The sequence below is a fragment of the Lepus europaeus genome, chromosome 11 (assembly GCF_033115175.1).
Source record: "Lepus europaeus isolate LE1 chromosome 11, mLepTim1.pri, whole genome shotgun sequence".
NCBI lineage: Eukaryota > Metazoa > Chordata > Mammalia > Lagomorpha > Leporidae > Lepus > Lepus europaeus.
This window is the reverse complement of record NC_084837.1, coordinates 13,723,840-13,868,018: the sequence shown is the minus strand read 5'-3', so window position 1 is coordinate 13,868,018 and position 144,179 is coordinate 13,723,840. Positions and strand designations below refer to the sequence as shown.

The window sequence follows — 144,179 nt, the reverse complement described above, 5'->3', positions numbered from 1 at the left end:
AATATGCTATAACATCAAACAATTTAATTGATAGTGCTGCTAATATCCTTACTGTATCCTTTTTTTTTTTACTGCTTGATTATTACTACCAGAGAGATATTGAAGCTTCTGGCCATAACAGTGTATTTGTCTATTTCTTATTTCACTTCTATCAACTTTTACATCATGTCTTGATATTCTGTTGTTAGGTGCTTACACATTTATGATTATTACATCTTGCAGAATTGACCCTTTATATTCTTGTAATTCTATTCTTTATGCTTGGAAATCTCCTTTTTCTGAAATCTGCTTTGTCTGTCATCAATATAGTTACTCCAACTGTGCTTCAATTAGTTTCACAATGATATTTCTCCATTGCATTACTTTTAATTATCTGAATCTTTAGAGATTTCTTGTAGACAACATTTACTTGCCCTAATCCATTCTGACAAACTATTAATTTAGATGAATCACATTTTCTTCTATGTCTTTACAGGATACGGCCCACTTTATTTTTCAGAAGTCTTAAAAGTTTACTTATATGGCAAAAGATTTCACAATGAAAGTAATCTTCAACAAAGTATTACTTGTTGAGGTTTGATGTAATATCAAAGAATATCAATAATTTAGACAAATCACATTTAAAGTTTTTTGTTGTTAGGTTAATATATTTAATGTTTGTAACTGTTTTCTAGTTATTGCATTAACTCTTTACTTCTTTATGCGATTTTACTGTAATCCTTGCTGTTATTTGATCATTTCACATGATTCCATTGTATCTCTTCTCTTAACACACTACTTATGTATTCTTAAATTTTTTTTACTGATTCTCCTAGTATTTACAATATACATTTTAAATTAATCTAAAGACATTTTCAAATTATGCTATACCACTTCACATGAGCTCTGGTATCTTATAACAGAGAAATTTCCAATTTCCTTTCCATTATGACATTGCTGTCATTCACTTTACATATCCATATGCCATAACCACTCAACAAATTACTACGATTACTACTTTAGGAAGGCTTTTAAAATATTGTTTAAGAAGAATAGAAACAAAAAATTTCATTTTACCTCATTCATCCTTCTTCAAAGCTCTTCTTTACAGATATCCAAGTTTAAAATTTGTATACTTTTCATTGTGGCAGAACTTCTTTTAACATTTCTTGTAGGGTTTTCTGCTGGAAATATATATCTCATTTCTGTTTTTTCTGAGAAAGTCTGTACTTCTTCTTTCTTTAAGAAGGATAGTTGTGCTGGTTATAGATTTCTAAGTAGATAACCCCACTACCACCACCCATAACACTTTAATTTCACTCCACTGTCTTCCTACTTCCATAGTTTCTGAGGAAAAGTCCACTGACATTCTTATCCTTGTTTTTCTATAAATGTTTTTCTCTAGCTGCTTTCAAGATTATCTCTCTTTAGCTTACTGAAAGTTGACATGTCTAAGTTTTATTGTTATTATATTTCTTCTGTATTTTTATTACTTTGTGTTGGCTGAGATTTCTGGGTCTATGATTTATTGTCTGTTACTAAGCTTGGAAAGTTCTTGGCCATTCTTAGTTCAAATATTTATTCAGCTCTGTATACTCTTCTCTATCCACTATTCTAATTATGATTGTATTACACCTTTAAAAATTTTCCACATTTCTTTGATGTGTTGTTTCTTTCATTTTGTTTTCTTCTTGAATTCCAGTTTGTGAGATATTTGTTGACTTATCTTCAAGATCTCTGATCCTTTCTTCAGCTGCACTAGTCTACTGATGATCCCATCTGTTATTGTATGGTATCTATTATTTTTCTATTTGAATATTTAACATATTAATCATAGTAATTTAAAATTTCAATTGTTGATCCCAAAATCTGCATTCTGATTCTAGTTCTGCTAATTCCTTTGTCTCTTTAGACTACTTTTTCTTGGGACATAACATACACTGTGGTTTTTTTTTTTTTTCAAGTGTACGTGATATTAAGAACTGAGGTAATTAGGCCTATAGAGATTTATAAAGATCTAAGAATTGGGCTTTGCTTAATGTCTACTGTTGCTAGAGGTACTATAAATGTCAAATTTCTCTGTGTCTGTTTTTTTTTTCCTCCTGGATTTTGGGTCCCTGAGTACTCCTCTGAGAGAATTGAATCATGCAGTGCTTTCAACTGTAATCCACTGTTATTATACTGAAGACTATTGGTGGGGTGGTAATATGTGGGGGCATTTAGTGTTGTATAATCTATAATATTCTGAAATATACTATTCTATAATATTTTGAATGTCTGTTTAGCAGGCTGTGTTGAGACTGTAACCATCACAGTATTATAAACATTTTTCTAGTGGCGTAGCCATCTCTCCCTTTTCACTATCCCCCATTCTCATCTCATCATTCTATTGACACTTGTGGGTTTCTTATTTTCTGATTGGTAAACAAGAAAACTAGAGGAGGCTGGCATGAGAGGAAAGTCCTTCCTTATTTGCTTAAGGCTTTTTGATAAAGTATTTACTCTGGAGATTATACTTATGTTTTGGAGAACATTTTGAGTGCATTTCACAAGGAATACTCTTCTCCACACTCCAGAACCATAAGGGACTCTTAGATATTTACCATGAGAACATGATGATATTACTGGAGATAAAGCTTCCAAAATGTGGGATTGCCAGGGTTTTCTATCTTTCTCCCTAGCCCACATTCATAGCAGCTATTCATCTAAATTTCTATTTAAGTTTTAACACCAATTTGTGTCTCCCCAGGCTTCTGATTCAGCTAATAAAATTTCAGTCTGTGGTCTTAGATTTTAGTGTGGAAGTTTCCCTGAAGTCTCTATTCTTACATAGGCTCAAGAAAATAGTTGCTTTTTTATAGTTTCCCCTGTTTGATCTTGTTATAAGACAAAAATAACTTCCAAGCTTGTAAAATGTCAGAGCTGAAATCAAATCCTTGAATGATTTTTGAATGCTTAAAACAAAAACCAAACCAAACAAACAAAATCTCTTCCATTTCTTAACTAAATCCCAAAAGGTTGTGATTCAGTATCCTTTTGTAAAATATCTCACGTAATTTGATTTGCTATTATTGTGTTTAGGTTACTTGTATCTATATTCATAATAGCCACATCCTATAAATTTCATTCCTACAGTTAATTGTCAGGCTCGCCTATTTAAATTAAGCTATCTTTAAATAATAAAAATTGTTTTTCCTTAAGTTTCAATTTACTACTGGGACATTTAAGTATGGAGTATCCTCGCTTAGAAATATATTAATTATTGATTTATTGTCTTTATACTAGATGTAGGGTTATTTATATCAACAATTTAGCTTTGTGGCTTTTTCATTAGTTTTAAGGAATATTACCATTAATACTTTTCAGTTAATGAAATTCTGTGTGTGTTTTTTTACTTAGGAAAAATTACAATTATAAACAAAGGCAAGTAGAGTACCTAGCTTACCATGCAACATATTCTATAGTTAAGATTTTATGGTACCTATGCTTTTCCAGTCTTTCATGGTAAGAATGAAAAATGTCATCCATGCCTGAAGAACAAATTTGGTATGGATGCTACAGTATGTGTACTATTATACAACTTCATACCCAGAAATGAAAAACTACTCAGGTGACAGTTTCTTCCAGTATTCTTCAGGTACTCTACCATGTCACTATCTATGGCAGTTCCCTTCATATTTTAACTAAATTTCATTTTTCCTTTATAATGCTATATCTGCTCAATAGGTAGGAACTTAATGTGCATGCAGAATCATAAATTAAGTGCCAACCTAATGGCTGGTGCTGTGATGTAGCAAGTTAAGCTGTTGTCTGTGACTTTAATGTCCCCCATGGGCACTAATTTGAGTCCTGGCTGCTCTACTTCCAATCCAGCTCTTGATAATGTGCCTGAGAAAGCCGAGGTAGATGTAACCAAGAAAGAAAGAAGGTCTTGGCTCCTGGCTTTGGCCTGGCTCAGCCCAGGTTGTTACAGCCATTAGGGGGAGTGAACCAGTGGATGGACAATATCTCTTTTTTAAATAAATAAATCTTTTAAAAATATGCCTACTAGATATTTTAGATACAAGCCCCTGAAGACTTAACTACTTATAAGAGATCATAGGTGATATGGACTAACATTATCTTTGTGTCTAAAGAAAGCCCAAATTGAAGATATTAAGAAAGCACTGGACATTTTTGAGGACAAAAATTTCTACTAATATGGGTGAAATTATTTAAGAAAAACTTGGTAAGATTCAGATTTTCCCATCTAAACTATTACTCAAATTTAAAAGTATCTGCTAAAGCTAAAGCTAAAGATGACTAAAGGATTAAAAACAACAGCCTAAATCCTGTATTTGTTCTTAAATTCTATTCATGTACAAAAACCCAGTGGAAGAGATAGAGATATATCTGTTCAGGACCTCAGACAGAGCTATAAATGGTCATTTTTTTTTACGCTATAGGACTACATCCAGAATTATATTTTCAGGGAATCCTTGGAGTTGCACATTTACAGTGGCAGGTTTGTGTTCTGCTTTTTTTGTTGTTGTTATTATGTCTTTGAATCAAAATAGGCTCAACTTGTTTGTCTACTCCTAGAAAAATCAACTGCATACTTGGACCACATCGCTTTCTACTTTTCACAAGAACTTCAATGGCTTTAAATTTCTCTGTGACTTTACTTCTATCTATGATGTGAATGGCTAGTTGCTGTGTTCTAAAGATGACACAAGCCCTAAGATTAATTTCACCCTGCATATACTATGTGTATGTGTATCTCAGAAACAGCGCAACATTTCGAAACTTAAATTTTGTCAAAGTCAGTCTAAGAAGTGAACACCTCACACTTGACAGATTACAAGTCATTCAAAAACTTTTCTAGCCAAGTAGCTAAGAGATGACTAAGAGGATTCCTGAGTCACACTAGTTACTGTGGTGGCCCCCACATTTTCCAGAATTGCTCATCTCTCTTAAGCAACTCATTGGTAGCCACAACTCTTCTCTAAGAACTAAACAGGAAGGTATTTCTTTGAGTTAAAATTAGCCCTTCAATGACCTCCCACTTTGGACCTTATTATTCTAAAATTTTCTACAAATCTGAGCATGAGCCATGGACAAGCTCTTGGTATTCTGACTCAACTCCATGAGAATTTCTAGCGATCAATTTACTCAAGTCTCTATCTTGACCCAATGGCAATAGGCACAGACTATTACCTAGTGAAAAATTCTGCTGACCTTATTTCCCATGATGATTCCTCAAGCTATACAGTAATAAAAAACACATAATAGTCTCAGTATATAGGTGTATCCTCCTGTTAAATATTAGTATCTTATTAATATCTTGTTAATCAGCATTAGTAACTCACAAATTTCCATGCATTATAGTCATATTTTCATTTCTATTTTCCCATTTATCTGAAAAAAACCTGATCATTTAACTTTTGCTTATGAACAACTCTGTCTTTAATATATGTATTGGAAATTTTAAAATATTCTTTATATTTTTATTTATTTATATAAAGGGAACTAATTTCATGTATTTCATATATACAGTTTCTTAGAAAATACATATTTAATCTCATTTTCCCTCAGTGTTCAAAAATTAACACAATATTTGTATTTTTGGGGAACAATTTTATAATGGAATACATGTATATAATGTACAATGATCAAATCAGGATAATTATTAATGCTAATTATGTCAATCTCCTTAAATATCATTTTTATATGTTGGAAGCTGTCAAACTGTTCTGTTTTGTTATTTTGAACAGTATAATAAATTGTGGCAGATTATAGTCACATTGCTATGGGCTAAAACACATAGAAGTAATTCTCCAATTTTTATATCCATTATCCATTCTCTATTCCTCTTCCCCCTATTATTTTTGGCCTCTTTTGACCTCTATTTTACACTCTGTATATGACCAGCTTTTTTATCTTTCACAGATGAGAATATGTCTTTCTGTGCCTCACTTATTTCATTTCGTGTAATATTTTCCAGTTTCATCTACATTGTCACAAATTATAGGATGTCATCCTTTTTGGGATGAATAACATTTCATCATTATGCCACATTTTTAATACATTCATCCATCAATGGACATCTCATTCAGTTGATTCCAAATCTTGGGTATTGTGAAATACTGCTGCAATAAACATGGGCATGAATATCGCTTTGATATAACTATACATTTCCTTTGTAAGCCCAGTAATGGGATTGTTGGGTTGTAGAGTAGTTCACATTTTTGACGAAGCTCCATATTGTTTTCCATATGGCTGTAACAATTTATATTCCTACCAATAGTGTATGAGTTCTCCTTTTTCTGTATCCTCATTAGCATTAGTTATTGTCTTTATGACAACAGCAATTCTAGTTTGGGTTAAATGATATGTCACTGTGGTTTTGAGTTGCATTTTCATGATGCTTAGTGATGTTGAACATTTTTTTTCATATACTTGGTGATCTGTATACCTTCCCTTAATAAATGTCAATTCAGGTCTTTTTGCCAATTTGTAATTGAATAATTTAGTGTTGATTCTTTTTATGCTGTGTTTGAGTCCCTTATATGTTCTGGATATGAAACCTTTGTCAGATGAATAACTTGCAGATATCCTCTCCAATTTTCAGGTTGTCTCTTCACGGATAAATGAATTCAGTAAAATTGTAGGATACAAAATCAATATACAAAGAATAGCAGCATTTTTAACCAACAACAATGAACTATCTGAAAAAGAAACAAAAGAAGCAAAATAGCCACCAAAAGTACCTAGAAGCAAATTTAAGCAAGGAAGTAAAAAAAAAGTATGATTAAAATTATAAAACATTAATGAAGTAAATCATAAAGGACACAAAAATTCTGAAAGACATCTCAGGCTGAATGATTAGAATAATTAATACGGTTAAAATGTACATAATGTTCAAAGTAATATGCAAATTCAATATAATATCTATCAAAATATTCAGGACATTATTGATATACATAGGAAAAATATCCTAAAACTCATTTGAAACCAATTAAGATAAATAATAGCCTAAGTAACCTGAAAAAAAAGGACAAAACTGGAAGCATCACAATACCCGGCTTCAAAATGTGCTATAATCCTATAGTTATGAAAACAGCTTGATATTGGCATAAAAATGACACAGGGGCCAATAGAACAGAAGATAATAATCAGAAATTAATTTATATTTAAAGCCAACATTTTTTGAAAAGTTGTCAAGAACATATGAGTATTTCAGAAAGTTTATAGAAAATGGAAATAAAAGGTAACTATCTATGTATTTTTTTTCAGACATGTATTTTCTAAGAACTTTTTGAAAATCCCTCATACACTTACATAAAAGAAAATACAAGGTCCTCAATAAATGAGGCTAGGAAAATTGGATATAAATATGCCAAAGAATGAAACTATACTCCTACTCTATGTTCAAAAATTAACTCAAAATGAATCAAGGGCCTAAATTTTAAGACCTGAAATATGCAACACTGAAATTATGCAACAATAATATAGGAGAAACACGTCGAGACATTGGTATAGGCAAATAGTTTTTGGACAGTCAATAAAAGCAAAATGAGACAAATGGGATTATATCAAACTAAGATGCTTCTGCACAGCTAAGGAAATAGAAGAATGAAGAGACGAACTCTAATCTTATTTTTAATGGGCTATAGTTTAAAATGGAAACAAAAAATACCACACAGAATATGATGTGATAGATCTTACTCATACCTATAGTATGGCACCAGGGGCAAAATCCTCCCAGATGGCAGAACAAACTGCATTCTATGTGTTTGGTCAGTTAGAGGGAAATGAAGAGCCAGTGTATATATTAGTAATAGATATGCTTTGAGTGTATTTTGAATGTTTTGTGAGCAAAACTTTCTTTATTTCAGCAGGAGCACAATGGTTAGCAAGTTAAAATTTTTCTTAAGCTTCCTAAACATGTGACTATTTTAAAATTAAACATTATTATGAGAAGGAATACCATAGACTCTAAAGAAAAATTTCTAACATGTATCCCATGGTAAGAACCTTCATGATCAAGTCTTTTCAGAGTTAAAAATGGAGTATTATGGAATATCAACTATTGGCTCCATTTACTGGGAGAAATCTGCAGCGAAATCGCATGAGAATAATCCCTGGCGTTATCATAACAGGCATTTAGTAGTGCTAGAGACTTCGAAAGGAAAATTGCAAATTTGTTTTTGAAATTACCTACCCGGCCAGTGCCACGGCTCACTAGGCTAATCCTTCACCTTGCGGCGCCAGCAAGGTTCTAGTCCTGGTCGGGGTGCCGGATTCTGTCCCGGTTGCCCCTCTTCCAGTCCAGCTCTCTGCTGTGGCTAGGGAGGGCAGTGGAAGATGGCCCAAGTCCTTGGGCCCTGCACCCCATGGGAGACCAGGAGAAGCACCTGGCTCCTGGCTTTGGATCAGCATGGTGCGCCAGCCGTAGCGGCCATTGGAGGGTGAACCAATGGTAAAGGAAGACCTTTCTCTCTGTCTCTCTCTCTCACTGTCCACTCTGCCTGTCAAAAATAAAAAAAAAAAATTACCTACCCAAGAAAAGAAAAATTGGCTACTATTTTCAATCAACATTGGTAGGGAGACTTTACTAAGATTGTTAAGGGTTCTTTTGCACCCTCAAGTATAAGCACCCTTCTGTCATCAATATAATCTTGGTAAAAATGTAAAGATGTGGCATAGATAAGAGCTCTAACCCGAAGTTCCTTTGAACACTCTCAAAGAAATTTTGTAATTATTTCTACATTGGACTTTGAACATGTATTGTAGTTGTTGGCTTATTTGGGGGATAGATTGACATTTTGTCAGAGATTTTCAGCTCTGCCAGAAGCAAAATATTACATGATTTATGTGTCTCCACAGTACTAAGCATAACATTTTACTGAAACTACAAAAAGCTTGTGAACCTCTGCAAGTCATACAGTAGTCCTATTGTCCATATTGCTCCAATCTTTAGAAAGGTAAAAAATAAGCAGAAATATTAGGCATAAATTAGTAAAATTATCAGACTCTCACAATCCCATGGCCTATGGTTTGCTTTAGTGACATCGAGCTCAACTTATTCTAGGGATCATCAGTGCTCCCCTTTTGAATTAGCACACGCCAACACATGAGTCAAACAATATCACTTCAGCTGATGAACTCAGCTCTACTGTAAACAGACATAGCCAAATATTGCAGTTGAGTCAGGCAATTTATCCTGTCTTATTAATAAAATTATAACAACCTTCCCTCACATCATACCAAATGACTTACATGCTCCAAATCACAGAGATTTGGTCTGCACTCTCTCAAAAACTAATGGAAAGGATCCCATTAGATACTTTTTATCAGCTGGTCCAGAACTAACATTCCAAGATGTTGATACTTAGAGCAATGTCTTTCAATCAAAGAGGCACGATCCTTCCTAAATCATGACTGGAGATCTTAGACTGAAAAATGTTAAGGGACATCAAGAGCAGATGATCTTTGAAAGGAGATGGCTTCTACTCAGCACCTTCAAATCAAGTAGACAGTTGCATGAAATATCCAAAGAACAATATGATATTGTCATGTTTCAACTACCATTCCTGTCTATCTGGGTTGAGGATATATTTATGTTACTTACAAACATCTATTATTTTATTGCTTTTCATATTTTAATAACTCTTCATTGTGAGTCTAACACCTGGTTATAACATATTTGTGCAGTACTTAAAGCATGAAACCAACTGATTGTTGAGTTTGTACACATTTTCCTTTGTTAACCATTGTGGGTTTTTTTGGTGGTGGTGGGGTGTTCCAGTACACTGTAATTAGTAATGGGACTCAACTAAGATCACAAAGCGAACATGACAACATGCTAGATGGCCAGAAATCTCAAATTCCTATCTTGTCATACTTAGAATAGGAGCTTCCTTTTTCTACCAATACTAGAGGACCTTTTGTGGAAGACAACTTTTGTAAATGAACTTTCACAGGAAGAGAACTTGAAAGAGAACAGGAGAGCAGACTATCTATTTGAAAGTGTATAACCTTCACAGACATGTAAATAAGATCAGTACTTTTCTTTTTCTTGGTATCTATTAGTAATATTGATACTACAAAACCATTGTCTGGCTCTAAACGGTTCTTGATGAGTGATCCAAAAAACAAAAATGTAAAACAGGCTGGCGCTGTGGCTTAACAGGCTAATCCTCTGCCTTGTGGCACCGGCACACCGGGTTCTAGTCCCGGTTGGGGCGCCGGATTCTATCCTGGTTGCCCCTCTTCCAGGCCAGCTCTCTGCTATGGCCCGGGAAGGCAGTGGAGGATAGCCCGTCTTTGGGCCCTGCACCCGCATGAGAGACCAGGAGAAGCACCTGGCTCCTGGCTTTGGATCAGCACGATGCACCGGCCGCAGTGGCCATTGGAGGGTGAACCAACGGCAAAAAGGAAGACCTTTCTCTCTGTCTTTCTCTCACTGTCCACTCTGCCTGTCAAAAAAAAAATGTAAAACAACAACAACAATAACACTCAACAATCTCATAGGGTTATTGAGGCTTTGAATAGGTCATTCAATAGTTTTAAGACTGGTATGGGATTGGTGAGACAAAATTCTATAGACTACTACTTACACACAGGACAGGAGTATGTTTCCTTGGTAAACTAATGTCTGCCTTCAGTATAATCCCTGACATCATCCAAGTTCCATTTTGATCCATTAGTTTCACTTCTAAGAAGTCTTCTGATAATTTAATTAAACAAGGAGGAAAAATTAGATCTCCTGATGTAAAGACACAAACTCTAATCACTCAGAGAGAATTCTGGATTATGTTATTCTTCCCTTAAGCCTTTTCAGTCCGTGCTTTACTAAAGGCCTGAAAAAGAGGTAGCCTCCCATGTGCTATTATGCAGCAACTAGCAAATAATTTGGAAAATGTCCCTTCTTTGCCTCAGAGGCTAATGAAATTGTTTACAACAGAGCAACTGTGCATTGAAATATCAAGGGGAGATGTCTCTTTTTAGGGGAGGGAGAATGCTGACTTTACAACCCTGTGCATTTCTTTGGGATATTTATTAAAATAAATTTTTATTTACTATTTTTTATATTTATTAAAATAAATACTTATTAAAATAAATTGTCCCTAAAAATGCTACAAGGAAGTCAAGAGAAACACATATGGATACTTACTTGAGGAGTGGCCAGACAGAGCTAATAATATTACCTATCAGGCCAATATGATATTAGTGGTATACAAAACAGGTCTGTTTCCTCTTAGCCATCTGGAGAAACCTTGAATAATCATTTATTTTTTATCTATGCATTCCTTACCAAGTCCCAGAAATACACTTCTAAAAGGATTCAGTAGTCTTCTTTTCAGTAGTCTCTTTTCACAGTTTCCCTGTCTCTATACGTGGTTTTAGCCAATCTTAATATCTAAAATCCACCTTTGTGGGCCAACCCAATATATGCTCAAAGTGTAACATATAAATTGGGACCAGAATTTGACTGCTTTTGAACACTTTCCGTGACCCAATGGAAGTTGTTGGGCTTTTGTCCTTTGGATCTCAGTTACTGACATTTTTGCCCTGAAACTTTAATCTTACATTAGTCTTTTTGAAGATCCTGCTTATGTTGGTCTTACTAATAAGAAGGAAACAAAGATTATTAAAATTAGGTAATTTGGATAATACTCCCACAACTGATTTTATGAGATTAATCACATGGTAGATGATATATATCCTGTTGGTTTAATCTGAATCTTCTTGGCTGCTGGCTTAGTAGGCGGTAACAAACTCTGATTAGATTCTCCTACTATTTGTTTGATTTGTTTGTTACTGCCTTTAGATGTTTGATCTCCAGAAATCTTAAGTGTAGCTGCACGTCTACTGTCTCATTAAGTGATGAGCTGAAACTATTACCACACAGCTGTCATCATTTACATGATTTCACTATTTTACTATTTTTATAATGGTGTTAGTTCAGAAACTTTTGCCCAGGAAGATAAAAGTTTGAAATAATGTTATTATTCATTCTGTGAACTTCCTAAAATACAATCAATTCATTAACAGTAAACATTAAATCACAGTTTATGCTGTTGTTTCTTAGGATCTCCCAAACTCTTAGAATTTCTCACACCAAAATCCTTTTATAGCTATAATTCCTAAACTGCCACGTCTTGATCCTTACTCAGTCCTAATCATGCCCCAACAATGAAAGATTCAACTTAAATTAAACTTCAGAATCTTAATTATCCTAATATTGCCTCTGTAATATGCTGCTGATACTCTGTCAAAGTGGACTCCTCCTGGTATAATAATACAATTAGCTTTTTATTATGAACAGATAATTTTAATATTTTATTTGATGTGTAAAATAATCAATATTTTTAAAATTTGTATTTTCTCAGAGTCATAAGTAACACTTATTGAACACACAGTCCAATTTTAGTAAGGGTTGAAACATTCTACCTCTCACCATACAAACTGTCAGGAAAACACAGTGAATGGGAATTTGGACCCAGGCAAATTATGCAAGCATCCACATCCTTAATGAGATGCAGTTGAGCCTACAAATTCTATTTCTGTGATTTCAGGGACCCTTACTATCTTTGTCACCTGTATCTACCCATTTTTTAGAACAGTTTCTGATTTATACTACATCCTCCACAATTCTTTTTTAGGATGAATGGATGAACATAGACCATATTCCATGCTATTATATGAAATGGTAACATCAAACATGCAATTTGAATCCAGAAATTCAGAGTGAGAATAATAGGTGTTATTTAATAATTATTTGCCTTGGTTTTGTCATCTTGAAATGGTGAAAAAAATACATATTTGTAAGTTGGGTATAAATATTATGTGGTAGAATTATATGAAGTAAATCCCCAGGAGGTTAGAAAATATTTAGTGCTAGATAAACAGTGACTAGTATTATTATACTGTTTTCACTTCAGTGTTTTCCTTCCTGCATGTGATTTCATAGGGTGGCATATTCCTTTACCTTCTTTTTTCACTATAGCTTCTCTTTGGTTATTTAGTTACATAAAAGAAGCTTTTCTGTATTTCAGGTTATTTTGTTTTGCTTTTTTTAAATTTTGGAGGTTTCTATCTGAATGTCTGAAGAACACAGAAAAGTGAACTCTAACCATTTAATGCTTAACACATCTCAGCAAGGAATAGGGACTGAAAAGAGAGAGAAAAAAATAGGTAGAGAATGAGAGCAAGGTCCCTTTTTATTATAATGAAGATTCTGTGCAAAGGCTAGAGAGTTACTTAACTTCGTCACTAGGTCAATATACAAAGGACCACTTAAAAGTTCACGGGAAAATGAACTAAAATATAAGCTTATTTTGATAAAAAAATTTGAAATCTCTGGATAGCTTTCATAAAATGTATTTTTTCATGGATCCTTTGAAGACTCTTCATAATGCACATTTCTTTCACCATCTGTTGTCATTCATTATAAAACATAAACAGTTCCATAAAGGGAAGGAAGTATGTTAATTTAAGCATATAGAGTATTTTGTTTATAATCTCCATTTATTATAGATTACACAAAAAACATCCAGATGATACAAGATGGCTGAAGAGAGGTGCCCAGGCTTCACCTCCTTTTCCACAGAGAAGTACCAAAGCAGCAATTAAATAGCTGAATCTCGAGGTGAGTGTCCAAGAAAGAGCACTGGAACTAAGTAATGGAATAGCAGGAACCCAGTAGGACATGAAATCCAGGGACAATGGCGTAGAGAGAGAGGTGGAGTCAACTTGGAACTGATGCACTGACCATGGTCAGGAAGTATTCCTGGTGCATGGTAAAGGGGAATATGAAAGGCTCAAAGGTGCCCATTTGCATGCAAACACCTTACTTCAGTAAACTCATTACAGAGGAATACAACAGTCTTGGATGAGGGACTCAGTAACTACAACCACCTGGGACACTCATGGCTACATTCTTAAGAGAAGGAACTCACATTGTCTTCTCTCCATAACCTAAGAATATAGATTGTGGCAGTGTGGTGTCACCTTGAGAAAGGAGTCCCTATGGAATTCATGCTGCTACAAGAGACAGAAGCCTTTGTATAGCTCCATTCAAAAGGCCCCAGAGATATTCTAGAACTCTAGCAAGGAAGACTGCAACCTCCCAGGTCCAACTGGGCTCAGAAAAGTAAGAGTGATCACAGCAACTTACACCACACCACACTGCCCAGAAACTAATAGGTGAAAATTTTCCAAATGTTGAGAATGATATGGACACATAGTGTAGGAATCAAAATGGACCCCAAATAGACATAAGCGGAGAGAAACCCCAACAGTAGGTCATAGTCAAACTCCATAAGTACAACAAGAATAATTCTAAAATCTGCATGAGAAAAGCACCAGTTCATTGTTAAGAGAACTTTTATATATTGATGGTAGGCTTTCCAAAAAGAAACCTTACCGGCCAAGAATGAATGGAAATATGTTTAAGTTCTCACAGGAAAAAAAAATAAAAACTGCCAACACAGAACATTTTAATCAGTGAAGATATCTTTCACAAATGGAGGAGAGACATAGTTATAAAACAAAACAAAACAAAAAAATTGAAGGAATTCATCACCACTTGGCCAATTTTACAAATGACTCTTAAGGATTTTCTACACATAGAAACAACGAATGATACCTTCCATCATGAAAATGTGTGAAAGTATAAAACACACTAAAAATAACAAAGGATAGAATTTTAAATCAGAAGAGTAGAATGAAATATTCCTTATCAGTAATAACATTAAATATAAATGGGCTAAATTACTCAAATAAAAGAAACAGACTGGATGAAAGGTCAAAAACACAACCCCACAATAAGCTCCCTATAAGAAACTCATGGAACCAGAAGACACACAGACACACACACACACACACACACTCTGTAAGTGAAGAATGGAAAAATATACTCCATATTCATGGAAACAAAATGTGAGCAAGGATAGCTACACTGTTATCAGACAAAAATAGGTAAAAATGTAAAAAAAGAAAGTTACTTTATAACAACCAAGAATATATGACCATTGTAAACACAAAAGCATCTAGTGGTGGAACACCTAATTTTAGAACACAAGTGATATGAGTTCTAAAGGAAGACATAGGCTCCAAAACAATGATTTTCAGAACTTCAAAACTTCACTTTGACTAATGGAGAGATCCAAAGAGAAAACCAACAACAAAAAAATCAGTTAAACAACACAATGGACCAAATGGACCTAACACACATGTATACATCATTCCATCCAATAACCGTAGAATACACATTTTCATTAGCACACGGAATATTTTCTAGGATAGCCCATATACTATACTAAAAAATAAATCTTAATGTATTCCAAAAGGCAAAATTTTATCACATCTTTTATGACCACAATGGAACAAAACCTTAAAAAAACACTCTATAAATAATAAAATGCACAGAAACGAATAGCATGCTCCTGAATTAACAATGGGGCATGGGTCCGGGGCTGTGGTATAGTGGGTAAAGCTGCTGCCTGCAGTGCCAGCATCCCATATGGGCACCAGTTAGAGTTCTGGCTGCTCCACATCTGATGCAGCTCTCTGTTATGGCCTGAGGAAGCAGTCAAAGATGGCCCAAGCCCTTGGGCCCCTACACCCACATTGGAGACTAGAGGAAGCTCCTGGCTCCTGGCTTTAGAAGGGTGTAGCACTGGCCATTTTGACATCTGGGGAGTGAACCAGTGGATGGAAGACCTCCTCTCTCTCTGCTTTTTCTTCTCTGTAACTCTGCCTTTCAAATAAATAAATCTTTAAAAAAACACAATAGGTCGCTGAAGAAATAAAAAGGAAGTTTTTTAAATTTTTATTTATTTATTTATTTTTGGACAGGCAGAGTGGACAGTGAGAGAGAGAGAGACAGAGAGAAAGGTCTTCCTTTGCCGTTGGTTCACCCTCCAATGGCCGCTGCGGCCGGTGCACCGCACTGATCCAATGGCAGGAGCCAGGTGCTTCTCCTGGTCTCCCATGGGGTGCAGGGCCCAAGGACTTGGGCCATCCTCCACTGCACTCCCTGGCCACAGCAGAGAGCTGGCCTGGAAGAGGGGCAACCGGAACAGAATCCAGTGCCCCGACCGGGACTAGAACCCGGTGTGCCGGCGCCGCAAGGCAGAGGATTAGCCTGTTGAGCCACGGCGCTGGCCAATAAAAAGGAAGTTTAAAAATTCCTTGAATCTAATGAAAAAGGAAACAAATAAAAATATATGAAATACAGCAGTATTAGAAAAGTTTGTAGCAAAAAAGCACCAACATAAATAGATAGATGAATACCAACGCTCAAGGTCACAGAAAAACAAGAACAACCCAAATCCAAAGTTAGAAAAGTAAAAGAAGTAACAAAAATTTGAGAATAAATGAAATACAAATTTTGGAAACATGAAAGATGAATGAAATAAAGAATTGTTTTTTTTTTAATTGACAAACTTTAGGTAGACTAAGAAAGAAAATGATAATACAGATATCAAAATTAGAGATGAAAAGGGAGTTATTATAATTGAGACCAAATAAATGCAAAGGATAATTAAAAACTATTATGAACTATGTGCCCAAAATTGGAAATACATAATGAGTATATAAAATACTAGGTAAATATAACCAATATTGAATTACTATGATATAGTAGACATGATCAGATCATTAGTGAATGATGAGATTGAAACCATAACACTCTCTGAACAAAGAAAAGCCCAAGGCCAAATGGCTTCACTGATGAATTATGCTTAACTTTTAAGAAAGAACTATTACCAATTCTTCTCAAACTATTCCAAAAACTTGACAGAGAAGAAATGCTTCAAAACTTATTCTACAAAGCCAGAATTACCTTAATTCTAAAACTTATGGGAGGCGTCATTTCCGAGCGGCGGGGAACGGAGTGGCCAACGGCCTGCAGAGCAACATGCACAAGTTTTACTGTGACTACTGCTATACGTACCTCACCCATGACTCCCCATCTGTGAGAAAAACGCACTGCAGTGGTAGGAAACACAAAGAGAATGTGAAAGACTACTATCAGAAATGGATGGAAGAGCAGGCTCAGAGCCTGATCAACAAAACAACAGCTGCATTTCAATGAGGAAAGATACCGCCTACTCCATTCTCTGCTCCTCCTCCTGCAGGAGTGATGATCCCACCTCCCCTGTCTCCCGGGTCCTCCTCGCCCTGGTATGATGCCTGCACCTCATATGGGAGGCCCTCCCATGATGCCAATGATGGGCCCTCCTCCTCCTGGGATGATGCCAGTGGGACCTGCTCCTGGAATGAAGCCACCCATGGGAGGCCATATGCCAATGATGCCGGGGCTTCCAATGATGAGACCTCCTGCCTGTCCCATGATGGTGCCCACTCGTCCAGGAATGACTCAGCTGGACACATAAGGAGAGAGGGGAGGCCTCTTCCTAGCAGCTCTGTATCGCTTGTTGTGCTTCACCAGGAGATCATGGTGCTGTGACGCTGGGTGTTTTCTAACAGCATGACAAAGAAGACTTGCTCCCCCTTCTTATCAAAGAAAGAATAGTTTTGGAGGGAAGTGAGATTTCAAAAAGTGCAATTTTCATTTGTATTGTGAAATGTGAGAATAAAATTCTCAACCCTTTTAGTTAAAAAAAACTGTATAGGAACACAACAAAAATAAAACTACAGACTAATTAATATCCTTGGTGAACTCATATGTAAAAATCCTCAATAAAATACTAGTAAAGAAAATTAAACAGCACATCAAAATATAATTCATCTGACTACCTAGGATTCATTGCAGTGATATTTCAACAAACATAAATCCATAAATGTATGAGACCTAATAGACATCATCTTAATAAACAAAAGACACTCAAAAGGATATAACATTCATTCATGAAAAAAATCTTGAACAAACTTTAAAAAACTAAAGGCTATATATGATAAACTTATTGAATAGGAAAAAGCTAAAAGAATACATCTTCACAGAGATCTGGAACCACACAAGGAAGTCTACTCTTATTCAATTGTATTTGAAAGTTTAACTAGAGCTATTAGGCACAAGAAATAAAAGAAATACAAATAGCAAAGGATAAAGTCAAATTATCCCTATTTGCAGATGACACAATTCTATATATAGAAGAACCAAGATACTCCACCAAGAGATTTTAGGATTGATAAATTAATTCAGCAAAGCTGCAGGCTACAAAAATCAATCCAAAAAATCATCATTATTTTATATAAATAGGCATACAGAACAATAGTGAAGTTGCTGAGAAACAGCAATTTTATTCCGAATACCTAAGAATAAATTTAACTAAGGAATTTAACTGGAATTTAACTGGAATAAATTTAACTAAGGATGTGGAAGACCTCTACAATTAAAGTATAAAATATTAAAGAGAGAAATTAAAGGTGGCACACAGAAAATGAAAGCAGTCCCAAGTTCGTGGATTGAATGAATATATCTGCAACATTCACAGTACCCAAAGCAATTTACGTATTTAATAGAATTCTCATCAAAATACCAGGCAGGTTCTTCACAGAATTAGAACAAAAATTCCTCAAATTAATATAGAAACACAAAATAGCTGAAGCTATCTTGAACAACAGAACAAAGTTGGAGGTATCAAAATATTAGATTTGGAAACATATTACTAAGTTGATATAACAAAACAGCATAGTATTTGCACTAAAAATTGACACATAAATCAATAGAATAGCATCATAATCCCAGAAATAAATGCATACATATACGCCAATACTGGCATCAACAATGGTATTTTGGATAAGATCTTGAAAACTAAGGCAATAAAAGAAAAAATAAACAAATGGGTTTACAACAAATTAAGACAATTCTGCAAAACAAAGGAAACAATCAACAGAGTGAAGAAAAAAAATGGCAGAACGGGAAACACTCATAAATTATACACCTCAGAAAGGATTAGTATCCAGAATATATATGGACCTCAAAAAATTCAGCCAAAAACCAATCCTTTTAAGAAATGTGCAAAGGGTCTAAAAAGACATTTTTCAAAAGAAGAAATACAAATGGCCAACAAATATTTAAAATAGTGCTCAGTATCCCTATCCATCAGGGAAACGGAAATAAAAACCACAGTAAGGTACCATCTCACTCCAATTAGAATCGCTATTATCAAAAAGACAAGATAACAAATGCTGGTAAGGATGTGGAGGAAAGGAAACCCTAACACTGTTGGGAGAACTGCAAATTAGTACAACCATGATGAAAAAGAAGAATGGAGGTTCTTCAAAAGACTAAATCTAGATCTACCACGTGATCCAGGAATCTCTCTTCTGGGAATATATCCAAAGGAAATGAAGTCAGCACAAACAAAAAATAGGTTAACTTCTATGTTTATTGCAGTAATATTCACAATAGCTAAGTTAAAGAATCAACCCTTGATGTCATCAATAGGTGAATGGAGAAAGACAATGTGAGAAATATGTGTGTGTGTGTGTGTGTAGTCATAAAGAGAAATCCTGACAATTGCAGCAAAATTAATGGATTGGAGATCATTACTGTGAGTAAAATAGGGCAGACACAGAAATATATCCCACATTTTCTGTCATATGTGGAAGTTAAAAATATGTAAAACCAAATATTCATTTCTATTTCTAGTTTACTAATTTTTATCTTGTTTTAGTTTAATCATGAAAGGGTACTGAGTTTTATTCATGTTTATTCTATCCAATGAGATATAATTTTTAAAAAGTTTACTATTATTAAGTAGAAAAGTAGTTTTCCCATAATTATATATATTTATAAAGTAAAAGGTGATGTTTTGACATATGTATATATTATATAATGATGAAATCAGGATAGTTAGCATGTCTCATACTTCATATTTATAATTTATTCATGATTTTTCAATGTTGTCACCTCTGCACCCTTTGTATAAACCTCATTATAATAAAAAGAAGAATCATTATGACTTGAAAAGTTAAGTTTTATTATGGAGTTTCTCAGATATGACTCTCTTTCATGAAAGTTGTACCTATAGCAATCCTCTTACATCCCATTTAACCATTCAAGATTTTGGTGGTTCAATCATTAAATAACCATTACTGTAGCACCTGTTCTATGCCAGTTCTTATGCCAGACACAAGAAGGGAATAACCCTCCCTCTGGCTGCTTTCATGGAATTCAGTATATTACTAACAGCCAATGTGTTGCTGTCAATGTCATTTTTCTCTCTACATCATGTTCACCGAATCTCTGACAGTCACTTCAAAGATGCTTCCTACATTCTATCCTTTGGATTACACATATTTGTTTACAATAACCTCACACCAGATTGAAGGAATGAATAGCATGTATATAAAACATACTCCACTCCTAAAACTATAATAGCACTGTATGTGTGTGTGTGGTATACAGATGTACATACACACACACATAAGTGATCTTCAAAAAGTTCATGGAAAATGTGTACTATGAAAATACTATTTATTTCAAAAACTTTTGCACAAAATAAACATCTTTTATTTTCATTTTCTGTGAACTTTTTATGTACTATCAACACATACAGGTGGCTCATTATATATATAATGCATATAATCACTCATTCAATAATAAGCTTTCAAAGTATTGAAATCATATTTATTAAGCACACATAATCAGAAAGTATAGGAAGCACTAATATCAGAATATGAAAAAGATAATTTCAAGCAACTCATAGTAGTCTAGGACAAACAGAAAGGTGACAGTAATTAAAATGAAAATGGTAACTGGAAGGAATTATAAACTAGTTCCAGAATGCTACAACTCCAACCTGAAGTCTTTTTTAGAAGATAATTTTTATGATTTTTTTTTCTTACTTGTTACCCTTGACTTTGCTAATGATGAATCTGATTTTTCTCTACAGAGGTAGGTCCTTTCCAGAAGAATGCAGAACATGCTGAAGAGAGGTATTATGCTAGCAATGGCTCTCTTCTTCTTCTTTTTTGACAGGCAGAGTTAGACAGTGAGAGAGAGAGAGACAGAGAGAAAGGTCTTCCTTCTGTTGGTTCACCCCACAAATGGCCACTATGGCCAGCGCGCTGCACCAATCCGAAGCCAGGAGCCAGGTACTTCCTCCTGGTCTCCCATGCGGGTGCAGGGCCCAAGGACTTGGGCCATCCTCCACTGCCTTCCCGGGCCACAGCAGAGAGCTGGACTGGAAGAGGAGCAACCGGGACAGAATCCAGTGCCCTGACTGGGACTAGAACCTGGGGTGCCGGCGCCGCAGGCGGAGGATTACCCAAGTGAGCCGTGGTGCTGGCCGCAATGGCTCTCTTGAATAGAATTGTCAAGAAAGAAACTAGAGACAAAAAATATCCACTGCTGCCATTTTTAACTGCATTAATGTATCATGACATTGGTATCACCCCATTGTGACCTACCAAGGACACTAGCAATGACTTCAATATGAGAGTTGCCAATGTTGCATTTATGTTCTTGGAAATTCAAAAAAATCTATGCTCTGACAGCAATTAAGAGAAAGAGTACCAAGATTTTCCTTCAAGTACTATTTTTACTTATCTGGCTAAAATTATCCTTCCATTTGTGGCACAAAGTAATAGTCCTTTTCTATATCACAGGGGTAGGTTCCCCTCTCAAATGTTTTTTTATATTTCTTAGAAATATTTGGAAGAAAAACCTTGCTTTAATTTTACCCATTCAATTCTACAACTGCTAGAAAAGAGCCTCACTGAGGTAAAGGACTGGCAGGTAGGATAGAGATTGAGAGCTCACAAGCAAATCAATGGAAGGCAAACAAATGAAAAAGAAACAATAATCTATGTGCCTAACATACTTTACCTTCCTCTCTTTTGTAGTTCCTCTGAGGATATGAGAGCTGCTTCAAGTCCCAACTGCTCCATTTCTGATCCAGCTCTCTGCTAATGTGCCTAGGAAAGCAACAGCAGATGCCCCAAGTCTCTGGGCCCCTACCACCTACATGGGAGACCCTAAAGAAAGCTCCTGGCTTTGACCTGGCCTAGTCCTGGTCATTGTGGCCATCTGGGGAGTGAATCAGTGAATGGAAGATTCCTCTGTCTCTCCTCTGTGTCTCTTTCAAAAAAAAAAATAAATAAATCTTTTTTAAAAAGCTAGAGAATCTTCAATAGTATTCTTTCCAAGCTAGAGTGAGGTGAGAGAAACATGTATACACTCCTCTTATGAAAGGAAAGTACACACTGCGGGCTCCAAAACAGTGCGCCAAGGAGTCTTGGGCTATTAGTAAAAAGCTCTATTTGGCAGCCTGAGGTCAAGACAGAAAGAATCATTTTTTTCTTTCTCTTTAAAGATGAAGTCACAACTTATGCTCCACGATTAGAAATATTGCCTGATGATGGAGCTGGCATCGTGTTACAGCAGATAAAGCTGCTGCCTGTGATACCAGCATACCATATGGGAGCATGTGTTGGGAGTCTTGGTTGCTCCACTTCCATTCCAACTCCCTGCTAATTCACCTGGGTAAGCAGTGGAAGATGTCCCAAGTTTTGGGTCCCTGCCACCCACGTGGGAGAACTTAATCAACAGATGGAAGATCTCCTTCTCTGTCTTTTCCTTTCTCTTTGTTACTATACCTTTCTTTTATTTTTGTTAAGATTTTATTTGTTTGTGAGGTAGAGTCACAGACAAAGAGAGGGAGAGATAGAGAAAAAGGTCTTCTATCTGCTGGTTTACTCCCCAAGTGGCCAAAATGGCTGAAGCTGTTCAATCCAGTCAGGAGACAGGGACTTCTTCCAGGTGTCCCACATGGGTGTATAGGCCTATGCAATTGAAGATTGGAAACTTGAAACCTAACCAACCAAATAGCAGCAATTCTCTGAAGCCCTGATACAAGAATTTCTGTTACAATAGTCCACAAGAGGAAGCTCTATAATACTGTCATCTTGTAATTCAAAGGCCTCTAGAAAACTGAACTCTTCTGCAAAAGCAAAATAGGAACAGCTGGATAAATTGATCAATATACTCACCCTAGTAACAGGTTATGTTACATTTTTGGTGGTATATGGAATTGTTTGATAATGTAAATTGGTAGTAATATTTAACATACATTTATGGTAATAAATATTTGCATTAGAGGACATTAGAGGATGGTGATTGTGGCACTTGAAATTTATGTAAGTGTACTTTATTCTTGCACTTTATGTACTTTTCTACTTTACTTACTTTTACACTTTATTTAAAATCTACTTACACTTTTTATATGTGTAAGTATACTTACACTATGTTTGCAACTAATTCTCCTTTTCTGTCTCCTAGGGTACATTTTATCCTGACTGGAAGATCCTAGTGGAGCCAGCAATCATAAAAATCATCAATCTGTTGTATATATGATTAGATTTACCCTGAGATCCCATCCTGGATCAGTGAATATCTGAATGTCTCAAGTCAGACCCATCTCTCTGTGCCTGACCTTATATATAAACAAGGAGAGAAAAAGGTATCATTTTGCTAAGATTGCAAAGCAGGTAAGGTCTGAATCTAGGGCTTCAAATCGTCCTTTTGTCAATTCACATAAAGAAAACATTGACCACAAAATTAAATAAAATGGATAAAGGTGTAACTAAGAGATGAGCAGGGAACAAAAGGTTAGTTACTTCTTTAGGTCCTGTATCCATATCCACTAAGTCCAAATTCAAACTCATTGTGGTTCTGCCCCTCTCTTCTGCCCCTTGAAGGCACTCACGATTGAAAGATCTGACTCATCAAGACACTTTATGAGGAAAAGTAAAGAAAGATTAATATTACAAAGATTGTAAATTACTACAGGAGTGCTTCCCGAATGATCCTTCTTGAGAACAAAACAATGCCAGTGGAAAAGAGATAAAATATAGAGTGACATGAGCATGGTATCAATGAAATAAGAGGTACCAACAAAATACAATATGGAATTGTTGACCAAACGGTATCTATTGCTACAAATCAAAATATAATCATGAAATAAACTAAATGTCTCAAGTTTTAAAAATTTAATTTATTTGTGTACATTTCACAATTTAAAATCACTTGTAGCAATTAGCATTGTATTGTGGGATAAGCCACTGCCTGTGTTGATGTTATTCCATTTCAAAGTGCTGGTTGGAGTCCCAGCTGCTCTGCTTCCAATCCAGTTCCCTTCTAATAGGCCTGGTAAAGCATCAGAAGTTGGTTCAAGTACCTGGGCCTTGCCACCCATGTTGGAGACACAGATGGAGTTACTGGCTACTGGCTTTGGCTTGGTTCAGCCCAGTCCCTGGTCACTGCAGCCATTTCAGGAGTAAACCAGGAGCTGGAAGATCTCTTTCTCTGTCTCTCCCTTTCTCTGTCACTCTGCCTTTCAAATAAATAAAATAAAAATCTTTTAAAAATCATTTACAAATGTAATGTGTGACAATGGGATTAAAATTTCAAACTTTGCCAACAGAATACAGCTAAAATAAGTATAACATCTAGTATAATGGTTAATTACACCATTTATAATAAGATACAGCTGAGTTAAAATATTGCCTTAATTAGTTATTACTACCAATATTATTGATATTCCCAGCATCTGATCACTCTAGCCTTATGTGCCAAATCTTTCCTAGTTGTTTTATCTACACAAAGTGTTTCAATATTTAAAAGAGCAATTTGAGGAAGACAGTATAACTATCCTCATTATATAAGTATATATATACATAAAATATACTATATATGTTACGTACTGAACTAATGTTATTATATTACATGTTTCATTGGGTAACTGGAAAAATAATTAAAAGACAATGTTTACAAACATTTCAGCAAGGAATCTACCACTTTTTGGTACACACTCAATACATAAAAATTTATTGTCATTATGATTAATTTATTACATGAATACAAAATTTATAAGTGTGATATTTTCTTCTTTCACACATGGAAACTTCAATTAGGTAGATCAAATAAATATGTTGATTTCTCGGGAATCCCCAGAGCATGTGCAAACACATGGAGATTGAACAACATGCTCCTGAATGAACAATGGGTCATAGAAGAAATTAAAAGGGAAATCAAAAATTTTCTGGAAGTAAATGAGGATAACAGCACAACATACCAACAGCACAACAAACCTATGGGATACAACAAAAGCAGTGTTAAGAGGAAAATTTATATCAATAGGTGCCTACATCAAGAAATTGGAGAGGCACCAAATAGATGAGCTTTCAAGTCATCTCAAGGATCTAGAAAAGCTGCAGCAAACCAAACCCAAACCCAGTAGGAGAAGAGAAATAATTAAAATCAAAGAAGAAATCAACAGGATTGAATAAAAAAAATTACAAAAAATCAGCCAAACGAGGAGCTGGTTTTTTGAAAAAAATAAACAAAATTGACACCCCATTGGCCCAACTAACTAAAAAAAGAAGAGAAAAGACCCAAATCAATAGGATCAGAGATGAAAAAGGAAACATAACAACAGACACCACAGAAATAAAAAGAATCATCAGAAATTACTACAAGGACTTGTATGCCAGCAAACAGGGAAATCTATCAGAAATGGACAGATTCTTGGACACATACAACCTACCTAAATTGAGCCAGGAAGACATAGAAAACCTAAACAGACCCATAACTGACACAGAAATTGAAACAGTAATAAAGGCCCTCCCAACAAAGAAAAGCCCAGGACCAGATGGATTCACTGCTGAGTTCTACCAGACATTTAGAGAAGAACTAACTCCAATTCTTCTCAAACTATTCAGAACAATCGAAAAAGAGGGAATCCTCCCAAATGCTTTCTATGAAGCCAGCATCACCTTAATTCCTAAGCCGGAAAAAGATGCAGCATTGAAAGAGAATTACAGACCAATATCCCTGATGAACATAGATGCAAAAATACTCAATAAAATTCTGGCCAATAGAATGCAACAACACATCAGAAAGATCATCCACCCAGACCAAGTGGGATTTATCCCTGGTATGCAAGGATGGTTCAACGTCTGCAAAACAATCAACGTAATACACTACATTAACAGGCTGCAGAAGAAAAACCATATGATTCTCTCAATAGACGCAGAGAAAGCATTTGATAAAATACAACACCCTTTCATGATGAAAACTCTAAGCAAACTGGGTATGGAAGGAACATTCCTCAATACAATCAAACCAATATATGAAAAACCCATGGCCAACATCCTGTTGAATGGGGAAAAGTTGGAAGCATTTCCGCTGAGATCTGGTACCAGACAGGGATGCCCACTCTCACCACTGCTATTCAATATAGTTCTGGAAGTTTTAGCCAGAGCTATTAGGCAAGAAAAAGAAATTAAAGGGATACAAATTGGGAAGGAAGAACTCAAACTATCCCTCTTTGCAGATGATATGATTCTTTATTTAGCAGATCCAAAGAACTCCACTAAGAGACTATTGGAACTCAAAGAAGAGTTTGGCAAAGTAGCAGGATATAAAATCAATCCACAAAAATCAACAGCCTTTGTATACACAGGCAATGCCACAGCTGATGAAGAACTGCTAAGATCAATCCCATTCACAATAGCTACAAAAACAATCAAATACCTTGGAATGAACTTAACCAAGGACGTTAAAGATCTCTACGATGAAAACTACAAAACCTTAAAGAAAGAAATAGAAGAGGATACCAAAAAATGGAGAAATCTTCCATGCTCATGGACTGGAAGAATCAATATAATCAAAATGTCTATTCTCCCAAAAGCAGTTTATACATTCAATGCAATACCAATCAAGATACCGAAGACATTCTTCTCAGATCTGGAAAAAATGATGCTGAAATTCATATGGAGACACAGAAGACCTCGAATAGCCAAAGCAATCTTGTACAACAAAAACAAAGCCGGAGGCACCACAATACCAGATTTCAGGGCATACTACAGGGCAGTTGTTATCAAAACAGCATGGTACTGGTACAGAAACAGATGGATAGACCAATGGAACAGAATAGAAACACCAGAAATCAATCCAAACATCTACAGCCAACTTATATTTGATCAAAAATCCAAAACTAATCCCTGGAATAAGGACAGTCTATTCAATAAATGGTGCTGGGAAAATTGGATTTCCATGTGCAGAAGCTTGAAGCAAGACCCATACCTTTCACCTTACACAAAAATTCACTCAACGTGGATTAAAGACTTAAATCTACGACCCAAAACCATCAAATTATTAGAGAGCATTGGAGAAACCCTACAAGATATAGGTACAGGCAAAGACTTCTTGGAAAAGACCCCAGGAGCATAGGCAGTCAAAACCAAAATTAACATTTGAGATTGCATCAAATTGAGAAGTTTCTGTACTTCAAAAGAAACAGTCAGGAAAGTGAAGAGGCAACCGACAGAATGGGAAAAAATATTTGCAAACTATACTACAGATAAAGGGTTGATAACCAGAATCTACAAAGAAATCAAGAAAATCCACAACAACAGAACAAACAACCCACTTAAGAGATGGGCCAAGGACCTCAATAGACATTTTTCGAAAGAGGAAATCCAAAATAGACTGGATAAAGAAATTAGGGGACATGTACTCCATAGAATACTATACAGCAGTAAGGAACAATGAAACCCAGTCATTTGCAACAAGATGGAGCAATCTGGAAAACATCATGCTGAGTTAATTAAGCCAGTCCCAAAGAGACAAATATCATTTGTTTTCCCTGATCGGTGACAACTGAGCACCAAAGGGGAAACCTGTTGAAGTGAAATGGACACTATAAGAAACAATGACCTGATCAGCTTTTGTCCTGACTCTAGATGTACAATGTAATACTTTATCCTTTTTAGTATTTGTTGTTGTTGTTGTTGTTGTTCTAGTACTAGTGGTTGAACTCTGTAAATTACACACAATTATTCTTAGGTGTTTAAATTTTAACTGAAAAGTGATCCCTGTTAAATTTCAGAGTGGAAAAAGAGAGGGAGGAGATGCACAATTTGGGACATGCACAATCAGTCTTGCCCCAAATGATGGAGTTAGAAATGTGCCAGGGGATTCCAATACAATCCCATCAAGGTGGCATGTACCAATGCCATCTCACTAGTCCAAGTGATCAATTTCAGTTCACATTCGATGGCTTGGATAGGTCTAAGAAACAAAGGGATCACACAAACAAGACAAGTGTCTGCTAATACTAACTGATAGAATCAAAAAGGGAGAGAAAGATCCAACATGGGATGTGGGATACACAGCAGACTCATAGAATGGCAGATGTCCTAAACAACACTCTGGCCTCAGAATCAGCCCTTAAGGCTTTCGGATCTGGCTGAAGAGCCCATGAGAGTATTGTAGGCATGGAAAGCCAAGATACCATGGAAAAGAAAAAAAGAAGAAGACCTAAATGAAAGATCTCTGCGAGTGAGATCCCAGTGGAAAGAACGGGGCCATCAAAGAAGGAGGTACCTTTCTCCGAAGGGAGGAGAGAACTTTCCACTTTGACTGTGACCCTATCGGTATAAGATCAAAGTCAGCGAACTCTAAGGGCTTCCATAGCCCTGGCAACTCATGACTAGAGCCTAGGGAGATTAGTGACGCCATGAACAGGAGTGTCAAATTGTTAAGTCAGCAACAGAAGTCACTGTGTACTTACATCCCATGTGGGATCTGTCCTTAATGTGTTGTCTAATGTGCAGTGATGCTATAACTAGTACTGAAACAGTATTTTTACACTTCGTGTTTCTGCGTGGGTACAAACTGATGAGATCTTTACTAATTATATACTGAATCGATCTTCTGTATATAAATATAATTGGAAATGAAAAAAAAAACCTGGTGTTAAATTGGAAATGGCATAGAAAATTAATTAATTTTTTAAAAAAAATATTATGTAGGATCTCTGTCTTTAATGTGCTGTACACTCTTATTTAATGCTATAATTAGTACTCCAACAGTATTTTTTTTCACTTTGTGTTGCTATATGGGGGCAAACTGTTGAAATCGTTACCTAATATATACTAAACTGATCTTTTGTATATAAAGTGAATTGAAAATGAATCATGATGTGATAGGAAGGGGAGAGGGAGCGGGAAAGGGGAGGGTTGTGGGTGGGAGGAAAGTTTTGGGAGGGGGAAGCCATTGTAACCCATAAGCTGTACTTTGGAAATTTATATTCATTAAATATGTTTAAAAAAAATAAATATGTTGATTTCACCACATGAGATATTAAAAAAACCCTAAAATTATCAAACCATCATATAACATATCTTCTAAATAATCGAAATGGGGGAGAGAAATATCAGTTATATTATAAAATTAAAAATCAAATGAAACGCCACATGTCATTTAAGAAAAATGGAGAATCATAGAATAACAAACAAAGATGGCAAAGGCAAATTAACACAACACTGTCAGTGTTATAAATAGTAGAATGGTATTATCAAGTTATAAGTCATTAAAATAGAAGTATAACACAATTAAATTAAGAAAACTTTTGATAAAAATAACTACTCTCGATTGATGAAAAATATAGATCAAGATGATCAAATTAGTATAAACCCACTAAAGGTAAATATAACACCAAACTTCATAAGGCAAAAGCTGTAAAAAACCCATAAAATTAAAAAATCACTACAAACAAACTTTAAAACACTTTACCTAGTATTTGACCAGTTAAGGCAATGAAAAACATGAATATAGTTAGTTATCAATACGACTGGATTTAGGTGTACCATTTTAAATTTGTTTTCTATAGGTCCCTGCATACTTATTTCCTTTCTTTATTCTTTCCTGCACTCTTCAGGGCAAATCAAGTGTTATTCATTATTATATTTTAAATCTGCTATTGAATCTTTAGCTATATTTCTCTCCATTGTTTAGTTAAGTTCTATTGTCATGTCACATATATACATGTATGTATAAATAATAGTGTTACATCATGTAAAATATGAGACCTATGTACCACCACACTTACATTCATCCTTGCCCCATCCTTCACACTATTATAATACAGATTACATTTATGTAATATACTCATAACTAAGTTATAGCATTTAGCTTTCAGCAATAGTAATAAAATATGGATTTCAAGTGTTGAAGTAACAATATAATTTATACTAACATATTTCCTAAATTATTTTTTCTGGCCAAATATCAGGTTCTTTGCTTTTAAGACTTCAGTTACATGTATGTTAACAGAAACATATAAGAAGACCTAGATGTGGTACTAGCAGATAGGGACAGTAGAGATCTCATTACAAATATGTTTGGGGTGGGCATTTGGCCTGATGATTAAGACAAGACACCTGTACCCTACATCAGAATGCCTGGGTTCTGCATCTGGCAACTTCTCTTGAATCCAGCTTCCTGTTAATGTGGACCCTGAGAGGCAACGGTGATAGTTCATGTAATTGGTTTTCTACCACCTATGTGGGAGACCTGTGTTGAGTTCTTGGCTACCAGCTTCTGCCTGGACCAGCCCTAACCACTGTGGGCATATGGAAAGACAGAATGGGAGCTCTCTGTCTCACTTTCTTTCAGTGCCTCTCTGTCTGCCTCTCTTACTCTCTCAAATAAATATTTTTAAAAATAAATAAAATAATTTTAAGTAAAGGAAAATACTTCTGGGGGTTAAATGTAAGAAATAAAAGAAGATAAAAAGAAATTATAAAAATGAATTGAGTGAAATTCTTGAACTGAAATGAATGAAAATCTTTAAGTGAAATTAGATATTACAAAAAAATTGTTAATGAACCTGAGCTCAATAGAAGCATATACTGAAAGAAATGTAGCTTAAAAGTCAAGCTAGCTAAAAAGACTCATATATATGCTGCTTATGGTAGACACACTGAAGTACAAAGACATAAACTAAAAAGACAGAAAAAAGATGCATCAAATTTTTAGTGTAAGAAAGCTAGCTATACTTTCCAATATGAGACAAAGTAGACATCAAGACTACAGATATTACCCAAGAAGAACACACTAAATTACAAAAATAGGAAATATATTAAAAATTCATGATAGATATATAAGTATAAAAATCAGATATTTTCAAATACATAAAGAACCACGAAGAAAACTAAACAGAGAAACAAAATCACACAGGCACATGATTCTAATACTACTGTCTTAGCAGCTTCTAAAACAATTAAATTTAATCAGAGAGAGAAAATTTAAGCATCTGGATAAAATCTGAACACACTGAATTATTTGACAGTTACAGTACATTGTAACCAACAACTACTATATATACATTCACCTGCAAATGGAACCTTCCTCAAGATACAACATATACTAGAGCATAACACAGGCCTCAATAAATTTGTGAAAACTGAAATAGCATTGTGCTCTTATTTTTTTACCGTAACAGATTTAAAAAGGAAGTAGGAAATAATTACCTGGAAAATCTCTAGATATTTGTAAATTAAACATTCCATTTAAAAAAGAACTAACAAGTAACATTAGATTACAAAAAATATTAAAAAATTTAACTGAATGATAATATCTAAAACTTTGTGGGATCTGTTAATATAGTGCCCATAGTCTTAAATCTTTGTATTAGATACAAATAAAAGTCTATAATAAAATACCCGTTTCATTCTTAAGAAGTTACCATGGAAGAGTATATTAAAACTAAAAGAATAAGGAAGAAAGAAATATAGGTAAGATCAAAAACTAATAATATAAGACACAGAAAATGGAGAAAATTAGCAAGTGAAAGATGGGCTCTTGTAAACAAAAATGAGGTGGGAAAAAAACTTGGGAAGAGTGATATGCAGGAAAATAATATTTCCTAAATCAAGACTAGAAAGGGCAAGATCTCCATGTATCTTACACATTACAAGGGATATAAGGAAATATGAACTACTTTATATCACTGAATTCAACAATCTGATGAAATGGACTAAACCTATGAAAAAGTGAACTTATTAAAGCTGATACCTAATGAAAGAGAAACTCTGAAAAATATTACATTATTAAATAAACTAAAATGGTTACTAAAATATCATGAAGAAAACTCCAGGCCCAGATCATTTCACTTTGCACTAATGAATTCTATCAAATATTCCAGGGAGAAATACTAGCAAAATGGTGGGGATGATAATACTGATAATACTGTTTTATGACTCCTGATACCAAGATATGACAAAAATAAAAAGGAAATCAAAGACTAATGGCTATCCTAGTTGTACGTAAAAAATCCTTAAATAACTTACAGAAAACTGAATACTGAAATATATACAAAAAGTATAACAGTGACAAAATGGATTGTTTCAGGAATGTAATGATGGGTTAACTTTGTAGTTTCCCATAATAAGAAAGTGAAAGAGAAAACATGACTATATAATCAAATGAAAAAAATTCAGTAAATTTAACACAGAATTATTCTTAAAATTCTCAGCAAATTAGCACTGGAGAGAAACTTGCTCAAATTGATAAAGAGCATCTAAAAAACTTACAACTAATTTCTTTCTTAATGATAAGAAACTAGATACTTTCTCTTCAGACTAGGGAGAAAGATAACACAATTTAAAATTATCTGCAAAGTGAAATTAGTTTATATATAATAACAAAAAATTGAGAAAATAAAATTTAAATATTTAAGTTACAATTTTATAAATGAAACATTAAAAAGATAATTTTATCTAAAACTTAAATTTAAAATTTAACAATGTTTCCATATTGAAAACTACAAAGCTTGTTTCTATACTGAAACTATAAAATATTCTGTAAGAAATTAAAGGTGACCTAACAAATGAAGAACTATGCCATTCTGATAGATAAGATGATTCAATTTTGTTAAAATGTCAGTTCTGTAATTTATATGTAAGTTCAATGTAATCAAAATATATTTCTCAGGAAGTTTTCATTTTCACTTTAGAATTGAAATGAAAATACAAAGGTCCTACTGCAGTCAAATTCCATTCCCCCCAAAACCTGAAATAGAAGAATAAATTTTTAGACTCATGCTATCCCCATCTCAAGATTTATGCTGAAGCTTCAGTGAAAAGCACTGGCATAAGGTCTAGAATCTGGTGGTCTTACCACTGATTGTATGAAACAATTAAAGAAGAATTAACTATAATATTCCTCAAATTACTCAAAAAATTGAGAAGGATGGAATTCTGCCCAACTTTTTATGAGGCCAGCATTACTCTGATAATGAAACCAAGCAAAGATGCTACAACAACAACAAAGAAAACTACAGATCAATATCCCTGATGAACATGGATGTAAAAATTACCAACAAAATATTAGCAAACCAAATCTAACAGCACATTTGAAAAACCACACATCACAGTCAAGTGAGATTTATATCAGGAATTCAAGGATGGCCCAATATTCACAAACAGATAAATGTAAAAATTACATCAACAGAATATAGAACTAAAATTATATAATCATCCTAGTAGATGCAGGAAAAGCATTTGTAAGATTCAACATCTCAAAATGATAAAAACTGTCAATATGCTAGGTATAGAAGGATCATACCTAAAATAGAGGATATATAATATAAGATGACAGTTATCATCCCAAATGGGGAAAAGCTGAAAGTGTTTCCTCTGCAATCCAAACAAGACAAAGATTTCCACTTTCACTGTTCTTATTTAATATAACTTTGGAAATTTTGTAAGAACAAAGAGTGAAATTCTCATAGTTCTAACTCCTAGAATCACAATGATGTTTCCCAAGTGTAAAAATAAGTAGCTAAAATCAATGAGAGGTTGAAGAACTCAAAATGGAATATAAACAGTAACATAAGTGCCTGCCTATATGAGAAACATGACCACAGAAAAGGAACAAAAAAATTTAACCTAAATTTGGAAAACAGTATTTTTACTGGCTATATTAAGAGAAAAATATAGTAAGTGAATGTTAATTTATTACTGAAGGAAGAAAACTGCCTTTTATAAACTTATATTGTTTATAAAGTCTGTGCTAGCATATAATAATATCCTGGGACTTCACAATCACTCCTGACTCACCCAGAACAACTTCATGATAAGTGCTTTATACAAGTGTACTCTTTAAAATGCTACTACCGTATTTTTATGTTTTCTATGTTCAGATATAAAATACCCTTGTGTTACAACTGCCTTCAGTATTCAGTACACAGTAACATACTGTTACAGGTTTGTAGCATAGGAGCAATAAGCTATACAATATACCTTCAGTGTGTAGTTAGCATGATATACGAAAAAGGACAGTCACTTAGCGGCACATGTCTCAGAACATTTTCTCACAGTTAAGCAGCATATACTGTGTGTGTGCGTGCCTGTGTGTATAAAATCCATGGTATGGTATTTACTTCTAGCACATATTTACATATTTAGTGTACATGCTTAGATATATGCATTCATAGGGAGAATCAGAAATAAATACAGATGTGTGCATAACTATGTGAGTAAATCTGTATATTTTTCCCAACTCTGGGCCTAAAAGCAGTGATACTACAGAAGCAATGAATGCACTTATACACATGGGGGCATATTGAATAAACACAGGGATCAACTTAAAGGCATCCAAAAGTCAAATCTAGGAAAACTGGAAAAATAAGAGCAATGGTTGCCACATGTAGAAACCCATAAAATAAAATAAGTATCCATAAATTTGTGTTGGTTTAAAACAATGACTGAATACATGAAATAAAGGGAGAAGGTCATTTCTTCCTTATAAGGTGGATTCCAGTGAGTAAGTGTAGGAGGTATCATAGAAATATAAATCAACATAATTAAACACTATAGTTAATATTTTATCAATGTTAATTTTCTGATTTTAGCAATTGTTATATGTAATAATGCTACAAAAATGGTTATGCAAGATTCTAACATTAGGAAATCTTGGTAAAGAACACATAGGAATTCTAGTATTATTGAATATTTATATGTGAGTTTAAAATTACTTGAAAATCACAAAAGCTGGGAAAATTATATAGAAATTTTACTAAAGATTTTCAACAGGATGATAACCTGTAGGTGACCAATTTCAAATAGAAGTCACAATAAAATACCACCTGATAACCATTTAAATAGATGATATTTAAAAGACTGAAAATTTCCAATGTTGGTGTTAATGGACAATAACTGATAATCTCATACAAGGGTATTTCCAAGTCTTCATGGAAAAATGTAATTGAAAGAAGTTTATTTTGGTGCAAAAATTTTAAATTCAATGCATAAGAGCTCGTTCTAAAAATGCTTGTGGAAATGCATATTATGGAAAATTATGCACGAAAGTTTTTGCAACAAAATAAATATAATTCTATTTTCCATGAACTGTTTGAAGTCTCCTCACATACATTGGTTTTGAGAGTGAAGAGACTCCACTTATCTAGAAGACTCTTCTAGAGGTTTCCTAAAAGTTAAGCAAAAGTCTGTCTTATGATTGAACAATTCCAGTTTTAGATGCTTACATCAGAGATCTGCTAACATACTCAAAACTGATTAAAATTGGAAATAACTTAGGTGTTCACCTACAGGAGCCTGGATAAGTAAACTGTATCATAACTATTGAATGGAATACTTGTTTTATGTTGCAATTATAAAGAAAAAATAATTTTAAAACCCACTGATTCAGGGAATAGCCTGAATGAATCCTGGTACCATTATAAAGAGTGGAAGAAACCAGACACATACTGTACGATTCCATTCATGCTAATCTCATCTCAGAAACAAGCAAAACAAACCTACTATCAGAGAAATCATAACATTGTTTCCTATGAGAATTTGCTTGAATGGAAAGAGGGAGAAGAGTAGATTCTCAAATATTAGAAATATTTTAACTTCCAAATGAGGTAGCAGTCATTTTTAAGAAACATCATGGAATGATTCAGCTAAGATCAATGCATTTAACTAAATTTTACCTAAGTGATAATATGAATTTGTAAAAACAATAAGGAAAGTCCTCAATTACTGATATGTAACAATCTTCTGGCAATATTAAAATATCTATTGTATAAGAATATAAAGATATAACACACTGTAAAAGTGTATGTGTGTTTATATGCATCTGTATATGTTCACATTTGGGGACTGTGTGTGTGTGCCTGAATATGCACACATGCATGTGCTTGTGAGAAAGGATGAACAAGAAATTAGTAACACTAGTTATCCTCAGCAAGGAGGAGCTCGGTGACCAGGGAAGACAAACTGAGAATACAAATTACATTTCACTGAATGCCTTTTTGTAAATTTTGAATTTGTAACATATATATTATAATTTTATAAGTGCATTTTAAAAATTTCTTCTGAGAGACAAACATGTTTTAATGATTCCTCTAGCTTATGCCTGGGTTCACTACTTAGTTCTGGCTCCTGACTCCAGTTTCCTAAACCTGGGAGGCACTGGTGATGGCATAAGCTGTCCTACCCACGTGAGAAATGTGGATTGAATTCCTGGCTCCCAGCTTTGTGCCTGGTGGGCCCAGTTCTGGTTGTTATGGGCATTTGAGTAGTGAACCAACAGATGGAGAGAGTGCTCATTCTCTCTCTGTGTCCTCTGTATCCCTGTGTCTCCCTCTCCCTTCTTACTTCCTCTTTCCCTTCTCCCCTCTCTCTCCATTTTTGTCTCTTAAAGCAATCTAAAAATAGTAAAAATAACATACTTTAAACATAACATGAAGCAAATACAGCAGATGTTGATAACATAGAATGTGGATTCTGGGATCCCAGGATGTGCAAGTTCACTGTTATTTTCATACTCTATATTTATGACATGTTCATAATGAAATTTTATAAAATACACAAAGTAAACCTTCATTACCAGAAGAAAATAACAAATTTTTAAAAATATGTAAACCATTTATCAGCGCGATGCGCTGGCCGCAGTGGCCATTGGAGGGTGAACCAACGGTAAAAAAAGGAAGACTTTCTCTCTCTCTCTCTCTCTCTCTCTCTCTCTCTCTCTCTCCACTCTGTCAAAAATAAATAAATAAATAAAAATAAATAAATAAATAAACCATTTATTAGGAGGATAAACAAAAGAATACAGAAAAAGTAATTCTTTAAAGCATTTTAAAAAGCTGATAAATTAGAACAAAGACTTGACTGAGGGAGAAGAGTAGGAAAGGGTAGTGACGGTAAAAACCCACTAGTCAGACTTATTTGCTAAAAAGGGCACAGCAGAAATAAGTAAAACTTCATCTTAATGTGTTTGAAAATCTGCATAGATTGTGATTTTTCTAGAAGAAAAAAAGGTTAAATATTGTAATAGAACAAAACCAAACAATAATCATAGAAAAAAAGGGGGAAAGAAATTCTAAATAATTCTCACTTCCATTCCAAACCACCAAAAACAAAGCAAGGTTTAGATGATTTCATTGATGTGTTCATTTAATCTGTGGTAGTTATTCTAGAACCTTTTAAAGCATTCTTGGCCATAAAATAAGAGAAATACTCAAAATTATTTTAACCAGAAAATTTGATGTCAAAACCTGACAATAAAACAAGAGAAAATCACAGACCAATCTGACTTATATACTTGTAAAAATGTGAAATCAAATTAAAATACTTATAGCTCCATAATAAATTAAAATAAAACACTTTTTAAAGCCAAATAGAATCTGTTCATTCCATAAATAAAGTATATTTATGCAAGAATCATTTGATTTTATCTAATACTTGTTTTTAATGAAATTCCTTAGAAACATATAAAAAGGGAGAGACTTTTCTAACACAATAGACAAAATATCAAACTTAAAATTGGCATCTTACATCAATGATGAAGACCACTCACATCAAAATAACTTACCTATTTGGAATAAGACTTGATACCAACCCCAGAAGTGTCTGCTCAGCAAGATACAATTTGTAAAGTGATAAACAAATTCAATTTGCTCATCTTGGCAATTAGCTCTTTTATCATTAATAACATCTTACCTATGCAAATAGGTCACTAATCAGACAATGATTTGATTATCAAGATTCACATTAAAACCCATCTTAATTTCCCACCAATTTTGAAACTATTCCATGATGAACTTTACCCATTCCTAAATAGTTCTTTGACTTCAAGCACTTCAGTCCACACTCCCAAAGTCTTAATTTCCTGCTTTTGAAACACCATAAACCCTGCCAAGGTGGTGTTTTCCCTTGCTGCAGTAAGTTTAATAAACTCAGCTTTGCTTGATCATAGCTCTTTCTGGTGGTCTTTTGGGGAAAAAGACCAGCAACAATGTGCTGGTCTAACCTAAGAATAAGTCCAATAAAACCTGATTAAATCAAAGATGAGTAACATTTCTAAGATTTTTTAAGTGGCCTGAAAGTACCAGTTTGTGAACTTTTTCAACAAACTAAAATCAGGATCAATTGGAAGGGGGAAATCAAAACTATAAATATTTTCAATGCATTTAATACATATTTTGAAAAAAATCTGAAAAGTAATGAGGAACAGTAAGGTGATCAATTACCCCAAAAACAAAACTAAACAAACTTTCAGATACAGAAAAATAAATAAGAATTCAAATTGAAAGAAAAAACCCATCATAAAAATGAAAATATTAGCAGTAATTAAAATTATTGCATAAAAAGACATACCTTATCCTTGAATATAAAGACTTAATATTATTAAAAAAACATTATCTCCTAAAATTAATTTATTAAAGTTGATGAAATTGCAATCTAAACTGCAATTTCTTCCAACGAGAAGACACATGAGACAGGAGGCAGAAGAGACACACAGATCCACAGAACAAAAATGGAGCCAGTCACAAATGAGAATACAGCATATGCGCAAGATGGCATTACAGATAAATGGGCAATTATTGGCAAATAATCGCAAGTAATGGCAAATAACTTGGCAACTTTAAGGTTTCAAAACAAAAAATTCTTGTGATTTTAGAATTGGAATTAAAGAAACACAAAAGAATTAGAAGTTAACATAGGTGAAGGGTTTTATGGGCTCAATATATATCTTTCCAAAAATGACATGAAACTCAGAAGCCATTAAAGCAAACATGGTTATACTTGGACATATAACAATCATACATATTCTTGTAACAAAAACAAAGTTAAAAAGTGTGGAAAAATATCTGTAATGCTTGACAATCCAAAGCTTATTTCCCCAAGAGTAAATGAGCTCTTTAAAATAACCAAGATACTGGAATTTCCCCCATTCACCTGAATTGGGCATAAAGAGGAAATTAAAAAATACAGATGGCTAATAAACATATGAAAAATGATTAAACTCAAAAACAAAAGAAATACAATTTAAGACAATATTTTGGGTGATCACATTGGCAAAAATCTTAAATATTTATAAAATTCATTTTCTGTTAGGTTACCAGAAAGTTGGCAATCTCATTTATTGCCACTTGAAGATAAATCTGTTAATCACATTTTTAATAGAAATCTAACAATATTTTTCAAAATTTGAAGTGTGCATATCCTTAATCCCAGCATTTCAACTGCTAAGTAATTTATCATGAAAAATAGACAAATGCAAATTTTTGGTATATGGGGAGGTTCACTGCACAAAAATTTGGTGCTAACATAATTATCTATGAATGAGAGATGCTAAAAACATTTAATAATATTTCATCTAAGCAGTCATGCAGTCATTCAACAAACAACACAGATGTGTATGTATTATTGAAATATAAAAAGGCCATTGAAAAGATTGTTAAATGAAAGAGGCAATTTGCACAAAATGTGTTACAATATGGCCCCACTTACAGACCCTTCCCAAAAATAGATTGTGTGTGTGTTCGTGCATATCTATCCACTAAAAAATGCACATGACCCTTAAGAGAGGTAAACTATGGGAATATATTTGGAAGAGAGCAAGGTACTTAATTTATATATTAGTTATTTAAATATGCTTTGAATTTTTGAAAAAAATCATACCACTTCTTTTAATATATTCTATTTTTTTAAAAAAAATACCATGTGGCAAAAGAAAATTATAAGTGTGTATTTATGGGAGCACTGAGAAATTCCACCATTGTGAGCTTCTTGTGTTATATTATTTCCTCTACTGAGGCTCCTGGGATTGATTCAAGTGGCAGCAAGGGAAACAGTCACCATGCCCAAATTAAAGTCTCATCGATGATATCCCAACATGAGCATTTCTCAGTTAAGCATTTCTTATCTGCAGGAGGTATCCACTGCCAGACAGGAAAGAGTCTCCAAGCATAAGGAAGATTGTATCATTGTTTTGGTGAAGCTGGTGGTGGAAGTAATGGCACCATTTGCAATAAATCTGCTTCATTTTGTGGTCATCATCTGAAAGGACACATTGGGAAAAATTAGCAAAGGTATGAAACACATTTAATAAGGAGTCAGGGGACTACAACATCACTGTTTGCTTTTTCTCCTACATGTGCTAGAACAAATCTAATCAGAAAACACAGAAAAAGACCCATTCCCAGCAGTCAGATCCATGCTATAGCGAGAAAAACACAACTTTTAAATTTCCTAACATCAAAGATGGTAGACATTCACACTGGGTTTTTATCTCCAACTCATATTTTGCATCTGTTTCTTCCCTTCTATATTACAGCTTCTTAAAGCTCTGTATCACTTACTTATTTGATCCATTATATTTCAGATAAAACTACATGTCAGCCTTCTAGTCTGACAGATGCTGAAATGCTACTGTGTCTACTGCATATAATAATTTTCTAGCAACACAATGAATCCAACTGTGAAAGAACAGTCTGTTGCATGGGAGAAAAATAATTAAGAAATTCCTTTATATTGATGATAAAAAGGGCTATGATGTAGAAAAGCTATGAAGATATATAAGAAAAGCTATATCTCTAAACCATTATGCAAACTGATCTTTGGAGATAATTAAATTGTTCTCAAAAGCTATTTATCTTCAGATATGGTTTCTCCTAGAAAGCAAGGACTATTGTAGCTAAACCTTACCATCAGAGGATGACACTTGGACAAAAGGTAGGCAAAGAGGTTCCTGGACGACTCTTGTTTCAGGAATTTACTGGTAATCATACATTCCCAGAAAAGTTCCCAGGAAGCCATCTTCTGAGGTGAAAAAGAGTGAAAAAGATTACTTCTAGTGGAATAGACTGGACTCTGGAAATTTACTCTTCACTACTCTTTCCTACTGGTTTCATTTGGAAGCTGCCCTTAATGCAACTATAAAGCCATAACTAGCTGTTCTGTAACTGTACATTTCAGTATCAGCAAATGGCATCTGGGCCCTTCTCCCTGAGCATTTCCAAAACCAAATGTATCCTTGAATCCCACTGAAAATTAAGTCTCTTACTTTTAAAAAATAATTTGTATTTTCCTATTCAGGTTATTTGTTCAGGTTATTCACAAAACCATTCAAATCAATCTATTTATAAATCTGTTTGCAATGAAGATTTGAGAACTTCTTCTATGACAGACAACCCACAAAGGTGCTTATCTCACACCTAAAAGCACTTTTCTGAGAAATATCTGGCCATAGAAATTAAAAGATCTCTGGATGAGCCAATCATACAAATGAAAGGCTGAGACATAATGAGAGATTCAGTTTTGGGATAGGATTATTCGGCAAAGACAACCCCTTCAACGCGTCATTCAGGAAGACATATTATGACCACAGAGCTATTATTTCCCATTACTATACCAGCATTCATCTTGCTCTTGGATGGGTTTTTAACACTATTTAGCTACAGCCAAATGTCATCAACCTTAAGAAGAAAAAGATTGGGGCCGATGCTGTGGTGTAGTGGCTAAAGTTGCTGCCTGTAGTGCCAGCATCCCATAAGGGCGCCAGTTTGAGACCTGGTTGCTCCACTTTCGGTCCAGCTCTCTGCTATGGCCTAGGAAAGCAGTGGAAGATGGTCCAAGTCCTTGGACACCTGCACCCGCGTGGGAGACCTGGAAGAAGCTCCTGGCTCCTGGCTTCAGTTAGGCGCAGCTCTGGCCGTTGCAGCCAAATTGGGGAGTGAACCAGTGGATGGAAGACCTCTCTCTCTCTCTCTCTCTCTCTATCTCTCTATCTCTCTATCTCTGTGTGTGTGCGTGTGTGTGTGTGTGTGACTTTCAAATGAATAAATAAATCTCTTTTAGAAAAAAGATCAAGATCTATCTATGCTAGGCCTTTGAACATTCAGTTCTCTATCCATATATATAAGCATACCTGCAAGAGTATCCAAGAGATCATCGGTAGGAATAGAGAACAGTTGACTAGTAAGTAAATTTCCAGCCTATTTCGAGGTGCTAACATTTGAGAGTTAAGGCAAGGGCATTGGCGGATTCCTTTCCTTCCTCTATTATCACCTGACAGGAAAGATTAGGAAAAAAACATTTTAAGAGAAACATGCATACATATATAGACGCACCTGTATGTATACAAAACACACACACCCGTACACACACATATAATCTAATTTAATAGTAAAGAATCCTTGAAGAGTAGGTACCCTGTGCTGTGAACATACTAGGAAAGGTTAATGCTGTTAAGTCCTCTGTGTGTCATCTGCACAAACTTCACACACAGTTCTCCCTTCACCCCAGTAAGGTTCAACACACATAAAGTAGCCAGCTAATAATTATGTTAGATAAAACATTCACATTCCACTAAGATTGAAGGTTATAAAACACAGATCTAACTCTCATGTGCAGAGTAAACAAACTATGGTCTATCTCAACACAGTAAGTCTAAGCTTTAATTTGCCCTAAAATAAAAATCTAGTGAAAGAGTACACTCAAATGCAATAATCTGAAGTGTCCTGGTCATTCTTCATGTAAAATATATCCATAAATTCAATATTTCATCTTGATTCTGAAGAAAGCCTGTAATATAAATCATTTTTCAACAATCTTAATGTAACTAGAAAGTCTAGATGTGACAATGAACACATTTGATTATAACATTTTGAGTATCTTTAAAAATGCTCAGAGAAGCAGCTTAAATGTGATTTACTGATCTCAACTTTGCTAATTACTCAACGAACAAATTAAAATGGATAAAGAAGAGACAAATCAAAAAATGAAAAACTGTATGTCTCAAAGTTTCTAATTCCCTGTGAAGGCACCTAGAGAATGCTATGTCATCAGGTTTATCAAACATGTAAATATTGATCTGTTTCTTAATATTCACTAGTAATGTGCTGGTTCTCCATGGTATTTGCTACAAAGCCCATATATGCTGGTAGCCAAGCACTGAGAGTTATAATTTCATTTCCAAACTGGATATGTACAGACCATTGTCAAATTCAGTTTCTCTAATGCATTAAAAGCATGTTAGCTTTTCAATACCAGAGTCCTTGCTAGGGAAAAATTGAACTCTCCATACAGTTTTCTTACTGTGAGTATCTGTGTGGGACTTCATTTTCACAAAAGTAATTATGTAACTCTTCTTTTCTGTATTTTTCAACAAGATAAACTATTATGGTTACCACAGATATATGCAAGTTTTAAAAGGTGGCCCTGTTTTTGTCATAGAAGTAAAAGAATCTGGACACTTGAGAGTACATTGCTGTGGAACCCACTCAACACACCCTCTTCAATAATAGAGACAGCTCCTGCCCATTGATGACCTAGAAATGTCTCCCCAGAATAAATTGTACATTAGAATTTTATATAAGCCCACAGGAAATACTAATATTTTAGGGACAACATATGCAATAATCTCAAAAGTCCCACTGTCCCATAAGGATGGAATGGCAGAAAAAATTTTCAATCTTGTCCTTTATGTTATATCTATCTCAGTAGGAATGAATGAACTCTCTCATGTGAAGTCTATTGCTTTGTCCTTGTCAAAGAAATGGAGTAAAAGTGAAAAAAATGAGAAGTATACAAGTAAACATGTAGATTGGTCCACCAGACATCAATATGAGAATAGTGTTCAGTTATATACCTGTATATTAAATTAGCTAATATATTACTCTCCTAGGATGTTTGCAATATTATCCCAACCATTATTGTATTACTCTCTAGCCTCCATTATAGCCAACATTGTCAAATATTTCCTGCCATATTAATTTAATGAGCAATCAGACCATATGAGTATGTCCACAGTTCCAGGAAAATGTTGGCCTGGTGAACATTTCATTCATAACAATACACATTTATTTTTGTATATTCAACCTCATACTTTATCTTCTAAGATGACCCAATGGATTAGGCACGAGAAAGTGACAAAAATCTATGATAGATGAAGGAACAATTGTCTAAACATAGCTCAGAGCACTCAACATGCTTGAGCTTGGAAAAATAGCAATTTGCAGAGGCTGCATAGAGTTAGATCACATAGCTTATACCACAGCTGATTCCAGCCATAGCGGTTATAGCAATGCAGAGAGGAGGCACACAGTTATACATGACTAGGTAGGCTGAGGAGCATGTAGAATGAAAAACATAGACACTTACCCCTCTCACCATGAGTCACTTCCCACTCAACTCTCTGATGCTCATCAGGTCACATTCTTGAGGACTCACTGGCGATAAGGTAAGCACAAGCCTTAGTAGATCCAAACATCCCTTTGCCACCAGTGACAAACAGCCTCTCCACCATTCTCCATGCCTCATTCCATTATGAGGAGTTTCTAGGGAAACTAAGAAAGTGCAAAAATCATTTTAAAAAGAATAGAAACTTTAGACTACTTATCAGATATTTTAATGATTTTTTCTAATTTGTTTTTGAGAGGCAGATAGAAGGGAGAGGGAAAAGGGAGAGAGAAATATCCCTTCTGTTGGTTCATTCTCCAAGTGCATAAACAGCCAGGACTGGGTCAGGCCAAGCCAGGATCTAGGAACTCTATTAGGGTGTCCCATGTGGTTGGCAGGGACTCAACCATTTGAGTCATCACCTGTATCCACCAAGAATGTGCAACAGAAGTCAGAATCAAGAGCAGAACCAGGACCTGAATCTAGGCAGAGATGTGGAATGTGGGTATCCAAAGCAGAGTCTTAACCACTGTTCTAAATACTCACCACTCTTCAGATTAGGGCCTTACAATATCTGTTAGCAGACTCCACATCATACCAATTAAATTCCTGAATACTTGAAACCGATAGTAAAAATAACCAAGTATAAATTACTAAAAATTAAATGTTACCTCAAGAATGCATCATCATGTTCCTGCTCATAAGGAAGTTTGTAGTGACAAAATAAGCTCTTCACTGGTGTCAGCTTTCATGGGTATGGCAGCAAGGAATCCATGCAATTCCAATACCACTTTGAACCTACAAACCACAAAGAGGAAACAGAGGTGTTGAGAAAGAAAATCTTCCAACTTGTATGTCTACTAAGAGGTTACAAATAATTGATCATATCATTAATCATCTGTATAACAAGAAAAAGTACACTTATTCCTTTGAACAAGAATGTATTGAAACCTGCTCAAAGTTTCCCAAGAGGCCACCTTAACATCACTCATTAAACTAAGATCTCCCTTTAAGTGCATAGGGAATTTCTGAAAGAGATATGAATTTTTTTTTAATTTAGTAAATATAAATTTCCAAAGTACAGTTTATGGATTACAATGGCTTTCCCCTCCAATAATTTCCCTCCCACTCGCACCCTCCCATCTCCCGCTCCCTCTCCCATTCCATTCACATCAAGATTCATTTTCAATTATCTTTATATACAGAGGATCAGTTTAGTATATATTAAGTAAAGATTGCATCAGTTTGCACCCAAACAGAATCACAAAGTGTAAAATGCTATTTCAGTACTAGTTATAGCATCACTGCACATTGGACAACACATTAAGGACAGATCCCACATGAGAAGTAAGTACATAGTGACTCCTGTTGCTGACTTAACAATTTGACACTCTTGTTTATGGCATCAGTAATCTCCCTAGGCTCTAGTCATGAGTTGCCAAGTATATGGAAGCCTTTAGAGTTCGCTGACTTCGATATTATTCAGACAGGGTCATAGTCAAAGTGGAAGTTCTCTCCTCCCTTCAGAGAAAGGTACCTCCATCTTTGATGACCCATTCCTTCCACTGGGATCTCACGCACAGAGATCCTTCGTTTAGGTCTTCTTTTTTTTTTTTCCCAGAGTGTTTTGGCTTTCCATGCCTAAAATACTCTCATTGGCTCTTCAGCCAGATCCGAATGCCTTAAGGGCTGATTCTGAGGCCAGAGTGCTATTTAGGACATCTGCCATTCTATGAGTCTGCTGTGTATCCCGCTTCCCATGTTGGATCTTTCTCTCCCTTTTTGATTCTATCAGTTAGTATTAGCAGACACTAGTCTTGTTTGTGTGATCCCTTTGACTCTTAGACCTATCAGAGCCATCGAATGTGAACAGAAATTGATCACTTGGACTAGTGAGATGGCATTGGTACATGCCACCTTGATGGGATTGTATTGGAATCCCCTGGCACATTTCTAACTCCACCATTTGGGGCAAGTCCGATTGAGTGACAACTAACTGAGCACCAAAGGGGAAACCTGTTGAAGTTGAATGGACACTATGAGAAACAGTGACTTGATCAGCTCTTGTCCTGACTGTTGATGTACAATGTAATACTTTATCCATTTTAGTATTTTTTTTTGTTCTAGTACTATTGGTTGAACTCTGTAATTAACACACAATTATTCTTAGGTGTTTAAATTTTAACTGAAAAGTGATCCCTGTTAAATATAAGAGTAGGAATAAGAAAAGGAGGAGATGTATAATTTGGGATATGCTCAATCGTACTTGCCCCAAATGGTGGAGACAGAAACGTGGCAGGGGATTCCAATACAATCCCATCAAGATATGAATATTAGGCAATAAAATCCACATAAAATTTCAGGGATTGGAAATTTTATGATTTCATAATTACAAATGTTTAGGCGCTAGGATTGTGGCAGCGTAGATTAAGTCACCAATTGCAACACTGGCATCCCATATCAGAGTGTGATTCAAGTCCCAGCTATTCTGCTTCTTACCCAGCTTCCTGATAATGCACATAGGAAGACAGCAGTAGATGGCCCCAATACTGAGGCCCCTCCAACCATGTGGGAGACCAGGATGAAGTTTCTGGCTCCTGGCTTTGGCCTGGGCCAGCTCTGGCTGTTATGGCCATTTGGGGACTGAACCAGTAGATTAAAGATTTCTATCTCTGTCTCTTCCTTTCTCTGACTTTCATAAAAAAATAAATCTTTTAAATATATTTAATGGTAGCATCTGCTTGAATCACAGCAATGTACAAAAACTGCACTTTGGATGACAGGAAAAAAAAAGCTGTTCAGTCTTAGGACTCAGCAAGCAAGCAAATTCAAACATGCCCTGAGCCAGTCTCCTGATTAAAATCCACTCCCCATGTTAAAGATATCTCCTGTACATAACAAGACCAAAGTATTTATTTAAATGACCATGTAATTGACTGCAGACTTCTCCCTTCTGAGAAGATGGTAACATTCAAGCAATTGTATGAGTGGTTCATGGCTAGGCACAAACATATCTCCTAAGGCCTTACTATTCATGTGTTGGTTCCCCAGGGTCTGGTTTTTGCAAGTGTATGAAGGAATGATGCCAGCCAGGCACTCAAATAGTTGCTTTGTCATCCTCAAGATTTGTACTTAAAAACCTCTGTTAATTCATTTCATCTAACATATGTAGTTAGGTTAGCTTTTGAATACCCTATTCTCTGTGGGTACTATTACCTGACCAACAACATGTCCTCTACATGTTTGCCTACATAGTCCCTGCACAGAATCTCAGGTCGTAGATAGGGTTTGGTCACACATTCCAATGAGATATTTTTTAATTAAAATCACTGACCCAGGCATATTTATAAAAGGTACCTTAAGTCTGAAATACACTGCTGATAGTGAGTATGCAATATTTCTGTTACCTTGAGACTCAATGACTCATACCATTCAATCTTGGAGACAAATATCACAGTCAATGGTGAGTCCCACCACTGCCTAACATAATGAGTATCAATATTCTTAGAGTATTGTCATTCCCTAAGAGGAATATTAGTATTTTTAGAATAAAATGCAAACCACATGAGCATTCCTACTGGCCCTTGATTATAGGAAGTAGATTTATTCTCAATATTTTCTTTCATGTACCTCTCAAGAGGACACAACACACTCTTTCATATAAAACTTAGAACATGATCCACATCAATCTGTGGAAACAGTAAAAGTAGGGAAAGATGAGAAGCATATATGTTTGTTTTCCAAGCATACACAATGCAGGAGGGTTAATTATATACCTTCATATACTAACATAGCTACACTAGGATGTTTCTAATGTTTAAAAGGCAGAAAGCACAAAAACCTTCGGAAAAAAAAAGATTAAAGCACTGAATGTCTCAAAATGTAACCAAGGCCTCACACCATTTGGATTAATGAACTCTTCACAAAACCAATGTTCACTTGGTTACAGAAAAACAGTATAAAATATGCTATAAATAGTAAATTAATTAAAAATTTATATTCCCTTTAGAGTATATTATTTTGACCTGATTCAGGGAGCGAATTAGGTAGGAATGACAAAATCAGCACTTCTTTGACATGGTAGTGACAATTCCATGCAATGCCAAAAGTACTGCCATTCTACAAAGCACAGGGAAAATGAAGAGAATTTTGAAACAAAATCTTTCCAATTGAGTAACACCTGCTCACAGTTTATAGGAAATGACTATCCAAAGTGTCTCCTGAGTATTATTCACTAAAAATAGAATTTCTTTCTAATTATACATAAACCTGGTGAAGGAATAATGAATATTTGCCATTGAAAAACCATGAAATTCCAAGACTTAATATTTAATTGCCTTACATTAAAATTATTAATGAAGCATCTTAATTCATTGTACCATTAAATGTCTAAAAACTTTCTCCTTGAGTGAAAGGAAGAATAATAATAAAAAACCACTATTCTGATCCTCGAGACTGGGTTGACAAGCAAATTAAAATCAAAATAAGATAACCCTGTGAATACAATCTACTAATTTATTTTATGTAATTAATAAATAATGAAAATCAAGGAAATTTGCTTTCTAATTGATTAACAGACATGCTGATTCACACTGATAAGACTGTGGAATCTAAAAAATGGTGTGAATGGCTCAGGAGCTGGCCCTGCCACCTCCACAATTTCATCAGGGTCTACTGATTAGATGTATGGATGCTGCCAGCTAAGTTCTCAAAGAGTTGTCATGTAATCTTCAATATTATTCAGAGACCTATATATAGACCTATATATAGATCATTTGCTCTAACATATGTGAACAGGTTAATTTTACAATACCACAGGTCTTCTTGAAACTAGCTTCTGACCAAATTGAATTGATTTCCCATGTCTGCCTAATATGGTATCCATGCTGGACCTCAGCTCACAAGAAGTAGTTAAATCACTCATTTTGTTCAGATTTCCAAAGTTTCTAGTTTTTTAAGTCATTATAAATCCAGACACATTTATTAAAGGGACCCTGAACGTGAGCTATGTGACAGAAACAGAGTACTCAATCCCAGGATACACTATTAGATCATGGAGATCAATGCCATAGTCAATGACCACTCCCATAGCTGCCTAGCATAACCAGAGTTTCAATGTCATTGTAGAGTTATTATTCTCTTAAGGGTATATCAGTATTTTCAGGACAAAATACTTACTCTTTGAGAATTCCCACATCAATATGCAAAAATAAAGGTCTCTGAGGATAAGTTAGCAAAATTATTTCCATAATTCTCAAGGAACAAACTCTTCCATATGCCTTAGTACTTGGTCCACATAAACCTGTGGGATTAAATATAGACATTCCTCAGTATTCGTAAGGATTTGTTCCACAATCCCCCAAGAATAACACAATCTATGGGTACCTGAGTCCCTTGAATAAAACAGCACAGTATTCACATATGAGCTACATAAACCCTTTTGTACACTTTAAAACATCTTTACTTATATATTACAATGTAAACGCTATGTAAACAGTTGTTATACTCTATTGTTTAGGAAATAGGACAAGAAAGTCTGCACATATTCAGTATATAAATAATTATTTTCTGGATACTTCCTTTTTATTTTAACTGAAATTTTAAACTTGTACATATTTATGGAGTACCATGTCATGTTTCAATACATGTTATGCAATGTGTAATGTTCAAAAATGGTAAGCATACCTATCCTTTCAAAAATTTATTATTTATATTGAAAATGTTCAAAATTATTTGTTTTTAAACATATTACATTATCATTATTTATAGTCATCCAGTTGTGCAATAGAACACCAGAATTTATTTCTTCTTTCTAACCATAACTAAGTAACAATTAATCAATGTTTTCACTTAACTTTCTCCTCACTACTCTCCCTAGTTTTTTGTAGTGACCATTTTACTGTCAACTTCAGTTACATCAACTTTTTAAGATTCCATTTATGAGGGAGATAAGTGGTATTTATACTTCTGTACCTGGTTTCTATTCCCATTCATATTGTCCCAAATGGTAGCACTTCATCATTTTTATGGTTGAATAGTATTCCATTATGTATATGTACCAGACTTTCTTTATTTGTTCATCAATGAAAGGACACTTGGGTTGTTTCTATTTCTTTGGTATTGTGAACAGTTCTACAATAAACATAGGCATGCAAATGTCTCTTTGACAGCGGATTTAATTTCCGTTGGATATATATCTAGTAATGGGATTACTAGATCGTATCTTTTTTTTTTTTAGTTTTTTGAAGAATCTTCATACTGTTTTCTTTTTTTATTATTTAAAAAATTTATAAAATAGAACAAATTTCTTTTATAGAGTTTTAAAGACATAATGATACTTGCCATTACACCCTCCCTCCCTCATTCTTACCAAGAGGATGCAGAGGTTCCCTTTCATCCACACCCTCACCAGCACTTGTTATCTTTTGTCTTTTTTATAATAGCCTAGAGGTGGTGTCCCACTGTGGGTCTGACTTTCATTTCTCTTATGATTAGTAATGTTGAACATTTTTTCATGTACCTGTTTGTCATTTATATGTCTTTCTTTGAAAAAAATGTCTGTTTAGATCTACTGCCCATTCGTAATTGGATGATGATAATGATTGTTGTTGATTGAGTTTCTTAAATATTCCTGTTATTAATCCCTATCAGATATACATCTTGCAAATATTTTCTTCAATTCTGGATGGTATCTCTTCACTCTGTTGATTGTTTACTTGGGTGTTCAGAAACTTTTATTTTGGTGTGATCTCATACACATTTTAGTTTTTCTTTCCTGTGCTTTTGAGGGTCTTCTCTAAAACTGTCCTTGCCTATTCCAATTGCCCTGAGAAATTTCCCCTATTTAATAATTTCATGACTTACCTTTAGGTTTTTAATACATTTTGAGTTGATTTTTTTACATGGTGATAGCTAGAAGTTTGCTTTTAATCTTTTGCACATGGATATGCAATTTTAGAACCATTCATTAAAAATACATTCTCCAATGCACATTTTTAGCACTTTTCCCAAGTTTCAGTAGGCTCTAGGTATACAGATTTAATTCTAGGCTTCTATTCCATTTAATTGGTTTATAGGTTTATTTTTATGTCAAAAACATAGCTTTGTTGTATATTAAAGTCAGGTAGTATAATGGCTCTTACTTTGTTATTTTTGCTCTGTGGTTCCATACAAATTTTAGTAGTGTTTTTCCTAGTTTTGTGAAACCATCGGTATTTTGCTAGAGATTGCACTGAATCTGTGTAGCACTTTGCATAATACAGATATTCTAACAATATTATTCTTTCCATCTATGAACAAGTGGTGTCTTTTCCATTTCTTATGTCTTCCTCAATTTCTCTTTTTTTCATCAATATTTTATAGTTTTCATTGTAAAAATATTATACCTCTTTGAATAATTTATTCCTGGGTTTTTGTTTTTATTTTATTTGCAATTATTAGAAAGTGGATGTCTTTCTTTTTTCAAAAGATTTATTTTTTTTAAAGAAGAGATAGATACATAGAGAGAGAGAGAGAGATCCTCCATCTACTGGTCATTCTACAAATGGCCTCAATGGCTTGGGCTAGGCCAGGCTGAATCCAGGAGCCTAGAATTTCATCCACATCTTCTACATGTACGGCAGGGAACCAAGCATTTAGGTCATCTTCCACTGCTTTGTAAGGTGCATTAGCAGGAATCTGGATTAAAAGTGAAGCAGTGAGGACACAAACCAATGTCCATATGTGATATACTGGCTTAGCAAGTAGTTACTTAACCTGCTATGCCACAATACTGGCCCAAAGATTATTTTCTTTATTTTTAGATAATTCACTATTGGTGAACAACAATAGCTATTGATTTTTGCATGTTGACTATGTATTCTGTTGCATTCAATTATTTGTTCTAAGATTTTTGTGAAGTTTTAGTGATATATATATGTATATATCATGAATATATATATATATATATATATATATCATGAAGTCATAGACAATTAATCAAATTATTAGTGCCTAATATTGGTTCTATTAACTGACTCTTTACCTACTCAATGGAATTTTTGATTATTTAAATTAATAATAAAATAACTCATAAATATTTTTACTAAAAATTGGATATTACCTCAGGAGTGTATTGTCTCTTCTCTTTTCCAGATATGTTGGTATAAATAATAAAATCAGTACTTCATTGCATTTGGGGTGAGATTTCATGGAATTATGTGGCACCTAATCTACAAAGTATAATAAGATAAAATAAAGAAATTATGAAAATACTCTTAATGAAATCTTTAGTTATTAATGTATAAAAGAATTCACAGTAGACATTCATTGTGTCACCTATGTTATAACAATCATGCTTCTATCTATGATTACAGAGGTACATATAAATTTTTTTATAAAACATTCACTTCAAAATTAATTTAGCAGTCCACTTCAGAATAATTATTCTAACTGGAATCTCTTTGAATGTAGTAGCAATTCATTGACTATAGTATATGAAATTGGCCAATAAAACATGGAAGTCCAAAAATTGGAAATACAAGTATTTCCTCTCTAAAAATGTCTGATGCAGCATGTGGTAGAATCATGTACCCAGATGTATACAAAAATCACTTGAATCCTGACAGGAAAAATTAGGGACTAAGAAAAAAAATTATTCTAATTCTAGTGAATGGGTTGGCAGTAAGCTAAGCTGTTATAATTGTTTAACTTAATCCTGTAATTTGAAACAACAAAGAAGAGCCTGGAGGATATTACATTAAAAGATGTAAGTCAGGCACCAAAAAACAAATATCACATAATATCACTCATATGTAGAATCCAAAAATGTTGATCTCACATGAGGAAGGAATAGAATGGTGGTTAACAGAGTATGAGGGGAGGCTGTTTAAAGGATATAGAACTACACATAGATACGGGGACTAAATCCAAGAGACCTATCATAGAGCAAGGTGACCACACTAAGAGATACACCGTATTCTGGAAAATGAAAATAAAAGTAGAGCAGATGCTAAGCAGTCTTATTATAAAAATGCTAACTGTATAAGGTGATCTAATAATCTAGATTTTACAATTCTACATTTATATACTTCAAAATGCCATACTGTGCATAAGTAAATATATTGTTTACCTGTCAATTTTTTAAAAATTAGTGGTTTCACTTAATAAATAATTGGAAATAAAAACGATCTTTGAATTTTGACTATCTAAGCACCCTGCATAAATTGACCATCACTCAGAATATTTTGGCAACACAGGTGAAGGTGTGAGTGAGTCAGTTGCAAGCACAGAAATCTCCTGGGAGTCTCACTATTCAAGTGTTTATTTTTTTCAGAGTCTATTTCTACAGCATACCTATAAAACACTCTAAGCGTTTTCATTTTATTCCACATTCAGAAATTTATAGACAAATGTAAAATTAATTTTCTCAAGACATGTGCTCAGTTATCTTTCAGATACCCCAGTTCCTCTGGGTACTTCTACTAACTATCAGAACTCCCTTCACATGTCTGCCTAGTAAGGTCTTTGTAATGAATCTCAGCTCACAGAAGTGGTTTAGTCGCCACTTTGTTCACATTCCAATGAAACAAGTTTTTAAAGTTATTGATCCAAGCACATGTAAGAAAAGGAACTTGAGCTTAAGGCAAATGGAAGACTCTGAGACTCACTGATCCATATTACTTTCTGTCAGCCTGAGACTCACGGATCCACATTACTCAATCATAGTTACAGTAAACAGTCAATGACCAAACCCATGACTACCAAGAATAGCCAGAGTCTCATTGTCATTGGAGCATGATGATTCCTAAGAGGACTGTCAATATTTTAAAACAATATGTTTACCATGTGACAATTCCCATTGGCCCTTGTGGATGAGAGGCAGAATTATATCCAAAACTTTCCTTCAGGTCATGATACAAAGGAAGTAATAAATTTATCCAAATGAAATCTAGAGTTTTGGTACAGGTTGACCTTCAGAAAGAGATTATGTTTGAAAGGAATGTGATACATTTGTATGCTCCATTTCCAAATTTACACAAAGCGTAAGTTCCCACTGTTAATTCATCCATAAATATATTAACTTATACCTCCAGTAGGATGTTCCAGATGTTATTCAAAATAGCAAAAAGCAAAAATAATTAAGAAGCAGATTGATGTCTCAGATAGCTCATCATATTAATCATATCAAATACTGTTCATATGAACCATCTCACAAAAAAACAAACTGCTAATAATTTTTAAAAATAACCAGTAATCGAGTCTACTGTTGAAGGGCATTTGGGTTGGTTCCAGGTCTTAGCTATTGTGAATTGAGCTGCAATAAACATTAATGTGCAGATGGCTTTTTTATTAGCCAAATTAAGTTCCTTTGGGTAAATTCCAAGGAGTGGGATGGCTGGGTTGCATGGTAGGGTTATGTTCAGGTTTCTGAGGAATCTCCAGACTGACTTCCATAGTGGCTTCACTAGTTTGCATTCCCACCAACAGTGGGTTAGTGTCCCTTTTTCCCCACATCCTCTCCAGCATCTATTGTTGGTAGATTTCTGAATGTGAGCCATTCTCACCAGGGTAAGGTGAAACCTCATTGTGGTTTTGATTTGCATTTCTCTGATTGCTAGTGATCTTGAACATTTTTTCATGTGTCTGTTGGCCATTTGGATTTCCTCTTTTGAAAAATGTCTATTGAGGTCCTTGGCCCATCTCTTAAGTGGGTTGTTTGTTCTGTTGTTGTGGATTTTCTTGATTTCTTTGTAGATTCTGGTTATCAACCCTTTATCTGTAGTATAGTTTGCAAATATTTTTTCCCATTCTGTCGGTTGCCTCTTCACTTTCCTGACTGTTTCTTTTGAAGTACAGAAACTTCTCAATTTGATGCAATCTCAAATGTTAATTTTGGTTTTGAATGCCTGTGCTCCTGGGGTCTTTTCCAAGAAGTCTTTGCCTGTACCTATATCTTGCAGGGTTTCTCCAGTGCTCTCTAATAATTTGATGGTTTTGGGTCGTAGATTTAAGTCTTTAATCCATCAGCTCTTGTCCTGACTCTAGATGTACAATGTAATACTTTATCCTTTTTAGTATTTGTTGTTGTTGTTGTTGTTCTAGTACTAGTGGTTGAACTCTGTAATTAACACACAATTATTCTTAGGTGTTTAAATTTTAACTGAAAAGTGATCCCTGTTAAATTTAAGAGTGGAAAAAGAGAGGGAGGAGATGTACAATTTGGGACATGCACAGACTTGCCCCAAATGATGGAGTTAGAAATGTGCCAGGGGATTACAATACAATCCCATCAAGGTGGCATGTACCAATGCCATCTCACTAGTCCAAGTGATCAATTTCTGTTCAGACCTAAATGAAAGATCTCTGCGAGTGAGATCCCAGTGGAAAGAATGGGGCCATCAAAGAAGGAGGTACCTTTCTCTGAAGGGAGGAGAGAACTTCCACTTTGACTATGACCCTATCGGAATAAGATCAAAGCCAGCGAACTCTAAAGGCTTCCATAGCCCTGGCAACTCATGACTAGAGCCTAGGGAGATTACTGACGCCATGAACAGGAGTGTCAAATTGTTATGTCAGCAACAGGAGTCACTGTGTACTTACATCCCATGTGGGATCTGTCCTTAATGTGTTGTCCAATGTGAAGTGATGCTATAACTAGTACTGAAACAGTATTTTTACACTTTGTGTTTCTGCGTGGGTACAAACTGATGAGATCTTTACTAATTATATACTGAATCGATCTTCTGTATGTAAAGATAATTGGAAATGAAAAAAGGAAAAACCTGGTGTTAAATTGGAAATGGCATAGAAAATTAATTAATTTTTTTTAAAAAATATTATGTAGGATCTCTGTCTTTAATGTGCTGTACACTCTTATTTAATGCTATAACTAGTTCTCCAACAGTATTTTTTTTTCACTTTGTGTTGCTATATGGGGGTAAACTGTTGAAATCGTTACCTAGTATATACTAAACTGATCTTCTGTATATAAAGAGAATTGAAAATGAATCATGATGTGATTGGAAGGGGAGAGGGAGTGGGAAAGGGGAGGGTTGTGGGTGGGAGGAAAGTTTTGGGAGGGGGAAGCCATTGTAACCCATAAGCTGTACTTTGGAAATTTATATTAAATTAATATTAATAATATTATATTAAATAAAAGTTTAATTAAAAAATGAGCAGTAATCGGGGCTGGCGTGGTGGTGCAGTAGGTTAATCCTCCGCCTGTGGCACTGGCATCCCATATGGGTGCCAGTTCTAGTCCCAGCTGCTCCTCTTCCAGTCTGGCTCTCTGCTATGGCTTGGGAAAGCAGTGGAAGATGGCCCAAGTCCTTGGGCCCCTGCACCCACGTGGGAGACCAGGAAGAGGCTCCTGGCTCCTGGCTTTGGATTGGCACAGCTCCAGCCATTGGAGCCACTGGGGAGTGAACCAATGGAAGGAAGACCTTTCTCTCTGTCTCTCCCTCTCATTGTCTGTAACTCTACCTCTCAAATAAATAAATAAAATCTTTAAAAAACATAAGAGGTAATTAAGTAATTTTAAAAATAACAGATCATAGAATTGCATTGTGGCACAGTGGGTTATTAGACAGTGATTTGAGTCTCAGTTGTTCTGCTTCTGATTCAGCTCCCTGCTAATGTGCCTGAGAAAGCAGCCAAAGACAGCCCAAATACTTAGCCCCCTGTCTGTCTGTCTGTCTCTCTGTCACACTGTTTTTTAGATAAATTTAAAAAAAAGTTTTTAAAAGCTAACATGGAATAGCTACTAAAAATTGGCTGTTACCTTAGGAATGTGTCATTTTGTTTCCTCCTGGGAAACAGAGATGGTACAAATGACAAAACCATTACTTCAATGCTTCGGCAGTGAGAGTCCATCACACTCAATCTAAAGTACAAGGAATGTTAGGGAAGTAGTGAATATAATTTTTATTTGATTTTTAGATTTGTTTTGTTTGTTTGAAAGACAGAGTTACAGAGAGAGGGAGAGACCCACAGAGAGAGAGATCTTCCATATATGGTATACTGCCCAAATGGCTGCAATGGCCAGGGTAGGCCAGGGTGAGATTAGGAGCCTGGAACTTGATTCAGGTCTCCAATGTGGGTGCAGGGACCCAAGCACTTGGGCCATCCTCAACTGCTTTCCAAGGAACATTAGCAGGGAACTGGATCAGAATTGCAGCAGCCAGGACTTGAATTGGCACACATTTGGGATGTTGGCATGCAGGTAGCATTTTAACCTGATGTGCCACAATGTCAGATCTGCAAAACACAATTTTTCTAATGGACTACTTAGTTATGTGGTTATACGAATTCACATTAGAAATTCATTGGGTAATCTGTGTGGCAAAATGCTACTTACTAAGTCTTCAAAATTTCCATGAAACCACAATTGGGTACATGGGCTTGTTTAATTCATTTGCTTTAATATATGTGAGTGGTTTGGTTTTCTAATAGCTCACACCTTTTGGAAACCAGTTGCTGATGAAACTGTACTTGTTCCACATGTCTTCCCAGGATGGCCCCTGTGCTGGACCTCAGATCACAGAAGTGGTTTGGTCACTCATTTTGTCATATTCTAACATGTTTCAGTTTTTAAAAGTCATCATTGATCCAAGCACATATGTAATATGAGCCTTGAACCTGAGCTATGTGGCAGATACTGAGCACTCAGTTTCCTATAACCTTGAGACTCACTGACCCACACTATTCAGACATGGAGATCAGTCTCACAGTCAATGACCAGCCCCATTATTGCCTAGTACAGCCAGGGTCTCATCATTATTAGGGTATTATGATTCCCTAAGAAGAATGTCAGGATTGTCAGGACAAAATGCTTACCATGTTGAGTATTCAAACTGGCTCTGGATTTCTTGATGTCAGATGCATTCATTATTCTCTCCATTCTGTCACTTCTCAAGGTGAAAAAATGTAACTATTTCATATAAAATCTGTGATGATACCACATGGGCTGCAAGAATGAAGCAAAGATGAGAAGATAAGGATGTGTAACACAGACCTTCCTTACTTAAATGGTCCAGGGATCCCACACCACAGGCATTTTTGTCTGCATAGCTTTGATGTTCCCTACATTGCAGGGGTCTCCTCCCAAACTTGATGAAGCTACTGACTAGATGACATGTGCTGGATGACACTGCCAATATGAGTGTGCTGCCTGACCTAGAGGCATTTTTCGCTTCCATGAGCTAGTCTCCCTTCCCACACTTAGAGGCACTAGGAATCCCAGTCTAGGGAAAACCATTCACCATCACAAATAGCACTAACAGGAGATCATTGCAGGTTCAACAGCAGCAGATAAACTAAATGACCAAAACAACCCCATATCACTCTGATAATTAGATTGCCATTATAACTACATCCTATGAAAGTACGATAGGATATTTGTATTAAATCGCAATGGTGTATGTCTGATTAAAAATATCATTTAAGATTCAGATTCCCCTCACCTGATAGGGAAAATTTCTAGGATACAATAAAATATCACCTATAAAATAAAAACCAGGAAAACCACAAATAGGATGGAAAAAAGACAATCAACTGAGGACAATATCAAAATTAATGAAATGTCATTATCTGATAAGGAAAGTCAACAGAGTGCCTTCCCCTAGGAGGTTCACACCTCCCTTAGGATATACCCCATGTGAAGAGATAGATAGGTCTGGGCCTCTTAACTTACAAGGCCTAAAGCCAAACAGATTATTATCAAGCCCCTTCTATCAGGTTCTATTTGCCTCTCAATCAGAAAACTTAATTGTAGCTTAGACAGCACCTTTCTTAGCTCCTCTAATAATGACTCTGTCCTTTGTTCTAGGCCCTGTCTAGTGCACTTGGGCCTCATTCCTTTGTAATCATAACCTCTACTCTACCACCAATGGCTCTACTCCCAACCTGTGTGTACTGATGGTCCTCTTCCCCACTTCATGCTGTATAATTGTTCAAACCTGGTAAATGCCACTCTTAGGATCATTGGTTACTATCCTCACTCTGTCTTTTATGACCTTGTCTAAATATGATCAGAGTCGGTAAACTTGGAAGGCTTCCATAGCCTTGGCAACTCATGACGACAGCCTAGGATGGTTACTGACGCCAAAAACTAGAGTGTCAATTTGTTGGGTCAACAACAGGAGCCACTGTGCAGTTGCTCCTCATGTGGGATCTCTGTCCTTAATGTGCTGTACATTGTGATTTAATGCTATAACTAGTACTCAAACAGTATGTTTCACTGTGTGTTTCTATGTGGGTGCAAACTGTTGAAATCTTTATACTAAATTGATCTTCTGTATATAAAGAGAATTGAAAATGAATCTTGAAGGAAGGGTAGAGGGAGCGGGAGAGGGGAGGGTTGCGGGTGGGAGGGAAGTTATGGGAGGGGGAAGCCATTGTAATCCATAAGCTGTACACTGGAAATTTATATTCATTAAATAAAAGTTTAAAAAAAAGGATTTTAAACATCATGCTAAAAGTGCTTAGCAAGTAATCACAAATTACAGCCATTTGGGGAGTAAACCATCAGATAGAGCGCCCCTCTCTCCCTCCCCCCCCCCCTTTCAAATAAACAAACTAATCTTTAAAAAAACATTCTGGAAATATCAATGCAGATTAATCCTTTATCTTTACAACTGCAACAATATCCAGAAAAAAATCAAGGTATTTAACAACACATAAATTTTCATAACTGAGACTGGAATTCTTTCCATGGCAATGACAACAGAGAACAGTCTGGTAAACATGGGCAGGCTTTAGACAAGGCAACAGGTAAACAGAACACAATGCCCATTCTGATCAACCTACAATATGTACCTTAGTTATTTGTGGATATATGGAGCCAGGTACATAAATAAAAAGACACAGTTGCGGGGCTGGTGTTGTGGCATAGCAGGTAAAGCCACTGCCTGCAGTGCCAGCATCCCATATGGACACTGGTTCGAGTCCTGGATGCTCCATTTCCAATCCAGCTCTCTGCTATTGTCTGGGAAAGCAGTACAAGATGGCCCGAGACTTCGGGCCCCTACACCTGTGTGGAAGACTTGGAAGAAGCTCCTGGCTCTTGGATTTGGATAGGCACAGCTCTGGCCATTGAGGCCAACTGGGGAGTGAAACAGCAAGTGGAAGATCTCTCTCTCTCTCTCTCTCTCTCTCTCTCTCTCTCTGCCTCTCCTTCTCTCTGTAACTCAGACTTTCAAAAAAATAAATCTTTAAAAAAAAAGACACACTTGCATTTAGAATGAAGACTGATTTGGAGACAAACAAAGGTTACTCTGGAAACTTTACCAAACTGACATATCTAGGGCATGGACTCAAGGAACCCACTGAACTCTTCCTCTCCCACATGCAGAGGACATTATGAGCCTCCTGACTGGGACATCAATACAAGGTTTACATATAAATAACCTGTACAGCCCTTTCTAGGCAGCTGTCAGGAGTCCAAATGAAAATCAGCCGCCCTGATGACCAGTTCTCCAAGAATAGAATTCATCTCAATAAATACTACATTTTCTTCAGGCAACATCTAAAAAGAGCAAGAAGATTGTCAATGTCTAGTCCTGTGCTGTCTTTGGCACCAGAGTTACCTGTTTTCCTTTACTGGAAAGGGATTAAACAGATACCACTCAAGGCTGAAAGTGGCTGAGCAGTCACAGTAGATGGGATGAGCTTTGCTGAACCACACATTCTATCCTGACTCGTAGAGGCTGTATTTGTGCCAGTTGCATGAATCTCAAGGGGAGACCATTCAGTCAAGGTATCTAGGAAGCCTGGCATTCTCAAGGATCCACTGAATGTCCTGTACTTACTCCAGGAGAAGCACAATTTAAACCTTGACCAAACAAAATTTGCACCAAGTTGAACAATAGGCTCTACTTCCTCCCTGCTGGAACAATAGGTTGGGACCTCATTTCTACGAGGTTAACAACATGGAATTTTCACTCATTTTAGGGGCCAGTATTGGGGCACAGTGAGTTAAATCACCACCTATTGATGCCAGCATCTCACATGAGCACCAGTTTGAGTCCCAGCTTCTCCACTTCTGAACCAGTTTCTGCTAATGAGCCTGGGAAAGTAGTGGAAAATGGCCCAAATGCTTGGAACCCTGTCACCCACCTGGGAGATCCAAATGGAGTTCCAGGCTCTTGGCTTTGACCTGGCCTAGCTCTGGCTTTGTGGCCATTTGGGGAGTGAATCAGCAGATGAAAGGTCTCATTCCCTCTGTCTCTCCTTCTCTCTAACTCTGCCTTTCAAATAAACAAACCTCTTTAAATGTTTCACTCACTTTATCTTTCCAATGAATGCATATTTGAACATCATCATTGAACCACACATATTCCTCATCACTGGAAATGTGGATCCTTACCATCATCATGGTTATCCACCAGCCTCCAGGTGAACCAAGGCAGTATGTGACTAGGATTTCAGTGGTAGCTTCAGGAATTTCAGAATATATACATCCTTCCTTAAGGTTACCAGTATTCACTGCACAGGAATGATGCCTGGGAAGTGCACAGGAGACATGGGTGAGTGTCAATCTTGACCACATGTACACATGTCACACTGCCAATGCCCAACCCACCACCCCACCACCACCATATATTTAGTATCTAACTCAAATGTGCCTCGATTGTTTCTGGACATATGGATACTATGGAAATTGTGGGGTGCACAATGGCATTTGTCATGCCTCTGTGTCACAAAGAAAAGCTATGATGCTAAGCCATTCACTCAGGATCCAAGGCCTGCAATGCTGATTAGGACAGCCCTTAGATTCCCACAAAGATCCTGATGATGCTATTGAACTCTACTGGAATCACATGCAGACTGCTTGACAATCAGACCAAGGATGGCACAGCAACCCTCTAATCACGCAACAATATTCTCATCACAGGTCATTGGAGGTAAATGGGAAAATTTACTTTAGATGTCATCCATAGTGACTGTGGCACTAGGCTTAGAATCAAGGAGATCTGTAATTCTCACATTCCTGTTTGCCAACCAGTGTAACCCTGTGTGATATTGGAAAAAGCTTCTAAGCTGCCCATATGTCAAGGTCACTGCAATTACCACACCAATTAATTGTCAGTGCTGATAGACAAGCACTTGTTCTGAGAAATGCAAAATACTAGCACCAGTAGGCTGAGAAAATGGGGACAGTGTGGGTTCTTTTGGAGGCTGGTGCATCATATGTTATGGCAATGAGTGTCTCTTCTAGAAACATTTGGAGAGTCCGTACATCCAGGAAAATGTACGTGGTCTATTATTCATGACTAAGTGCCCTATTCCCTGGGCCTGACAGCAGTTTCAGAACCAGAATCTTTCAGTGTTCTGGCCTCAGGGAAAAAACTCAGAAAGGGGAACCACCCAGAACCCTGGTGCTTTGGTACTAGTATAAAGTAAAAGAAAAGATGGAAATAATGGAACCTGTATAGATTTTAATTTTATAAGGAAATTAAACCCATATACTATGGAGTTCCCATGTACAGATAATGTCCAGGGAGGAAAAACAACAAAGCCTCCATGCAACATCACACATAATATATAAGTCCACAGCATGAACTTAGATAATGCACTGAATTCCTTCTCTCCAGTCATCAAAGGCCACCTGACTGGGACATCATTACAAGGTCAACCTACAGTTGTGCTGCCCTTCCTGACTTTGCTTAATGGATTCCAAATGAGTGTCACCTCTTCTGATGTTGGATGCTCCAAGAGTGGACACCATCTCCATTGGCATAGCAGCTTCCTTGGTCAGCACTCAAAGAGAGCCAGAGGATCCTGGCCCTATTCTTCACTCATCAATGGAGGGACCTGTATTGATTGAGTGAACCAAGGACCAAACAAATGTGAATGAAAATTGAAAATGGCTGAACAGACACAACCCACTAGATGAGTCTGCTGGGCCAAGGATGCCAATAATGACTCCTAGAGACTAGCCCTGTGCTATGTTCAAAACCAGAGGAAGCTATGTCTCTGGAGATCTGAAGAACTTAACGGATGTAATTACAGTTGAATTTGGTGGAATAGATGCAGTCTTTCACATAAGCATTGCTGGGACACATGTACCCACCACTATTCTTAGAGACTGTACTTATGCCACTTATAGGTTTCTCAAAGACAGGCTTCTCAATCAATCTACCTAGTAGGCCTGATATTTTCAAGGACTCACTGAACGTCCTGCACCCAAGCAGGAAACACAAATCCTGGATCAATCATCAGTTGTAATTAAGTAGAAGAATGAAGAACTGTCCCTGTTACATTCTTTCCTGCAGAAGCAAAGTGCTGGATCTCAGTTCAATGAGGACAATGCCATAATATTTTCATTCATTTTGTTCAATTTTCCAAGAAATGCATATTTAAATGTCAATATCAATCCATGAACCTTCCTTTTCTATTGAAAAGCAGACCATGGGCATGTTTACCTAGTCATGTGCAGCCACTATGACTTCTGGAGAATGTATATGTCCCTACTGTTCAAATCCTGAAAGGGAAACATCTGAGAAAGTCTGGAGAAATTTACTCACCAATATATTATTCAATGTTTTTTTAAGTCAGTGAATTCTTATCACTCAGACTGGAATTTCTGAACAGTTCAAAACTAAATTCCTATTTTCAATCTCACTTCACTGTTGACATAAAATAAAAGGCGTCTTCTCACCACTTTCCCTCCTACTGCTACACCCAAGTTCTTCAACGAAAACTATCTCTTTTATCTACTGAAATACTGTAACAAGGCCAGAAACTTCCTTTCTAACAGTCACTATTTTTGTTAAAAGAGTACTTTGTGGAGCCAGTGCCGTGGCTCAACAGGCTAATCCTCCGGCACACCAGGTTCTAGTCCCGGTCGGAGCGCCGGATTCTGTCCCGGTTGCCCCCCTTCCAGGCCAGCTCTCTGCTATGCCCCGGGAGTGCAGTGGAGAATGGCCCAAGTGCTTGGGCCCTGCACCCCATGGGAGACCAGGAGAAGCACCTGGCTCCTGCCTTTGGAGAAGCGCGGCCATTGGAGGGTGAACCAACGGCAAAAGGAAGACCTTTCTCTCTGTCTCTCTCTCTCTCTCACTGTCCACTCTGCCTGTCAAAAAAAAAAAAAGAAAGAAAGAAAAGAGTACTTTGTGCATACACATTTCCTCACAAATCCTATGATGTCAGTGAGGAGATACTATTTCTGAATGCCCTGTCATGACCACCCCAATTGTTAGGGGAGAAAATGGTCACAAAAGAGACAAAGTGATGCAATAACCAGTGTTACTTTTCTTAACCATATTTCTTGGAAATGACATTAATTTGAGAAGAGCTCTCCATCAGGTGGGCAATGGACACCAAGGCAAGCACTTGCATCTTATAACTCAGATTCCTGCACTTAACAACCCAAGAAGACACCAGCAGGGTCTAGGTAGCTTTCTTTTCTTTTCTTTTTTTTACAGGCAGAGTGGACAGTGAGAGAGAGACAGAGAGAAAGGTCTTCCTTTTGCCGTTGGTTCACCCTCCAATGGCTGCGGCGGCTGGCACACTGGTCCCGGGCCACAGAGAACTGGCCTGGAAGAGGGGCAACCAGGACAGAATCTGGCGCCCCGACCGGGACAAGAACCTGGTGTGCCAGCGCCACAGGTGGAGGATTAGCCTATTGAGCTGTGGCGTCGGCCCTAGGTAGCTTTCAAAAATGGACTGATCAACCTAATACCCACTGGTAACAGAGAAGTACACTACCAACTGTAATTTTCTCAAATCCAAAAAATTTCCAGCAAAGAATCAGAAGAAAGGGTCAATCACACAAAACAGAAAACACTACTACTGGATGCATGACAGCCCAGAACATCTGCATCATGACACACATACAAGGTATAAGATGGCTTCAATGATCACAACTACAACATACTGTGACTTATCTTAAGACAATTTCATAACAACATATGTTTTATCTCCTCCTTGGTACATCAAGACTAAATACCACACCAAAAGAAAAAAATATTTCAACACAAGGAAAAGAAAGATAAAAATTAAATAACTCCATGACAAAGGAAAGTTGATATTTAGGGAGATGGGAGATCTAACTGTTCCATCACCAGATGACAACAAGGAAACACAGAAAACATCATACCCCCATGACAGAAATCAAATGTCACTGAAGACTAAATGAATTAATTAGGCAATGGAATGTACCTCTTCTTAGGGAAAAGTGCATGTAGGAAGAAAACTGGAATAGAGGAATAAGGGATACCAGATTTCAACAAAAAGAACAGCAATCAGAACTTTAGAGGAACATGGCTGGAAACTTCTTAAATGAAGATGGAACGAGAACAAAAATCTTGACAACATACACCAAAGAATCACAAGGGGGAGCATTTCATGTAGTCAAGCCAAAAAGGGTGAAAAAAAACCAGGGTTCCACAACTAAAACCTAATCACACAGGCAAAAAAGAGAATAAGTTTGGTTTCCTTGAAAAATCAATGTAGCATTCTGCATGGGATTTTAATAGAATATCATTCTAGAAAACATTATACGCCTCAGTTAATGGAATGCACAGAGGAAAATCACACATGTAGACATGAGAAACTGTGGCTGGTGAAGGAAACATACAGTGGAGAATGTGAGAACTAAACCCTACAGTTAATGCTGGAGGACACTTGCTGGACCTCAGTCATGATGAGAATGACTGTATGGGGTTTTCACTCATTTTGTTCGGTTTCCAAGGAATGTATCTGTGGGAGTCATCATCAACCCAAACACACACCCATGTGCTGGGAGGGGAGCACCACAGGCTGGGCAAGGGGAGAGACGGTGACATCAAAGACCTTCAAGCCTGAAGAATCCAGGGCCATGGCCCAGAAAAGGCTAGGCAATCCACTCTAGCAGTAGAGGCCAGCACACACACAGGTCTTTGTAGGTCTTCAAAATTCTTTGGGCAGTGTAGGGCTGCTGGTCTAGGGCATGCTTACTGTCATCAAGCTCCAGTGACTTCTGGTCTGCTGCAGGCAACAAGTATTCCAGCACCTCAGAATGCCTCTGATCTTCAGGAGAAGCATACATCTTGTGTATCTGCAGGACTAAGCCACTGTCCACAATACCATCTGAGAAAAGCACACAGATCAGAGGCAAAATGAACAAGGTATACAAGCTAAGCCCACATGCCATTGCAAGATATGGTATCATCCTCCAATTCTCATGCCTGAAGTCTGCATCCCTGACATCATTTCCAAATGGAAATTGTGTTTGTGAGGGAAGACTACTAGAACACAAAATTCAAAACCATAAAACTGTAGGTGGGGCCGGCGCTGTGGCTCACTTGGTTGATCCTCCGCCTGCAGCACCGGCATCCCATATGGGTGCTGGGTTCTAGTCCCGGTTGCTCCTCTTCCAGACCAGCTCTCTGCCATGGCCCGGAAGGGCAGCAGAGGGTGGCCCAAGTGCTTGGGCCCCTGCATCCACATGGAAGACTAGGAGGAAGCACCTGGCTCCTGGCTTCAGATAGGCGTAGCACCGGCTGTGGCTGCCATTTGGGGGGTGAACCAACAGAAGGAAGACCTTTCTCTTTGTCTATCTCTCACTCTGTCTAACTCTATCTGTTAAATAAATAAAAAAAAACTGTAGGTGGTTGTCTAACTCAGTATCTGCTTGGGAAGGTGTACGGGTCTATACCTTTGAATGGGAGGATCAAGCACTGGCACCCTATGACTGCATATGCGTGTGGTTTTCAAGAGGAGATTCTGGTTGGGTCACACCTCTGGTCACCTGCCCAATCATCTGGACATCCAAGGGCTCGCTTCCTAGAAACTTCCAATTCTGACAACTTGAACATTTGCTACCAAGGGTCAAGCTCTCCTATCAGCAGGATGCACACAGAAACCTCTTTCATGTGATAACAGAGGCAACAGACTCCAAGTGGAACAGGCACTGCTTCAAGTGATGGCATGCAAGGCATGTGTGGACAAGCCCTTCTTCACAGAGACAATGACACAGTCAGGAGGTTTGCCCTCTAGTCCCACTACCCCATCAAGGGCACTGCCTTTGACCATCAGGCCGCACACATGGAAGAGACATGGGCCAAACATGGAGGCAGGATTCAGAAACTCTGGAAGAGGGTCACAAAGGCTCCACCCCCTAATGCCTAAATGACTACTTCCCGATTGAGCTTTCCTTCCATCCCCAAGGCCCCATGCCAGCCTGGCACACAAGAACCCCTGAAGGAACACAATGCTTGGCAACTATGGAACTCAGTATCAGGCTTTGTCTACCTAACTGTGTGCCAGCTGACACACAGCAAGCCATTGCACTTGCCTTCTTCATGCACACACACCACTGGCCTGACAACAGTGAGCCAACTTGCAGACACCCAGCAGCAAGGCCAAGAGGCCACCTCAGATCTGGCCCCCAAGGTCCTTACAAATCAAGTAAAGGAGTCCAATCGCCTTGTGTGGGACACAGTTCTGCTGATGACAACCACTATAAGTTTTCACCTATACTGGGACAAGCATATGTTGTCCAGAGATGGTCACTTTGGCAGTCACCTAGGGGCACTTGGGCCAAAGCGAGCAGGAAGATCTCAACAACCCAGGAAGTGGGATGACCAAAAGAGGGCCTCTGAAGGACAAAGCAGTAATGAAGCCTGGCTGTGAGGCACACTGGCTACCTATGCCACATATTTGCAAGCTTGGAAGCATGGAGAGGTCAGGCTCCAAGCGCCAAGGAGATCAAAGACCATGGCAAGAGCCAGTCATGAGGGCAGCGCACACGGGCAGTAGAGCATGTTCTGACCTTAAAGTCCCACAGGAAGTGCCATCCACAAGTTTCCCCAATATTCCAGGGAGCTCTGGTTGCTGGAACTGGAGAAGACAAGGGAAATGTACATCTGTATCTACTAAACCACAGTACACAATTTTGCCCTGCAACTCTTTCCCTATAAGCGTAAGAACCACAAAAACCAACACATGCTGCAATTCCATGACTCATGCTTCCAGGGATCTTGACCTCAGGCCACATAGAGCTCAGGTTTGGTCAGCAGGTCTGCAGGGGAGACCTATTGCCAGGTAAACAGCCTGTACACCCCAGGACAAACACCTGCACCCTCGCACCCTCTCTCACCAAGCCAACACCTAAGCCCACTTGTAAGTGAACACTCCCACACACGTTGCCATCCCAATAAGCACTCCCCTGCATGGACAAAGCCCATGGAGGATAGGTTCTGTATGCATGTGTGGTGGCCAGATTTGCCTTTGATGATATCCTCACTGGTGATACAAGCACCACCTCAAGCCTGGGCACTGGTGTCCTAAGCTTTCTTCAAGGATTCCAAGATGTGGCCACACAGGGCTCAAGGTCTGTCAGGAGGTCCACAGGGGCCTCCCATTGCCAGGTCCATGGACTGCACAACCTAGACACCCACCTGCATCCTCTCCTACAACGCCAAATCCATGCTCCCTTACAAGGACACCACACCCACAAACATTGCTATTTCACCAAACATTCCCCTAATGAGGCATAGCCCATGGAGGACAGGTTCCATTCACCTGTATGGTGGCAAAATTTGCCTTTGTTGATACCCTTAATGATGGAGGAAACTTGAGGCAGGGGACATGAACCCACATATCTAAGGTCCCTGCTAAGGGCAATGAGCTGGATCTCAGGCATGATGAGAATGACAGTATGGGGTTTTCACTCATTTTGTTCAGCTTCCAAGGGAGGTATTTGCAGGAGTCACCATTGATCCAAGCACATGCCCACATGCTAGGAGGGAAGCACTGTGGCCAGGCAAGGGGAGAGCTGGAGACATCAAAGACCTTCAGTGGCCTGGAGAGTCCAGGTCCACAGCTTAGAGAAAGAAGTCTAGGTAATCCACCATAGCAGTGCAGCCCAGCAGGCTATCAATGGCCAGCCAGTGCATAGGTCTTTCAGTTCTTCAGATGCTTGGGGTGCTGCAGGGCCTCTGGGCCTGGGAATGCTTACCATCCTCAGAGCTCCAGCAACATGGAGCCCGCTGCAGGACACAGGGATTCTAGGGCCCCCAGGTGCCTCTGTTCTTCAGGAAAAGTGCAGTTTGTGTCTCCACAGAAGTCATGTTGCCAGCCGCAACTCCCCTGAGAAGTGCACACAGATCAGGGGCACACATGTGACAATGAACCTGGTACACAGCTCAAAGCCTGAGTCCATATCCAGCCATGCTGCGATGCTCCCTTTCACATGCCCTACATCTGCATCCCAGTCTGGTTCCCCATCGTGAATCACATGTGTGAAGAGGGGACCACTGGCATGTAGGACTTATACAGGTGGGACTCCATGTGGTTTGCCATATGACTTTCTACTTCAAAAGGTAAGTGGGTTAACCCCTTTGTGTCATGAGGGTAAGGCCTCTGGCTATCTGGGCTGGCATCTCACCTCCCAGGGCTGTTATCTCAGGTACCTCTCTTTCTCAACCTTTGAACTTCCATTGCCTAGGGTCAGGACTTTCTATCAGAAAGACACATGCACACCCTTTTGGGTGATGACAGAGGCCACAGACCACTGCCTCCTATAACAGCATGAAAGGCATGTGCAGACATGCCCTCCCTCACAGGTAAAAAGACACAGTCAGGTGGTTTGCCCTCTATTCCTGCTACCCAGGAAAGCACACTGCCTTCAACCATCAGGCCACACACATGGAAGGGACATGGGCCAAACATGGAGGCAGGATCCAGAAACCCTAGAAGAGGGCCACAAAGCACAAAGACTCCACTCCCCTGGTGCCCAAATGACTGCTTCCTGACTGAGCTTTCCTTCCATCTCCAAGGCCCCATGCCAGCCTGGCACACAAGAACCACTGAAGGAAGAAGGTATGTGGCAACTATGGAACACACTAGTGTCAGGTCTTGTCCACCTGTGTGATGGCCAGCACACCACTCCATTGCACTTGCCTTTGTCCCGCCCACATGCCATTCCAGCCAGGCACCAGTGAGTCAACTTCCAGAAGCCAAGCAATAAGGCCTAGGGGACTACCTGAGGCCTGGCTCCCAAGGCCCTTATAAAACAAGTACAGAACTCTAACAAACAAATGAAGACCACAATGAGTTTTCTCCTGTGCTGGGGCAACTGCATGCTATCCCAAGATGGTAAACCTTGGCAGTCACCTAGGGGCACCTAGGGCCAAATTTAGCTAGAAGATCTCAACAACCCAGGCAGGGGGATGACCAAAAGAGGGCCCATGCAGGACAAAGAGGTGAGGAAGCCTGACCACAAAATACAATGACTATCCAGGCCACGTTTCCAAGTTTGGAAGCACAGGAATGATGGGCTTCTAGGAACACAAAGAGCCAGTTAAGGGGGTTCTAGCAGTGGTCAGGAAACCTGGGCAGTTTAGCACACTCTACCCTTACTGACAGGGTGGAAGTGCAATCTGCAAGGTTCCCCAAAATTCCAGGGAACTCCATAGGCCAGAGTTGGAGAACATGTGGAAAATCAAAATCAAGAGTGCACACTCAACAATGGCATGCCATTTACCCAGCAACTCTCTCCCTCTCAGCCAGAGACACCACAAATCCAACAAATGCTGCAGTCCCATGTCATGGGAAGAGGAGGGGCAGGACCTTTGTATGGCCAGGACCCTCAGTGTATACTGCCTGAACTACAGCATAGCTGCTTGTGCTGGAGCTGGAAAAGATGTGGAAAACACATACCCATGAGTGTCCAAAAAACATGGTATGCCATTTTTCCTGGAAAGACTTTCCCTCTGAGGTTGAGGGGCCCCAAATCCAAAACAGGTTACAAAACTGTGATGTGGGATGTGGAAGGGCAGGCCCTTGTATGGCCATACACCTCAATGCATCCTGCCTACACTACAGCATAGAGTGGAATCTGGCCACACCAAGGCCCCTGTTTCCACCTGCCCTACACTGCTGGCTCAGAACCATTGGCAAAAGACAGTTAAAAGCACCACCTCAAGTCTGGGCACTTGCATTCTTTGCTCTACTCCTTAGGGAGTCAAGGACAAAGTCCTAGGGACCCTGGTCTCAGGCGGCATGGGGCAAAGGTTTGATGAACAGCTCCACAGAGGTCATCCATTGTCAAGCCCACTACCTGCATACCGCAGGACATCCACCTGCACTCTCTCCCACAATGCCAAAACCTATAGCTCCTTGCAAGGACACCACACATGCTCATATATGACTGTCTCACCAAGCACTCCCTTGCCTGGGTAATGCCTTGGAGGACAGGCTCCATTTGCCTGTGTGGTGGCAAGATTTGCCTATCCTGATGAACTGACTGCTGGAGGGAACGAGAGGCTGGGGACATGGGCCCACACCTTGTAGGACCCTGCCTGGGGGCAACGTGCTGGACCTCAGTCACGATGAGAACGACGGTTTGAGGTTCTCACTCATTTTGTTCAGCTTCCAAGGAATGTATTTGCGGGAGTCATCATCGATCCAAGCACATGTCCACATGCTGGGAGGGGAGCACTGTGGCTGGGCAAGGGGAGAGCCTGGCAACCACAAAGACCTTCAGGGGCCTGGGGAGACCAGGTCCATAGCTCAGAGGAAGAAGGCCAGGCAACCTGCCAGAGCAGTGTATGCCAGCAGGCCATCAGTAGAGGGCCAGCACACAGGTCCTTCAGGTTTCCAGAATGCTTGGGGTGGTGTAGGGCCTATAGGCATGGGAATGCTTACCATCCTTAGAAATCCAAGAAACAGAGCCCACCACAAGCCACAGGGATTCCAGCGCCCTCCAGTGCCTCTGGTCCTCAAGAGAAGTATACATCTAGCTTCATCCCAGAAGACATATTGCCGACCTCAACTCCCCCTGAGAAGTACACACAGACCAGGGGCACATGTGAGACAGATTCTGGTGCACAGGCCATGGGCACATGGGCAGTAGAGCACATTCTGACCTTAAAGCCTCATAGAAAGTGCCATCCAAAGGTTCCCTGAAACTCCACAGAGCTCCTTGTGTTAGAACTGTAAAAGATGCAGAAAATGTACATCTATGAGTACCATGAGTAACCATTCATTCACGTTTCCTGGCAAGATTTTACCTCTGAGTCTGAGGACTCCCAAATACAACACATGTTGCTATTCCATGATAAGGGCAGGTCCTTGTATGGCCATGTCCCTCGGCATATTCTATCTGCACTACAGCATAGGGTGGAATCTGGCCACAAAAAGCCCCGTTTCCTCCTGCCATACACTGTTGGCTCACAAGTATTGGCAGCCCAAAGATACAAGTACCACCTCAAGTCTGTGCACTGGCATTCTACACTTTCCTCCTCAGGGAAATAAGGACACAGTTCCAGGGATCTGGGCCTCAGGCCACATTGGGCACAGGTTCGGTGATCAGGTCCACAGGGGCCAACCATTGCAAAGCACATGGCCTGCACACTGAAGGATACCCACTTGCACCCTCTACTACAATGCCAAGACCTATGGCTCCTTGTAAGGACATCACACCCACATATATCACCATCTCATGGAGCACTCCCCTGCTTGGGCAGAGTCCTTGGAGGACAGTTCCATCTGCCTATGTGGTGGCAGGATTTGCTTTTATTGATATCCTGACTGATGGACGGAACATGAGGCAGGGGACGTGGACCCACACCCCTAAGATCCCTGGCTGGGGACAATATGCTGGACCTTAGTCATGATGAGAAAGATAGTATAGGGTTTTCACTCATTTTGTTCAGCTATGAAGGAATGTATTTGCGGAAGTCATCATCAACCCAAGCACTTGTCCACATGCTGGGAGGGGAGCACTGCAGGCTGGGTAAGGGGAGAGCCAGTGAGTACAGTGCAGCGCAGCAGGCTATTAGTGGGGGGCCAGCATATAGGTCTTTCAGGTCTCCAGAATGCTTGGGGTAGTGTAGGGCTTCTGGGCCTGGAATGCTTACTGTCCTCATAGCTCCAGAGACATGGAGCCCCCTACAGGCCAAAGGGATTCCACCACTTCTGAGTGCTTCTAGTCCTCAGGAGAAGTGTACATCTTGTGTCTTCACTGGATCCACACTGTAGGCTACAAATCCCCCTCAGAACTGCACACAGACCAGGGATGCACATGAGATGATGAACTTGCTACACAAGTCACCACCACTGTCCATACCAGCCACAGCACCATGCTCCCTCTCACATGGCCTACGTCTGCCCTACATGGTTAACAGTCACAGACTGTACATGTGAAGAGGGGACCACTGGCACACAGGATTCTTTGGGTGGGACTCTGGGTGTTTTTCCATGTGACTTTCTACTTGGGAAAGCCTGTGGGTGTACCCCTTTGTGTTGTGAGGGTTAGGCCTCTGGCCACCTGGGCTGGCATCTCACCTCCTAGGGCTGCCATCCTGGGCACCTCTCATTCTCACCCCTTAAACTCCCACTGCCAAGGCTCAGAACCTTCCTTCAGCAGGACACATATAGACACCCTTTTGGGTGATGACAAAGCCCAAGGGCTCCCCATGGAACAGTAGTTGCCTCCCTTGACAGCATGCAAGGCATGTGTGGATATGCTGTTTCTCAAAGGGCCAGTGATGCAGTCAGGAGGTCTTCCCCCTGGTCCCGCTACCCCATCAAGTGCACTGCCTGCAAACATCAGGCCACACACATGGAAAGGACAGGAGCCAAGCCTGGAGGTCTGTTTTGGTCACCCTGGGCTAGGGCTAAAAAGACTCATCCTCTTTGTGCCCAAATGACTGCTTCCTGACCAAGATTAATTGCTGTCACTGAGGACCCATGCTAGCCTGGCACACAGTAACCCCAAGTAACTTGGTCTTTGACAACTATGGAACCTAACCATGTGCCAGCCGATAAACCATGACACTATGATTGCCGATGCCACAGGTACAAGCCACTCTAACCCAGAACCAGTGAACCAACTCACATTGCTTAGCAGTAGGGCCCAGTAGGCTTGGCCTCCAAGGCCCTTATATACCAAGTACAAAACTCTAATCACTTTGGTTGGGACACGGATCTGCTCAACATGACCACCTTGAAATTTCTCCTGTGCCAGAGCAAGCACAGGCTGGCCCAAGATGATATACTTGGCAGTCAACATGGGAAATGTAGGGCCAAAGTAACAAGGAAGATCTCCACAATCCTGGCAGTGAGATGATCAAAAAGGGCACATGCAGGACAAAGAAATGTTGAAACTTGACCACAAGGCACACTGGCAATCTATGCCATGTATTTGCAAGTTTGGAAGCACGGGGAGGTCAGGCTCCTAGTGCCATGGAGGGCAAAGGAAAATGGTAAGAGCCACTCATTGGGGCTCTCCAACAGTGGTCAGGGAACATAGACAACAGAGCACACTATGACCGTAAAGCCCCCACAGAAAGCGCCATCCCCAAGGTTCTATGAGACTCCAGAAAGCTCCTTGTGCTGGAGCTGACAAAGATGTGGAAAATGCATACCCATGAGTGTACACTCAACAATGGTATGCCATTTTGCCCAACAACACTTTCCCCTCAAGCCCAAGGGCCTGAAATCCAACACACACTGAAGTCTTATGATTTGAGCTATGGTTGGGCAACTCCTTTTATGACCATGCTCTCCCAGAGGATCCTGTCTGCACTACAGCATAGGATGAAATCCAACCACAATGAGGTTCCCTGTTTCTTCCCTTCCTACACCATTGTCTCAACCACTGGCCACCCACAGATACAAGCACCACTCGTACCCTGAGCACTGGCATCCTATGATCTCCTCCTCAAGGAATCTAGTATGTGATCCCCAGGATTTCGGCCTTAGGTTCCGTGGGCACAGGTTCAGTGAGCAGGTCCATAGGGGCCTGCACACCCCAGGACATGCAACTGCACTGAGTCCCACAGTGCAATGACCTGGCTCTCCAATAGTAGTCAGGGAACACAGGCACCAGAGCATACTCTGATCCTAAACCCATACAGAAAGCACTACCTCCATGGTTCCCAGAAACTACAGAGAGCTCCTTGTGCTGCAGCTGGAAAATGCACAACTGTGAGTCTGCACTCAACTACAGTATGCTATTTTTCCTGGAAAGACCATACGTCTGAGCCTGAGAGCTTCCATCAAACACAGGTTAAATCCCGTGATGCAAGACAAGGAAGGGCAGGTCCTCGTTCGGCCAGGCCCCTCAGTGTATCCTTCCTGCACTATACCATAGGGTGGAATCCAGATACCAGAAGGCCCCCTGTTTCACTATGCCCTACACCATGGGTCACAACAATTGGCAGCCTATAGATACAAGTGCAACCTTAAGTCAGGGTACTTGCACTCTATGTTTTACTCCTCAAGGGATCAAGAACACAGTCCCAATGATCTGGGACGCACGTTGCATGGGACATAGGTTTGGTGAGCAGGTCCACAAAAGTAACTAATTCATTGCTAGGCCCACAGCCTGCACACTGCAAGACCCTCACCTGCATCCTAACCAAAAATGCTATGGCTTCTTGCAAGGACACCACACACACGTATCACCATCCCAACGAGCACTCTCCGGCCTGGGCAGAGCCCTTGGAGGACAGATTCCATTCACCTGTGTGGTGGGAGGATTTGCCTTTAGTGATACCCTGAGGGCTGGAAGGAATGTGAGGGAAAAGACATGGGATAATATCCCTAATGTCCCTACAGGGGGAAACATGCTGGACCTCAGTCATGAAGAGAATGACGGTATGGGGTTTTCACTCATTTTGTTCAACTTCCAAAGAATGTATTTGTAGGACTCATCATCAATCCAAGCACATGCCCATGTGCTAGGAGGGGAGCACTGTGGTCGGGCAAGGGGAGAGCCTAGCTCTCATCAGGGGCCTGGAAAGTCCAGATCCATGATTCATAGAAAGAAGGCCAGGCAATCCACCATAGCAGTGCAGCCCAGCAGGCCATCAGTGGCCACCCAGCACATAGGTCATTCAGGCTTCCTGAATGCTTGGGGTGATATGGGGCATTGGGACCTGGGAATGCTTACTATCCTCAGAGCTCCAGCGAATTGGAGCCCACCACAGGTCACAGGGATTCCTGCACCTTCCAGTGACTCCAGTCCTCACCAAAGTATACATCTTGCATCACCCCTGAAGACATGATACTGACCCTGAGAAGTGCACACAGACCAGGGACATATGTGAGACAATGAACTCAGTGCAGATTAAGGCTTGCATCCGTAGAAACCATGGCACATGCTCCCTTTTCACCTGCCTTACATCTTCATCCCCAGTCTCATTCCCATTCAAGGATCTTATGTGTGAAGAGGGATACACTGGCATAAAAGGTTTCTCTGGTTGGAAATCCGTGTGGTTTTCCACATGACTTTCGATTAGGGAAATGAGTGTGGTTGTACCCTATTGTGTTGTGAATGTGAGGTCCCTGGAACCTGGGACCAGCATTTAACCTCCCTGGGCTGCCTTCCAGAGCATCTCATTCAAACCTCTTGACTACTGCTGCTGAGGGTCAGGACTTTCCTTCAGCACAACATGTGTGGCCACCCTTGGAGGTAATGACAGAGGCCATAGACTCCCCATGGAACACCCACTGCCTCCTGAGACAGCATGCAAAGCACATGTGGACACATCCACCCAGACAGAAAAAAGATGTCAGGAAGTCTGCCAGCCAGAACTGCTACCCTGGAAACTCACTGTATTCGTCTTCAGGGAACACATGTGAAAGTGACATGGGCCAAGACTAGATCAGGATTAAGAACCCTGGGACAGGGCCACAAAGGCTCCATCCACTATTATCTTAAAGACAGCTTGCTGAAGGAGCTTTCCTCCTGTCCCCAGGGACCTACACCAGCCTGGCACACAGGAGATCTCAAAGGAACACTGTGCTTGGCGACTAAGGAACTCAGGTACTGCCAGGCCTTGTCCCCCTAACCATAGCCGGTGGACAAACCATGACAATGTGAACGACAGTGTGCTTGTCTTCATCACAAAAACAAGCCACTCCAGCCTAGCACCAACAAGTCAACTCACAGTCACCCAGTAGCAACGCACAGCAGGCCAGACCCTGAAGGCCCTTATACACCAAGTATAAGATTCCAATAACCTTAGTATGGAGACAGTTCTGCTGTTCATGAATACAATGAGTTTTCTCCACCACCAGGTCAAACCCACCCTGGCCAGAAAGGGCCCACCTTAGTAGTCAACTAGGGGCACCTAGGGGCAAAGTGTTCAGGATCTGAGCCTCACACCATACTAGGCACAACTTTGGTGAGCGCAATACCAAACCACAGGCACTTTGCAAGAACACCACATCCACACATAACCCCATCCCACCAAGCACTCCCCTGCCTGGGCACTGCCTCAGAGGACAGGCTCCATTTGCCTGTGTGGTGGCAGGATTTGCCTATCCTGATAACCTGACTGCTGGAGGGAATGAGAGGCTGGGGATGTGGGCCCACTCTTCGTAGGACCCTGCCTGGGGACAATGTGCTGGACCTCAGTCACGATGAGAACGACGGTTTGAGGTTCTCACTCATTTTGTTCAGCTTCCAAGGAATGTATTTGCGGGAGTCATCATCGATCCAAGCACATGCCCACATGCTGGGAGGGGAGCACAGTGGCCGGGCAAGGGGAAAGCCTGGCAACCACAAAGACCTTCAGGGGCCTGGGGAGTCCAGGTCCATGGCTCAGAGGAAGAAGGCCAGGCAATCTGCCAGAGCAGTGCAGGCAAGCAGGCCATCAGTGGAGTGCTAGCACACAGGTCCTTCAGGTTTCCAGAATACTTGAGGTTTTGCAGGGCCTCTGGTCCTACGAATGCTTACCTTCTTCAGAGCTCCAACGAAATGGAGCCTCCTACTGGACACAGGGATTCCAGCGCCCTCCAGTGCCTTCAGTACTCAGCCAAGGGTACATCTTGCGTCATTCCAGAAGAAATGCCACTGATCTCAACTCCCCTGAGAAGTGCACACAGACCAGAGGCACATGTGAGACAAGTGACCTAGTGCACAGACCATGGCCCGAGTCCATAGCCAGGCATGGCGCAATGCTCCCTTTCAGAAGCCCTACATCTTTTGCTCTAGCCCCCTTTCCATTCAAGGATCCTATGTGTGGAGTGGGATCCACTGGCACACAAGAGTTCTCCCCGTGGGACTCCCTGTGGTTCTTCCTGTGAATTTTGACATGGGAACGTGTGTTTTTGTATCCCATTGTGTTGTGGAGGTGAGGTCCCTGGATGCCTGGGCTGGCATTTAACCTCCCAGGGCTGCCTTCCCGGGCATCTCATTTAAACCCTTTGATCTCTGCACCTTCGATCAGCACGACGTGTATTGATACCCTTCAAGGTGATGACCTAGCCCAGGGCTCCCCATGGGACATCCGCTGCCTCCCGTGACAGCATGCAAAACACATGTGTACACACCGTCACAGACAGACACAAAGATATTCAGGAAGTCTGCTAGTCAGACCTGCTACTGTGATGAATTACTGCGTTGGACCTCAGGAGACATACATGAAGGTGACATGTGCTATGACTGGATTAGGTTTCAGAAACCCTGGGCCAGTGCCACAAGGCTCCATTGTTAGTGCCCTAACAACTGCTTCTTGACCAAACTTTTCTTCCATTAGCCGGGTTCTACTCCCGGCTGGTTCAAGAAATCATAAAGGTTGGCCGGCGCCACGGCTCACTAGGCTAATCCTCTGCCTGTGTTGCCGGCACTCCGGGTTCTAGTCCCGGTTGGGGCGCCAGTTCTGTCCTAGTTGCTCCTCTTCCAGTCCAGCTCTCTGCTGTGGCCTGGGAAGGCAGTGGAGGATGGCCCAAGTACTTAGGCCCTGCATGCACATGGGAGACCAGGAGGAAGTACCTGGCTCCTGGCTTCAGATCGGCGCGGCGCAGCGCACCGGCCGAAGTGGCCATTTGGGGGGTGAACCAACGGAAAGGAGATCTTTCTCTCTCTCTCTCTCACTGTCTAACTCTGCTTGTCAAAAAAAAAAAAAAAAGACAGAAATCATAAAGGAATATGGTGCTTGAAACTAAGTTACTCAGGTATTGTCAGGTCTTGCCCCCCTCTCCTTGTGCCGGCTGACAAACCATGACCCTGCACTTGCCTTCGTCACAAACACACACCACTCCAGCCTAGCACCAATGAGCCAACTCACAGTGAGCCTGAAGCGAGGCCTATGGGATTGGCCCCCAAGGCCCTTATACACCAAGTACAGGACTCCAATCACCTTGGCTGGGACACAGCTCCGCATCCACAACTGCCATTTTCTCCTGCACGGGGGCAACAGCACCTTGGCCTGAGTTAGCCCACCTCAGCAGTTGCTTAGGGGCACCTATGTGCAAAGTGAGCAGGAAGATAACAATCCAGGCAGAGCGACGACCAAAAGTGGGTCCCTTCAGGACAAAGGGGAGATGAAACCTGGCCATGGGAAAACTGGCTACCCATGCCACACATTTGCAAGTTTGGAGCATGGCAAGGTTGGGCTCGTAGTGACTGGAGGGCAAAGCACCATGCCAAGAGCCAGTCATGGGGGCTCCTCAACAGTGGTCAGGGAACATAGGCAATAGAGCACACTCTGACCTTAAAGACCCACAGAAGGAGCTATCTCCAAGAAATCCCAAAACTCCAGAGAGCTCCTTGTGCATGAGGTGGAAAAAACTGTAAAATGTGCAAGCACAAGTGCCCACCCAACCACTGTATGGCATTTTTCCTGGCAATAATTACCCTCTCACCTGAGGGCCCCCAATTCCAACACACTTTGTAATCCTGTGACATGGACTTGAAAGGCAGAACCTTGTGCAGCCACACCCCTCAGCATATCCTGCCTGCACTACAGCATAGTGCGGCAATGAAAAGGTCCCCTGTTTCCTCCTGACCTACTCCTGTGGCTCACAATAGTGGCAAACCATAAATACAAGCACCACCTCCAGCCAAAGAACTGGTGTCCTTAGCTCTCTCCCTCAGGAAAATCAAGGACACGGTCCCCGGGATCTGAGCCTCACACCACAGTGGACACAGGTTCAGTGAGCACACTGCCAAGACCTAAGGCCCCTTGCAAGAACACCACATCCACACATAACCCCATCCCACCAAGCACTCCCCTGCCTGGGCACTGCCTCAGAGGACAGGCTCCATTTGCCTGTGTGGTGGCAGGATTTGCCTATCCTGATAACCTGACTGCTGGAGGGAATGAGAGGCTGGGGATGTGGGCCCACTCTTCGTAGGACCCTGCCTGGGGACAATGTGCTGGACCTCAGTCACGATGAGAACGACGGTATGAGGTTCTCACTCATTTTGTTCAGCTTCCAAGGAATGTATTTGCTGGAGTCATCATCGATCCAAGCACATGCCCACATGCTGGGAGGGGAGCACGGTGGCCGGGCAAGGGGAGAGCCTGGCAACCACAAAGACCTTCAGGGGCCTGGGGAGACCAGGTCCATGGCTCAGAGGAAGAAGGCCAGGCAATCTGCCAGAGTAGTGCAGCCCTGCAAGCCAGCACATAAGCCCTTTGGTCTCCAGATTGCTTGAGGTGGTACAAGGCCTCTGGGCCTGGAAATGCTTACCATTCTCTTGCTCCAGCAAATTGGAGCCCACCACAGGCCACAGGGATTCCAGCACCCTCCAGTGCCTCTGGTCCTCAACAAAGAGTACATCTGTGTCATCCCAGAAGAAATGCCACCAACCTCAACTTCCCCTGTTAAGTGCACACAGATCAGTGAAACATGTAAGACAACGAATGCAGTGTACAGGTCATGGCCTGCATCCAAAGCCAGGCATGGCATGGTGATGCAGGACTTGAAGGGCAGGCCCTTAATTGGCCACACCCCTGAGCATACCCTGCCTGCACTACAGCATAGAGTGGAATCTGGCCACACCAAGGCCCCAGTTTCCACCTACCCTACACTGTTGGCTCACAACGGAGGCAGACCATAGATACAAGCGCCACCTCCAGTCAAAGAACTGGTGTTCTTAGCTCTCCCCCTCAGACAATCAAGGACATAGTCCCCGGGATCTGGGCCTCACACCACAGTGGACACAGGTTCAGTGAGCACACTGCCAAGACCTAAGGCCCCTTGCAAGAACACCACATCTACACATAACCCCATCCCACCAAGCACTCCCCTGCCTGGGCACTGCCTCAGAGGACAGGCTCCATTTGCCTGTGTGGTGGCAGGATTTGCCTATCCTGATAACCTGACTGCTGGAGGGAACGAGAGGCTGGGGATGTGGGCCCACTCTTCGTAGGACCCTGCCTGGGGACAATGTGCTGGACCTCAGTCACGATGAGAACGACGGTTTGAGGTTCTCACTCATTTTGTTCAGCTTCCAAGGAATGTATTTGCGGGAGTCATCATCGATCCAAGCACATGCCCACATGCTGGGAGGGGAGCACGGTGGCCGGGCAAGGGGAGAGCCTGGCAACCACAAAGACCTTCAGGGGCCTGGGGAGTCCAGGTCCATGGCTCAGAGGAAGAAGGCCAGGCAATCTGCCAGAGCAGTGCAGGCAAGCAGGCCATCAGTGGAGTGCTAGCACACAGGTCCTTCAGGTCTACAGAATACTTGAGGTTTTGCAGGGCCTCTGGTCCTACGAATGCTTACCTTCTTCAGAGCTCCAACGAAATGGAGCCTCCTACTGGACACAGGGATTCCAGCGCCCTCCAGTGCCTTCAGTACTCAGCCAAGGGTACATCTTGCGTCATTCCAGAAGAAATGCCACTGATCTCAACTCCCCTGAGAAGTGCACACAGACCAGAGGCACATGTGAGACAAGTGACCCAGTGCACAGACCATGGCCCGAGTCCATAGCCAGGCATGGCGCAATGCTCCCTTTCAGAAGCCCTACATCTTTTGCTCTAGCCCCCTTTCCATTCAAGGATCCTATGTGTGGAGTGGGATCCACTGGCACACAAGAGTTCTCCCCGTGGGACTCCCTGTGGTTCTTCCTGTGAATTTTGACATGGAAACATGTGTGGTTGTATCCCATTGTGTTGTGGAGGTGAGGTCCCTGGATACCTGGGCTGGCATTTAACCTCCCAGGGCTGCCTTCCCGGGCATCTCACTTAAACCCCTTGAACCCTCGCTGCCGAGGTGCAGGAGTAAGGTGACCTCAAGAGATGTCAGTGAATAATAGCCAGGCAATACTCCGTTAGCAGTGGAGTCGAGCATGCCATCATTGGCCAACTAGCACATGGGTCTTTTAGGTCCCAAGAATACTGCTGTGGTGTGGGTCCTCTGGGCCTGGGAATGCTTACCATCCTTGGAGCTCTAATGAAATGGAGCCCACCACAGGGCACAGGGATTCCATGGTGTCCAAGTGCCTCCGGTTCTCAGAAGAAATGTACAAGTTGCATCTTCTTAGAAGCCATGCCACTGGGCAAAAATCCCCCTTAGTATTGGGCGCAGGCCAGGAATGCACTTGAGATGTGAACCTCTTAGAAGCCATTCTGCAGGGTACAAATTCCACTGATAAGTGTACACAGACCAGGGATGCACATGAGATGATGAACCTGCTTCACAAGTCACCACCTCTGTCCATAGCTAGTTATTGCACCACAGTCCTCTTACATGCCCTATGTCTTCATCCCTTGCCTGGTTCCTAGTCACAGATCCTATAACTGAAGAAGGGACAACTGAAACACAAGGTTTATACGGTGGGACTGTGGGTGTTTTTCCACGTGACTTTGACTTGGAAATGCATGTGGGTATATGCCTTTATTTGTGATGGTGAAGTTCCTTGATGCTTGGCCTGGCATCTGACCTCCTCGAGCTGACATCCCAGGCACCTCATTGAAACCCATTAAACTCTGCTGCCGAGGGGCAGGACTTTCCACAGCATGACATGTACTGACACTCTTTGAGGTGCTGACAGAGGCCACAGGGTCCCCATGGAACACCTACTGCCTCCCATGATAGCACACACAGCAAATGTGGACACACCCTCCCAGAGACAAAGGTAAGTCAGGAGGTCTGCCCGCCAGACCTGCTACCCTATTATACTCACTGTATTCAGCCCCAGGCAATAAAGGAATGTGACATGAAAGTGACACGGGCCAAGACTGGATCAGGTTTCAGAAACCCTGGGCCAGGGCCATAAAGACTTTGGAATGCTCATACAACTTCTTCTGGGCTGAAACTTCCTTCAGTCACCAGAGTCCTATGCTAGTCTCGCAAAAAAAAAAAAAAAAAAAAGGTATGTAGTGTTTGGCAATTATGGAACTTAGGTAGTGTCATGCCTTGTCCACCTAACCATGTGCTGGCCAACACACCACAACTCTGCACTTGCTTTCATCATGAACACATGTCATTCTGGCCTGACACCAACGAGCCAACTCGTAGTCACCTAGCAGCGAGGCCCTTGGGTCACTTTTGGCTGGTCCCCAAGGCCATTATACACCAAGTATAGGATTCCAGTTATCTTGGTGGGACACGCCTCCAATGACTACAATCACCATGAGATTTTTTCCTGCCATGGAAAGTGCATGTGAGCCCGAGATGGTCTGCCTTGGCAGTCACCTCACAGCACCTAGAGGCAAAGTCAGCAGGAAGATCTCAAGAACTCTAGCAGTGGGATGACCAAAAGAGGGGTCCAGCAGGGCAAATAGGAGATGAAGCATGTCCACGAGGCCCACTGCCTACCCATGCCACACTCCAGGGAGCTCCAGTTGTCAGGACAAGACATGGGAAACCCACACCCATTTGTGTCCACTCAGCCACAGTACACAATTTTGCCCAGCAACACATTCCCTCCAAGCCCAAGGGCCCCCAAATCCAAGATAGGCTGCAGGCCCTGAACCCAGGTTGATGCGTAGCAGGCCCTTGTGTGGCCACACCCCTCAGAGCATCCTGCCAGATTTACAGAATAAGGTGGAGTCCGTCCACCACAATGCTTCCTTTTTCATTTAGCCCTACAATGTTGGCTTGTAAACATTAGCCACCCAAAGACACCAACACCAGCTTGCACCTGAGCACTCTATGCTCTCCTCTTCAGGATGTGGTGCCTGGTGTCTAGGCTTTGGGCTACATGGGGCTCAGATTCAGTCAACATGTTAACCAAGACCACCCATTGTAAGAAGTAAAGCCCTTAGAATCACCAGGCGCCAAACTTGGGCAAGGGATGCCATCTAGGGCTGCCTACAGGGCTCTTTGCTGCACACCACCAATGGCGGGAGGGCCCTGGCCCAAGTGGCCCACCTGGCACTTGCACTTGTGCACCTCCACCTTTCAGGTTAGTTTCAATGTCCCTCTTTTGTCCAAGAGGGCCTCACAGGCACAAGGAGCTTTGCCATGATGGGCCAGGCACATACTCTCAGAGAGCTTCCCCTGCAATGCGGGTGATCAATTCTGGGCCTGATTCTGCCACACCCTCAGGCCTTCCATAGTTCACCTCTGAAGGAACTTGCAATCTCCAGGATACCTGCCCAAGGGTCAACCTCACACATGTCAGCCCACAACCCTGAGCAGCATCAAGATAACCCCAGGGAACCTGACCGTGAAGAAGTCTGCACTCACCACGAGCAGCACACGTAGGCACCTGCCCTAGGACAACCTTGCCATCCCCTTCCCCTGGGCCCATTCAAGCACAAGACTTTGGGGCTCAGTCAACCTAAATCTCTCAGCACCCTAGGGTAGAGCAAGTGTTCTGAGAGAACCTCCAACACAAGGAGGTATTTCAAAGGGGCAATACTTCCCAGACCTCATCACCAGGAAACAGACACTGAACAAAAAGGGCCAGAGTTACAGGCCTAGGGGGAACCAGAACAAGCTGCTGGAGGCTGAGGGAAGCAACATTCTCCAGGGCTGTAGCTCTCCTGAGTGTCCAGTGCCACATCAATAGCCCCGTAGTGGACGCTTGGACACAGCAGGAAGGCTGCTTCAAAGAGGAGCGGCCAGGGACCCAGGACTTCATGGCATAAGCCTGAAACCTTTCCTCATCAAAGGAATCTGCAGACCTCTCACCCTCACCAAAAAAACCCTGGAATACTTGGTCTCCTGGGCTTGTACAAGGCATCAACTGGCCTGGACACACCTGTGTAGCTGGGCCTCCTTCATGGGCAACTTCTGCCATTGCATGGAGCAACTGCTACTGGGGTTAGAGAGGTCACAGCAACCACGGTCTATCCATGGAGCAATCAAAGTCCACTATACCTGCTATTTCCTTCCCACAAAGCCCAAGAGATGCCCCTGCATGTGTAATACCCAAAAAGGGGAACCAGAGCTACATTCTCACATGGACAAGTCCTGAGAGAAGGTCATGATAGACTAAAACAACTTAAATATGCCATATTAGCAAGGGATGCATGCCATCTTCTACCCCTTGAGGCACTGGCCAGATCAGGTCTTCTTTCCAGGTCTAGAAATCTTGTGTAGGATGGGACCTAGCCTAATGTCTCCTGTATATCAGGAAGAGGACAAGTTCCTGACACTGACCACTAAGGAAACCAGGGCCTCAGGCCCATCCAGCTAGCCCAGGAGGGCCACCTGTGGATGGGCTAGGATCCATAGCCCTGGGCAACCACAGTTCTGCCACATCTTTCACCATTCGTGCACACTTAGGGGACCACCATGCCCACTCAAAACAGCATTGCAGAGGCTGGTGCCGTGGCATAGCGGGTAAAGCTGCTACCTGTAGTGAAAGCATCCCATATGGGCACTGGTTCAAGTACCGATGTTCCACTTCCAACCCAGCTCTCTGCTATGGCCTTGGAAAGCAGTGGAAGATGTCTCAAGTCTGGGTCCCTGTACCCACATGAGAGACCTGGAGGAAGCTCCTGGCTCCTGGCATCAGATCAGCACAGCTCCAGCAGTTGCAGCCAACTGGGGAGTGAACCAGCAGATAGAAGACCTCTCTCTCTCTCTCTCTCTCTCTCTCTTCCTCTCCTTCTCTCTCTGTGTAATTCTGACTTTCAGATAAATACATCTTTAAAAAAAAGAAAACACCATTGCACCAGACACTCTGCTACCCAGGCACGGCCAACTGAGGAATCATGTTGCTGGTTCCACTTGTGTCACACATTTCCCTTTGTGGACACCCTGAATGGTGCCCACAATTTGAACCTTTGGAAAAGAACTCACATCTACATGCCTACCAGAGGCAATGTGCTGGACCTCAGTCATGATGAGAATGACGGTTGTGAGTTCTCACTCATTTTGTTCAGCTTTTCCAAGGAATGTTTATGGGGGAGTCATCATCGATCCAAGCACAAGCCAAGGTGTGGGGCCCTCAACACCGAAGGCCTGGTGCTTCATCAGCTGCTCCGCCCAACCACCTTCGCACCTCACAGAGTCCAGGGACATGCCCCAGCGCAAGGAGGACAGGCAGTTCACTGCAGAGGTGTGGCCCAGGCATGGCCAAAGGCTGCAGCGAGCCTTTGCAGCGAATGGGGCTGTGAAGTGCTACAGGCTTTGTCCCCAGGGTTGGCCCTGGTAATGCTTACCGTCCTCAGAGATACAGGGACTTCCTGCCCAATATGGACAGTTTGAATTCTAGCGTCTTGGAGGGCCTCAAGTCCTCAGCAGAAACACTTCTGGCCCTTCCCTGGCCACATCGATATCAACAACTGAACCTGGGAGGTAAACAAAAACAAGAAGCATGTTTGAGAAAACCAGTGTCCTACCATGCTGAGTGCCATGCTTAGGCTGCTCGTGGTGTCCCGTGCCACAGAGCATCCCCTAAATCTCCATCTCTGACACTTTTTTTGCACAAACAAGCCTACTCAGAATGGGAGTACAGGTATACAAGGTTCTCCTGAGCGGACCCCTATCGTGATTTCATCACAGTTCTGAATTCTGGGAACCTGTGAGTGAGAGTATATGTGCGAATGTGTCCCCCTGGGTTTGTTGGTCATGCCACCAGTAGCCTCTGTCGGGACAGCTTTTGGTTTCACCCACCAAATCACTCTGCTGGGGGTCTAGGCTTTCAAAACCACGGATGTGCACAGACATCTGGCCCAGAAAGACATGGTCCACAGGTACCCCACAAACACTCAACAGCTTCCAGGGAAAGAAAGGACTGCTTGCGCAGAAACCTGCTGCCTCACAGGACCTGAAACAGTCAGGCCTTTGGCCCCCTGGAACCTCTCCCAGGTGTGGGGTGCTTTGCAGAGTCCCTAGATATCAGTCTGCACATGGGACCTCCTCACAACTGCTCCACAGGCTCTGTGTTGCACTGGGAAAGGGCAGAGCACCATTACAAACAGGACCAACCTACCACTTGTGCTTCTGCATCTCCCCATCTCATCTGTGTGTCAATGGTGAACCCTTGGCTATCAGGTCTTGGAGGGCACCAGAGCTTGTACCCAGATGCACCCAGTGTCAGCCATGGACACTCGGCAACAGATTGCCCTGACCCTGTCATGCCCTCAGATCTGAATTCAGCTCTTAGGAAACACGCAATCAGCTCACAAACCTGCCGACAATTTCACTTCACACTTGCCACTCCCAGGTCTGCACTATTCATTACTGGCATTGTGAGCATCATACCTGGGACAACTGCAGCCTTGATGTCCTTGGCCCAATGACCCATCTTCCAAGACACTTTGGATTCAGGCAGCTGAATAGTCTCAGCACATCAAGGTACAGCAAGTGGTTTGGAACAACCTCCAACCCAACTAGACACCAAGGCATCTCAACTGACCAGGATAGCCTGGGCTCAGGCATGGGGAGAACAGACACAAGAGACAGGGTCATGGGTAGCAGGCCAAGGAAGTCCAGCAGCTGCTGATGCAAGCTGAAGGAAGCCACCATGTCTGGGGTCCCAACTCTCTTGGGTTTCCAGTGCCACTTCAACGGCCCTGTGTTGGAGAAGCAGGCACAGGGGGAGGTCCATTTCTAAAAGAAGCAGCCTAGGACATTGGCCTTCCTGGGACAGGCCTGGAAACCTTATTCATCTACGGTGAAGAGTGAAACAGAATATGCTGTCCTCATAAACTCAGCAAAGGGATCCTGGAAGATTTGCTCACCTGGGCACACACAAACGTAACTGTCACTGGGGGATGTGAGCACCATCATCATCACCAGGTTCTGGCATTCCTGGGGATCACCCTGGAGGGTAGCTCAGAGTACTCACTGACCAGTCTCAAGAAGTCAGAGGAACCAGGGACACTGGGAGTCAACCCAGGGCATTGTTTCTGTCACTCCCTTCACACCAAGCCCATGAGTAGCTGAATCTCTGTGAAACACCCTCCTGGGGGAAGGAAGCACTACATGCATGCCAGGCTGAGGTCCACCATCAGGTAACAGTTAGACACTACCACAAAGTCCCAATGCCTAACTCAAGGGTATGTTCAAGCCCTTCAGCAACAAGTAGGGCTCTCCCTCCACGACATACCTCCAGCTCAAGAGACCTCACACGGGCTGGTGCCGTGGCTCACCAGGCTAATCGTCCGGCTGCAGCACCAGTACCCCGGGTTCTAGTCCCGGGTGGGGCGCTGGATTCTGTCTTGGTTGCTCTTCTTCCAGTCCAGCTCTCTGCTGCGGCCCAGGAGTGCAGTGGAGGATGGCCCAGGTCCTTGGGCCCTGCACCCGCATGGAAGACTAGGAGAAGCACCTGGCTCCTGGCTTCAGATAGGCACAGCGCACCGGCCGTAGTGGCCACTTGTGGGGTAAACCAACAGAAAAGGAAGACCTTTCTCTCTGTCTCTCTCTCTCTCTCAACTGTCTAACTATGCCTGTCAAAAAGAGAGAGAGAGAGAGAGAGAGAGAGAGAGAGAGAGAGAGAGAGAGAGAGAGAAAGCGAGCTCATATAGGCAAAGGGGCAGAAAATGACTCCTGGTGGTAAATAAGAGTAAAACTGAAAAATGGGAAAGACGCACAGCTACCAAGGTTCTGGTCTAATGGCCAAAAACAAGGTAAACACTAGGACCTGTGCAAATCCACACAACTGGACTCCTGCACACTCTGACGCATTCTTCACTCCTGCCCACGTGGGGAGCCACCATGCAAACTCACAGCACTACTGCACCCGGCACTCTAAAGCCCAGGAAAAGCCAACAGATATATCTTGTTACTATGATCCCACATCTGATGCTTGGATTTCGGCAACACTGTGTGGTGGCAGGAAAAATAATTCTGGATGTGGGCTCTCACTGCTACAGTCCCTGCCAGAGGCAATGTGCTGGACCTCAGTCACGATGAGAACGACGGTTGTGAGTTCTCACTCATTTTGTTCAGCTTTTCCAAGGAATGTTTATGGGGGAGTCATCATCGATCCAAGCACAAGCCAAGGTGTGGGGCCCTCAACACCGAAGGCCTGGTGCTTCGTCAGCTGCTCTGCCCAACCACCTTTGCAGTCCCGCAGAGTCCAGGGACATGCCCCAGAGCAAGGAGGACAGGCAGTCCAATGCAGAGGTGTGGCCCAGGCGTGGCCAAAGGTTCCAATGAGCATGCAGGTGTCTGTGGGGCTGTCAAGTGCTATGGGCTTTGTCCCCAGTGTTGACCTTGGCCCTGCTTACCGTCCTCAGAGATCCAGGAACTTCCCGCTCACCAAGGGCAGTTTGAATTCTAGCGTCTTGTAGGGCCTCAAGTCCTCAGCAGAAGCACACTTCTTCCCACCCTGCACGGCCACACTGACATCAGCGACCGGTCCTGAGAAGTACACAGAAAACCACAGGCACGCTTGAGGAAACCAGAGACCTGGCCTGCTCTGAGCTGCAATGCTTAGGATGCCCCTGAAGCCGCGCCACAGCACATCCCCTCAATCTTCATCCCTGAAGCTTCCTTACACATGAGCCAGTCTGTCCATGATGAACTCTGGTTATACAAGTTTCTCTTGAGTGGACTGTTGTGGGTTCTCAGCTTGAGTTCTGAATTCTGGGAAGATGCAAGTGATGATATATGTGGATCTGTGTCCCAGAGGTGTGTTGGCCCTGCCACCGGTGACCTTTGCCAGGACAGTTTTGGCATCTATCTGCCGGTACTGCTTTGCTGGCAAACTGAGCCTTCTTACCCGCGGATGGGCACCGACATCTGGCTCAGAGTGACAAGATACATGGGAACCCCACAAACCCGTGGCAACTTCCAGGGAAAGAAAGGACCCTTTGTGTGATACCTTCCCCCTAGGACCTGAGACTCAGTCAGGCCTTTGTTCGCCTGGAACCTCTGCCAGGTGTGAGGTGCTCTGAGAGTCCCCAGTAGTGAGTACGATAACAGGACCTCCTCAACAGCCACTCAGGGTTTCTGATTTGTGGCAGGAAAGGGCAAGAGACCCACTGCAAACACAGCCAACCTAGCACTTGAGCTTCTGCATCTCCCAATCTCAATGGTGTGACAGTGTCTTGCAGGTCTAGGAAGGCAACAGGGGCTTTCCCTGATGCACCCAGTGTCAGAAATGACCCCGAGGGACCTCTGCCTAAATCACTCTCCCTAATTGCCTCAACACTAGCAGGCCCTCTGAATGTCCTGAAGTCAGCTCAGGGGAACATGCTACCGGCCCTCAAACCCACTGAAGATTCAATCTCACACCTGCCAACCGAGACCACTACACTACCAACAAGCGGCACAAGTGAGCACCACCGGACCAGGGAAAACCAACAGGTTTATGTACTTGGTCCCACGATCCAATCGCCCAAGACAAGGTGTGTTCAGGCAGCAGATTAGTCTCAGAACCCCAGGGTACAGCAAGTACCCTGGAAAAACAACTTCCAACCCCATTAGACATTGAGGTTTCTCTGCTGGCCAAGACAATCTGGGCTCAGGCTCTGGGATTACAGGCACAGGAGCCAGGGGCACGAGTTATAGGCCCTGAAGTGTCTAGCACTGCTATTGCAAGCTGAGGGAAGCCACCATGTGTGAGAACCTAATTCTCCGGAGTTTTCAGCATCACATCAGTGGTCCTGCATTGGAAGCCCAGCTGGAGGGGGTTTGTCCATTTCAAAAAGGAGAAGCACAAAACCGTGTCCTTAGTGGCACAGACCTGCAAACCTGCTTCACCCACAGTCATGAGTACAATAGATTAAGCTGCATACACCCTCAGCAAAGGGATTCCAGAAGATTGCTTGCCTGTTATCCCTCCCACCAAGTAACCTTCAAAACTGCAGCCTACATGTGCTCAAGCTCTACTGCATGATCAATATATGATATTACTGGGGTTCACCCTGGGTGATCCAAGGAATACACTTCTGCCCCGCCCAGAGAACTCACAACCATGCTCACCAGGGAGTCCTCACAGACAACCCATCCCATTGTCCCTGTCAGTTCCTTTGCACCAAGCCCAAGAGCTGTTCTACTCTGCAGGACACGCCCAAGAGAAGACAGAACAAATTCATGCCAGGTTGATTCCTAACAACAGGTCACACAGGCACTACTGCCAAGTGTCAATGCCACACTCAAGGGGATGCCTGATCTCTTCAGAACCCTGCAGAACTCTGCTGCCATATCAGACCACCAGCTGAGACACCTAATGCTAGCCAGATGACCAGACTTCGCGTCACCTGTTGGCCAAGAAGAGGAGGACTTGGTTCCAGGACCCACTGAACAGGCAACCAGGGCCTGGGCCACACCCAGCAGACCCTCGAGGTGAATACTTGGCTCCGCCTACATGCACACAATCAGACCCTGCACACCCTGCTGCATCCTTCACCAATGGTGCCCACGTGGGTACCAGCACACTAACTCCCAGCACCACCGCACCAGACACTCTGCTGCCCAGAGCAGACAACTGAGGAATCAACTTGTTAGCTCCACTCAGATGGACCTTTCACCTTAGGCACACCCTGGCTTGTGGAGAGAACCGCTACCTGCATGTGGGCCCTCACTGCTACAGTCCCTGCCAGAGGCAATGTGCTGGACCTCAGTCATGATGAGAACGACGGTTGAGAGTTCTCACTCATTTTGTTCAGCTTTTCCAAGGAATGTTTATGGGGAAGTCATCATCGATCCAAGCACAAGCCAAGGGGTGGGGCCCTCAACACCGAAGGCCTGGTGCTTCGTCAGCTGCTCTGCCCAACCACCTTTGCAGTCCCACAGAGTCCAGGGACATGCCCCAGAGCAAGGAGGACAGGCGGTCCACTACAGTGGTGTGGCCCAGGCGTGGCCAAAGGTTCCAATGAGCATGCAGGTGTCTGTGGGGCTGTCAAGTGCTATGGGCTTTGTCCCCAGTGTTGACCTTGGCCCTGCTTACCGTCCTCAGAGATCCAGGAACTTCCCGCTCACCAAGGGCAGTTTGAATTCTAGCGTCTTGTAGGGCCTCAAGTCCTCAGCAGAAGCACACTTCTTCCCACCCTGCACGGCCACGTCGACATCAGCGACCGGTCCTGAGAGGTACACACAAACCACAGGCATGCTTGAGAAACCCAGAGCCCTGGCCTGCTCTGAGCCGCCATGCTAGGCTAATGTGGTGTCCTGAACCACAGTGCGTCCCCTCAATCTTCATCCCTGAATCTTCCTTTCACTCAATAGGTCTGCCCATGATGGGACTATGGTTATACAACTTTCACCTAAGTGGGCCTTGTGGGTTCTAAGCTTATTTCTGAATTCTGGGAAGATGTGCATGACAGTATATATGCATCAGTATCCAAGGATGTGTCGGCCCTGCCAGCGGTGACCTTTGCCAGGACAGTTTAGGCATCTACGTACTGGTACTGCTTTGCTGGGTGTCTGAGCCTTTAACACCATGGATGGAAACTGAAATCTGGGCCAGGGTGACAAGGTCCACAGGCACTCCGGAAACATGTGTTAACTTCCAGGGAACGAAAGAACCACTTGCGTGATGCATGCTGCCCCCAGGACGTGAGACTCACTAAGGCCTTTGGTTCAGGATCCTCTGCCAGTCTGAGGTGCTCTAAGAGTCCCCAGTCATGAGACAATCACAACACCTCCTCAACAGCTGCCCAGAGTTTCTGTGTTGCAACCGGAAAGGGCAAGAGACCCACTGCAAACAAGCCAACCTCGCACTTGTGCTCCTGCATCTCCCAATCTCATTTGTGTGTCAGTGGTTACGCAAGTCTGGATGGCCAGTAGGGTCCTTGCCCAGATGCACCCAGGGTCAGACTTGACCCCCAGTGACCTCTCCCTAATTGCCTCTCCATAATTGCCCTGACCCAGGCAAGCCCTCCAAATGTCCTGAAGTCAGCACAGGGGAACATACAACCAGCCCTCAAGCCCACCGAAGATTCAACCTCACACCTGCCAAACCAGAGGACTGCGCTATCCACGAGCGGCACAAGTGAGCACTGACTGGACCAGGGAAAACCGACAGCTTTATGTCCCTGGCTCCATAACCCAACTGACAAAGACAAGGTGCATTCAGGCAGCAGATTAGTCTCAGAACCCCAGGGTACAGCAAGTTTCCGGAAAAACAACCTCCATCCCCAGTAGACATCGAGGTTTCTCTGCTGGCCAAGACAATCTGGGCTCAGGCTCCAGGATTACAGGCACAGGAGCCAGGGGCATGAGTTACAGGGCCTGATGAGTCCAGCAGCTGCTGCTGCAAGCTGGAGGAAGCCACCATGCCTGAGGTCCTAACTCTCCTGAGTTAAAAGTATCACATCACTGGTCCTGCATTGGAAGCCCAGGTAAATAGAGAAGTCCATTTCAAATAGAAGCACAGTACCATGTTCTTCATGGCACAGACCTGCAAACCTGCTTCATCCATGATCAAGAGTACTACAGATTACATTGCACTCACGCCCTCAGCTAAAGGGATCCCGGAAGATCGCTCGCCTATTATCCCTCCCACCAAGGAACCTTCAAAACTGCAGCCTACGTGTGCCCAAGCTCTACTGCATGGTCAAAATATGACATTACCGGAGATCACCCTGGGTGATTCATGGAGCACCCGCTGCTGCACCTCAAGAACCCACAGCAACCATGATCACCAGGGTATCCTTGAGAAAACCTATCCCATGTCCCTGTCATTTCATTTGCGCCAAGCCCAAGAGCTGTTCCACTCTGTGGAAGACACTCCCAAGAGAAGGGATTACAACATTCATGCCAGGATGACTCCTACCACCAGGTCACGCAGGCACTACCGCCAAGTGTCAATACCACGTTCAAGGGGATGTCTGATCTCTTCAGACCCCTGCAGAACTCTGCTGCCACATCAGACCACCAGCTGATAGACCTAAAGCTAGACAGGGGACTGGGCTTTGTGTGTCCAATTGGCAAAGGTGAAAAGACTCGATTCTGAGACCTACCCCACTGGGACCAGGGTCTTTGCCACACCCAGCAGACCCTTGGGGGAAATAATTGGCCTGGGTGCACCCACAGAATCAGACCTTATACACACTGCTACATCCTTCACCACGGCTACCCATGTGGAGAGTCGCCATGCAAACTTACAGCACCACTGCACCAGGCACCCTGCTGCCCAGAGCAGACAACTGAGGGATTCCCTTCCTGGTGCTGCAGGAATGGACCTTTCACCTTAGGCACACCCTGAGTTGTGAGAGAACCGCTACCCTGGACGTGGGCCCTCACTGCCATAGTCCCTGCCGGAGGCGATGTGCTGGACCTCAGTCACGATGAGAACGACGGTTGTGAGTTCTCACTCATTTTGTTCAGCTTTTCCAAGGAATGTTTATTGGGGAGTCATCATCGATCCAAGCACATGCCAAGGTGAGGTGCCCTCAATATCAAAGGCCTGGTCCTTCATCAGCTGCTCTGCCCAACCACCTCTGCAGCCCCCCAGAGTCCAGGGATACTCCCCAGTGCAAGGAGGACAGGCGGTCCACTACAGTGGTGTGGCCCAGGCATGGCCAAAGGCTCCAGTGAGCATGCAGGTGTCTGTGGGGCTGTGAAGTGCTATGGGCTTTGTCCCCAGGGTTGACCTTGGCCCTGCTTACCATCCTCAGAGATCCAGGAACTTCACACTCACCAAGGGCAGTTTGAATTCTAGCGTCTTGTAGGGCCTCAAGTCCTCAGCAGAAGCACACTTCTTTCCACCCTGCACGGCCACGTCGACATCAGCGACCAGTCCTAAGAGTACACACAAAACCACAGGCATGCTTGTGGAAACCAGATCCCTGGCCTGTGCTGAGCTGCCATGCTAGGCTGCTGTGGTGTCACACACCACAGCGCATCCCATCAATATTCATCCCTGAGGCCTCCTTTCATCGTGCCTCTCTGTCCATGATGTGACAATGCCTTCACAAGTTTCTCCTGAATAGGTTTAGTGGGTTCTCAGCTGGAGTTCTAAATTCTGGGAAGATGTGTGTGACGCTATATGTGCATCTGTGTCCCAAGTGTGTGTTGGTCCTGCAACCAGTGACATTTGCCAGGACAGTTTTTGCATATACTGGCAGGCACTACTTGGCTGGGGGTCTGAGCCTTTAATACTGCTGATGGGCACTGACATCTAGCCCAGAGTGATAAGGTCATGGGCACCCCGAAAAACCCGCAGACTTCCAGAGAAAGAAAGGAACACTTGTGTGATGCATGCTGTCCCCCAGGACCTGAGACTCAGTCATACATTTTCACGCCTGGAACCTCTGCCAGGTGTGGGGTGCCCTGCACAGTCCCAAGTTGTGAGTAGGCTCAGGGAACCTCCTCAACAGCAGCCCAGGTGTTCTTTGTGTGGCCGGAAAGAGTAAGACACTCACTGCAAACACAGCCAACCTAGAACTTCCGCTCCTGCATCTCCCAATCTCATTTGTGTGTCAGTGGTCTCAGAGGTCTAGGTGGCCAACAGGGGCTTTGAACAGATGCACCCAGGGTGAGAATGGACCCCCAGTAACCTCTCCCTAATTACCCTAACCCTGGAAAGACTTCCGAATGTCCTGAAATCAACACAGTGGAACATGCAACTGGGCCACAAACCCACCAAAGATTCAACCTCACACCTGCAAACCAGGAGTACAGCTCTACCCTCAACCAGACAAGTGAGCACCACTGGACCAGGGAAAACCGACAGCTTTATGTCCCTGGCTCCATAACCCAACTGCCAAAGACAAGATGCGTTCAGGAGGCAGATTAGTCTCAGAACCCCAGGGTACAGCAAGTTTCCAGATAAACAACTTCCAACACCATTAGACATCAAGGATTCTCTGCTAGACAAGACAAACTGGGCTCAGGATCCAGGATTACAGGCACAGGAGCCAGGGGCATGAGTTACAGGGCATGAAGTGTCCAGCAGCTGCTGTTGTAACCTGAGGGAAGCCAGCATGCCCAAGATCCTAACTCTCCTGATTAAACAGTGTCACATCACTGGTCCTGCCTATGAAGTCCATGTAAAGGGGGTTTGTCCATTTCAAATAGGAGAAGCACAGTATATGAGCCTTCATGTCACAGTCCAACAAACCTGCATCATCCATGATCAAGAGTACTACAGATTACGCTGCACTCACACCCTAGCTAAAGGGATCCCAGAAGATCGCTCACCTATTATCCTTCCCACCAAGGAACCTTCAAAACTGCAGCCTACATGTGCCCAAGCTCTACTGCATGGTCAAAATATGACATAACCGGGGTTCACACTGGGTGATCCAAGGAATACCCTTCTGCACCGCCTCGAGAACTCACAGCAACCATGCTCACTAGGGTGTACTCAGAGACAATACATCTCACTGTCCCTGTCATTTCTTTACGCCAAGCCCAAGAGCTGTTCCACTCTGTGGAAGACACTCCCAAGAGAAGGGAGTATAACATTCATGCCAGATTGACTCCTACCACCAGGTCACGCAGGCACTACCGCCAAGTGTCAATACCACGTTCAAGGGGATGTCTGATCTCTTCAGACCCCTGCAGCAGACTACGGCCACTTCAGAACACAAGCAGAGAGCCCTAATGCTAGCCAGAGAACCGGGCTTCATGACTCCTGTTGGCCAGGAAGAGGAGCACTCGGTAGCAGGACCGACTGCACAGGCAACCAGGGCCTCGGCCACATCCAACAGACCCTTGAGGTAAACATTTGGCATGGACGCATCCACACAATCGGACCCCGCATACCCTGCTGCATCCTTCACCACTGTTGCCCACGTCGGGAGCCAGCATGTAAACTCCCAGCACCACTGTACCAGGCACCCTGCTGCCCAGAGCGGACAACTGAGGGATCGTCCCCCTGGCACCGCTCGAAAGGCCCTTTCACCATGGGCACCCCCTACGTTGTGGAGAGAACCGCTACCCTGGACATGGGCCCTCACTGCCATAGTCCCTGCCGGAGGCAATGTGCTGGACCTCAGTCACGATGAGAACGACGGTTGAGAGTTCTCACTCATTTTGTTCAGCTTTTCCAAGGAATGTTTATGGGGAGTCATCATCGATCCAAGCACATGCCAAAGTGCTGGGCCTTCAACACAGAAGGCCTGGTGCTTTGTCAGCTGCTCAGTCTTACCACCTTCCCAGCCCCCCAGAGTCTAGGGACACGCCCCAATGCAAGGAGGACAAGTGGTCCACTGCAGAGGTGTGGCCCAAATGCGGCCAAATGCACAGCGAGCATACAGCTCTCTGTGGGGCTGTGAGGTGCTAAGGGCTTTGTCCCCAGGGTTGACCTTGGCCATGCTTACCGTCCTCAGAGATCCAGGAGCTTCCCGCTCACCAAGGGCAGTTTGAATTCCAGCGTCTTGTAGGACCTCAAGTCCTCTTCTGAAGCACACTTCTTCCCACCCTGCACAGCCACGTTGACATTAGCGACCAGTCCTGAGAGTTACACACAAAGCACAGGGACACTTGAGAAAATGAGAGCCCTGGCCTGCTCCGATCCACCGCGGTTAGGCTGCCTGTGGTGACCCGTGCCACCGCGCGACCCTCAATCTTCATCCCTGAAGCTTCCTTACACACGAGCCAGTCTGTCCATGATGGGACTATGGGCACACATGTTTCTGCTGAGTGGGCCTTTGTGGGTTATCAGCTTGAGTTCTAAATTCTGGTAAGATGTGAGTGACGGTATATATGTGTCCGTGTCCCTAGTGTGTGTTGGTCCTGCCATCGGTGACCATTGTCTGGACAGTTCTGACATCTACCTGCTGGCACTGCTTTGCTGGGGGTCTGAGCCTTCAATACCGTGGATGGGCACTGACATTTGGCACAGAGTGAAAATTTCCATGGGCACCTATAAACATATGGCAACTTCCAGGGAAAGAAAGGACTGCTTTGCGAGGCATACTGCCTCTAGGAACTGAGACACAGTCAGGCCTTTGGTTGCCGGGAACCTCCGCCAGGTGTGGTGCTCTGAGAGTCACCAGTCATGAGTACGATCATGGGACCTCCTCTACAGTTGCCCAGGGTTTCTGTGTTGTGTCAGCAAAGAGCAAGAGACCCACTGCAAACACAGCCATCCTCACACTTGCACTCCTGCATCTCCCAATCTCATTTGTGTGTCAGTGGTCTCCCAGGCCTGACGGCCAGCAGGGGCTTTACACAGATGCACCCAGGGTCAGACTTGACCCCCAGTGACCTCTCCCTAATTGCCTCTCCCTAATCGCCCCGACCCTGGCAAGCCCTCCAAATGTCCTAAAGTCAGCTCAGGGGAACAGGCAACCGGGCCACAAACCCACCGAAGATTCAACCTCACACCTGCCAACCCAGAGGAATACGCTACCCACATCCAGCACAAGTGACCACCCACCGGACCAGGGAAAACCACCAGGATTATGTACCTGGCACATGACCCAATCACCCAAGACAAGGTGCGTTCAGGCAGCGGATTAGTCTCAGAACCCCAAGGTACAGCAAATGCCTCTAAAAACATCCTCCCACCCACTAGACATCGAGATTTCTCTGCTGGACAAGACAATCTGGGCTCAGGCTCCGGGATTACAGGCACAGGAGCCAGGGGCATGAGTTACAGGGCCTGAGGAGTCCAGCGGCTGCTGTTGTAATTTGAGGGAAGCAACTATGCCCGAGATCCTAACTCTCCTCATTAAACAGTGTCACATCACTGGTCCTGCACTGGAGGCCCAGGTAAAGAGAGAAATCCATTTCAAATAGGAGTAGCACAGAACCCGGGGCTTCTTAGCAGCGACCTGCAAATGTTCTTCATTCAAGTTCAAGAGTACAACAGATTTTGTGGCACTCATACCCTCAGCTAAGGGACCCCGGCATTGCTTGCCTGGAATCCACAAACCAAGGCACCAACCTAACTAATGTGTGCCAAGATCTACTGCAGGATCTAGCTCAGACATCACCAAGGATAATGCTTGGTATTCCACAGAGAACCAGATGCCACACATTGAGAACTAACAGCAACCATGCTCACCAGGGTATCCTCAGAGACAACCCATCCCATTGTCCCTGGCATTTCAAAGCCCAAGAGCCACTCTACTCTGTGGAAGACTCTCTCAAGAGAAGGGGATACAACATTCATGCCAGGTTGACTCCTACCACCAGGTCACACAGGCACTACCGCCAAGTGTCAATGCCACGCTCAAGGGGATGCCTGACCTCTTCAGAGCCCTATGGCACTCTGCTGCCACATAAGATCACCAGGTGAGACACCTAATGGTAGCCAGGTGACCAGGCTCCGTGTCTCCTGTTGGCCAGACAGGGGAGCACTCGGTTCCATGAACCACTGCACAAGCAACCATCGCCTTGGCCATATCAGCAGACCCTTGAGGTGAATACTTGACTATGCATGCATGCACACAATCAGACCCTGCACACCCTGTTGCTTCCTTCACCACTGCTGCCCACGTGGGGATCTGCCCGCAAACTCCCAGCACCACTGTACCAGGAACTCTCTGCCCAGAGCAGAAAACTGAGGGATCATCCCCCTGGCACCGCTCGAATGGACCTTTCACCATGGGCACCCCCTACGTTGTGGAGAGAACCGCTACCCTGGACGTGGGCCCTCACTGCCATAGTCCCTGCCAGAGGCAATGTGCAGGACCTCAGTCACGATGAGAACGACGGTTGAGAGTTTTCACTCATTTTGTTCAGCTTTTCCAAGGAATGTTTATTGGGGAGTCATCATCGATCCAAGCACATGCCAAGGTGCAGGACTTTCAACACTGAAGGCCTTGTATTCGTCAGCTGCTCCGCCATACCACCTTCGCACCCTGCTGAGTCCAGGGATACACCCCAGTGCAGGGAGGAAGGCGACCACTGCAGAGGTGTGGCCCAGGCACTACCAAAGTCTCCAACGAGCATGCAGGTGTCTTGGGGGTTGTCAAGTGCTATGGCTTTGTTCCCAGTGTTGACCTTGGCCATGCTTACCGTCCACAGAGATCCAGGAACTTCCCACTCACCAAGGGCAGTTTGAATTCTAGCGTCCTCTAGGGCCTCATGTCCTCAGCAGAAGCGCACTTCTTCCCACCCTGAATGGCCACGTCAAAATCAGCGACCAGTCCTAAGAGTACACACAAAACCACAGGCATGCTTGTGGAAACCAGATCACTGGCCTGCACTGAGCTGCCATGCTAGGCTGCTGTGGTGTCACGCACCACAGTGCGTCCCCTCTATCTTCATCCCTGAGCTTCCTTTCATTCCTGCCAGTCTCCATGATAGGACTACTTGTACACAAGTTTCTCATGAGTATGCCCTTGTGGGTTTCTAAGCTTGAGTTCTGAATTCTGGGAAGATGTGAGTCACAGTATATGTGCATCTGTGTCCCAAGTGTGTGCTGGTCCTGCCACTGGTGACCTTTAACAGGACAGTTTTTGCATCTACCAGCAGGCACTGCTTTGCTCGGGGTCTCAGCCTTCAACACCATGGATAGGCACTGACATCAGGTCCACACTGACATGGACCATGGGCACCCCGCAAAACCATGGCATCTTCCAGGGAAGAAAGGACCGCTTGTGTGATGCATGCTGTCCCCCAGGACCTGAGACTCAGCCATGCATTTTCACGCCTGGAACCTCTGCCAGGTGTGGGGTGCCCTGCACAGTCCTAGTCATGAGTACGATCATGACACCTCCTCAACAACTGCCATGGGTTCTCTGTTGTGGCCAGAAAGGGCTGGAGACCCACTGCAAACACAGCCAACCTAGAACTTCCGCTCCTGCATCTCCCCATCTCCCAATCTCATTTGTGTGTTGTGGTCTCACAGGTCTAGGGGGCCAGCAGGGGATTTGCCCAGATGCACCCAGGGTCAGACTTGGCCCCCAGTGACCTCTCCCTAATCGCCCCGACCCTGGCAAGCCCTCCGAATGTCCTGGAGTCAGCTCAGGGGAACATGCAACCGGGCCACAAACCCACCGAGATTAACCTCACACCTGCCAACCCAGAGGACTGCGCTATCCACGAGCGGCACAAGTGAGTACCGACTGGACCAGGGAAAACTGACTGTTTATGTCCCTGGCCCCATGATTCAATCACCCAAGACAAGGTACATTCAGGCAGCAAATTAGTCTCAGAACCCCAGGGTACAGCAAGTTTCCAGAAAAACAACTTCCAACTCCATTAGACATCAAGGTTTCTCTGCTGGACAAGACAATCTGGGCTCAGGCTCCAGGATTACAGGCACAGGAGCCAGGGGCATGAGTTATGGGCCTTGAGGAGTCTAGCAGCTGCTGTTGCAAGCTGAGGGAAACTACCAGGCCCGAGGTCCTAACTCTCCTGAGTTAACAGTGTCACATCACCGGTCCTGCCTCTGAAGTCCAGGTAAAGGGGGTGTGTCCATTTCAAATAGGAGAAGCACAGTACCCGGGCCTTCGTGGCACTGTCCTGCAAACCTGCTTAATGCACGGTCAAGAGTACAACAGATTACGCGGCACTCACACCATCAGCAAAGGGTTCCTGGCACATACTTGCCTAGAATCCCACCAAGGCACCAACCAAATCACCATGGGTCTTCCATGGACCACCCAATGCCCTGCCTTGAGAACTCACAACAACCATGCTCACCAGGGTATCCTCAGAGACAGCCCATCCCATTGTATTTGTCAGTTCCTTTGTACCAAGCCCAAGAGCTGTTCTACTCTGTGGAAGACTCTCCCAAGAGAAGGGAACACAGCATTCATGCCAGGTTGACTCCTACCACCAGGTCACACAGGCACTACCGCCAAGTGTCAATGCCACACTCAAGGGGATGCCTGATCTCTTCAGAGCCCTCCAGCACTCTGCAGCTACATAAGATCACCAGGTGAGACTCCCAGTGCTAGCCAGGTGACCAGGCTTTGTGAGTCCTGTTGGCCAGGAAGAGGAGCACCCGATTACAAGACCCATGCACGGACAACCTGGGCCTCAGCTGCACCCAGCAGACCCTTGAGGTGAATACTTGGCCTGGGAGCATCCTCACAATCGGACCCTGCACACCCTGCTGCATCCTTCACCACTGCTGCCCACATGGGGAGCCGCCACGCAAACTCCCAGCACCACTGCACCAGGCACTCTACTGCCCAGAGCGGACAACTGAGGGAATCTCATTCTGGCGTCGCATGAATGGACCTTTCACCATGGGCACCCCCTGCATTGTGGAGATAATCACTACCCTGGATGTGGGCCCTCACTGCCAAAGTCCCTGTCGGAGGCAATGTGCTGGACCTCAGTCACGATGAGAACGACGGTTGTGAGTTCTCACTCATTTTGTTCAGCTTTTCCAAGGAATGTTTATTGGGGAGTCATCATCGATCCAAGCACATGCCAAGGTGAGGTGCCCTCAAGACCAAAGGCCTGTTGCTTCATCAGCTGCACTGCCCACAAACATTCTCACCCTGCAGAGTCCAGGAATACCCCCCAGTGTAGGGAGGACAGGCGGTCCACTGCAGTGGTGTGGCCCAAGCACGGCCAAAGTCTCCAGCGAGCATACAGAAGCCTGTAGTGCTGTGAAGTGCTATGGGCTTTGTTCCCAGTGCTGGCTTTGGCCATGCTTACCGTCCTCAGAGATCCAGGAACTTCCCGCTCACCAAGGCAGTTTGAATTCTAGCATCCTCTAGGGCCTCAAGTCCTCAGCAGATGCACACTTCTTGCTGCCCTGCATGGCCTCGTAGACATCAGCAACTGGTCCTGAGAAGTACACAGAAAACAACAGGCACGCTTGTGAAAAACAGAGCCATGGCCTGCTCTGAGATGCAATGCGTAGGATGCCCCTGGTCCCCGTGCCACAGCTCATCCCCTTAATCTTTATCCCTGTACCTTCCTTTCACACAAGTCAGTCTGTCCATGATGAACTCTGGTTATACAAGTTTCTCTTGAGTGGGCTGTTGTGGGTTCTCAGCTTGAGTTCTGAATTATGGGAAGATGAGAGTGATGGTATATATGTGTCCATGTCCCTAGTGTGTGTTGTCCTTGCCATCAGTGACCTTTGCCTGAAGAGCTTTGGCATCTACCTGCTGGCACTGCTTTGCTGTTGTCTGAGCCTTCAATACCGTGATGGGCACTGACATCTGGGCCAGAGTGACAAGGTCCACGGGTACCCAACAAACTCATGGCAGCTTCCAGGGAAAGAAAGGACCGCTTTGCAATTCATACTATCTCATAGGACCTGATACACAGTCAGGCCTTTGGTCACCTAGAACCTCTGCCAGGAGTGGGGTGCCTTGCGCAATCCTCAGTCATGAGTACAATCAGGGTACCTACTCAATAGCTGCCCTGGGTTTCTGTGTTGCAACTGGAAATGGCAACAGCACCATGCAAACACAGCCATCCTCGCATTCACGCTCCTGAATCTCCCAATCTCATTTGTGTGTCAGTGGTCACACAAGCCTGGGCGGCCAGTAGTGGCTTTGCACAGATGCAACAAGGCTCAGACTTGAACCCCAGTGACCTCTCTCTAATTGCCTCTCCCTAATCGCCCCAACCCTGGCAAGCCCTCTGAATGTCCTAAAGTCAGCTCAGGGTAACAGGCAGCCGGGCCACAAACCCACCGAAGATTCAACCTCACACCTGCCAACAACAGAGCACTGTACTACCCATGACCAGAACAAGTGAGCACTGACCGGACCAGGGAAAAGTGACAGCTTTATTTCCCTGGCACATGACCCAATCACCCAAGACAGGGTGTGTTCTGGCAGCGGGTTAGTCTCAGAAACCCAGGGCACAGCATTTGCCTCTAAAAATATTCTCCCACCCACAAGACATCAAGGTTTCTCTGCTGGACAAGACAATCTGGGCTCAGGCTCTGGGATTACAGGCATAGGAGCCAGGGGCATGAGTTACAGGGCATGAAGTGTCCAGCAGCTGCTGTTGTAACCTGAGGGAAGCCAGCATGCCCAAGATCCTAACTCTCCTGATTAAACAGTGTCACATCACTGTTCCTGCATAAGAGGCCCAGGTAGAGAGAGACGTCCACTTCAAATAGGAGAAGCACAGTGCCATGTCCTTCGTGGCACAGAATTGCAAACCTGCTTCATCCATGATCAAGAGTACTACAGATTACGCTGCACTCACACCCTAGCTAAAGGGATCCCGGAAGATGGCTCGCCTATTATCCCTCCCACCAAGGAACCTTCAAAACTGCAGCCTACATGTGCCCAAGCTCTACTGCATGGTCAAAATGTTACATAACCGGGGTTCACACTGGGTGATCCAAGGAATACCCTTCTGCACCGCCTCGAGAACTCACAGCAACCATGCTCACTAGGGTGTACTCAGAGACAATACATCTCACTGTCCCTGTCATTTCTTTACGCCAAGCCCAAGAGCTGTTCCACTCTGTGGAAGACACTCCCAAGAGAAGGGAGTACGACATTCATGCCAGATTGACTCCTACCACCAGGTCACGCAGGCACTACCGCCAAGTGTCAATACCACGTTCAAGGGGATGTCTGATCTCTTCAGACCCCTGCAGCAGACTACGGCCACTTCAGAACACAAGCAGAGAACCCTAATGCTAGCCAGAGAACCGGGCTTCATGACTCCTGTTGGCCAGGAAGAGGAGCACTCGGTAGCAGGACCGACTGCACAGGCAACCAGGGCCTCGGCCACATCCAACAGACCCTTGAGGTAAACATTTGGCATGGACGCATCTACACAATCGGACCCCGCATACCCTGCTGCATCCTTCACCACTGTTGCCCACGTCGGGAGCCAGCATGTAAACTCCCAGCACCACTGTACCAGGCACCCTGCTGCCCAGAGCGGACAACTGAGGGATCGTCCCCCTGGCACCGCTCGAAAGGCCCTTTCACCATGGGCACCCCCTACGTTGTGGAGAGAACCGCTACCCTGGACGTGGGCCCTCACTGCCATAGTCCCTGCCGGAGGCAATGTGCTGGACCTCAGTCACGATGAGAACGACGGTTGAGAGTTCTCACTCATTTTGTTCAGCTTTTCCAAGGAATGTTTATGGGGAGTCATCATCGATCCAAGCACATGCCAAAGTGCTGGGCCTTCAACACAGAAGGCCTGGTGCTTTGTCAGCTGCTCAGTCTTACCACCTTCCCAGCCCCCCAGAGTCTAGGGACACGCCCCAATGCAAGGAGGACAAGTGGTCCACTGTAGAGGTGTGGCCCAAACGCGACCAAATGCACAGCGAGCATACAGCTCTCTGTGGGGCTGTGAGGTGCTAAGGGCTTTGTCCCCAGGGTTGACCTTGGCCATGCTTACCGTCCTCAGAGATCCAGGAGCTTTCCGCTCACCAAGGGCAGTTTGAATTCCAGCGTCTTGTAGGACCTCAAGTCCTCTTCTGAAGCACACTTCTTCCCACCCTGCACAGCCACGTTGACATTAGCGACCAGTCCTGAGAGTTACACACAAAGCACAGGGACACTTGAGAAAATGAGAGCCCTGGCCTGCTCCGATCCACCGCGGTTAGGCTGCCTGTGGTGACCCGTGCCACCGCGCGACCCTCAATCTTCATCCCTGAAGCTTCCTTACACACGAGCCAGTCTGTCCATGATGGGACTATGGGCACACATGTTTCTGCTGAGTGGGCCTTTGTGGGTTATCAGCTTGAGTTCTAAATTCTGGTAAGATGTGAGTGACGGTATATATGTGTCCGTGTCCCTAGTGTGTGTTGGTCCTGCCATCGGTGACCATTGTCTGGACAGTTCTGACATCTACCTGCTGGCACTGCTTTGCTGGGGGTCTGAGCCTTCAATACTGTGGATGGGCACTGACATTTGGCACAGAGTGAAAATTTCCATGGGCACCTATAAACATATGGCAACTTCCAGGGAAAGAAAGGACTGCTTTGCGAGGCATACTGCCTCTAGGAACTGAGACACAGTCAGACCTTTGGTTGCCGGGAACCTCCGCCAGGTGTGGTGCTCTGAGAGTCACCAGTCATGAGTACGATCATGGGACCTCCTCTACAGTTGCCCAGGGTTTCTGTGTTGTGTCAGCAAAGAGCAAGAGACCCACTGCAAACACAGCCATCCTCACACTTGCACTCCTGCATCTCCCAATCTCATTTGTGTGTCAGTGGTCTCCCAGGCCTGACGGCCAGCAGGGGCTTTACACAGATGCACCCAGGGTCAGACTTGACCCCCAGTGACCTCTCCCTAATTGCCTCTCCCTAATCGCCCCGACCCTGGCAAGCCCTCCAAATGTCCTAAAGTCAGCTCAGGGGAACAGGCAACCGGGCCACAAACCCACCGAAGATTCAACCTCACACCTGCCAACCCAGAGGAATACGCTACCCACATCCAGCACAAGTGACCACCCACCGGACCAGGGAAAACCACCAGGATTATGTACCTGGCACATGACCCAATCACCCAAGACAAGGTGCGTTCAGGCAGCGGATTAGTCTCAGAACCCCAAGGTACAGCAAATGCCTCTAAAAACATCCTCCCACCCACAAGACATTGAGATTTCTCTGCTGGACAAGACAATCTGGGCTCAGGCTCCGGGATTACAGGCACAGGAGCCAGGGGCATGAGTTACAGGGCCTGAGGAGTCCAGCGGCTGCTGTTGTAATTTGAGGGAAGCAACTATGCCCGAGATCCTAACTCTCCTCATTAAACAGTGTCACATCACTGGTCCTGCACTGGAGGCCCAGGTAAAGAGAGAAGTCCATTTCAAATAGGAGTAGCACAGAACCCGGGGCTTCTTAGCAGCGACCTGCAAACGTTCTTCATTCAAGTTCAAGAGTACAACAGATTTTGTGGCACTCATACCCTCAGCTAAGGGACCCCGGCATTGCTTGCCTGGAATCCACAAACCAAGGCACCAACCTAACTGCACCAGATGTGTGCCAAGATCTACTGCAGGATCTAGTTCAGACATCAGCAAGGATAATGCTTGGTATTCCACAGAGAACCAGATGCCACACATTGAGAACTAACAGCAACCATGCTCACCAGGGTATCCTCAGAGACAACCCATCCCATTGTCCCTGGCATTTCAAAGCCCAAGAGCCACTCTACTCTGTGGAAGACTCTCTCAAGAGAAGGGGATACAACATTCATGCCAGGTTGACTCCTACCACCAGGTCACACAGGCACTACCGCCAAGTGTCAATGCCACGCTCAAGGGGATGCCTGATCTCTTCAGAGCCCTACGGCACTCTGCTGCCACATAAGATCACCAGGTAAGACACCTAATGAAGCCAGGTGACCAGGCTCTGTCTCCTGTTGGCCAGGAAGAGGAGCACTACGTTCCAGGAACCACTGCACAGGCAACCAGGGCCTCAGCCACACACAGCAGACCCTTGAGGTGAATACTTGGCTCCAGGTGCATCCACACAATCAGACCCTGCACACCCTGCTGCATCCTTCACCACTGCTGCCCACGAGGAGCCGCCACGCAAACTCCCAGCACCACTGTACCAGACACTCTGCTGCCCAGAGCGGACAACTGAGGGATAGTCCCCCTGGCACTGCTCGAATGGACCACTCATCTTAGGCACACCCTGGGTTGTGGAGAGAACCGCTACCCTGGACGTGGGCCCTCACTGCCATAGTCCCTGCCAGAGGCAGTGTGCTGGACCTCAGTCACGATGAGAACGACGGTTGAGAGTTCTCACTCATTTTGTTCAGCTTTTCCAAGGAATGTTTATTGGGGAGTCATCATCGATCCAAGCACATGCCAAGGAGTAGGGCCCTCAACACTGAAGGCCTGAGGCTTCGTCGGCTGCTCCGCCATACCACCTTCGCACCCCGCTGAGTCCAGGGATACACCCCAGTGCAGGGAGGAAGGCGACCACTGCAGAGGTGTGGCCCAGGCACTACCAAAGTCTCCAACGAGCATGCAGGTGTCTTGGGGGTTGTCAAGTACTATGGCTTTGTGCCCAGTGCTGTCATTGGCCATGCTTACCGTCCACAGAGATCCAGGAAATTCCCGCTCACCAAGGGCAGTTTGAATTCTAGCGTCTTCTAGGGCCTCAAGTCTTCAGCAGAAGCACACTTCTCCCTGCCCTGCGTGGCCTCGTCGACATCAGCGACCAGTCCTAGGAGTACACACAAAACCACAGGCATGCTTGTTTAAACCAGATCCCTGGCCTGCACCGAGCTGCCATGCTAGGCTGCTGTGGTGTCACGCACCACAGTGCGTCCCCTCTATCTTCATCCCTGAGCTTCCTTTCATTCCTGCCAGTCTCCATGATAGGACTACTCGTACACAAGTTTCTCATGAGTATGCCCTTGTGGGTTCTAAGCTTGAGTTCTGAATTCTGGGAAGATGTGAGTCACAGTATATGTGCATCTGTGTCCCAAGTGTGTGCTGGTCCTGCCACCGGTGACCTTTAACAGGACAGTTTTTGCATCTACCAGCAGGCACTGCTTTGCTCGGGGTCTCAGCCTTCAACACCATGGATAGGCACTGACATCAGGTCCACACTGACATGGACCATGGGCACCCCGCAAAACCATGGCATCTTCCAGGGAAGAAAGGACCGCTTGTGTGATGCATGCTGTCCCCCAGGACCTGAGACTCAGTCATGCATTTTCATGCCTGGAACCTCTGCCAGGTGTGGGGTGCCCTGCACAGTCCTAGTCATGAGTACGATCGTGACACCTCCTCAACAACTGCCATGGGTTCTCTGTTGTGGCCAGAAAGGGCTGGAGACCCACTGCAAACACAGCCAACCTAGAACTTCCGCTCCTGCATCTCCCCATCTCCCAATCTCATTTGTGTGTTGTGGTCTCACAGGTCTAGGGGGCCAGCAGGGGATTTGCCCAGATGCACCCAGGGTCAGACTTGGCCCCCAGTGACCTCTCCCTAATCGCCCCGACCCTGGCAAGCCCTCCGAATGTCCTGGAGTCAGCTCAGGGGAACATGCAACCGGGCCACAAACCCACCGAGATTAACCTCACACCTGCCAACCCAGAGGACTGCGCTATCCACGAGCGGCACAAGTGAGTACCGACTGGACCAGGGAAAACTGACTGTTTATGTCCCTGGCCCCATGATTCAATCACCCAAGACAAGGTACGTTCAGGCAGCAAATTAGTCTCAGAACCCCAGGGTACAGCAAGTTTCCGGAAAAACAACTTCCAACTCCATTAGACATCGAGGTTTCTCTGCTGGCCAAGATAATCTGGGCTCAGGCTCCAGGATTACAGGCACAAGAGCCAGGGGCATGAGTTATGGGCCTTGAGGAGTCTAGCAGCTGCTGTTGCAAGCTGAGGGAAACTACCAGGCCCGAGGTCCTAACTCTCCTGAGTTAACAGTGTCACATCACTGGTCCTGCCTCTGAAGTCCAGGTAAAGGGGGTGTGTCCATTTCAAATAGGAGAAGCACAGTACCCGGGCCTTCGTGGCACTGTCCTGCAAACCTGCTTAATGCACGGTCAAGAGTACAACAGATTACGCGGCACTCACACCATCAGCAAAGGGTTCCTGGCACATACTTGCCTAGAATCCCACCAAGGCACCAACCAAATCACCATGGGTCATCAATGGGTCTCCCACTGCCCTGCCTTGAGAACTCACAACAACCATGCTCACCAGGGTATCCTCAGAGACAGCCCATCCCATTGTCTTTGTCAGTTCCTTTGTACCAAGCCCAAGAGCTGTTCTACTCTGTGGAAGACTCTCCCAAGAGAAGGGAACACAGCATTCATGCCAGGTTGACTCCTACCACCAGGTCACACAGGCACTACCGCCAAGTGTCAATGCCACACTCAAGGGGATGCCTGATCTCTTCAGAGCCCTCCAGCACTCTGCAGCTACATAAGATCACCAGGTGAGACTCCCAGTGCTAGCCAGGTGACCAGGCTTTGTGAGTCCTGTTGGCCAGGAAGAGGAGCACACAGTTCTGGGAACCACTGCATGGACAACCTGGGCCTCAGCTGCACCCAGCAGACCCTTGAGGTGAATACTTGGCCTGGGAGCATCCTCACAATCGGACCCTGCACACCCTGCTGCATCCTTCACCACTGCTGCCCATGTCGGGAGCCAGCATGTAAACTCCCAGCACCACTGTACCAGACACTCTGCTGCCCAGAGCGGACAACTGAGGGAATCTCATTCTGGCGTCGCATGAATGGACCTTTCACCATGGGCACCCCCTGCATTGTGGAGATAATCACTACCCTGGATGTGGGCCCTCACTGCCAAAGTCCCTGTCGGAGGCAATGTGCTGGACCTCAGTCACGATGAGAACGACGGTTGTGAGTTCTCACTCATTTTGTTCAGCTTTTCCAAGGAATGTTTATTGGGGAGTCATCATCGATCCAAGCACAAACAAAGGGGTGGGGCTTTCAATACCAAAAGCCTGGTGCTTCGTCAGCTGCTCTGCCCAACCACCTTTGTAGACCTGTAGAGTCAGGGATATGCCCCAGTACAAGGAGGACAGGCGGTTCACTGCAGTGGTGTGGCCCAGGCGTGGCCAAAGTCTCCAGCGAGCATACAGAAGCCTGTGGGGCTGTCAAGTGCTATGGGCTTTGTCCCCAGTGCTGGCCTTGGCCCTGCTTACCGTCCTCAGAGATCCAGGAGCTTCCCGCTCACCAAGGGCAGTTTGAATTCTAGTGTCTTGTAGGGCCTCTAGTCCTCAGCAGAAGCATACTTCTTCCCGCCCTGCGCGGCCTCGTCGACATCAGCAAATGGCCCTGAGATGTATACACAAACCACAGGCACTCTTGAGAAAACCATAGCCCTGGCCTGCTCCAAGCCGCCACGCTAGGCTGCCCTGGTCTCTGCACCACAGCGAATGCCCTCAATCTTCATCCCTGTAGCTTCCTTTCACTCGAGCCAGTCTCCATGATAGGACTATGCATACACAAGTTTCTCATGAGAAGGCTCTTGTGGGTTCTAAGCTTGAGTTCTGAATTCTGGGAAGATGTGAGTCACAGTATATGTGCATCTGTGTCCCAAGTGTGTGTTGGTCCTGGCACCGGTTATTCAACTACTTTCAGGCACTCTTTTGCTGGTGTTCGGAGTCTTCAATACTGCTTATGGGCACCAAAATCTGGCCCAGAGTGACAAGGTCCATGGGCACCCCACAAACCCGCGGCAATTTCCAGGGCAAGAAAGGACTGCTTGTGCGATGCATGCTGTCCCCCAGGACCTGAGACTCAGTCAGGCCTTTCGTCACCTGGATCCTCTGCAGGTGAGGTGCCCTGAGAGTCCCTAGTCGTGAGTATGATCACAGGAGAGCTCCTCAACAGCTGCCCAAGGTTTCTGTGTTGTGGCAGGAAAGGGCAAAAGACCCACTGCAAACACAGCCAACCTAGCACTTGTGCTCCTGCATCTTCCAATCTCATTTGTGTATCAATGGTCTCCCGGGCCTGGGTGGCCAGCAGGGGCTTATCCTGGTGCATCCAGGATCAGACTTGACTCCCAATGACTTTCCCTAATTGCCTCTCCCTAATCGCCCTGACCCTGGCAAGCCCTACAAATGTCCTGAAGTCAGCGCAGGGGAACATGCAACCGGCCCTCAAACCCACCAAGATTAACCTCACACCTGCCGACTCAGAGGACTGTGCTACCCTTGACAGGCACACATGAGCTCTGGACCAAGGGAAACCACCAGGTTGATATGCCTAGCCCCAGGACCCAATCATCCAAGACAACGTGAGTTCAGGCAGCAGATTAGTCTCAGAACCCCAGGGTACAGCAAGTGCCCTGGAAAAACAACCTCCAACCCCAGTAGACATTGAGGTTTCTCTGCTGGCCAAGATTATCTGAGCTCAGGCTCCGGGATTACAGGCACAAGAGCCAGGGGCATGAGTTATAGGCCCTGAAATGTCCAGCAGCTGCTGTTGCAAGCTGAGGGAAGCCACCACACCCGAGGTCCTAACTCTCCTGATTTACAGTACCACATCACTGGTCCTGCATTGGAGGCCCAGGTGAAGAGGGTTTGTCCATTTCACATAAGATAAGCACAGTACCTGGGCCTTCATGGCACAGACCTGGAAACCTGCTTAATGCACAATCAAGAGTACAACAGATTTCGCTGCACTCACACCCTCAGCAAAGGGATCCCGGAAGATTGCTTGCCTGGAATCCCTCCCACCAAGGCACCAACCAAATGGCACCAGACATGTGCCCAAGCTCTACTGCATGATCCAAATCTGACATTACCTGGGGTCACCCAGAGTGATACACCAAGATTATTCACTGCCCCGCATCAAGAACTCACAGCAACCATGTTCACCAGGGTTTCCTCAGAGACAACCCATCCCATTGTCCCTGGCATTTCCTTTGCACCAAGCCCCAGAACCACTCCACTCTGTGGAAGACATTCCCAATAGAAGGCAGAACAACATTCTTGCCAGATTGACTCCTACCACCAGGTCACACAGGCAATACTGCCAAGTGTCAATGCCACGCTCAAGGGGATGCCTGATCTCTTCAGAGCCCTATGGCACTCTGCTGCCACATAAGATCACCAGGTAAGACACCTAATGCTAGCCAGGTGACCAGGCTCTGTCTCCTGTTGGCCAGGAAGAGGAGCACTACGTTCCAGGAACCACTGCACAGGCAACCAGGGCCTCAGCCACACACAGCAGACCCTTGAGGTGAATACTTGGCTCCAGGTGCATCCACACAATCAGACCCTGCACACCCTGCTGCATCCTTCACCACTGCTGCCCACGAGGAGCCGCCACGCAAACTCCCAGCACCACTGTACCAGACACTCTGCTGCCCAGAGCGGACAACTGAGGGATCGTCCCCCTGGCACTGCTCGAATGGACCTTTCACCATGGGCACCCCCTGCATTGTGGAGAGAATCGCTACCCTGGACATGGGCCCTCACTGCCATAGTCCCTGCCGGAGGCAATGTGCTGGACCTCAGTCACGATGAGAACGACGGTTGAGAGTTCTCACTCATTTTGTTCAGCTTTTCCAAGGAATGTTTATTGGGGAGTCATCATCGATCCAAGCACATGCCAAGGTGTGGGGCCCTCAACACCAAAAGCCTTGTGCTTTGTCAGCTGCTTCGCCCAACCACTTTTGCACCCTGTAGAGTCCAGGGATATACTCCAGTGCCAGGAGAACAGGCAGTCCACTGCAGAGGTATGGCCCAGGTGCAGCCAAAGGCTCCAGAGAGCATACAGGTGTCTGCGGGGCTGTGAAGTGCTATGGGCTTTTCTCCAGTGCTGGCCTTGGCCATGCTTACCATCCTCATCGATCCAAGAACTTCCCGCTCACCAAGGGCAGTTTGAATTCTAGCATCTTGTAGGGCCTCAAGTCCTCTTCAGTGCATATTTCTTCTCGCCATGAACTGGCCACCTTGACATCAGCGACCGGTCCTGAGGGGTACACAAAAACCACAGACATGCTTGAGAAAACCAGAGCCATGTCCTGCTCCAAGCCACCACACTTAGGCTGCCCATGGTGTCCCATGCCACTGCATGTCCCCTCACTCCTCTTTCCCGTGTCTTCCTTTCAATCTAACCAGTCTTCCCACTTGCCACACATATACAGGATTGATCTACAATATGCTCTCAGCTTCTGGTTGGGCCTGGACAAGGCCAGGCTGCTGTGGGCAACTGAGGAAGGAAACAGCAGACTGAAGATATCCCTCTGCTCTCTGTCTCTTTCTCTTAAATAACATGCCTTTCAAATAAAATAAAATTTATTTAAAAAGACAACTGTGATACACAATACTTCTAAAACTGGTAAAGGACTTTGATGATAGAGCTAGCATTGTGGCTCGGCGACTTAAGTCATTGCCTACAATACTTGCATCGCAAATGAGTGCTGGCTCAAGTTCCACCTGCTCCACTTCCAATTCAGCTCCCTGCTAAAGCACCTGGGAAGGCAGTGGAATTTGCCCCAAGTTGTTGGGCCATATCACCCATGTGGTAGACCCAGATAGAATTCCAGGCTCTTGGTTTTGGGTTGAAGCCATCTGGAGAGTAAACGAGCAAATGGAAGATCAGTATTTCCTTCCCCCTCTACCCCTCCTCCACCTCTTTTTCAAGTAAATAAACAATTTTTAAAGGGAACTTAGAATGAATAACAATATCATTTGAAAAACAAAAATTTGAAAAAACTTAAAAAAAAGGAAAGGTGCAAGAAGTAAACTCTTCAGTTAAAAGGTACACTTTTACATGAGTTAGATTAAAAGAAATGAGTAATCAACTGTAATCCAAGTCATCTTCCACTGCTATCCTAGATGTATTAGCAGGAAGGAGGATAGGAAATACAGGAACCAGAACTCAAACTGGCACTACACTACAGGATGCCATTGTCAAAGAGGTGCTTAACCTGCTGAATCACAACTTGAGCCAATGTTCCTACAAATTCCTAATCTTCAAACTCAAGAGGTTATTTGTTTCTATAATAGATAACTAGGGGCCAGTGCTGTGGCGCAGCAGGTTAAAGCCCTGGCCTGAGGCTCTGGCATCCCATATGGGCACTGGTTCTAGTCCCAGCTGCTCCTCTTCCGATCCAGCTCTCTGCTATGGTCTGGGAAAGCAGCACAAGATGGCCCAAGTCCTTGGGCCCCTGCACCCACAAGGGAGACCCGGAAGAAGCTCCTGGCTCCTGGCTTCGGATTGGTGCAGCTCTGGCCGTTGTGGCCATCTGGGAACCAGTGGGTGGAAGACCTCTCTCTCTCTGTCTCCACTTCTCTCTGCAACTCTGTCTTTCAAATAAATACAATAAACCATATATATATATATATATATAGATAGATAGATAGATAGATAATTAGCTTGATGGTTAGTCATGTCACCAGAGGTTTCTTTTCTAGGAATACCAGTCCCAAGGCAGAAAATTCTAATTGCATGTAGCCCCCAGGCAGTGAAGCCCACTTTCTATCATAAAGAAAATGGTATAGCTGACCAACCAAGGAAGGTCATGATTGCTACTAACTAGGAACTTGGGCAAACACTGAATACAAACCTCTCATCCCAACTCCAACCATAAGAACCTTCACTGGTAACTCCTCTAGAAGACCAGCAATTAAATTATAGCTCCCAACCCCTTCTCTTTCTTCCTCTTCCTCCCCCTCTTCTCCTCCTACTCCCTCATATTCTGTCTTCCAAGTAAATTAAAAATAAATTAAACATATAAACAACATGGCAACACCCATTTGAGCTAGAGTAGCAGACCTGAATAGGTTCTGACAAAGAATATATGAACAAGAAGTCTAAAACGTATAAAGTTTGTTGATTCTTGCTACATAGAAAACTTAAGTTCATAGAAAAACTGTAAATAACCATCCATGGCCTTATTTATAACAGCCAAAGTTGGAAACAACATGAATGCCATTCAAAAAAAGAACAGTCAAGAGATGAAGTTACAGTCACAGAATAGACATATGGAGTACTTCAAAACTGTTAGGATTATAAACAAATTCCACAAAGTTGCAAGATACAAAATTGACACCAAAAAAACAGCATTTTTAGTAAAAGGTCAAAGATTTATATGATCTGAAGAGAAATCAGAGTATAAAAAGCAACATTTATATATATAAATAATGATGTCACTGAAAAAGAACTTATTTACAAGAGAAATTCTATTTACAATAGCAAAAAAAATGAAATACCTTGGAATAACCAAGTGTATGAAAGACTCTATTAAGTGTATTAATCAAGTGTATGAAAAACTCTACAATGAAAATCACAGAACACTAATGAAAAAATTGTAGAGGACTATAAAAAATGGAGACTTCCTGTGTCAAAGATTGGATGAATTGGTATTATCAAAATTTCCATAACTACCTCAAATGACTTACAGATTCAATGTAAACTTCAACAAAATACCTCATTCTTCATAGAATTAGAAAAAATACCAAAAATCATATGGAAACACAAAATATGCCACATATGGCCAGCCGGTGCCGTGGCTTAACAGGCTAATCCTCCGCCTTGCGGCGCCGGCACACTGGGTTCTAGTCCCGGTTGGGGCGCCGGATTCTATTCCGGTTGCCCCTCTTCCAGGCCAGCTCTCTGCTATGGCCCGGGAAGGCAGTGAAGGATGGCCCAAGTCCTTGGGCCCTGCACCCGCATGGGAGACCAGGAGAAGCACATGGCTCCTGGCTTCGGATCAGCGCGATGAGCCGGCCACAGTGGCCATTGGAGGGTGAACCAACGGCAAAAGGAAGACCCTTGTCTCTGTCTCTCTCTCTCACTAACCACTCTGCCTGTCAAAAAAAAAAAAAAAATCATGCCACATACCCAAAGCAGTCTTGAACAACAAAGCTGAAAACATCAGACATACTACAAAGCTATTAAACCAAAACAGCATAGTAGAACATAAAATACACCATATAGAACTATCGGTACATAACAGAAACCCAAGAAATAGGTGGACATGTGATACAGTGGTTAAATTGCTGCTTGGGACACCCACATCCTATATTGGAGTGCTTGAGTCCTGGATCCTCTGTTTCTGAGTCAAATTCCTAATAATATGCAAACTCAGAGACAGAAAATTATGTCTCACATATTTGTGCCCCTCTAAAAACATGCAAGATCCAGATAGAGTTCTGGGCTCCAGGATTCACTCTGGGCCAGTCCTTGCTAGTGAGGGCATCTGGAAGTAAACTAGCAGACAGAAGATCTATCTTTAATAAAGTAAGAATTCAATCGATAAATAAGTAGATAACCTAATAAATAACAAATAAACTTCAAAAAGAAAAAAAGTGTTTTAAAAAATACAGAAATAGGTAGTCATGTGGCACAACATATGTCACTTGAGTTGCCCACATCAAGTCCAGACTCATCTTCTTCCTATCCAGTTTCCTGATAATCTGCACTCTAGGAAGCACCAGGTGATGGCTTAAGTACATGGGTGATATGAACCAATCTATATAACATGATATAAACTCAATCTAGGATAGGAAGACCTAGATTGAATTTCAGGCTCCTGGGTTTGTCCTGTTCCATCCTTGCTGTTCTGTTCATTTTGATAGTGAAACAGGGATTGGAAGATCTCTCTTGGTATGTATGTCTCTGTCCCTCTGTCTCTCAGCACTACAAATAAAAAGATATTAAATAAATAAACAAACCCAGGATAGCATTCCATGTATCTGCAATTTCAAGTTTCACCATAGCTATATAAAGGTGTTAAAGATATTCCATGAAGAAAGAGCAGTCTCTTCAATGAACAGTGGTGGGAAAACTGGATTTCCATATGCAGAATTTTTGAATCAAGACCTCCAACTTTTCCTCTCATTCAAAAATCAACTTGAAAAGTATCAAATATCTAAATAAAACATGAAACTACTAGAGGAAAATATAGGAGAAACACTTATACAGCATAGGCTATCCATGTATTTTTTTTGGTAACCATGAGATCTCAAAATCACAGTTAACAAAAGTGAAAATAGAAAACAGTTTATATCAAACTCAGAAATTTCTGCATAGCCAAGGAAACAATCAACAGAGTGAAGAAACAAGTGTCACACTGGGAGAAAATATTTATAAAATATGCATCTGACAAAAGACTAATACCCAAAGCTTCAACAGTGATCTTAGAATTGATCTGAATAGACATTTTCCAAAGGCAAAATACATATGGCCAGAAAACACATAAAAACATGCTCAATATCATTAGCCTTAAGGGAAATGCAAACAAAAATCACAATGAAGCATTATGGCAATTATCACAACTACAGACAATAAAAGGTGCTTGTGTAAAAAGGGAACTCTAGTATGCTATTGGTGTGAATTCAAACTTGTGCCATCATTATGAAGAACAATATGGAGGTTCCTTAAGAAATGAAAAATAGATCTATCATATGATCATTTTGTCCTACTTCTGAGAACATATGCAAACATAATGAAGTCAGCCTATGAAAGAGAAACCTGTACTTTCTTGTTTACTATAGCGGTGTTCACAATAGCTATGATATTCAGTCAATCTAAATGTCCATCAGTGGATGAATGAATAAATATAATGTTGTACATATACACAATGGAATATTGCTCAGCCAAAAAAGAAGTAAAATCTGTGGGACCAGTGTTATGGCATAGCAGGTAAAGCCACTGCCTGAGTACTAGTTCATGTCCCAGCTGCTGTACTTCCTATCCAGCTCCCGGCTAATGCACCCAGGAAAGCAGCAAAGGTTGGCTAAGGTGCTTAGGCCCCTTTACCCATGTGGAAGACCTAGAAAAAGCTCCTGGCCCCTAGCTTCAACTTAGCCCAGACCCAACCATTGCAGCCATCTGGTGAGTGAACCAGCAGATGCAAGATTCTCTCTTCTCTCTGTGTAACTCTTTCAAATAAATAAATAGATCTTCAAAAAAAAATACTGAAGTTTACAACTAAAATAAACCATCAATATAAAGAAATGTATTATTTTTTTGTATCATAGGTGGACATTAAAATATATACACACACTAATATACATACATACACATTCATGTACTATTTACACAAACACAAACATGCATACATATATACAGCAAAAATGTGGATGCCATAATATTTGGTATATAGATATTTATAAATGTTTTCACTGAACTATATAACTGACATACTAATATATTCTTCCTTAATTTATGATGTTAATATATCTACCCCTGTTTCCTTTGTGTTTGTATTTCCGTAGAGTCTATTTAATTCTCAAACTTACCAAATATTTTTTGGGGGATGTATTTCTTAAGTATGGCATACAGTTAACATTACTATGAGACCCATTCTGAAAACCATTTCATCTTAATAAACATAACTTCATTCCCTGATTATGGTCATTGTTACATTTTTAAAATTTATAAATTCCAAAATTTTTAAAAATGGAATTTACTGCTTGATAACATTTTAAAAAGAATTTTAATGCCAAAGTGAATTACAGGAAAAAATACCTTCAGTACTTAATACTGTATTGCTAAAAGAACTAAAATGTGAAAAATATACAAATGTGTAAAAAGTATCAATATATAAACTATTCCCTAATTTGATTTACAAAAAGATGTCTTGTGTGACAGAGAAGGCACTCTTGAACCATCCTGAGAACAGCAGTCAGCAGGCCCCAAATATGCCACAATATAAATGAAAATATTCTTAGGAAGTATATTAATGATACTTAGAATAGTTTATTGACTTTCTATTGAAGTAGAATGTACACACAGCAGAGTTTACACACTAAGACATACCTGAATAAATCTGTACTACACAAAAACAATGAGCGATAAACACATAGAAGAAACAGTATTTGCCAGCATTCCAGAGAACACCCAGATGACTTATTTGCACAACAACCCAGAGACATCTTAACCTTCCTTAACCTATGTTAACACCTTTCAAAAAATAGCATCTTATTTATGGTAGCTATAAAGCTATAAAACTATAAGGTTAATATGTTAGTGTCACTACTCAGAATGTATTATTCTTTTTCAGAAGTTTTGCTGTTCTAGTTCTTATTCCATTCCATATTAATTTTTAATCATCTTGCTAATAACTACAAAGAAGTTTGCAATGATTTTTCCTTGCATTGGATCTCCAGATGAAACTGGGTAGAACTGACAATATTGATATTTCTAATTAATAAACACAGCATACTTTTATAACCTACATTAGTTTAGGTATTTCTTCACAATCTTCATCAATAATTAGTTTTCAACATAGAGATGATTTGTATCTTACAAGATTTACACTTACGTATACACTTTTGTATTATAAATCATATTTACTTTTTTCAAGGCTAATATACTAATATAACTAACTATTGTATATTTACTTTTAATTCTACAAATTTGCTAAACCATGTTTCTAGTTCTAAGAGTATTCTAAGTTCTTTGAGATTTTCTAATGTAGAGAATAATGCATCTGTAAAGAGATTAATTTTTGCCTCTGATTTTTATGGATCATTTCTTTCCCTTCCCCTGTGGCTGGAGATAGAATTCTACATAAATGAAGAGACAGGGCATCTTTATTCTCTTCCCAATTGTAAATAGAAAGCATAGCTTTTAAAAACACACTAGATTGTACATTGTTAGTACTTGCAATTTACAGAACAAATATTACATACCAGTATACTTAAATACCCTTTGGATTCAGAGGGCAGCCATGAGACCACACATCTTTGTATATTAACATGCACAAATATACAAAGTAGGGATTTTTAAGATTATATTTACTAGATAAAAATACAGTTCAGTGCTCCTCCCATTCATTTTCACTCTCACAAGTTTTTAATGATGGGATTCTAAGTATACTTCAGTATTTGGTAAGGTTTTTTTTTTCCTCTTAGATTCTACAACTCTCCCTGTTTTGGGCCATTTTGTTCATTGTTATCTAGCTCATTTGAACTCTTGCCTGGTTCTGGAGAAATGAAAATATATAAAAATACATTCATTCAAATATAAATGTAAAGTAAACATCAAAAGTTAATATTTGTAGAATTTTTGATAAGTTTGTCAAAAGGAAGAGTTTACCTACTCCTACTAAAGAATTGAACCCTAGGTCCCACATAAAACATACTCTGCATAGTCATGCAAAATAATATACAAAATGCATTTCTTATAGGTTTGTATTTCAATTGTATTAATAATAGTGATGGAATATGTGAAATGCTATTATCATTCTACTTACTGAATCTGACGTAATTTCTTTTGTGAGGCCAACAAAGATTTAAAAATCAAACATAGGGGCTGGAGCTGTGGCGTAGCAGGTAAAGCTGCTGCATGCATTACCGGCATACCATTTGGGCGCCAGTTTGAGTCCTGGCTGCTCTACTTCTGATTCAGCTCCCTGCTATGGCCTGGGAAGGTAATAGAAGTTGGCCCAAATCCTTGGGCCCCTGTATCCGCATGGGAGACCAGGAGGAAACTCCTGATTCCTGGCTTTGGATTGGTGCAGCTCTGGCTGTTGCAGCCAACTGGGGAGTGAACCAGCAGATGGAAGATCTCTCTCTCTCTGCCTCTCCTCTCTCTAACTCTTTCAAATAAATAAATAAATCTTAAAAAAAAGATTTATTTAAAAAATTTAAAAAATAAAAATGAAACATACTTTTGTTTCTGAAGAATGAAGTGTTTCTTGATTCTTTATTATTTAAAATCTTGAAGGCCTTAGAAAAATCTTATTAAATTGAACATATAATTTTATGCATCAAGAAAATGTATAAAAGAAAATGAATGCAAGTCAAACCTCAATGATGAGAAAAGTAAAAAAAAAAAATGATACATAATGAGCTTATGGGTCTGACCGAAATGATCCAATAGCTATAATCTTAGTTATTAAGTCAACATGCTATAACCACAAAAATTTTTTGAGAAATTCTTAAATTGAGAAATTTTTGAGAATTTCACAAAAGGACATTTAATTGCAATATGAAGCCGCAAAAAATACCAATCATTCCCCCAAAATTCTTCACTTGTCATTCTATGAAAAAGTAAGATCAAATAAAATTATAAAAGTCAATGATTCAGAAACAATGTGGAGATTCTCACCAGGATAAAGAGACATTAAGTAAATATTATCCAACATGCCACTATAAAGATGAACTCAAAGACCTGAGATGTGGCATGGAACACAAGATGTATGACTGTCAACGGATGCTGGTTTAGCTACTCACCCCTATTCTCTGAAGTGGAAGAACACATTCTAATACTCCTCTACCTCAGCAAATCAAAACAGAAAGAAAAGAAATAATCTCAGAAAATACTTAAGAGTAAAAATAACAAAGCACTAAAATTGTTTCTATTGTCAACATTTAATATAGACATTTGGTGATAACTTTCTTCAGTCCAACATTAATAAGACTTGCAGAACCCATAATATTTTGCACAATCCATTTTCAATGCAATATTTTCTCACTCATTAATTAATATTTCCTATATACAGTATCTATCTACACTCTTTGTTCACAGTGAGCAAATTGAAGCAAGTCTTGAGTCACTGAGACTATAAAAATTACTTAAGATTGGGGCTGGTGTTGTGGCATAGCTGGTTAAGCCACATGGGTGCTGGATCATAGACCTGGCTGGTTTACTTGAATCAGCTCCCGGATAATGGACCTGGGAAAGCAGCAGAAGATGGCCCAAGTCCTTGAGCCCCTGCATCCACATGGGAGACTCAGAAGAAGCTCCAGGCTCCTGGCTTCAGCCTGGCCCAGCCCCAGCTGTTGCAGCCATTTGGGGAGTGAACAAGTAGATGGAAGATCTCTCTCTGTCTCTCCTCCTAACTCTGCCTTTCAAATAAATAAAAAACATTTTCTTAAAAAAGTATATAATATAGACTGCTAATATTATTTTCTGAGAAAAAGAAAACACATATTTATATCAGTATTGTCATTACAGAGGTCACCAAATATTGACAAGCTCTGAGAGTCTTATTTGCCCTATTACAGAACCACTCATCTGGACCTCAGATTGACATCTGGAATGAGTCCCTCAGCATCCTCAGACACTTGTTCTCATCATCGATCCAGACAAGCACCCTCCCAGCAAATAAGTATTTCCATTGCCAGACTTATTTTGTGCAAGCTTATGTAATGCATTATGAAGGAAGAACAATAATTATACAGTGGAAGTTTTACTGAGTATACAGTGTATAAATATGTTTGGTTGTTCTAATAAAATTATATAAAATCTATTGGGAATTAAAAAAGAAAACATTTCTAATCAACTGAAATTCTACAAGAGTGAGCAAAAACAAATAATATGACTATAGAACAAATATGAGTAGAAATATGTTTTGAATATGCCAGATAAAGATAAAATAATCAGTATTTTGCAAACTTGAATTTTAATACAAGAGTACTTTCATCCAACACAAAATGGTGAAAAGGATATACCAATGATTCACCAAATCATTCAGGCTACATCAAAAAGAAATTTTTAAAAAAGGAACAAACATTAATGAGGATTCTATTAACAAACTAGGAACAGTCACGGGAAAAAAAATCTATCATAAAAAATATTCTCTTCTGAACCTCTGAGAGCATGATTACCCAATCTTGAAACTGTGGCATCACTAGCCACAATCCACAAAAACAATTTGAAAAGCAACACAGTAGTCACTCACCTCTCTTCCATTAAGTACTCTAACTTGTTCTAAACTTTGACCTGCAGCAAAATATCACAAAGAAATTAAGTCAGATAAAAATATGGAAATCTATTTAAAAATCAATAAAGCTTCTGTTACAATTATTTATCATACAACCACCTCCACACAAATCAAGACTGTTGCTCTCTTGATACCTGTCATTTCCTTTCTTTATTCATTCCTTCCTGAACTGCTCATTCTGAGAATAATCAATAACCATCTCTAACATGCTATGCAAAATAGTGATACAGCAATTGCTTCTATGAATAATTCTAAAGTTGTAACCTACTAAATAAACACTTTATTTTAGTGGCTAAAATGAAAGGTGAATAATAGGGATGTTTTGACATAAATATTCTGGAAGAGATAAGAAGTCTGGATATCTACTTGAATAGTACACAAAAATACATGTGTAAAACTTTAAATCTATTTCAAAATATTATATATAAAATGATAGGACAATGACCAGAATACTAAAAGATGAAAATTTACATAACTGAAATAGAAACTATTTTAAAAAATCTCAAATTGGGGCAAGCATTCTGGAAGTAAAGAGGCCACCTGCAATGCCTGAATCCAATTTGGGCACTTGTTGGAGTCTCAGCTCCTCTACTTCTGATCCAGCTCTCTGATATTGGCCTGAGAGAAGCATCAGAATATGGTCAAGTGCTTGGAAACCTGCCACCCACATGAGAGACCCAGAAGAAGTTCTTGACTCTGGGCTACAGCCTGGTCCAGCCCTGGCCATTGTGGACATCTGAAGAATGAACCAGCAGATGGAAGACTCTCTGTCTCTCCAACTCTCTACATAACTCTGAGTCTTTAAAAAAAAATTAAATAGGACATTACAAGGCTAACACATAAGAGAGTAACATGGGGTGAACATGGTCCTTCTACATTGAAACATAGAATTCAATTAAGGATCACAGGAGGAATGCATAAGTAGAATAACAGAGGACTCTGAAGAATAAATGTTTGAAAGTAAATCATGGAATTCAAACTGTCATAGAACACCAGGGGAGGATTTGGGAAATAAAATGTAAAATTGCTTGTTAAGTACAAAAAAACAGATCCAAAAAACCTGCTATAAATATAATGATGTCGGTAGGCAAAAAAAAAAAAAAGTGACAGGACATAATAGAAAGATATGGTATACACACAGAAATCAAAAAGAAGGGATGGGGGCCACTGCTGTGGCAAAGCAGGTAAAGCCACGTCCTATGGGTGTTGGCATCCAATATGAATGACAGTTTTGAGTCCCAGCTGCTCCTCTTCCAGTCCAGCTCTCTGCTACAGCCTGGGAAAGCAGTAAAGTATGACCCAAATCCTTGGACTCTTGTACTCAGGTGGCAGACCTGGAAGAAGCTCCAGACACCTGGCTTCAAATCAGCCCAGTTCTGGCCATTACAGGCTTTTGGGGGAGTGAACCAGTGAATGGAAGACTCTCTCTCCCCCTCAGTAACTCTGCCTTTCAAGTAAATAAATAAATCTTTTTTAAAAAAGGAAGGAATAGTGGTGAAATCAGTCAGACATAGAAAGACAAATACTACATGATCTCCCTCATATATGGGAGCTAAAGAAAAAAAAAAACCTCAATATGAATACAGAATGACAATTACTAGAGGCTGGAAATATATGGAGAGATAGAGGGAGTGTGGATTAAAAGAAATAAAGGAAGCTAGCTGTGGCTTACAGATCGTGACAAATACATGTTAATAATAAGGGAGGCTGAGTGTGGGTTACATCGGAACTCTGTACAACTCCACAATTTTCTGTACAACTCCACAAAAATTTCTTTAGTAAATTTAAAGCTATCTGAAATTTTCAAAAAACTTAATAGGGAAGGAGTGATCATTTTAATAATAAAAAAAGTAAATCAGGACAATAAAAGTTACTTTGCTTTTATTTTTTTAAATATTTTTATTTATTTTTTGACAGGTAGAGTTACAGACAGTGAGAGAGAGAGAGACAGAAAGGTCTTCCTTCTGTTGGTTCACTCCCCAAATGGCCCCAACAGCCAGAGCTGAGCCAATCCGAAGCCAGAAGCCAGATGATTCTTTCTGGTCTCCCACACGGGTATACGGGCCTAAGCACTTAGGCCATCTTCCATTGCTTTCCCAGGCTGCAGCAGAAAGCTGGATTAGAAGAGGAGCAGCTGGGACTAGAACCGGTGCCCATATGGGATGCCAGCGCCGCAGGCGGAGGATTAACCTAGTGTGCCACAGCGTTGTCCTTACAATAAAAGTTTCTAAGCGTAATAAAGGACACTACATAAATCAATTCACCAATAAGATATAACTGTATCAAATGTGTGAGCAGGTAGCAACAAAGCTTCAACATGCAAGAAGCAAAAACAGATGTGAAATTTACAATTATAAATGAAAACACTAATACTCTGCTCTCAGCAATCAACTATATGAAGATAGAAAATCCACAAATATAAAGAACTGAACACCATGGGGCCGGTGCTGTGGCACAGTGGGTTAATGCCCTGGCCTGAAGCGCTGGTATCCCATATGGGCCCTGGTTCGAGACTAGGCTGCTCCACTTCTGATCCAGCTCTCTGCTATGGCCTGGGAAGGCAGCAGAAGATGGCCTCTGCATTCATGAGAGAGACCCGGAGGAAGCTCCTGGCTCCTGTCTTCAAATCGGCACAGCCATTGCAGCCAACTGGTGAGTGAACCAGCAGATGGAAGACCTCTCTATCTGACTCTCCTTCTCTCTGTGTGTAACTATGCCTTTCAAATTAATAAATAAATCTTTAAAAAAAAAACAGAACTGAAAACCATAAAAAGATTGGACATTCACAGAACATTCCAAGAACCACCAGTAGAACAAAATTAAATATTTGTAAATACACATGGGACATTTACCAAGACCATAACAATTTACCTAGCCCATATGATAAACTTTAACAATTGTATAAGAATCGAAAGCATGCAAAGTGCATTTTCTGACTGAAATTAAAAAGGTTATTTTTAAAAAGGAAATGAAAATACATATAACCAGAAAATCATATAAACACTAGAAGTTGAAAAAACACTTCTAAATAATCATTGTGGTTCAAATAATTTAGAAAATAGTCTAAAGGAGCTAGCATTGTGGCTTAATGGATTAAGATACTACCTGTAATGCCAACATCATATATGTGTGCCAGTTTGTGCCTCTGCTGATCTTCTTCCAATCAAGCTCCCTACTAATGACCTGTAAAAAGGAGCAGGATATGGCCCAAGTGCTTGGGTTCCTGCTACTCAAGAGGGAGACGCGGAAGAAGCTCCTCTCCCCTGGCTTTGGCCTTGCCTAACTCCAGCTGTTATAGCCATCTGTGGAATGAATTAGCAGATGGAAGATAACTCTGTCCTTCCTCTCTAATTTTGATTGTCAAATAAATAAATTGTTAAAAAATAAAAAGATTATATTCTAAAAACATAAAAGAAAATTTAAACATCAAAATTTGTGGGATATATCTAAAGCAGTCCTTAAAGGGATATCTATAAAGTTAAGATTCTAATATCAGAAAAGAAAGGTAAAATCAGCAACCCATATACCAACAATAAGATACTAGAACAAAAGCCAAGAAAGACAACAGATGACAAGAAATACTAAAGTATATATTAATTCAATGAAATTGAAAAAATAAAAGTGAGTGATAGCAAAATCTGGTGTCTTTAAACACCAATATAACTATTTAAGATATGTTCACATGACAAAAATAAAGTTCAAAAAGGAGAGAGAACTTGCAAGCAATAGGTAAGGGATTTTTGCTCAAAGACATCAAATGAACATAATCGGAGAATATTACAAACAGTTCTCAATATACAACCAACAACCTGGTCTCCAAAAGAAGCACTATCAAGGCTAGCCTTATGGCATAGAGGGTAAAGCCTCCACCTATGATGCTGGCATCCCATATGGGTACCAGTTGGAGTTCTGGCTGCTCCATTTCCAAACCAGCTCTCTGCTAATGTGCCTCAGAAAGCAACAGAAGATATTCCAAGGTGCTTAGGCCCTGGGCATTCACATGGGAGATCTGGAAAATGTTCCTAGCCCCTGGCTTCAGTCTGGCCCAGCCATAGTTCTTACAGCCATCTGGGGAGTAAAACAGCAAATGGAAGATATCTCTCTCCCCCCCCCTCCCTCCCTCCTTCCCTTCCTCCTTCCCTCCCTCTCTCTCTCTCTTCCAAGTAAATAAATAAATCTTTAAAAGAACACAGCACTATCATAAAAGAAGTAGACAAGTTATACTTCGACAAACTTAAAAACATATATTCTATGCAACTCCAAATAGATATTGAAAAATGGAATAAAACTAGAAAAAATATTTGAAACCACAACCATAAGAAACTTTTTATCAAGAATATATCAAGGGGCTAGCATTGTGGCATAGCGGATAAAGCTACTACATGTGATGCTGAGATCCCATACAGACACTGGAAGTCAACAGCACTGGATAAAAATCTCCCAATGTTTTAGCACAACTGGTTAAGCTTTTGCTTATGACTCCACATTGGAGCTCAGGTCCTGGCTACTCTGCTTCCCATTCAGCTTAGTGATAATGTACCTAGGAAGGTAGCAGAGAATTGTTCAAGTACTTGTGCCTGTCACCCATGAAGGAGACACAGATGGAGTTCCTGGCTTTTGGCATGAGCCTGACCCAGTCATGGCTGTTGCGGCCATTTGGGGAAGTGAACCAGCAGAGGGAAGAAATTTCTCTCTCCTTTCCCCTCTTCCCTCTACCTTCTCCCCTCTCTCTTTTTTTCTGCCTTTCAAATAAAAACACTTTTTGAAAAAGGGACTGGAAGCTGTGAAGAGCCACCATTCCTTCCTTTAAAATCAAATTCGGGCTGCAGGGGGGCCCAGCATTGTTTCACAGCAGATTCCAGCTACACTTGCAACACCAGCATTCCATACCAGAGTGGTGGTCTGAGTCCTGGCTGCTTGGCTTCCTTTCCAGCTTCCTGGGAACGAACCTAGGAATGTAGAGGGAGATAGCCCAAGTACTTGGGTTTCTGCCACATATGTTGGAGACTCAGATGGAGCTCCTGGCTCCTTGCTTTTGCCTGGCCAACCCCTGGCAGTTGCAGTCATTTGAAGAGTGGACCGGCGAATGAAAGATCCCTGTTGTGCTCTTGTTTCTCTCTCTCTCTCTCTCTCTCTCTCTCTCTCTCTCTGTGTGTGTGTGTGTGTTTCTCTGCTTTTCAAATACATAAATATATAAGTCTTGAAAACAGCAACAACAACAAAAAAAGAAAAACAATCCTATTAGAAAGTGGACATAAGGCTTGAACAGACACTTTATCAGTGAGGATATGTGGGAGGTAAAAATTAACACACAAAATGTTTAATATTCTAAGTCTTTAGCAAAATGTAAAGTAAGAATCAGGATACAATTATTTAAATTAAAAAAAAAAGACATTACCCATGCTAACATGCAAAGCAATTGGGTACTTAAACTGTCTTATAAAATTAAACATGTAACCCAGTGATCGTATTCATGGGCATTTATCTTAGAATAATGAAAATGTGTATTTACACAAAAGCCTTATACAATGCTCAAATCAATATTTATTTTCAATTGCCTGAAATTGCAAAACAATCTAAATATATTTAAAAAGATGGTTGTATAAAGAAATCATGTGCATCCATATAATAAAATCCTATTCAACAGCTTTAAAAGGATTAACTGACAGATAAAAACAAAAATGATTTTTATTTATCTCAGAAGCCTTTTGCTAAGTGAAAGGAGTCAGGACTCAAAGCTTAAGTATTTGTTTATTCCATTTAATCATTTGGTTAAAGATAGAACTACAGACAAAATGGTCAGAAGAGACTGTGGGAGGGACTGCCTACAAAGGAATAACAGAGATTTTGAGGCTGACATCAACTCCTCCACATTATGATAAACACATCAAACCTAAAGTGTTGTATATTACATGCAGTGAATTTTGCTATATGTGAAATAAAAAGTCATATACAAGGTAAAAATATGAAACTGAAAAAGGCTGGGCCAGGTCATTAGGCTTTTCATGTGTCAATTCCACGCTGTCTCATGTATGGAGCTTACGTGGTAACAGTCATGCATTCTTAGGAATATCACTTTAACCAAGGAATCAGATATTCAGAGGGGAAATGTTTAACACATGCAAAATTGCTAACACTCATATCTTCCAGAACTGTGGCTGGTACTGAAATGAGCAAGAATAAACACATACTCTCTCACTATCCACTCTGCCTGTCAAAAACAAAAAAAAAAAAAAACAAAACAAAAAAAAAGAATAAACACATACTCACTTGCTTGGAATGGAAATGCACTGTTCAAAAATATTGCCTCTTCATTTCTACAGAGTATGATTTGGGCAAATTCATGCAAAGGGCACCTTTGTTCTAGTGAGAAAGCATCTAGAGTGAAATGAATCTAATGATCACAATGAACGAGGTAGGCTGCATCAGCTATGAAGCCAAAAAAACAGTTTTGCATTACAGTTTAATGCAAACTTTATGGGAAATATCAGTTTATGTGTGTGGCAAAATTCGACCTGAGTGATTTATCCTGCTACTTCTCAGTACAATACATAAGTTTGCAAGTACTTAGTGTGGATAGCTTTCCTGTATCTTAAGAAATAATGCTGTAGGCCAGAGCAAGGAAATATTTGGTTTTTACTCACACCCACTGGATCAACCAGATGTTAGAAAATGTGCTATAAGGGCTGGCGCCGTGCCTTAACAGGCTAATCGTCCGCCTTGCGGCGCCGGCACACCAGGTTCTAGTCCCGGTCGGGGCACCGATCCTGTCCCGGTTGCCCCTCTTCCAGGCCAGCTCTCTGCTGTGGCCAGGGAGTGCAGTGGAGGATGGCCCAATGCACCCCATGGGAGACCAGGATAAGCACCTTGCTCCTGCCATCGGAACAGCGCGATGCGCCGGCCGCAGCGCGCCTACTGCAGCGGCCATTGGAGGGTGAACCAATGGCAAAAAGGAAGACCTTTCTCTCTGTCTCCCTCTACTGTCCACTCTGCCTGTCAAAAATAAAAAAAAAAAAAGAAAAAAGAAAATGTGCTATAAGTAACTGCCAGTCTCAATTTTAATCATTTCCACGAGAAGAAAAGCAACAATATTCAATGCAATATTTATAGTACATAGACTATTGGCTAACTTCAAATGCAGGAAACATAATCTGACATAGCCCTGTCAGAAAGTACTTAAGTATTAAATCATTACCATATTCTTACCCTTAAGAGAAACAAAATATTATATGCACACAAAATCCTCCACACCAAATATTCCTAACAGAATTATTCATAACAGCCAAGAAGAAAAAAATCTAAATGCACATTAACCAATGAATGTATAAACAAAATGTGGTATATCTATCTACCCATAGACTATCATTCATCCATTAAAAAGAATGGAATTCTGATACATAGCTAAACCTTTTAAACATTATGCAAGTGAAACAATTCAGGGTAAAAAAAATTCTTCAAGGAGATGGCATTGTGGCATAGTGGGTAAAGTTGTAGCCTAACCTTCTAGTACCCCATATGAGTCCTGGATTCTCCAGTTCTGATCAAGCTCCCTGCTAATGGCCTGGCAAAAGAAGAGTAAGACCTAAGTACATGGACTCCTGGCACCCAAGAGGGATACCTGGAAGAAACTCCTGGCTCCTGGCTTCAGCCTAGCCCAGCCCCAGCCATTACAACAACCTGAATGGTGAACCTGCAATGGAAGATCTCTCTTGTCTTTTCCTGCCCTTCCTGCCTTTATGTAACTTTTTCAAATAATAAATCTTTAAAAAAAAAAACCTTCAAATGTAAATGCTTCAAATGCAAATAACCACAAGAGTTACTTGTATAACACTCATGCATTAATTTCACAGTGTATTTACTAAGTATGCATATATGCTTGAAGCAATATGCTTAAGTCTCTTCTTTTTACGTACTATTTTGTATTATTTTGATCTAATTTCAGACCTACTGATCAGATGCAAGGGTAGGAAAATGCCTGGATAATACTCATCTGAGATGCCTATATTTTACTACATCTGTTTCATGTTTGCCTTTACTTGTTCTTTTCAATTCTATTCACATACTGTTTTATTTATATATATTCCCTGAATATTTTTACTTCTTAAGAAAAAAATATTTTTAGGGGTTGTTGTAGTGGCGTAGTGGGTTAAGACAATGCCAGTGATTTCCACGACACATATGAGCAGCAATTCTTGTCCTGGTTGCTCATTTTCAATCCAGCTCCCTGAAAGTTGCCTGGGAAAGCAACAGAAGATGCCCCAAGTACTTAGGTCCCTACCACTCACATGGGAGACCTGGAAGAAGCACCTGGCTCCAGGTTACAGCCTGGCCCAGACTCAGTGGTTGCAGTCTTTTGGGAAGTGAATCAGTGGAAGGAATATCTGTCTTTCCCTCTCTCTAACTCTTTCAAAATAAACAAACGAGTCTTTAAGGAAGAATAAATTAAAAAAAAAAAATTGGTCTAGGGGCCGGCACTGTGGCGCAGCGGGTTAACACCCTGGCCTGAAGTGCCGGCATCCCACATGGGCACCGGTTCTAGTCCCAACTGCTTTTCCTCGATCCAGCTCTCTACTGTGGCCTGGGATGCCAGTGGAGGATGGCCCAAATCCTTGGGCCCCTGAACCCACGTGGGAGACCCGGAAGAACCTCCTGGCTCCTAGCTTCGGATCGGCGCAGCTCTGGCCGTTGCAGCCATCTTGGGAGTGAACCAGCGAATAGAAGACATCTCTATCTCTACCTCTCTCTGTAATTCTGACTTTCAAACAAATAAAATAAATCTTTAAAAAAAATTGGTCTAGTTGGTGTTTATAAAATGAAAAATATTGGTACCTAGCTTCAGTGTCATTACCAAAATTAGGCAATTAATACTTACGTTATTATATATTCTAGTTTGTATAATTTCTTCAAATAGAGTGTTTTGTTAAAATCAACCTTGTATTGATTTCTTGTATCTATTTAGTGTAAAATAAAGTGTAACATTTCATCAGTGATATTGGTATATTTGAAGACTGAAAGCAGAATGTAACTTAATCTGAATCTGATGTTCCCTCACATGTAGATGCAGGTTTATGCACTTTTCTTTGTGACAACTACAGTAAGAAGGCTGGGTTCTTCTGAGTGCATTCAGTCATCACTGCCAGATATTCCTATTACTAGTAGCATTAACTTTCAGCTCAATATTCAGATGCTTTCTATCAAGTTATTCACAACAAGATTATTAACTTGCCTTTGTAATGGATAAATATCTTAAGGAGGACAACTGCAGACTACTTATGTATCCTGTCCTTCTTTAATATTCTCTTGCAAGTTTTAACATCATTTGATATTTCCTGGCTGAAATAATTGTGATTATTGCAAAATACTGACTTTTCAAATGTTGTTATTCACTTTGTTTATTATGGTTTTCTATTACAAAGAAAAGCTTTACTTGCTATACCACTCATTCATTCAAATATGTGTTAAACAATATTTAAATATCTTACCAGCATGCATCAGCTTTCACATCCTTCAAGAGGACTACAATGTGAAAATATCCACAAAGAGCATCAGTCAAAACCAGAGGTGGTTCACTGTTGGGTGTCCAGCAGCCCTCTTTGAAAGACACAGCTTCACCTATTTCTGACTGCTTTCTCATCCTGTACTCATTTGCCTCCTTCAATATCCAGAATGTTCCAGGTCTCACCTGAAAGAATATTGAACAATTTCCCTTCCCCCAAAATGCTGGAAAACAAAAAAGCAAACTTAGAATAGCATAGCTCATTCCTTACATCACGAACTAGTCATTTCTAAATGTACTTCAACCAGTGCTACAGCATAGTAAAGCAAAATGTCACAGTTTCTCATAATCATTTTGAACACATTGTTAGTAGCTAAGAAGTGTTATATGTTTGTACCTGCAATTCACAAAGTGTTATCTTTAGAAAACTATTCTAAGAAATTAAGATAACTGGGAAAGTAGATTGTTTGTAGAATACATATTCAAATAGGACAGATTATTTAGAATTCAGAACCTACAGACATAAACTATAATTGAAAAAAAAAAACAACAGGAGGTTACGAAATTGAAGTCTACATAAAGCGGAAATTTTTTCTTCATTCAAAGACACCAATTGACCCTTTTCCCTGGAATTTACAGTATTTGCTTTTAATATGTCCTATCAGGAGGTCTATTCCACAGCCAATTTCTTACTTTTAATCACTTTTTTATTGGCCATATCACTTTAAACTTCGATGTATGCACCTCCAACATCCTAAAGTTTGCCAGGAATGCAAAGCTCCACCTCTTAAGCAATATCTAATATCTCTAGAGGCCACTCCTTGATTCATACACCATTCACACAAATCAATTTCTAACTCATGTTTTTGTTCTGTTGCTATAATACCTCAACACATACTTTCTATAACAAAATGCTACACCTAATGGTTCTCAACCAACTGATTCAAAAGAATGAAAACATGACATTTGAAATATGCATTCTTCCACAAAACTGTTTCACACAATGGATTTAGCAAATTAGAAGAGATCTTAATTATCATTCAAAGACTAATACAATGGGATAGTTTATTTATGTTGTAACAGTATAAATTATGGCAAAGCTATCAATTCTCTTATCTTAAAAAAGGAATAAATACAATACTCCATATACTTGTGAACATTATGCAAAGTTATTTCATACTTATATATAGCACACATGAAGGGACTTCAAGAAATTCTTGGAAAATCAGATATGAACTTTATTCCTCAACCTAAGTTCCATGAAGTTTAAGGCATTTTCAGAAACAATTATAAGGGCCAATGAGAGTCCTGGGACTTAACTCAGTCCTTTTTACATTGACAGAAGAAAAGTGGATGTCCTTCCAAGATTTTTTAAAAATAGGAAATAAAAGGAATTCAGAAGGAGCAAAATCAGGAATATAAGATAGATCTCTAAAGAATTCCTAGTGAAACTCTTGCAAAATTGCCCTTGTTTCATAAGCAGGAATGGTATCATGAAGGGACTCTCAGGGTAAGATTTCCAGGATGTCGTTCTCCTAAAGCTTCAGCTCATTTTCTCAGAATCTTTTGCTATTAGGATGCTATCATGCTTTGATCCTCTAAAAGGTCACCAAGAAAAATGTTTTGAATACCCAAATCCCTACCAAGAGAGAAAAATAAATTGGTGTCATGCTTTGCTTGATTGATCCACTTTTGCTTTAAATAACTTCCACCTCTTGATAGTGATTCCTTTGAGCCTTGTCTCCACGATCGTATTAATAAAGTCATGTTTTATCTCTTGATAACATATTCAAAGTATGAATTTCCACTCATTTAATATTTCCATTGAAAGCTCTGCTCATTTGTAGCTGTTTTGGCCAATGCACTTTTGACACTCATCCAGCAGATTTGCTCTATTTTTCAGTCAGAATTATGTAAGCTAAACCAATTGACATATGTCTGAATGTTGGCTATTATTTCTGCTCTTGATAATTGGGGTCTTCTTCCAAAGGAAAGTTGAAGAAATAGAGATTGATGTGGATGATCTGTCACTGAGGGTTTTCAGATTCCCTGCAAATCACCTCATACATCCCTACAAATTTTCCACTTATAACCTGCTGATTTGATGGGAGGGTATTGTCCCCATAAATTTTTTATAAAATGCCCAAGATTTCACCACTCTTCCACTCTTTTGTCATAAATATATTTGCTCTTGTTTCAATTTTAGCAGAATATGTTATTCTGACATGAGTTTTTCAAACATACCTTATCACTTATAACTCTAAGGGCTTCAAACCAAATCCTGCACAGAAAAGTCAGTCTACTGACTTTATTTTGGTACATACTTTTAAAATAATATGCATTTTCTATGAAACTTTTGAAGAAGACCACTTTTAGAAAAACAAATACTAAATATAATAGAAATATATAAGTAGTTGAAACCAAACACATGAACAAGTTAAATAATGACCAGGACTATAAACATTTTTATGAGTGTTCTTCCTGTAAAATTTGTTTATTGATTATATCAGAATAAGCACATATACATGTCATTTCACATGGATAAAATACAATATTAATTCCTAGCGCATAGTTGGTACTCAATAACTAGTGAATAAATGAACTTTTGAGACCTATATTTTCATATAAATTAATTTGAATATCCCTTATTAACAACAAAAAATAAGTCAACTAGATAAAGGCATCATCACTAATTTCCCTGGTACTATGATTTGAGAAACATGGAATTTACTATTTTACAAATATAATTAATGTTGCAATAAGTACCGTTGAGTTTATATACATCTTTGAACACTTTCTATAAGATCTTATAGGCACATTTTTGAAAATAAAATTTTGGTCAAACTGAGCAAATTTCCATTTACAAAGAATTTCCCACTACCTTCCTGGAAGAGTTTTAAAGCATCCACACTTTGTTCATACATGTACCTATTAATCTGATAGGTGAAAAATGGTAAATACTTAGAGATCTGCTTCATATACTTAATGTATACACAATTTTTATAATATCATTGTAAAGGCTAATAAGTCTGAGCATATTTTTATATGCTGTTGGCCACTTCCAATGCTTTTCTACGAACTATTCATTTATGTGCTTTCCTACTTCCTATTGGGATGCTCAGTTTTTTCTTTTTTGAATAAGCCTGTTATAAAAGGTGGATACTAAAGTTTTTATGTTATAACTAAGATATATATATATATATATGCACACAAACACACACATATATATTTATAAAATAAGAAGTAACCCAAATTTAATTCTAGCTTTGACATGTAGTCATCATTCTTTATATATTGACATAATTACAACAGCTCAGACAAGTTCAAATAAGCTAAGAATTCATTGATCAAGAAGATTGATATCAAAGCTGAAGACAGACAACATTTTGATATTAACTGTGCTGAGCATGAAAAGGTCACAGGCTAGACTTCAGACACTAATTACTTGGAGAAATTATAAATGAACAAAAGAAACATTTAAATTAACTTAAAGGAAAATTTTTGAAAACAACTTTTGATCAAAATACACTAATTTCCATAAAAACATATTTCCCACTATATTCTGATAACTGGAAAGGAGTTTATGTTTCTTTATATAGTGCTGGTTTTACCGTTTATGATGATGGCTGTGGTAGTCATGTATATCACTCTCTTATGAATGGGATTTGGAGAGCAGCTAAATTTTCATGAAAACAAAATGGTAAAACAATTCTTAGATATTTTTTCTATGTGACTAAGTTAATCTGATTATTTTTGAGATCCTTATTTTAACCAGTGCTACAGTTTAGGTATTGATAAACTAATCCACAGGCTGTCTGTATAAATTCAATCAACTACCACTGTTTGCAGCTCCTTTCACACTACAAAAGCAGAGAAGATTGTATGAAACAGAAATAATAAAAATTTTATAACTGAAAAATTTTATTTGGCTCCTTATACACACAAAAATATTAGTCTAGTTTAGCACAGGCTGGGGTGGTAATTCCATATAATTAAAAGTGAGCTTTATATATGACTGTGTAGAAGGACAGAAAAAGAGTCATAACATTTACTGTAAATTTCCTCAAGCCAAGAAAATACAGGAAATATTTGGATTTTTCAGATTGAAGCATAGTAACAAGACCAGAGTTCCTACTAGGCAGTTTCCCTGAGTTAGTGACCCTCATTCTCATGATCTCTTCTGGAAGCTTTATCCTTCTATGTATCATTACTTCACAGACCACGGTCACCACTGGCCATTCACAAGGGAGGTAAATCATTTGATTTTCCAATGCTATGTGTTTGACAGATGTACAATAGTACACATGGAAGACATAATAATGATGATGATGATAGGTAAGATAGATAATTGATACATATAAGATGTCAACAAATAAAAGATGAACTAAAACAGAGTTTGAGAATAACCAGTAACATAACATACAGTAATTAAAAACAAGATATTTTTGAAAATTCAACACTTCTTTTTCTATAGTAACTGATTTACCTTATATATTATTACTGAATTTCTTCTGAGACCACAGAAGGATAGCAACTACACTTTAATGCTGTGTACAAAAGAAGTGAAAAGCTCCCCTTTCCTGCATAATTGCCCTGGGTTTGGAACCAGGTAGTTATGATAAAAATGAAAAAAAAATATACTATTCAAATCAACCAGATATAACTGAAGGATTGATTTCAACTTCCCAAAATTCTGAGATGTGAATAACTAAAATGCACCTTTTTTCAATAAAAGACAGTCTTTCAAGAGCTTGAGTCTGTGTTAAAAAAAAAAACACATCAAATGTCTACATAATATTCCACATCTATGCCTTGGCCATGGTAATAGTGAAATTAAATGAATGTTCATCATCAATTCTCTCCAATAATTTACCTTGTTTTTTTAAATAAGCTATCCATTTAGTCTCTAAGTTATCAATTCACTGAAAATATCATGAAAGCAAAGTACCCATTTAAAATATGTAATGACTGCTTGCTTTAGAATTTTTTGGGGATAAGGCAAGAATTATTAGCAAAACTAATTCCTGTCAGAAGGGGTTCATTTTATCAAAACTATGAAACAGGGGTCCATGTTATGGTACAGTGATTAATCTGCCACTTGTGATCAGAGTGCCTTTTCAAGACCTGGCTATACTTCTTCCAATCCAGCTTTCTAATAATGCATCTGGGAAGGCAGCAGAAGATGGCCCCAGTTCCTTAGCCCTTGCCACCCATGTGGGAGACCTGGATGGAATTCCTGACTTGCTTAAGCCTGGAGCAGACCTGGATGTTTGCCCTCATTTAAGAAGTGAACCAGTAGATGTAAGATTCTCATTCTCTTTCTCCCTCTCTCTCTCTCTCTCTCTTTCCCTCTCCCTATGTGCAAGTGTGTCCTTCCCTGTAATTCTCCCTTTCAAACAAATGCATCATTTTGAAAAAAAATGTATAATAGATAGAAAAAGCAACACATAAAATTGTTTAATAGCTCTTCATAGGTACTCTTGGTTAAATTGTCTATCATATCCTGCTTTACCAGTCAAACCCAACTACTCAAGGAGGGAAATGTTTACATTTTACCATCAGCCTTCATGTTAGTCACATAAACATTGCCTCATGTCAGATATCCAGGACATCCACCATGAGGTAGCTCCTTTATTCTCCCATCTCCCTTCTTACCTTACATCAGAAAAATCATAAATCAAGCAATCGTTACATATTTTAAATGGGTAGTTTGCTATCATATCATTTTCACTGAATTGATAACTAAATGGATGACATATTTAAAAAAACAAAGTAAATTACTGTGGAGAATTGATGATGAAAATACATTTAATTTCACTATTACTGAGGTCAAACTACAGCTTTTGGATTATAGCGTTTTTTTCCCCCCATAACCAGCTTCCCACCCGAAAACCATCCCATCTCCCACTCCCTCTCCCATCACATTCAATAAGATTCTTCATATACAGATCAACTTCGTATATACCAAGTAAAGATTTCAACAGACTGCACCCACACAGACACATAAAGTACTGTTTGAATACTAGTTTAACTGTTAATTCACATAGTACAACACCTTAAGGACAGAGATACTACATAGGGAGTAAGTGCACAATGACTCCCATTATTGATTTAACAATTGACACTCCTATTTATGATGTCAGTAATCACCCGAGGCTCTTGTCGTGAGCTGCCAAGGCTATGGAAGCCTCTTGAGTTCACAAACTCTGACCTTATTTAGACAAGGCCATAATCAAAGGGGAAGTTCTCCCTTCTGAGAAAGGTACCTCCTTCTTTGATGGCCTGTTCTTTCCGCTGGGATCTCACTCATTGAGATCTTTCATTTAGGTCATTATTTGCCAGAGTATCTTGGTTTTCCATGCCTGAAATACTCTCATGGGCTTTTTAGCCAGATCCGAATGCCTTAAGGGCTGATTCTGAGGTCAGAGTGCAGGTTAGGACATTTGCCATTCTATAAGTCTGCTGTGTATCCTGCTTCTCATGTTGGGTTGTTCTCTCCTTCTTATTTTATCAATTATTATTAGCAGGCATTGGTCTTATTTTTGTGATCCCTTTAACACTTAATCCTATCTTTATGATCAATTATGAACTTAAACTGATCACTTTAACTTGTAAGATGGCATTGGCACCTGCCAACTTAATGGAATTTGGAGTCCCATGGCAGGTTTCTAGCCCTACCATTGGGTAAGTCTGAGTGAGCTTGTTCCGAACTGTATATCTCCTCCCTCTTTCATTCCCACTCTTATTTTTAATGGGGACCAATTTTAAGTTAAATTTAAACACCAAAGAGTAATTGCGTGTTAATTAAAGAGTTCAACCAATGGTATTAAGTAGAAAAAGAAAATATTGAAAAGAATAGAATAGTAAGCTGTCCCTCGACAGTAATGACAAGGGCTGATCAAGTCATTGTTTCTCATAGTGTCAAGATGTTCAAATTTTAAAAGTCATTATACTTACGGTAAAGACACATAACATATGATTATGGTAATTAAATAAGACATCTCAAGAACCACAAAAATGATGGAATTGAAAAATAGAATATTAAACTTTTGTACAAATCTATGATAGGCTTCAGGGCAGATTGGAAGCAACAGAATAAACAGAAGGGGACTGTAGTATTAGGGAAGGAAAAGGTATTATAAAATATATTTAAATAGCAGAAATTTCCCCAAAGTTCATCAAATACATACAATTAAAGATCCAATAAACTCATCAAACCATGAAATAAGACAAAAAGAATCTTTACTGAGTCAAATCATACTCAAATAACTAAATAAAAAGAAAATTATGAGTAATAGAAAAATGGCATAATTACATAGAGCAACAATGATTCAAGTATTTAGTGACTTCCAATCAAAATGATTGGAAGCCAAAAACAGCGACTCATCTTTAAACTGTTAGTAAAAATGTCAACAATAATTCTGGGATTCAGTAGCAATGCCTTTTAATAATGGTAACTAAAAAATAAAAGCTACAGTGAGATAAAACTCATCACCATTACACAAAAAGAAATCACCAGTAGACCTGTGGTATAAGTACTAAAGAAATTACCTCAGATAGATGAATAATGATAATAGTAAGAAACATGGATCTTCCAGAGAATGAAGAACAATGAAAATGGTTAATATTTGGATTAATATTAGCAATTCATAAATACTATTTTAAGATTAAACTAAACTATTTAACTGAGAAGCAAGACTCAAAACTCAGCATTCAGACTTCTTAAGGAGTGTCCAACAATAACAAATGATATATTAATTAAGCCTTTTTATTTCCACTGGTAACAGAATATTTTTTAGTTCATAGGAGCTCATGTCCCTTGCTTTACCAAAAAGCACATAGAGACCCCAAGTGTCTTGAAGGAGTGACTTTCTCCCTTTTCCTGTAAAGGTTCACAAGAGTTAGCAGATAGGAAGCCATGGCAAATACTAGTACACAGAACAGACATAGGAATAAGGCCCCCTCCAAAAACAGAATCTATTCTAATTGCCCAAATTCAGACATTTCAGATATTTTTAAGCCTCTTACATATCACTTATCTTTAAATAAATTACATTATTCTCAGAGTTGTCTGTTTCTCTATATCTCACAAAGAAAAATCTAAGTTTTATGTTCTTTTCTTCTCAACATTGTCCAACTCAACCAATTCTCAAATAATGTAGTGTATAACAAATTATCACTCTCTCCCTTATTGCTATACTCACATTATTCATTTCTCACTCATTTATTCACAAATTTGTTTATTCAACAAACTTTAATGAAATTCTTACTTTTTGACATTACAGCATACGACAATAGAAAGAAAAGAAATCCCTGTCAAGTAGGAGCTCATTATATTTATTTTGGGAAAATGCGTCAGAACACAAAACATTAAATGATTCATAACAATATAAACAAAATTTTTAAGACCTCGAAATGGACAAAGTAAGTATGACTTTCATGCATCTATTTACATTAAGGCATACTGATAAATCCTATGATACCTCAGGACTAACTGCCATTCAACAATGACCTCGTCAAATTTACTGTGTTAGCTAAAAAACATTCTGATATTTTCTCCAAACCAGCACTTGTCCACCAAAATTTAAGATATGTGTAGGTGGAAATCCCATATAATATTAAAAAATCTTGATCTTGTTGAATGATACTATTCTAAATTAAATAAACATAACTACTTTTTTCAAAGCTAATAAAATGAGAAGAAAGTTTAAACTTATTCAGAACAGCTGAGGAGACATCAGAAATAAAACAAGGAGGTACATGCCCTGTTTACCTAATATCCTCATGCACTCTAGGAATAAACACTATCTAACAAGCTGGTTAGCTCCCTGCCAACAGAGCATTTTTCTGCACAATTTCACCTCTTTACAATCACCACTTCACAATCATCATCAAGGATGGATATATTGTGGATGATTCAAAGAAAATTTTTTTCCTTATTGCCTCTTTTGTTATTTTATGTGAAATAAACATATTCTTCCCATATATCATAAATCAGTAGACACATCTTCAGCACTTCTTGAATTCTAATATTAAAAAGGCTAATTGGATCAAAGAAATACAGCTAACCAGTAAAAATTGGGGATAAATATCCATTATACTTAGCATATTATGATATACAGATACATAAAGAATAAATTTTTACAGTTATTAAGTTAGTTCAAAGACACCAATAATACAGTATTATGAGTCTCACTGAATTCTGCAACATGGTCTATCCCAGAATGGCATTATTCAGTGACTATATTCTACAATGTAATTTCTCATCAGTGAAACTCCCATAGCCTCTCTCCAAAAATAACTCTCCTTTTAAAAGAGAAATTCTGAGTAGAGGAGCATACAATAAGGAAAAATGGATCCTTCCTAGGGAATGACAACCACATCAAAAGAGCACTACTACAAATGATATTTTTCCTGATTAAGAAGTCTACTATACAAATGACTTCATCTTTTGATTGTTTTTGAGAAAACAGATTGAAAAAGAGAACACTGGTGGCACATGCTACATAAACACAAAAGAAAACAGGGAATTTATAACCTATCCCCTAGTTTATTATAAAAATTCTAATCTAGAAGATGTTCAGTGCCTCATCTGTATTTGCAAAATCTAACATAACACTCTATAGAATCTGTTGCCAAAATATTCCCTGGAAGAATTATCAAACATCTACTTCATACTGGGTCTCTAGAAACCCTTGTTTTTCTTCTCCTTTAAGTAAATGACACATTCATCATAATTTCACTCACTTATAAACAAGCAGTTTAGCCAAAATTCTTATTAAAAATATGCTATGTGTTAGGCATCTGTAAGATAATGAAAAGTTAAATATGAAAAGGAAAATATCCCTGTCAAGAGGAGCTCATTGTTTCTAGTCTGTTAAACAGATATACAAAAAGAAAAATTAAATGAAATTTGGTAATTGAATGCTAGAGACATAAGGCATGACGTATTATTTAAATAATGATAATCTAGACAGGTTTGGCAAACAATTTCTATAAACTCAACTCTAAGCCATCATATAGGAAATTAAAATTTGCAATAAATTTTTGGAGATATGTTCAACAGTTTCTGCAGACTCAAAAGGAAAATATCTTCCAATTGTATCATTTCTTTGACTTTAGTGATGCTATGCTCACTGACTTTCTGCTAGAACTAGTATCTAAAAAAGACAACATACCATAGCCTTGGCCTGGAACTCTTTCCTACAAAATTCACCCTTCTTCATATCCTATCTTGCTTCACCCCACTTATTTTTAGTACCATACTTTCTTCACTTACTCATTATTAGGTTGTTACTTTTTCCTTCACTTAGTCCCTTATACATTTCCTTTACTCAGAATTATTTGCTGAAAAATATCATGAAAGCTAAGACCTCTGAATAATTCAGAAATCTTGCCTCAATGAACCACTCTTCCATGGCCAACAAAAGAAATACCAAAGCAAGTGGGAACGGAAATGATGAAGTCCACATAGATTGCTGTTGGATGACTGATAACGTAATAAAGATATAAAGTTCTATCTTGTCTACATTTAACATAGAATGCTGAAGACATGAAGTAAACCAATTGGGATGCAAGCTCATCTTACTATATTCCTATATTAAATTTTCAGCATCAGTATGTGTTTGGCTAACACCAGCAATATCATTATAGGACGAACTGTCGACCTATGGGTTATCCTTTGATTTGGCTTTGCCAATAGTAAGAACCTTCTACACCTGTCGACATCGTGGTTTCCCTAAAAATCAATGATACTCTCTTCATTTTAAAATTCAAGTGAATCTATTATATGGCAATGCTGACTTCTCTATCAGTCAATTTTACTCATTATTCATTTTTCTTTAGGTATACCAATATTATTTAGCTTTCACCTAGTAACTCTAGCCACTTTTCATACTCTCCTTTAAAGGATCTTACTTACTTTCTTAACACCTAAAAGCTAAACAATTCAGGACATAAGCTCAGAGAAATACATTTCTATTCTCATATGCAGTCTGTCAGTAGATCTCCTCCTTTCTCAAGGCCATAAGAAGTCATATATTGATTAATCCAATATTAGTTACCTCTACCTCCAAGATCTCCAGGTTTCTACTTCTACCTTAAAGATCAAAATGGTAAACCAATCAGTTTAATACGGATCTAAAACTGGCAACATGAATCTCTTCTTCAGTCAGGCACTCTGAGGAATATGAACAGTAAATGATGTCACCCTTCAGTCAACTGTTTAGATTTTGGAGTACCACTTGAGATTATCTTTCAATGCTATAACAAGTAAGGCTGGCAATATTTCAAAATACACCCCAAATCCCAGTACTTCCCAATACTTTCAGACAAACCAATCTAATGAAACATTTCATACGACTATTTAAATAATCACAAACTTACCTTTCTTTCTTCCACTTTTGATATCTTATCAGAGTTTATATTTAGACATTATACAGTGATCTCTGTGCTACCTAATTTGTGGAATGCATACATACATATAAACTGCAGAGTGGGTGGTTGCTTTTAGAGAACTATACCTTCCAGCTGTATCCATGATTTG

General features: G+C 41.4%; 1 long non-coding RNA gene, 21 other non-coding genes and 3 pseudogenes across 42 annotated transcripts; 1 reads left to right on the top strand and 24 right to left on the bottom strand.

Moving 5' to 3' along the window:
• Nucleotides 1-16,851: 16,851 nt before the first annotated feature.
• Nucleotides 16,852-17,571, top strand: LOC133769358 (U1 small nuclear ribonucleoprotein C-like; annotated as a pseudogene).
• A 21,157-nt stretch (nt 17,572-38,728) lies between these two features.
• On the bottom strand, nt 38,729-132,867 carry LOC133769792 (uncharacterized). 21 transcript variants are annotated; one of them, XR_009867248.1, is made up of 31 exons: nt 132,621-132,867; nt 123,097-123,137; nt 113,294-113,426; nt 110,648-110,780; nt 108,047-108,179; nt 105,395-105,527; nt 102,722-102,853; nt 100,121-100,253; nt 97,474-97,606; nt 94,848-94,948; nt 92,154-92,286; nt 89,488-89,620; nt 86,473-86,601; nt 82,291-82,482; nt 81,638-81,769; nt 80,602-80,732; nt 77,861-77,992; nt 72,039-72,105; nt 71,818-71,950; nt 69,128-69,258; nt 66,124-66,255; nt 62,875-62,997; nt 61,550-61,685; nt 58,021-58,150; nt 52,307-52,415; nt 49,384-49,507; nt 44,877-45,003; nt 44,188-44,372; nt 41,954-42,093; nt 40,732-40,845; nt 38,729-40,083 (listed from the first exon to the last, which is right to left on the bottom strand). It is a non-coding gene; the product is annotated as an uncharacterized LOC133769792 (long non-coding RNA). The 21 variants fall into 21 exon arrangements; XR_009867245.1 differs by having other exon boundaries at nt 100,153-100,253; XR_009867247.1 differs by lacking the exon at nt 100,121-100,253 and adding an exon at nt 67,940-68,007.
• Nucleotides 49,094-49,177, bottom strand: LOC133770808 (small nucleolar RNA SNORD116; annotated as a pseudogene).
• Nucleotides 61,429-61,512, bottom strand: LOC133770809 (small nucleolar RNA SNORD116; annotated as a pseudogene).
• On the bottom strand, nt 63,471-63,562 carry LOC133770805 (small nucleolar RNA SNORD116). The gene has a single exon (XR_009867492.1). It is a non-coding gene; the product is annotated as a small nucleolar RNA SNORD116 (small nucleolar RNA).
• Nucleotides 65,817-65,908, bottom strand: LOC133770804 (small nucleolar RNA SNORD116). Its single transcript, XR_009867491.1, has one exon. It is a non-coding gene; the product is annotated as a small nucleolar RNA SNORD116 (small nucleolar RNA).
• Nucleotides 68,800-68,891, bottom strand: LOC133770807 (small nucleolar RNA SNORD116). Its single transcript, XR_009867494.1, has one exon. It is a non-coding gene; the product is annotated as a small nucleolar RNA SNORD116 (small nucleolar RNA).
• LOC133770801 (small nucleolar RNA SNORD116) lies at nt 71,488-71,579 on the bottom strand. The gene has a single exon (XR_009867489.1). It is a non-coding gene; the product is annotated as a small nucleolar RNA SNORD116 (small nucleolar RNA).
• On the bottom strand, nt 72,774-72,865 carry LOC133770806 (small nucleolar RNA SNORD116). The gene has a single exon (XR_009867493.1). It is a non-coding gene; the product is annotated as a small nucleolar RNA SNORD116 (small nucleolar RNA).
• On the bottom strand, nt 75,749-75,840 carry LOC133770802 (small nucleolar RNA SNORD116). Its single transcript, XR_009867490.1, has one exon. It is a non-coding gene; the product is annotated as a small nucleolar RNA SNORD116 (small nucleolar RNA).
• Nucleotides 77,531-77,622, bottom strand: LOC133770799 (small nucleolar RNA SNORD116). Its single transcript, XR_009867487.1, has one exon. It is a non-coding gene; the product is annotated as a small nucleolar RNA SNORD116 (small nucleolar RNA).
• LOC133770797 (small nucleolar RNA SNORD116) lies at nt 80,287-80,378 on the bottom strand. The gene has a single exon (XR_009867485.1). It is a non-coding gene; the product is annotated as a small nucleolar RNA SNORD116 (small nucleolar RNA).
• LOC133770798 (small nucleolar RNA SNORD116) lies at nt 81,308-81,399 on the bottom strand. The gene has a single exon (XR_009867486.1). It is a non-coding gene; the product is annotated as a small nucleolar RNA SNORD116 (small nucleolar RNA).
• On the bottom strand, nt 86,140-86,233 carry LOC133770793 (small nucleolar RNA SNORD116). Its single transcript, XR_009867481.1, has one exon. It is a non-coding gene; the product is annotated as a small nucleolar RNA SNORD116 (small nucleolar RNA).
• On the bottom strand, nt 89,153-89,246 carry LOC133770792 (small nucleolar RNA SNORD116). Its single transcript, XR_009867480.1, has one exon. It is a non-coding gene; the product is annotated as a small nucleolar RNA SNORD116 (small nucleolar RNA).
• Nucleotides 91,819-91,912, bottom strand: LOC133770794 (small nucleolar RNA SNORD116). Its single transcript, XR_009867482.1, has one exon. It is a non-coding gene; the product is annotated as a small nucleolar RNA SNORD116 (small nucleolar RNA).
• On the bottom strand, nt 94,481-94,574 carry LOC133770791 (small nucleolar RNA SNORD116). The gene has a single exon (XR_009867479.1). It is a non-coding gene; the product is annotated as a small nucleolar RNA SNORD116 (small nucleolar RNA).
• Nucleotides 97,141-97,233, bottom strand: LOC133770796 (small nucleolar RNA SNORD116). The gene has a single exon (XR_009867484.1). It is a non-coding gene; the product is annotated as a small nucleolar RNA SNORD116 (small nucleolar RNA).
• On the bottom strand, nt 99,791-99,884 carry LOC133770784 (small nucleolar RNA SNORD116). Its single transcript, XR_009867473.1, has one exon. It is a non-coding gene; the product is annotated as a small nucleolar RNA SNORD116 (small nucleolar RNA).
• On the bottom strand, nt 102,388-102,481 carry LOC133770790 (small nucleolar RNA SNORD116). The gene has a single exon (XR_009867478.1). It is a non-coding gene; the product is annotated as a small nucleolar RNA SNORD116 (small nucleolar RNA).
• On the bottom strand, nt 105,062-105,154 carry LOC133770795 (small nucleolar RNA SNORD116). Its single transcript, XR_009867483.1, has one exon. It is a non-coding gene; the product is annotated as a small nucleolar RNA SNORD116 (small nucleolar RNA).
• Nucleotides 107,716-107,809, bottom strand: LOC133770786 (small nucleolar RNA SNORD116). Its single transcript, XR_009867475.1, has one exon. It is a non-coding gene; the product is annotated as a small nucleolar RNA SNORD116 (small nucleolar RNA).
• LOC133770788 (small nucleolar RNA SNORD116) lies at nt 110,314-110,407 on the bottom strand. The gene has a single exon (XR_009867476.1). It is a non-coding gene; the product is annotated as a small nucleolar RNA SNORD116 (small nucleolar RNA).
• On the bottom strand, nt 112,961-113,054 carry LOC133770785 (small nucleolar RNA SNORD116). Its single transcript, XR_009867474.1, has one exon. It is a non-coding gene; the product is annotated as a small nucleolar RNA SNORD116 (small nucleolar RNA).
• Nucleotides 122,432-122,498, bottom strand: LOC133770850 (small nucleolar RNA SNORD109A). The gene has a single exon (XR_009867530.1). It is a non-coding gene; the product is annotated as a small nucleolar RNA SNORD109A (small nucleolar RNA).
• Nucleotides 132,868-144,179: the final 11,312 nt, after the last annotated feature.